This window comes from Oncorhynchus masou, chromosome 6 (assembly GCF_036934945.1).
Source record: "Oncorhynchus masou masou isolate Uvic2021 chromosome 6, UVic_Omas_1.1, whole genome shotgun sequence".
Classification (NCBI taxonomy): Eukaryota; Metazoa; Chordata; class Actinopteri; order Salmoniformes; family Salmonidae; genus Oncorhynchus; species Oncorhynchus masou.
The window spans coordinates 43,063,474-43,207,652 of NC_088217.1; the positions used below are offsets into that span (position 1 = coordinate 43,063,474).

A 144,179-nucleotide genomic window follows, 5' to 3' on the forward strand; every position below is an offset into this window, starting at 1 on the left:
TCTGAGTGTGGGAGTGTGATCCTGGCTGTCTGTAAGTCATGTCTGAGTGTGGGAGTGTGATCCTGGCTGTCTGTAAGTCATGTCTGAGTGTGGGAGTGTGACCCTGGCTGTCTGTAAGTCATGTCTGAGTGTGGGAGTGTAATCCTGGCTATCTGTAAGTCATGTCTGAGTGTGGGAGTGTGACCCTGGCTATCTGTAAGTCATGTCTGAGTGTGGGAGTGTGATCCTGGATGTCTGTAAGTCATGTCTGAGTGTGGGAGTGTGATCCTGGCTATCTGTAAGTCATGTCTGAGTGTGGGAGTGTGATCCTGGCTATCTGTAAGTCATGTCTGAGTGTGGGAGTGTGACCCTGGCTATCTGTAAGTCATGTCTGAGTGTTGGAGTGTGATCCTGGCTATCTGTAAGTCATGTCTGAGTGTTGGAGTGTGATCCTGGCTATCTGTAAGTCATGTCTGAGTGTGGGAGTGTGACCCTGGCTATCTGTAAGTCATGTCTGAGTGTGGGAGTGTGATCCTGGATGTCTGTAAGTCATGTCTGAGTGTGGGAGTGTGATCCTGGCTATCTGTAAGTCATGTCTGAGTGTGGGAGTGTGATCCTGGCTATCTGTAAGTCATGTCTGAGTGTGGGAGTGTGACCCTGGCTATCTGTAAGTCATGTCTGAGTGTTGGAGTGTGATCCTGGCTATCTGTAAGTCATGTCTGAGTGTTGGAGTGTGATCCTGGCTATCTGTAAGTCATGTCTGAGTGTGGGAGTGTGATCCTGGCTATCTGTAAGTCATGTCTGAGTGTGGGAGTGTGATCCTGGCTGTCTGTAAGGCATGTCTGAGTGTGGGAGTGTGATCCTGGCTGTCTGTAAGGCATGTCTGAGTGTGGGAGTGTGATCCTGGCTATCTGTAAGTCATGTCTGAGTGTGGGAGTGTGATCCTGGCTGTCTGTAAGGCATGTCTGAGTGTGGGAGTGTGATCCTGGCTGTCTGTAAGGCATGTCTGAGTGTGGGAGTGTGATCCTGGCTGTCTGTAAGGCATGTCTGAGTGTGGGAGTGTGATCCTGGGTGTCCATACATTTTAAAAACAAGAAAATGGTATTATTTATACTTGTACTTTTACTTTTGAAACTTCAGCATATTTCAGCAATTACATTTACTTTGATATGTAAGTATATTTAAAACCTAATACTTTTAGACTTTTTCTCAAGTAGTACTTTACCGGCTGACTTACACTTTTACTTGAATAACTTTCTATTAGGGTATCTATACTTTTACTCAAGTATGACAATTAGGTACTTTTTCCACCTCTGGAGAGGAGGAGGTAGAAAAGAAGAAGGAGATTGGGGAGAGAGGAGAGAGCAAGCCAGGATGAGAGAGGAGGAGACAGGACAAGCTCTGAGTTGAGTTGTTTTCCCTGCACAACAGACATAGGACCAAGAGTGATGCCCAGGTTTCAGTCCACTTCCCAATATCAAGCCTTATAAAGTATGTGTGTTCCAGTCAACATACAGTACCAGTCAAAAGATTGGACACGCCTACTCATTCACAGGTTTTTCTTTAATTTTCACTATTTTCTACATTGTAGAATAATAGTTAAGACATCAAAACTATGATGTATTATGATGATATATTAGAGATTTTAGATTCTTCAAAGTAGCCCCATTTGCCTTGAAGACAGCTTTGCACACTCTTTGCATTCTTTCAGCCAGCTTCAGGAGGAATGCTCTTCCAACAGTCTTGAAGGAGTTCCCACATATGCTGAGCACTTGTTGGCTGCTTTTCCTTCACTCTGCGGTCCAACTCATCCCAAACCATCTCAATTGAGTTGAGGTCAGGTGATTGTGGAGGCCAGGTCATCTGATGCAGCACTCCATTACACTCCTTGGTCCAGAAGCCCTTACACTGCCTGGAGGTGTTTTGGGTCATTGTCCTGTTTAAAAACAAATGATAGTCCCACAATGAGCAAACCAGATGGGATGGTGTATTGCTGCAGAATGCTGTGGTAGCCATGCTGGTTAAGTATGCCTTGAATTCTAAATAAATCACAGACAGTGAGGCACCCCCACACCATCACATCTCCTCCTCCAAGCTTCAGGGTGGGAACCACACCTACTCTGCGTCTCACAAAGACGCGGCAGTTGGAACCAAAAATCGCACACTTGGACTCATCAGACCAACGGACAGATTTCCACCGGTCTAATGACCATTGTTCATGTTTCTTGACCCAAGCAAGTCTCTTCTCCTTATTATTGTCCTTTAGTAGTGGTTTCTTTGCAGCAATTCGACCATGACGGCCTGATTCACTGATTCACTCCTCTGAACAGTTACTTGAACTCTGTGAAGCATTTATTTGGGCTGCAATCTGAGGTGCAGTTAATTTGAATGAACGTATCCTCTGCAGCAGAACTCTGGGTCTTGTTTTCCTTTGGCGGTCCTCATGAGAGCCAGTTTCATCATAGCGCTTGATGGTTTTTGCGACTGCACTTGAAGAAACTTTAAAAGTTCTTGAAATTTTCCAGAATGACTGACGTTCATGTCTTAAAGTAATGATGGCCTGTTGTTTCTCTTTGCTTATTTGAGCTGTTCTTGCCATAATATGGACTTGGTCTTTTACCAAATAGGGATATCTTCTGTATACCACCCCTACCCTGTCAAAACACAACTGATTGGCTCAAATGAATTAAGAAGGAAAGACATTTCACAAATTAACTTTTAACAAAGAACATCTGTTGATTGAAATGCATTCCAGTTGACTACCTCATGAAGCGGGTGGAGAGAATGCCAAGAGTGTGCAAATCTGTTATCAAGGCCACGGGTGGCTACTTTGTAGAATATCAAATATCAAATATATTTGACTTGTTTAACACATTTTTGGTTACTACATTGTTATTCCATATGTGTTATTTCATAGTTTTGATGTCTTCACTATTATTCTACAATATAGAAAATAGTGAAAATAAAGAAAAACCCTTGAATGAGGTGTGTCCAAACTTTTGACTGCTACTGTTAATTCCACTACTTGTGTTAAAGGGTAAGAGACCCATAATGGCACTATCTCTTGCCTATGACCCGCCTGTTGAAACGACAGCTTCAGTTCCAAACTACTAAGTTGGGTTGAGTTAAATTCACTTTAATTGACTGATTTGCATTTAACCTTGATCGTAATGTGGGTGCATTCATGTGATTTTATGCCAGTTCAAGAGCCCAAATGTATCAGATTTGCATGGATACCATGAGGATAAAGTAGTATCCAGTGTGTTTTATTAACATAGAGTCTACAGTATCCTTGGTGAGGGTTAGGCTAGTAAAGCTTCTTTTCACTGGCGAAAATGAAGCCAAAGAAGTCTGCAACGCATTCCCAGCTAGTCAAATCCATACTAATTCTCCATACAGTGCTTAAAGCAATGGTGAACGTCCCCGTGCATTCAGAAACGGTTATTGGAAGCCTCCTATGACATTTACATGTATGTCATTTACGTGGCCAAGCGTCAGTCAGCTCCTCTCCCTCACTGCTCTTCAGTGGCCCATATGTCCCTGTTAACTGACACCAGTTGCTATTTAGCATAGACTAGAGGATAGTCAGTCAGACAGAGGCACACTGAGGGGGTTAAGGGGTTTTTGCAACTCTTCTCCCCCTCCTCTCCTCTTAATGGGGACATCCTTGGAACCTTCAGCATACAGGGCCTCCAACTTGGCCTGGGTTTGGGTAGAGGGGGAGATGAGTTGGGTAACAACTCTTCAGGCTGTGCATAAAGAAGAGCAGCCATGGATGGGAGGAGAGGGGTGCTACTGACAGACTGAGACAGACAGTGTGTGTTTAGTGAGGCGTGGGCCTCATTGTGACAGTGGAGCTGGAGGAGAAGTGCATCTGGTCCAGGAATGGGGATGGGCCTGTATTGGGGAAACACATGTTTTGAGAGTCTCAATGTATCCTATTGAATCATGAAATGTAGCCAAATATTAGATTGATGTCAATTCTGGTAATAGTGCATAGGGAGGCCATAGGAGAGCTTTTATGTATTTGTCATTAGAGAACAGAAATGTTTTCACTGCAGTCATTTTGTGTATATGTGTGTGTAAGTTATGCGCTGGAGTAGAAGCATTCGTCACTAATCCCCTGGATGTGTCTGTCTGTCTGCCTGTCTGTCTGCCTGTCTGCCTGTCTGTCTGTCTGCCTGTCTGTCTGTCTGTCTGTCTGTCTGTCTGTCTGTCTGTCTGTCTGTCTGTCTGTCTGTCTGTCTGTCTGTACTGAGTGATGCCTCAGATGGAAAGCCCCACAGTGAACTGCAGTTCCTTAATGTAGTCAAAGCTCAGCAGAGATGCACTCCCATGAAGAATGGAACAGAGTAGGGTTACTCGGGGACAGTGGTGACACGCACATTCCCTCTGTGTTCCCCACAGCCCAGTGTTGAATGGACAGTGTTCCGTGGACATGTTTGTGTGGATAATTTAATGTCAGCTGTAATACATCTGGACAGGCCAGAGTAGTTTCCATTGGATCGGACAGAGCAGACAGGCCTCTCATCTCTCTCCGAGAGAGCAGGAACAGAAGGCTAGTGTCATTGTGTTAGCCTAGCGCTGGGCTCTGTGCGCTGGGCTCTGTGTGCGGGGCTCTGCTCTGCTTGTCCTGTCCTGGGTTTCTCTCCAGGCGTTTACTCTGCTAGCTCCTGTGTTTGTCTGACTGCCCTGACTGGTTAGTGTCTCTCTGTGTTATGTTAGTGGGGGTGTTGTGAGTTCAGGTGCACCCCCCAGCCTCCCCGCCCTCTCTGTGTCCTTGGATAAGACAGACTGTTCCGTACTACTTTGTACTCTGTAACACTTCAGTTGGTTTGACGTGGCTCTTGTGTGAAGATGCTGCATAATGTGTCATAACATTTGCCATAAACGTGTTTTAGCAGGGGTTATAAAGTTAGGGGTGAGGTCACTTTGGCTTTCATTGATGTAATGTTAGCTGGTCGTTAGACCAGTGCATGTTTCTGACAAGTGCTAAAACACACACACAGTGTAGCATGTTCATAGCCTCTATAAAAAGCCATATATGATCCCCCAAAGTAGTTCATTTCCCTTCTCTCCCTCACCCTGGCCTTGCACGCCTGTTGCACAAGCCCAGACAGGACTGAGGCATGGGGGGAGAGACAAGTAGGGAAGGAGGGGAGGAGTGGTGTTGATGGGATATGGCGGTGTTGGAGCTTGTCACATTAGTTTCCTCCTGTTGCAGATGAAAAGTTATTTCCGTGGCTGGTTGGTTGGCAGAATGAAAGAGCTGTGTTTTGCAGAGCCAAGGCCAGGCCAGGGCAATATTGGTTGGGACAGGGTAAGGCCTGCTGGATGCTGGCTCAGAGAGAAGTCTCAGACTGTTCCTCAGTGGCCAACTGAACCTGTAAAAACACAGAACAGGACTCTTACCATGCTGCACTGCCCACAGCCTGGCACACATAGCACTGTGCCCACTGAAACCTGTACCCACTGCTACTGCTATAACAGGTCCCCAGTCTGAGCCTGGCACATACCTGCCTCTGGAGCCTACTGCTATAACAGGTCCCCAGTCTGAGCCTGGCACATCCCTGCCTCTGGAGCCTACTGCTATAACAGGTCCCACCTTCACCCATGACTAACTGTCTGACTGACCTGTCTATGTCTACTACATGGGTTAAGGGGACTGGAGGAGGGGAGGAACAACAGAAGCCATAGAGATGGTACATATCCAGCAGTGAACCCCACTGCTACAGTACACTCTTAGAAAATAAAGGTTCTATCTAGAACCTAAAAGGGTTCTTTGGTTGTCCCCATTGGAGAACCCTTTGAAGAACCCTTTTCGATTCCAGGTAGAACCCTTTTGAGTTCCATGTAGAACCTTTTACACAGATGGTTCTACATGGAACCCAAAATAGTTCTACCTGGAACCAAAATGGGATATCCTATGGGGACAGTCGAAGAACCCTTTTGTATAAGAGTGTACAGCAGGTCCCTAGATGCAGCAAATACACCTAGTAACAAATGTAATGAGGGGACGTGAGTCAGAGGAAAGGACAGAGGGAATAAGAGCCACATAGAGAGAGGGAGAATGTACATGTCAGCGAAGGCCTGTTCTGAGTGGGCTGTCTGTGGCCGGGGGAAAGGAAGACTTGTGGGACAAGTAAAGGAGAGAGGGGTTTCTTCTCAGCCCCTCCAATAGAAACAGGGGAGAATGAGACAAATCAGATGTAGGAATCCACAGGATTCCCCTGTGATTTCACAAATAATTAGGGGCAAAACTATTACTGCTGGGCATATCACACACATCACACACACACACTCCTTTCCTGTCTTTACTCCCTCCATCCTCTTTGCTCTCGCTTGTCCTTCTTTGCTCTCACTTGTTAAAACGACTTCTCAGCCTCTCTCCACTCCTCCCCCAACTCCTCACCCAACCCAATCCAACCCAATCAAGACCTCTGGCATAAAACTGCACCAGGTGGGGTGTGGGTGGGGGGTGGTGGGTGGTTATGGGTGGTTATGGGTGTCACCTGTGCTGCCACAGATGTCAGTGACGGGAAAGATGGGACGAGAGAGACAAGGGAAGGCGGAAGAGGGAAACTACACAGGGTGTCTGTCCAAGTGGCACAAAGTGGAGAAGACAATCCATCCATCCATCATTACGCCTCTATTTGTTCATTCTCTCTCTCACTTTCTCTCTCTCTCTTTCTCTGTTCTCTCTCTCTCTCTCTCAGGCAGGGACTAGTGTAGCGAGTAGAAACATTCCACTGGTGATGCTAGATGTGTGGAAGAGTAGGGGCTTGACAGGTTGAGTATGGCCCATCACACGCTGCCGTTCTGGGGGAACCTGAGAGCTCGGCTGGTGGAGCCGTCTGTTCCTATGCACACATTTCAAAAAGTGTCTCTATTGCTGAATGACAAATGTGTTTTTCATTTCTTAAACCATTTATCTTAGCCTGTTAAAAATGTCTGATTTTGCATTATCTGATTTAAAGTCCTACCCTTCCTTGCATAATCAGGTTTGCCTGATGGTAGGAACACTAGCAAGGGGACATAAATCCAGAGTAGAAACCTGAAAAAGGAGAAATAAGAGCTTTCCGAGAAACATAACTTGTCTGAATAGTCTTATTGATTAAGACATTAGTGGGGCCAACGGTAAGGTTTGTGTGGAGCTGAATGTGTGATGTGTTTATGACTTCTCCTGAAGAAAAGGCCAGGTCAGGAGGGAGTGCTGGGCTGCCAGCCCTAAACCAAACAGCCCTGTGAATAATAGGCCAGTTTGTATATGAGCAGCCATCATTTAGTTAAGATCTACAGGCCTTGATGTTAATAGCAGATTTGGTTTGGGACGGGGCCAAAAACACACTCTCTCCCTCTCTCTCTCTCCCTCTCCCCTCCTCTCTCAGGCACTATCAAATATATATTTTTAATAGGCTATAGTAATGGAATCTAATCAGAGTGCAATTATGTTGTTAAGAGGTTCTGATTCAACATTAACTGGCTTTTTAATAACCCAAGGGTGGTTCCTTAAACATACACGGCTGGGGAGAGAGAAGATCAGGGATGGGGTGGGCTCACTGCATGGCTCTTCTGATGCTCATGAAGCCGCCATATTTCTCTAGAGCAGATTTCCAGTAGTCGAGAAGGATCCCCTGTAGGAAAGTCTCTACCCTAAGCCTTCCAGCTGCCACGGCAACCCACCTCTAATTCAAAGACTATTCTTTGATGTTTCCCCTCTTTGATATTTTGTTTATCTTTTTCTGCTATTTTTTCCTTCTCTTCTCCTCCAACTGATTATCTTAATTTACTCATAAGCCATCTGCAGTGGGAGGTTTTCTGTACAGCTGAGGGAGCAAGCACAATAATCCGTACAACATGAAGGAATTCCACAAATCCATTACCCTGATAGTGATATACACAGTCTCTTTGGGAAAACCGAAGAGGGGAAATGCAGAGCCGTGATTCCATAGGGCAAAAGCCTTGGCAGTTTCGGCGGAGCATGCCTGCTACAAATTGCTGAGGCTTTAAAGCTATAATTATGGTAATAGGCCCAATTGCAGTCTAGTGAAGCCATAAAGTGCTTCCATCTGTCTGCAGTGCCCCAGAGCCCTGTCGAGCCCTGCCTGTGTACCTTACAACTGGGTGAGACCAATGTTACAAACCTCACCACACTAACCAAAACACAACAACAGCCAGGACCTCCCCACCACAACCAGAATGAAGCCAAAACACAAACAAAACAATGGCAACTTGAGTTCACCAAGTCCACTCCTCTTCTCATGACCTACAGAGCCTTCAGAAACTATTCATACCACTTGACTTATTCCACATTTTGTTGTTACAGCCTGAATTCAACATGGATTAAATATAATTTCTCTGACCCATCTACACACAATACCGTTATGACAATTTGAAAGCAACATGGCTTTTGATATTTTAGTAAATATATTGAAAATTAAATCCAGAAATATCTCATTTACAGTACATAAGAATTCACACCAATGAGGGATTCAAGTCTGGGCTTTGGCTGGACCACTGAAGGACTTTCACATTCCTGGTATGAAGCCATTCCAGTGTTGCTTTGGCTGTATGCTTTGGGTCATTGTCCTGTTGGAATGTAAACCCCCAGTCTAAGGTCGTTTGCACTCTGAAGCAGGTTCTCATCAAGGATTTGCCTGTATTTGGCTCCATTCGTTGTTCCATCTATTTTTACCAGTCTCCCAGTCCCTTCCACTGAAAAGCATCCCATAGCATGATAGTGTCACCACCATGCTTCACGGTAGAGATGGTGTTAGATGGGTGATGAGCTGTGCCTGGTTTTCTCTAGACATAGCGCTTTGCATTCAGGCCAAAGAGTAAACATTTTGTCTCACATAATATTTTGCCTTATGCTCTCAAAGTCTATCATGTCCCTCCAGGCATGCTGTCATCTGCCTATTTCTCGGGAATCGCTTCCATCAGGCTACTCTCCCATAAAGCCCAGAATGGTGAAGTGCTGTAGAGACTGCTGTCCTTCCGGCAGGTTCTTCCATCTGAGTGAAGGAACTCTGTAATTCGGTCAGAGAAGTCAATGTGTCCTTCTTTCCCGGTTGCACAGTTTGGTCGGACAGCCAGCTCGAGGCAGAGTCTGAGTAGTTCCATCATTTTTTTATTTCCCAATGACGGAGACCCCTGTGCTCTTGGAAACGTTCAACACTGTTTTATACCCTTCCCCAGATATATGCCTCATCACAATTATGTCTCAGAGTTCCAGGAACACTTCCTTGGACTTCATTGTATGGTTTCTGCTCTGACTTGCACTTTCAACTGTGGGACCTTATATAGGCAGGTGTGTTTCTTTCAAAATCATGCCCAATTTTTTATTTTTTTTATTTCACCTTTATTTAACCAATTAGGCTAGTTGAGAACAAGTTCACATTTATAACTGCGACCTGGCCAAGATAAAGCAAAGCAGTGCAACACATACAACAACACAGACTTACACATGGAATAAACAAACATACAGTCAATAATACAGCAGAAAAAGTCTATATACAGTGTGTGAAAATGGCGTGAGGAGGTAAGGCAATAAATAGGCCATAGCAGCGAAGTAATTACAATTTAGCAAATTGACACTGGAGTGATAGATGTGCAGATGATGTGCAAGTAGAAATACAGGTGTGCAAAAGACCAAAAAGTAAATTAAAACGATGGGGATGAGGAAGGTAGATTGGATGGGCTATTTACAGATGGGCTGTTTACAGCTGCAGCGATTGGTAAGCTGCTCAGACAGCTGATGCTTGAAGTTAGTGAGGGAGATATAAGTCTCCAACTTCAGCGAATTTTGCAATTCATTCCAGTCATTGGCAGCAGAGAACTGGAAGGAAAGGCAGCCCAAGGAGGAGTTGGTTTTGGGGATGACCAGTGAGATATACCTGCTGGAGCGCGTGCTACGGGTGGGTGTTGTTATGGTGACCAGTGAGCTGAGATAAGGTGGAGCTTTACCAAGCAAAGGGAACACTCATGTTTTTCTGTCATGGGACTCGTCTGAAGGTATCCGGTACCGTTTATTTTTTAAGTATGAAGTTAGTTTTGTGCCTACCCCAAAAATTGGGTTAAATACAGTGCCTTGCAAAAGTATTCATCCCCCTTGGCATTTTTCCTATCTTGTTGCATTACATCCTGTAATTTAAATATATTTTTTATTTGGATTTCGTGTAATGGACATACACAAAATAGTCCAAATTGGTGAGGTGACATTTAAAAAAAAAATGTTTCAATAAATAAAAAAAATTTAAAAACAGAAAAGTGGTGTGTGTATATGTATTCACCCCCTTTGCTATGAAGCCCCTAAATAAGATCTGGTGCAACCAATTACCTTCAGAATTCACATAATTAGTTAATAAAGTCCTGTTCTGAAAGGCCCCAGAGTCTGCAACACCACTAAGCAAGGGACACTATGAAGACCAAGGAGCTCTCCAAACAGGTCAGGGACAAAGTTGTGGAGAAGTACAGATCAGGGTTGGGTAATAAAAAAATATCCTTAACTTTGAACATCCCACGGAGCGCCATTAAATCCATTATTAAAAAAATTGAAAGAATACGGCACCACAACAAACCTGCCAAGAGAGGGCCGCCCACCAAAACTCACGGACCAGGCAAGGTGGGCGTTAGTCAGAGAGGCAACCATGAGACCAAAGATTACCATGAAGGAGCTGCAAAGCTCAACAGCGGAGATTGGAGTATCTGTCCATAGGACCACTTTAAGCTGTACGCTCCACAGAGCTGGGCTTTATGGAAGAGGGGCCAGAAAAATCCATTGCTTAAAGAAAAAATAAACAAACACATTTGGTGTTTGCAGAAATGCATGTGGGAGATTCCCCAGACATATGGAAAAAGGTACTCTGGTCAGACGAGACTAAATTTGAGCTTTTTGGTCATCCATTCAAAGAAGTTAGAACTAACAAAACATCCTGTTGCCTGCTGCATTAGCATCGAATAGCCTCCGCGATACGCAACTTTTCAGGGAAGTTAGGAACCAAAATACAGTCAGTTAGGAAAGCAAAGGCTAGCTTTTTCAAACATAAATGTGCATCCTGTAGCACAAATTCTAAAAAGTTTTGGGACACTGTAAAGTCAATGGAGAATAAGAGCACCTACTCCCAGCTTCCCACTGCACTGAGGCTAGGAAACACTGTCACCACCGATAAATCCACGATAATCGAGAATTTCAATAAGCATTTTTATATGGCTGGCCATGCTTTCCACCTGGTTATCCCTAACCCGGCCAACATGTCCGATCCCCCCCCAATTCTCGGGCCATCTCTTGTCTCTGTATATATCAATGAGGTCGCTCTTGCTGCTGGTGATTCTCTGATCCACCTCTCCCCAGACGACACCATTCTGTATACCTCTGGCCCTTCTTTGGACACTGTGTTAACAAACCTCCAGACGAGCTTCAATGCCATACAACAATCCTTCCGTGGCCTCCAACTGCTCTAAAATGCTAGTAAAACTAAATGCATGCTCTTCAACCGATCGCTGCCCGCACCCGCCCGACTTGCATCACTACTCTGGACGGTTCTGACTTAGAATATGTTGACAATTGTAACGTTCGTCGTCTTCCTCTGATGAGGAGTCAGAGAGGTCGGGCCAATTTACAGCATTGTATGTGTCCATAATGATAATTTATTATCATAAGAACACTAAACAAAATAACAATGAAGAATGAACTAAACAAAACAGTCCTGTCTGGTGTAGACACAAAACAGAAAACAGAAAACAATCACCCACAACTCAAGGGTGAAACACAGGCTACCTAAGTATGGTTCTCAATCAGGGACAACGATTGACAGCTGCCTCTGATTGAGAACCATACCAGGCCAAACACAGAAATAGCAAATCATAGAAAAACTAACATAGACAACCCACCCAACTCACGCCCTGACCATACTTAAACAAAGACATAATAAAAGAACTAAGGTCAGAACGTGACAACAACCACAAATACCTAGGTGTCTGGTTAGAAGGTAAACTATCCTTCCAGGCTCACATTAAGCATCTCCAATCCAAAATTAAATCTAGAATTGGCTACCTATTTCACAACAAAGCCTCCTTCACTCATGCTGCTAAACATACCCCCAATACCCTGACTATCCCACCAATCCTTGACTTTGGTGATGTCATTTACAAAATAGCCTCCAACACTCTACTCAGCAAATTAGATGTAGTATTCCATCCGGTTTTCACCAAAGCCCCATATACTACCCACCACTTTGACCTGTATGCTCTTGTTGGCTGGCAATCGCTTCATATTCATCGCCAAACCCACTGGCTCCAGGTTATCCATAATTCTTTGCTAGGTAAAGCCCCACCTTATTTCAGCTCACTGGTCACCATAACAACACCCACCCGTAGCACACTCTCCAGCAGGTATATTTCCCTGGTCATCCCCAAAGCCAACTCTTCATTTGGCTGCCTTTCCTTCCAGTTCTCTGCTGCCAATGACTGGAACGAATTGCAAAAATTGCTGAAACTGGAGACTTATATCTCCCTCACTAACTTTAAGCATCAGCTGTCAAAGCAGCTTACCGATCACTGCGGCTGTACACAGCCCATCTGTAAATAGCCCACGAAACTACATCGTCCCCATATTGTTATTTATTTTTTCTCTTTTGCACCCCATTATCTCTAGTTGCACATCATCATCTGCACATCTATCATTCCAGTGTTAATGCTAAATTGTAATTATTTTGCCACTATGGCCTATTTATTGCCTCATCTCCCTAATCTTAGTACATTTGCACACACTGTATACAGATTTTTCTATTGTGTTCATGACTGTACGTTTGTTTATCACATGTGTTACTCTGTGTTGTTATTTTTGTCACACTGCTTTGCTTTATCTTGGCCAGGTCGCAGTTTAAAATGAGAACTTGTTCTCATCTGTAGAACCTGGTTAAATAAAGTTGAAATAAAAAACATAAAATAAACAAAAATCAAGGGAAATGCTATGCTTGGCGCAAACCCAACACCTTTCATCACCCCGAGTGTCACGTTCTGACCATAGTTCTGTTATTTTATTCTTTGTTGTAGTATGGTCAGGGCGTGATTTGGGGTGGGCAGTCTATGTTTTTTTTCCTATGTTGGTTTTCGTGTTCGGCCGAGTATGGTTCTCAATCAGAGGCAGGTGTCGTTAGTTGTCTCTGATTGAGAATCATACTTAGGTAGCCTGGGTTTCACTTTTGGTTTGTGGATGTTTGTTTCCGTGTGAGTGTTTGGGTCACACGGTACTGTTTCGGTTTTGGTATATTCACGTCATCGTTTATTGTTTTGATTCAGTGTTCAGTGCTTTCTTTCATTAAAATCATCATGAACACTTACCATGCTGCGTTTTGGTCTGATCCTTACTCCTCCTCAGACGAAGAGGAGGAAATCCGTTACAGAAACACCCACCACAAGAGGACCAAGAAGCGTGGTAACGGGCAGCAGCAGCAGCGGCCGAAAACACAAGACTCCTGGACTTGGGAGGAGATTTTGGACGGCAAGGGACCCTGGGAACAAGCAGGGGAATATTGTCGCCCTAAAGCAGAGCTGGAGGCAGCAAAAGGGGAGAGGCACCGTGTTATGCAGTGGAGCGCACGGAGTCCCCGGTGCGTGTGCATAGCCCGGTGCGGTACATTCCAGCTCCTCGTATCGGCCGGTCTAGAGTGGGCATCGAGCCAGGTGTCATGAAGCCGGCTCTACGCATCTGGTCTCCAGTGCGTCTCCTCGGGCCGGCGTACATGGCACCAGCCTTACGCATGGTGTCCCCGGTTCGCCAGCACAGCCCAGTGCGGGCAATTCCACCTCGCCGCACTGGCCTGGCTACGGGGAGCATTCAATCAGGTAAGGTTGGGCAGGCTCGGTGCTCAATAACTCCAGTGCGCCTGCACGGTCCGGTCTATCCAGTGCCACGTCCACGCACCAGCCCTCCGGTGGCAGCCCCCCACACCAGGCTGTCTCTCCGTGTTCTCCCTATAGGTGCTCCCGCCTGTCCAGCGCTGCCAGAACCTTGCTGCTGCCCTGCGCTGTCAGAGTCCCCCGTCTGTCCTGAGCCGCCAGTCTGTCCTTAGCCGCCAGAGCCGCCAGTCTGTCCTGAGCCGCCAGAGCCGCCAGTCTGTCCTGAGCCGCCAGAGCCACCAGTCTGTCCTGAGCCACCAGAGCCGCCAGTCAGCCAGGAGCCGCCAGAGCCGCCAGTCAGCCAGGAGCCGCCAGTCAGCCAGGAGCCGCCAAAGCCGCCAGTCAGCCAGGAGCCGCCAGTCAGCCATGAGCTGCCAGAGCCGTCAGCCAGCCAGGAGCCGCCAGAGCCGTCAGCCAACCAGGAGCTGCCAGAGCCGTCAGTCAGCCAAGAGCCACCAGAGCCGTCAGCCAGCCAGGAGCTGCCAGAGCCGTCAGTCAGCCAGGAGCTGCCAGAATCGCAGAGGAGGAAATCGATTACACCGAGAAACCATCCCCACAGTGCATGGTGGTGGCAGCATCATGCTGTTGGATTGTTTTTCATCGGCAGGGACTGGGAAACTGGTCATAATTGAAGGAATGATGGATTGCGCTAAATACAGGGAAATTCTTGAGGGAAACCTGTTTCAGTCTTCCAGAGTTTTGAGACTGGGACGGAGGTTCACCTTCCAGCAAGCCAATGACCCTAAGCATACTGATAAAACAACACTCGAGTTGTTTAAGGGCAAATATTTAAATGTCTTGAAATGGCCTAGTCAAAGCCCAGACCTCAATCCAATTGAGAATCTGTGGTGTGACTTAAAGATTTATGTACACCAGCGGAACCCTTCCAACTTTAAGGAGCTGGAGCAGTTTAGCCTTGAAGAATGTGCAAAAATTCCAGTGGCTAGATGTGCCAAGCTTATAGAGACATACCCCAAAAGACTTGTAGCTGTAATTGCTGCAAAAGGTAGCTCTTTGACTTTGGGGGGGTGAATCTTAATATTTTGCATCTTCAAAGTGGTAGGCATGTTGTGTAAATCAAATGATACAACTCCCCCCAAAAAAGATTTTCATTCCAGGTTGTAAGGTGATAAAACAGGAAAATTTCCAAGGGGGTGAATACTTTCTCAAGCCACTGTATGTGTAAAAAAAGGAAATATATATATATATATATATATATCCTAGATTTAGGACAGACACTTCAAACCTGTTTCTTATGAATTATTTTTGGACTGTCCTTTTTGCCATTTATGAATGCGTTATGGGCTTAAGAATTAAAGGCTTAATATATATTTTATCAAATATTTTATTTTTATTTTTTTTTATACCTAAAGGGTCCTACAATTCAAAAAATTAAAATAGCTAAATGATTCATATTATGACCACCTTAAAACAATTCCACATGTGATCTTAGCACCCCCAACATCTTAGCAATTTGTTAAACTTACCCAGAGTCAGCTTAACTCATAGATAGCAGTTGTATGTCTCTGAGTGTAGTTTCAAGGAAGTTGCTTGCTAACTACCACTAATGTTTGTTAGCATTGGCTCACAACCTTCAAATAGTATCCATGAGTTCATCTGACTCTTGATAAGTAGACAAAGACCTTAATTATCAAAATCTCACACTTTCACTTTAATAAACCAGAAAATCCATAGTAATTTCTGGTTGTTTATTTAAGTTAGCTGGCTAACTCACTGATCCTGCTTTGTAGTATAGCCTACCTTTCTGTTCTCCTTGATTCCACCATAGTCACCTCATAGAAGGTGAAAGTTCTAATAAATATAAGTTTTATTGTCACATAGGTCTAGTGAAATGTGTTTAGTGAATGCCTACTGTCCATTTATTTCACATTAGTGCAGATGAAGGTGAAATGAATGCACCCTCTTTGAGCAGATAATTAATGAGAAGAAAAGTGTGTCTCTTAGATCAATGTTCCTGATCAAAAAGAGATGAGGTTTATCTAAGACCACTGGTTCTCAGCATGATTAACACCAAAGCCTTCCTGCTGATCATCAGCATTCTCTCTCCTGCTGAGGCCTCAGGGTAATTTTAGCCTGCGCGGTCAGGAGGCTGAGAGGTTATTGGCCAGTGATCAGTGCATGACTGATCTGTGTGGCTGGTGGGCCGCTGATGTCACAATGAGTCAGAGAGCCCCAGGGGAAGATGGAAGAAGTTCAGCCATTCTGTTCCACAGGTGGGGCTTCTCCCAGACAGGATGTGACAAACTGTTCTAGCTGAGTGAGCCAGAACATATGGAGGTGGTCTGGATAATTTATCATCTTAGAACGCTGAAGAACTGTTCTGAACCTGTGCTTATATACAGACAGATACTGAAAATGTGACATTATTTTTGACTATTGTTTTCCTTGGTTTGTTCGAGGAACAAAACTGTCAGCCTACCACATTCACATTTTTAAGAGTACAATATTTTGATATGTAACGCGTGTGAGTAACGTGTGTGATGGAAAAGGTTGAGATTCACACACAGCGGGTGCTGACTTCTGTTTCAGTCAAAGGTGATAACTGAAGGGCAGGATGACACGCTTTGAGAAATGCCCCCTTCCTCATTTGTTTGAGCTTGTACAGCATTTACGCACACACACACACACACACACACACACACACACCCACACACCACACACCACACACACACACACACACAACACACAACACCCACACAACACCCAACACACAACACGCACATGCACATGCACACACACACACACACACACACACACACACACACACACACACACACACACACACACACACACACACACACACACACACACACACACACACACACACACACACACACACACACGACACAGTCTCTCCAAAACATCCAATCCAACTTGGAGCATTCTTAAACATGGAGTTCCGTGAATGGCTGAGATAGTTGAATGATCCCTGACATGCTTGGCACCTTGTACAGATTTGCAGTTGACAAAACTGATGTGTTAGTGGTTAGACCATTTGTGACCCCGTTTTCTAAATGGAGGGCCATAAAACCTCCCCCCAGCCCACCATCCCCCAGCCCCCACAGGTGTCCCAGGTCTCTGGGGCCTGGTGTGTTATGTAGGCCAGTCCTGGAGCAGCCAGGGAACTCCGAGCAGTTAGAACTGCCAGTGGCCAGAGCAGAGCCAAGACAGACAGCCAGACAGAGACAAACCAAACAAAAAATGTTTAAGTCACATGCGCCGAATAGAACAGGTGTAGTAGACCTTACAGTGAAATGCTTAATTACAAGCACCTAACCAACAATGCAGTTTAAAAAATATGAAAAAGAATAAGAAATAAAAGTAACAAGCAGTTAAAGAGCAGCAGTAAAATAACAATAGCGAGACTATATACGGGGGGTACCAGTACAGAGTCAATATGCGGGGGCACCGGTTAGTCGAGGTAATTGAGGTAATATGTACATGTAGGTAGAGTTATTAAAGTGACTATGTATAGATAATAACAGAGAGTAGCAGCCGCGTGGGGGGGGCAGAAAATAGTCTGGGTAGCCATTTGATTAGATGTTCAGGAGTCTTATGGCTTGGGGGTAGAAGCTGTTTAGAAGCCTATTGGACCTAGACATGGCGCACTGGTACTGCTTACCATGCGGTAGCAGAGAGAACAGTCTATGACTAGAGTAGCTGAAGTCTTTGACAATGTTAGGGCCTTCCTCTGACACCACCTGGTATAGAGGTCCTGGATAGCAGGAATCTTGGCCCAAGTGATGTACTGATGTACTACCCTCTGTAGTGGCTTGTCGTTGGAGACCGAGCAGTTGCCATACCAGGCAGTGATGCAACCAGTCAGGATGCTCTCGACTGGGCAGCTGTAGAACCTTTTGAGGATCTGAGGACCCATGCTAAATATTCTCAGTCTCCTAAGGGGGAATAGGTTTTGTCGTGCCCTCTTCACGACTGTCTTGGTGTGTTTGGACCATGTTAGTTTGTTGGTGATGTGGACACCAAGGAACTTGAAGCTCTCAACCTGTTCCACTACAGCCCGTCGATAAGAATGGGGGCGTGTTCGGTCCTCCGTTTCCTGTAGTCCACAATCATCTCCTTTGTCTTGCTCACGTTGAGGGAGAGGTTGTTGTCCTGACACCACATGACCAGGTCTCTGACCTCCTCCCTGTACACTGTCTCATCTTTGTCAGTGATCAGGCCTACCACTGTTGTGTCATCTGCAAACTTAATGATGGTTTTGGAGACAGAGAAAGCATCCCTGAGGGTGCCCGTGTTTAGGATCAGCGTGGCAGATGTCTTGTTACCTACCCTTACCACCTGGGGGCGGCCCATCAGGAAGTCCCGGATCCAGTTTCAGAGGGAGGTGTTTAGTCCCAGGGTCCTTGGATTATTGATGAGCTTTGAGGGCACTATGGTGTTGAACGCTGAGCTGTAGTCAATGAATAGCATTTTCACATAGGTGTTCTTTTTGTTCAGGTGGGAAAGGGCTGTGTGGTGTGTAATAGAGATTGCATCATCTGTGGATGTATTAGGGCAGTATGCAAATTGGTGTGGGTTTAGGATTTCTGGGATAATGATGTGGATGTGAGCCATGACCAGCCTTTCAAAGCACTTCATGTCTACAGATCTGAGTGCTACTGGTAGGCTCGTGTCACTGGACAGCTCTCGGCTGTGCTTCCCTTTGTAGTCTGTAATGGTATGCAAGCCCTGCCACATCCGACTAGTGTTGGAGCCGGTGTAGTACAATTCGATCTTAGTCCTTTATTGACTCTTTGCCTGCTTGATGGTTTGTCGGAAGGCATAGCGCGATTTCTGATGTGGTGTACTCCTCAGTGCCATGGGAAGAATCCGGGAACATATTCCAGTCTGTGATAGCAAAACAGTCCTGTAGCTTAGCATCTGCGTCATCTGACCACTTTGTATTGCTTCCTGCTTTAATTTAGGCTTTTAATCAGGAATCAGGAGGATAAAATGATGGTCAGATTTGCCAAGTGGAGATCTTTGTACACATCTCTGTGTGTGGAATAAAGGTGGTCTAGAGGTTTTTCCCTCTCTGGTTGCACATTTAACATGCTGATCGAAACTTGGTAAAACAAAGCGCCGCCTCTGGATGAGTGTTTCCTGTTTGCTAATGGTGGAATACAGCTCATTGAGTGCGGTCTTAGTGTCAGCATCGGTCTGTGGTGGCATGTAGACAGATACAAAAAATACAGATAAACTCTTTAGATAGTTAATGTGGTCTACAGCTTATCATGAGATACTCTACCTTAGGTTGCAAAACCTTGAGAATTCCATAGATATCGTGGACCAGCTGTTGTTTACATACATGCAGTCCGGCAGCCTTTGTCTTACCAAACGTCGCTGTTCTATCCTGCCGATGCAGCGTATAACCAGCCAGCTGTATGTTGATAATGTCATCGTTCAGCCACGAATCCGTGAAGCATAAGAATATTACAGTTTTTAATGTCCCGTTGGTAATTTAATCTTCATAGTAGGTCGTCAATTTTATTTTCCAATGATTGCACGTTAGCTGGAAGAACGGAAGGCTGTGGGGTTTATTAGATCGCCTATGATTTCTCAGAATGCAGCCCGACCTCCGTGCTCTTTTCCTCTGTCGTCTCTTCACGCAAATGACAGGTATTTGGGCCTGTTCTCGGGAAAGCAGTACGTCGTTCACATTGGGCTCGTCGGACTCGTTAAATTAAAAAAAGCTTCTGCCAGTTCGTGGTGAGTAATCGCTGTTCTGATGTTCAGAAGTTATTTTTGGTCATAAGAGACGGTAGCAGCAACATTATGTACAAAATAAGTTTGAAAAAATAAGTTACAAACGCATTTTTTTTACATAAAAACACAATCTGTTGGGAGCACATAAAACGTCAGCCATCTTCTCCGTCTACAGACAGACAGACAGACAGACAGACAGACAGACAGACAGACATGGGAGTGTGGGGGGTATATTGTCAAGGTGGGGTTCCTCAGTAAGCAACAAAACAGTCCAATTGACAGGACCCAATATATGTCCAGTCAGTAGGGAGAGAGGGAGAAGTGGAGAGAGAGAGTAAATGCTGGTGTGTGTGTATACAAGAGAGTGGGTGGAGAGAGAAAGGGGGAGAAAAGGAGATAGAGGAATGGCTGCGCTTATCCGGGGTGTGTGAGCTGAGCCAGTTGAGGGGGCTGTTGCTGGACGGCCATACGGATGGTCAGTAGACGGACGTGTGTGGATGTCAACTGGCCATCAGTCATGCAGAGAGAGAGAGAGAGCTCCAGCAGGGGTTCAGCAGTAATCCACAAAACAGCTGTGTGGAAAAGGGCCTTGAGAGACTGGCGCACTCTCATGGACTGTCTCTCTCAAGGCCTGTCACATCCCCTGACCCCCACAACATCAACAGCCTGGAGAGTCCCCTAGCTTTCTAAAACTGACTGTAAAACAGCCTCTCCAGTCCCATAGCTTCCAAAACCGACTCCAAAACATCCTTTCTGTTTCCTACCTTCTACAACGGCCTCTCTGTTCCATAAAACTGATTCTAGATCATCTTAGTAGGCCCCTGCTCCCTAAAATAGTCTCTCTCAGAACATACAGGTTAGAAGAGAAACATGGAGCAAGATAAAGAAAATAGCATACTACTCTGTGCATAATACCTGATGCACTGTCTGTCTTTTCAGTCTGTTTTCTGGCAGTATACCTCGAGTCACGTCCATCAATCTGGGAGGATTTATCTTCCTGAGAGCCTATGAGAAGGTCCGACTCACTCTGATATAAAGGCCCTGTCTTTGGCCTGGGGAGAGGAGAGGGGAGGGCAGATGGGAGAGTAGAGGGTTGTCCCTGGAGGGCCCTGTGCTGTGCTGTCCCAGCCTGAACCAGCCCTCGTCTTGCAGGCCCCGGGGCCCGAGGAGGAACACCTGGTGCCTGTGGCGAGTCATCCCTGATCGCATTACCCCGAGGTCTGCATTCCTGCTCATCAGTGCACTGCAGATTGAGTTTAACTGCCTGAATTCCAGTTATTTAACAACACGGATTGGTTTCAAAAGAAACGTACACCTCCGATCCAGAGTAGCTACACTGTATGACCACATGTGATTGGAAATGGTACTAAAAGCCATCTTTTTATACTACAAACTTTATTGTGATTATTTTTGTTCCTTGTGACCTCTTTCTCCAAGTCTCCCAATGGTGAAGTTCATTGTCTAAAGCTGGGTAATTAAAGGTCAAATGCAGCCATTTCTATCTCAATATCAAATCATTTCTCTCAATATTAAGTACCTTACTGTGATTGTTTTCAATTAAAATGGTCAAAAAGAAACAAAATTAGCTTCGTAGCAAAGAGCAATTTCTCAAGCAAGAATTTATCTAGGACTGTCTGGGAGTGGTCTGGGTGGGAAGGAAAAACGGAAAACTAGCTGTTATTAGCCCGAGGAGTCTATTAACTAATTTACCGGTGACATCACCAGGCAGTCCAAAACTTCATCCAACCACTACAGGCTGAAATTGTCGGTGGTCTTTTCAAACAATTTCACATTATTATTCCAACCTCATAGTGTGGAAATGTATATAGAAATCATGTTTTTAAATGGTAGAATAATGGCGACCTCACCATCCAAGGTCCTCTCTGTTATTCAGTATGGAGATACGGTGAAAAGCCACCAGGGAGCCATTCACCCCAGAAATAGCCTATTAGAGAAGCATCAAGGGCTCATCCACTTGCAGGCTAAATTAGCAGGCATAAATGAATTGCCTGATGAGCGGGGTCGGCGGAAACCGGAAGCGTCCAGTTTTCAGGCATCGCCTCTTCTCTGCTCTTCCCCTGAAAACCGGATGCTTCAAGCTTCTTTCAACCACACCAAGGGTGCCTGCAGGCTGTGTGTCATCGGTGCTAGATGGGACCCGAGGCCTAGGGCCTGTGATTCTGGTGGATTATACACTAATTTACTAGAGGATTTGTGTCACCACAACTGTCATCACATGAATGCAGATGGATGGACAAACTACAATAATGGACTTTTAGCCAGCTCTCATCGAATGGCTTGTATTAAAGGTATATACCACAATTAAATTGACCACCTGCTTTACCCAGTATTAAAACCTGGTCAATACTCAATGACATCCTGAATAGATATCAACCTTGAACTCTCTTTTGTGTTGATGAACACAACAAATAAAATAGTTTTCCCAAAAACAGGTGGTACATTTACAACGGGGCCATGTTTTGTGAATGAACCCCAATAGAGGTCACCAGCCTGTAGTCGTAAAACCCGGAAATGAGTTAACTCTGGTTCGTTCCGCCATCCCTATGGGGAAAATGATTGGGCAAAGAATAGGGTTTTGGAATGATGTCCGAAAATCGTATCCGTTTTGTTCTATGAGATATCAAATAAAATGTTTTTTTTGTCACATGCGCTGAATACAACAGGTGTAGTAGCCCTTACTGTGAAATGCATACTTACAAGGCCTTAACCAACAATGCAGAGTTTTAAAAAAGAATATAAGAAAAATGTGTTAAACTACATGAAAACTAGTAACACAATAAAATAACGAGGCTAGATATAATATGCCATTTAGCAGACAATTTTATCCAAAGCAATTTACATTCATCTGTAGATACATTTTTCCAAGTGGGAATCAAACTCGCAACCCTTGGCGTTGCAAGCGCCATGCTCTACCAACTGAGCCACACGGGACCATATACAAGTAGTACCGGTACCAACTCAATGTGCAGGGGGTACAAGTTAGTCGAGGTGAATTCCTGTAATATGTACATGTAGGTGGGGGGAGGGTGTGTGTGTGTGTGTGTGTGTGTGTGTGTGTGTGTGTGTGTGTGTGTGTTGGAACGTCAGTGTATTATGTGTGAGGTTAGAATCCATTGAGTGAACATCGAGCCTGAACAAGAGTGCAAAAAATAAGATTAAAATGAGGGGGTCAATGTAAAAAGTTCAGGTGGCCATTTGATGAACAGTTCAGCAGTCTTAAGTCTTGAGGGTAGAAACTGTTAAGGAGTCTTTTAGTCCCAGACTTGGTGCTACAGTACCACTTGCCATGTGATAGCAGAGAGAACAGTCTATGACTTGGGTGGCTGGATTCTTTGACAATTACTCTGACACCGCCTGGTATAGAGTTCCTGGATGGCTGGCCCCAAGGATGTACTGGGCCGTGCACACTACCCTCTGTAGCGAATGGCGGTCGGATGCCTAGCAGTTGCCATACGAAGCGGTGATGCTCTCGATGGTGCAGCTGTAGAACTTTTTGAGGATCTGAGGACCCATGACAAATCTTTTCAGCCTCTTAATAGGCGTCGTCTTGCCCTCTTCACAACTGTCTTGGTGTGTTTGGACCATGATAGGTCCTTAGTGATGTGGACACCAAGAAACTCTCGACCCGCTCCACTACAACCCTGTCGATGTGAATGGGGGTGTGCTCTGCCCTCATTTTCCTGTAGTCACGATCATCTCCTTTGTCTTGCTCACATTGAGTAAGAGGTTGTTGTCCTGGTTCCACACTGCCAGGCCTCCTCCCTATAGGCTCTCCTATCAGTCAGTTAACACTTTATGAAATAGGAAGCCTTTAAATGCTTTTTTAAATTGCTTAAAATTTCACGAAAAGTGAAATTACCTGATGAAGAGTTCCTCATAGGACAAAACATATAAGATCTCCTACAGACCTAATTTTGGGTGTTTATCCCTAAATTTATAGGCTTTGTCCACAAAAAGACACCATTACTATTTATCTCCATTGTGTCCTTCAGATGTTTGTTGGAGGGAAGGTAAAGACTATTAAAGCCTGGGAGGGCAAGAGGGAGATGAATGTTACACAGGTGGGAATGTTTGTCACACAGCCTGTCACTAAGCTGTTGGGGAACAATACCATGCATTTGATTGGTGCACCAGAGGACCAACTCCTGTCCTGGAGGCTGTCAGTCAACAACTGACGGACGTCCATCTGGAATGCACATTCTGTCCAGCCACTCACACTTGACTTTCGAGATGGACGTCCTATGTAAACTCAGCCAAAAAGAAACACCCTCTCACTGTCAACTGTGTTGATTTTCAGCAAACTTAACATGTGTAAATATTTGTATGAACATAAGAAGATTCAACAACTGAGACATAAACTGAAAAGTTCCACAGACATGTGACTAACAGAAATTGAATAATGTGGGGGGTCAAAATCAAAAGTAACAGTCAGTATCTGGTGTGGCCATCTGCTGCATTAAGTACCGCAGTGCATCTCTTCCTCATGGACTGCACCAGATTCGCCAGTTCTTGCTGTGAGATGTTAGCCCACTCTTCCACCAAGGCACCTGCAAGTTCCCAGACATTTCTGGGGGGAATGGCCCTAGCCCCCACCCTCCGATCCAACAGGTCCCAGACGTGCTCAATGGGATTGAGATCCAGGCTCTTTGCTGGCCATGACAGAACACTGACATTCCTGTCTTGAAGGAAATCACGCACAAAACGAGCAATATGGCTTGTGGCATTGTCATGCTGGAGGGTCATGTCAGGGTAAGCCTGAAAGAAGGGTACCACATGAGGGAGGAGGATGTCTTCCCTGTAGTGCACAGCATTGAGATTGCATGCAATGACAACAAGATCAGTCATATGATGCAGTGCACTTCGCCCCAGACCATGATGGACCCTCCACCTCCAAATCGATCCCGCTCCAGAATACAGGCCTCGGTGTAATGCTCATTCCTTCGACGATAGACGCGAATCTGACCATCACCCACAAAACCGTGAAGAGCACTTTTTGCCAGTCCTGTCTGGTCCAGCGACGGTGGGTTTGTGTCCATAGGCGACGTTGTTGCCGGTGATGTCTGGTGAGGACCTGCCTTACAACAGGCCTACAAGTCCTCAGTCCAGCCACTCTCAGCCTATTGTGGACAGTCTGATTATTGATGGAGGGATTGTGCATTCCTGCTGTAACTCGGGCAGTTGTTGTTGCCATCCTGGACCTGTCCCACAGGTGTGACGTTCGGATGTACAGATCCTTTGCAGGTGTTGTTACACGTGGTCTGCCACTGCGAGGATGGTCAGCTGTCCGTCCTGTCTCCCTGTAGTACGGTCTTAGGCGTCTCACAGTACGGACATTGCAATTTATTGCCCTGGCCACATCTGCAGTCCTCATGCCTCCTTGCAGCATGCCTAAGGCACTTTCACACAGATGAGCATGGATCCTGGGCATCTTTCTTTTGGTGTTTTTCAGAGTCAGTAGAAAGGCCTCTTTAGTGTCCTAGGTTTTCATAACTGTGACCTTAATTGCCTACCGTCTGTAAGCTGTTAGTGCCTTAACGACTGTTTCACAGGTGCATATTCATTAATTGTTTATGGTTCATTGAACAAGCATGGGAAACAGGGTTTAAACCCTTTACAATGAAGATCTGTGAAGTTAATTGGATTTTTACAAATTATCTTGGAAAGACTCTTTTTTTTGCTGTTTATTTACATTGAGGCAGAAGACACATGAATGACTTCTCTATGCTTTTAACAAAGTAGTCTAAAGCAACGCGTTTGCTTTGCCTAGTCCATTTGAGACCACATTATTGAACCACAAAGACAAGGAAAAACATACTACACATTTATATAATAGCAAAAAATGTGATTTTATTAGACACTTCAATGTTTAAGCTTTGACATTGGTACAATGGTTTCAGACAGTTTATTTCAATAAATTACTGCACATCACCCCTGCATCCATTCAGGCGTTGACATAATGGGCCGACACTACTGACAACTTATGACTGACCATCTAGAATTCCTGCTCTCTGAAGAATATTCTCATAAGTCAAACAATTTGACCCATTTTTGATAAAGTAAATAGCAAAACAAGTGCTTACAAACAGTTAGCCTAGAAAATGGCTAAACATATGCATACATTACAAAATGTAATTCTGTTTAAACTGACATTCACAGTATCTGGTTTTGTCAGCCCAGTTTACCCAGGCCTGTAGACGGGGCATTTCTCCTAAGGTTGGAAGGGGTACATTTCACAAGTTTACCAACAGTAAGCTGTTGGTAGAATTTAGAGGTGTTCAGTTTGTACCAGTCAATAATAAAACAGGTTTTTGTACCATTATCATAATGATGATGATTATTATTATCAGTATTATTGTGTGTGGTGCTCTGACAAAGGCTAAATACTGGCCATGCCCTGTGTGCGCACACACACACACACAGTGAGACATGATAGCAATCAAACAGTATGACAACGGTCTCAAAATGCCCTCCTGGTAAGAATTCCACATTCCCTTTTACAGCGTGGCAGGTTCATGGTATAGGATAACATACTGGGATGGAAGGGGGATAACAAATGATTCTAGGAATTGGACCACATTCATAACAAATGTGTATTCAAAGGATCTGGACCTTTAGTTGAACAAATAAAGAATAATGAAAACAAATGGAGCTGAGGCACCGTGGAGGATCTATTCCCTAAACCAAAAGGCAACTGAAGTGCAGCAGCTTGTTGGTAACAGGTGTTGGAACTAGTTCAGGGAACAGAACAACATTTTCAAGGAACAGTATCAGAACAAAAGTGATCTACACTGTTCCTGAACAGAACCGTTATTATAAAAGCATGGGAATCGGTTAATAACATTCTTTTACGTTCTGCAACACAGCAGCTATGCAAAGCCCTCATTCTGTCACTCAGAAACTTATTCCAGTGTCTGCCTGTCAGCTGGAAATCTTTACCAGTGTGTGCGCGCGCGTAGGCTACCTGCCCCTCCCCTCCGAAGAATAGGCTACTGTAGCCGACAGAAATTACAAGCAAGATTCAGAAATTAGGGAGATATTTTTTAACTAGAGAAGAATGCATTAACTTGTTCAATGTTAGTTAAGGATACTATAGTTAACACGTTGGATTGGATTTATTAACTACAAATAGGAAAGACATGTTTTTATTTTCATTCTGGTGCCGCTCTGCGCAGCTTGTAAGCTAGCTAGCCCTGGTCCAACGTTAAGACAACTCTCTGAAGTTCAAAGACATTCAAAGTTCCTCCATAGAAGACACTCTTCCGTAGGTTGAATATTTGTGGGCCTAATTCATGTAAATGCATGTAATAAACAAGATGCCCAGCGCTTCAAGCCAAGCCTCCTCTGCTCTCTCTCACTACACAAACAAATTCGCATCTCGCGCCTTAACGTCTGTCCAATGAATGTAAAAAAAAAAAAAACTATAGCTTACCCGCTCCATAGCAAGCTGCTCTATCCGCAATAATTGGTGAAGTAATTTAATGTTGGCGTAAATTAAAAAGAATCAATCACGTTTAAAAGGGAACAGTAAGGAACGATATAAAAATCAGTATTTTTGGAGGTTCAAACAGCTTCAGAACTACATTTCTTGTTGTAAAAACAAAATAAGAAAAAAAAGGTTCTGTTCAGAACAAAACAAAGGGAACAAAAATGTGGTTCTAAGCCCTGGTTGGTACAGTGCTTTCCGGAAGTATTCACAGCCTTTTACTTTTTCACATTTAGTTGAGTTACAGCCTGAATTTAAAATGGATTAAATGTTGTTTTGTCACTGATCTACACGCAATACCCCATAATGTCAAAGTGGAGATATGTTTTTAGACATTTTTACAAATTCATAAAAATAAAAAGTTGAAATGTCTTGAGTCAATAAGTATACAACCCCTTTGTTTTTTTGTCAAGCCTAAATAAGTTCAGGAGTAAACTTTTTTTTTAACAAGTCACATAAGTTGCATAGACTCGTGTGTTTAACATGCTTTTTGAATGACATACCTCATCTCATCCACACATACAATTATCTTTAAGGTCCCTCAGTCAAGCAGTGAATTTCAAACACAGATTGAACCACAAAGACCAGGGAAGTTTTCCAATGCCTCAAAGAAGGGCACCCATTTGTAGATTGGTAAAAATATCCAACAGTTAAGTTATTAATTACACGTGGGATGGCGTATCAGGCATCGTTCCTAACTCAGTTGATGGAGAGGAAGGAAACCACTCTGGGATTTCACCAGGAGGCCAATGGCGACTTTAAAACAGAGTTTAATGGCTGTGATGGGAGAAAACTGAGGATGGATCAACAACATTGTACTTACTCCACAATACTAACCTAACTGACAGAGTGAAAAGGAACCCTGTAAAGAATATTTAATATTCCAAAACATGCATCCTGTTTTCAGTAATACTGCAAGGAATGTGGCTAACCAATTAACTTTTTATCCTGAATACAAAGTGTTATGTTTGGGACAAATCCAATACAACACATTACCGAGCACCACTCTCCATATTTTCAAGCATAGTGGTGGCTACATCATGTTACGGGTATGCTTTTAATTGTTAAGGACTGGGGAGTTTTTCAGGATAAAAAAATAAATGGAATGGAGCTAGGCGCAGGCAAAATTTGAGAGGAAACCTGGTTCTGTCTGATTTCCACCAAACACTGGGAGAAGAATTTACCATTCAGCAGGACAATAACTTAAAACAAAAGGCCAAATTTACATTGGAGTTGTTTACCAAGAAGACAGTGAATGTTCTTGGGTGGCCCAGTTACAGTTTGAAAGTAATTTTCCATAAATCTGCAAACATTTCTAAAAACATGTTTTCACTTTGTCATGGGGTAATTGTGTGTAGATGGGTGAACATCCATGTTGAATTCAGGCTGTTATAACAACATGTGGAATAAGTCAAGGGGTATGAATACTTTCTGAAGGAACTGTAGTTAGTACCATGACAGGTGGAAGAGACTTGACATTCCATGTCTATGTCAGAAATGAGTCGCATTTCCTGACTAGGATTTCTTATGTTCCTATTGGGTTACATGTACCGAGTCTGTTTCCAGAGGTCATTTATGATGAGTACAAAAGTGCTTAAACATCAAAAACCTAGATTAATATCCCAAACACTTCCTTGCCATAGGTGTTACCATATCACGTACCAAAATAAATACAAATTAAAGCTTCCTTCATAAAATACCAGTAAATATGAGTTATGGTTTAAGGCCATGATGGCAGCATTTGCGTTTGTCAAACAACATTCAAGTGCAATAAAGTGTTCCATGGTATGACAAAGAGTGTACGATAGCTCTCACAAATCTCTACGAGTCCCGTTTGTGGTTTCTTTGATCATGCAATAAGGCACCGCAGTTGAAGCTGGTAAGTAGAGGCTTTTAAAAGAGAAAAAAATACCATCACTCCGTTCTTTGTCATGCACAGAATAAATTCAAATACTCTTTGTAAAAGTTATATAATATATATGAAAACTCTTATGTACAGTTAATTGTCCAATGGTATATATATCTCTTTCGCTCTCTTTCACACATTACTGTAAAACATTCCCTACATTTGCATGCTTCAAATGCAAGTCACATTTGGAGCTAGGATTGGTTGACACCTCCCAGGGGAAGGTTTTAAGTATGTACAGCTGATACGCTCAAATGGGACGCCACCCACACAAGCTCTGCCTTCAAACCTCTGGATGCCACCCCCTCCCAGCTCCCACCCTGTTAGTCCAAACAGGGGAGGGGATCAGATCTTGGCCTCTCTGTTTGAGGTAGCAGTTCCCAGTGCAAAGAACAAGTCCACTCAGGGCTAGTGAGTCTATTAGTGTCAGGGTGGGGAGGGCCTGCTAGTCGCTGGCGCTCCTGAGGGGGGTGCTGTCACTCTGGGAGGCTCTGGGAGTGTGTCCGTTGGACAGTAGAGTCTGTCTGAGCTCTGGCTCACGATCCGTGTCCAGTGTGTCTTGGCGTCTTACGGGGGCGAGTTTCACCGGCTTGTGGAAGGCCTCCTCCTGGGATGGGGAGCACACTAGAGTTGTGTGTCCCGTCCTGTTCACTGAGGAACCTGGGAGAGAACAGAGAGGGAGAACAGAACGCCACGTCAGCCAGTCATTGCACATACACTTATCAAGACATCTATCTGTACAGAGCTCAAGGCTATGGGTTATGAAATGCATCCATATTGCTACGTTCACATGATGAAGCGTAGATCGACATTCCAACCACCAAAATCCTCCCAGATGGATCCTTGCCAAAAGGTACAGGATCCCAGGACAAGACCCATCTTGCTCCTCTGTGAGTGTGGCAGCGATGGGAACTCAAGGCTGTTTTTCATTTTTACTTAAGGTGGGAGGTATCCTACCAACTACAGTAGAATACACTCTCAAATATAGGCCGCAGACTATCCATCATGTTCCCTTCATGGTGATTCATCATGGCAGGGTCATCTACACAACTAAGGGCTCCAACCACATCCTGTCCTCAACAGTGTGGAATAGGAAGCTCGCTCTGGGATCCTCAGTGGCGCAGCGGTCTAAGACACATCTCAGTGCTTGAGGCATCACTATAGACACTTTGTTTCGATTCCAGGATGTATCACAACCGGCCGTGATTGGAAGTCCCATAAGGCAGCACAGAATTGGCCCAGCGTCGTCTGGGTTTGGCCGATGTAGGCCGTTATTCTAAATAAGAATTTGTTCTTAACTGACTTGCCTAGTTAAAGGATGGTTAAATAAAAATAAATGTAAAAAAAATACCTTTTCTGTTGTGGTGGTTTCTCTGCGATGTAAATTCAGGGGGAGAGGAATCCCTTCTGACTCCGTTGGGGGTCCCGTTGGAGAGGGGTTCCGTATCCACCCCTAGGGGTACAGGTACACTGTAGTCCATGTGGTGGGGGTGTTGTTGGTACTCCAGGCCTACAGGTCCCAGCCCCTGGGTGAGATAGTCGAAGTCTGTCTTGGAGTAGCTGTTTCCGTTCTCCATACACTCTGTACACACTACAGCCCCATTGTAACCTACACCAGCAAATAAAGAAAACATCATTATTAAGGCGCCTAAACTTTCCCACAATTCTGTGAATTTAGAGTAGACGTAAAGCAAACATTCCCTGATGTTAGATAAAAAAATTACTGAGCGGTCCAGTAGTTCAGTCATGGAGGAGAATTGGAAGTTCATATGGGAACCAAGCTGAAGACTTTACCTGTGTTGTCTATGTGTCCGTTGAGCGGAGGTCCAATGCTAGCCTCCACGCGGATACACACGTCCTGGCGCTCCGAGAGGGTCCCCTGGGAGGACAGGTAGCTGGGGACGTCCGGGGGCACAATTGTCTCATCTGGGAGAGGAGAAGAGGGGACAGATAACATTAGCACCAGCACAAACTACAGTCAACAACAGAAAAAGGATGGTGAACAGCCATTTCCTGTGATAACTATAACTATATGAGAGCCCTCTCACCGGTGTTGGTTACGCTGCACTCGTCGCTCTTCTTGCGCGTCTGGTAGATGATGCACACCCACACCAGCGAGGTCACCACGATGCTGGTCACCACAGCGATGACGATGATGCCCATAGTGACGGTGCTGGGGCCGGACGGGGTGACGCAGCCGGTCTGGCGGACACTCAGCTGGCTGTGGCCGCGCTCTGTGCCCAGCGTGTTAGACATTACGCACGTGTACCTGCCAGCGTCCTCTAGGGCGGCGCTGCCGATCACCAACAGCTGGTTGCCGGGGGTGAAGTGGTGTCGTTCGGAGGAGCGGAGGGGCTCGTCGTTCCTCAGCCAGGTGATTTTGGGTGGGGGGCTGCCCAGGGCCTTACACTGCAGGGCTACAGTCTCCCCCACCACCACACTATGGTCCTCCAGCTCTTGGGCCAGGTGGGGCGTCTCTGTAGACGGGAGGGAAAGGTCAAAGTCTAATAATCCCACGAGCGCAGATCATTCCCAACTCTACTTATTACTTTAAACAACATTTTGACAACTGGTGATCGTCCATCACATTTTGTTCAAGTTGATGCATTAATGTACACTACTGGAATAGAGCTGAACCCTGTGTTTCCCAGATAACTTCTCAGCAGCGTTACCACTGAACAGTGTGTCTTATAGGGGATTCTTGTGTAGTGACGTCGGGGACAACCGTAGCATTTTAACTAATTAGAAACTTCAGCTAACACAAGAGTTTTGCAACTACATAGCATGTCAGTTAACCTTTCCCCTAACCCTTTTCCTAACCTTAACCAAAGGTTAACTACGCAAAATATCCTAACCGCTACGTCAATTCTCCTAAATGCTACATTAAATATCCTAACCCCTACGTCAATTCTCCTAAATGCTACATTAAATATCCTAACCGCTACGTCAATTCTCCTAAATGGTACATTAATTATTCTAACCGCTGCGTCAATTCTCCTAAATGCTACATTAATTATTCTAACCGCTGCATCAATTCTCCTAAATGCTACATTAATTATTCTAACCGCTGCGTTAATTCTCACAAATGCTAATGACGCAAAACAAGCAGTTCGGGCTGTCAATGACAGTGAGCATATTGTGTACATAATTCTAACGAGTTGAGGCGCGTCCAAAATTGAAAGACAAACGCAACACTGTTTTGTCAATCACCTATCAATTATCACATTGGAATCAATTGCGCGAGGTTAAATGTCCTGTTAAAACTAACAACTCAAAAACCACACGGAACCTGGGAATAATGTGTAAATCACTGGTTAGGGGACATTTTGTTGAAAACAGTTAGCTACATTTTGAAGTGTTGCATTTTGATTCAAGTGCGTCACCAACGCAGTAAGTGTAAAGCAACACTTTTCTTGTTAATCACTTCCATCAATTTCACACTGAAATCAATAGAACAGGGGGAAATGTTGTTTCGGTATAGCGCTGTTTAAACTAACACTATTCAAAGGCCACAAGGACACTTGGAATAACCTGTAAATGGTTGGTTAGATAAGAACTTGTAGAAGGCTTCTATCTATATTTTGGAATGGCGGCTGTTGATTTTGGGAGGCTGCCATTACGGAAAATAAAACAAATGACTTTTTCTGTTAGTTGATTTCAACGAATTACGACCCGCCATCAACAGAATATCAACAGTGACAACGGTTGGCTGCTTTTAAGTGATAATTAGACTTTCCCATCCATGTATTTTTATAGAGAGACCACCCAGATGTATCCATTCCATTTGAGAAAGAAAATGATAGCTAAGTTCTAAGACCTGATATTGTGTCATCGTGTTGAATATAAACTTCTATATCCCCCCAATTAGGTCAAACTGTCAGCTTGTGTAATGTAGTAACAAATACTGTCCACATGTAAATATGTGGACAGTGTGTGTGTGTGTGTACAATAAATACACACACACACGAAGTCGGAAGTTTACATACACCTTAGCCAAATACATTTAAACTCAGTTTCACAATTCCTGACGTTTAATCCAAATTAAAAATTCCCCGTCTTAGGTCAGGTAGGCTCACCACTTTATTTTAAGAATGTGAAATGTCAGAATAATAGTAGAGAGAATGAGTTATTTCAGCTTTTATTTCTCATCACATTTCCAGTGGGTCAGAAGTTTACATACACTCAATTAGCATTTGGTAGCATTGCCTTTAAATTGTTTAATTTGGGTCAAAAGTGTCAGGTAGCCTTCCACAAGCTTCCCACAATAAGTGGAGTAAGTTGTGGCCCATCTCTCCTGACGGAGCTGGTGTAACTGAGCTAGGTTTGTAGGACTCCTTGCTTGCACACACTTTTTCAGTTTTGCCAACACATGTTCAATAGGTTTGAGGTCAGGGCTTTGTGATGGCCACTCCAATATCTTGACTTTGTTGTCCTTAAGCCATTTTGCACAACTTTGGAAGCATGCTTGGGATCATTTTCCATTTGGAACACCCTTTTGCGACCAAGCTTTAACTTAATGACTGATGTCTTAAGATGTTGCTTCAATATATTCACATAATTGTCCTTCCTCATGATGCCATCTATTTTGTGAAGTGCACCAGTCTCTCCTGCAGCAAAGCACCCCCACAACATGATTCTGCCAGCCCCGTGCTTCACGGTTGGGATGGTGTTCTTCGGCCTGCAAGCCTCCCACTTTTCCCTCCAAATATAACGATGGTCAAACAGTTATATTTTTGTTTCATCAGACCAGAGGACATTTCTTCAAAAAGTACGATCTTTGTCCCCATGTGCAGTTGCAAACAATAGTCCGGCATTTTTATGGTGGTTTTGGAGCAGTGGCTTCTTCCTTGCTGAGCGGCCTTTAAGGTTATGTCGATATAGGACTCGTTTTACTGTGGATTTAGATACTGGAGGAAACCGGTACAAAAGTATCTTCACAAGGTCCTTTGCTGTTGTTCTGGGATTGATTTGCACTTTTCGCACCAAAGTACATTCATCTTCAGGAGACAGAATGCGTCTCCTTCCTGAGCGGTATAAAGGCTGCGTTGTCCCATGGTGTTTGTACAGATGAATGTGGTACCTTCAGGCATTTGGAAATTGCTCCCATGAATGAACCAGACTTGTGGAGGTCTACAATTTTTTTCTTGAGGTCTTGGCTGATTTCTTTTGATTTTCCCATGATGTCAGGCAAAGAGGTGCTGAGTTTGAAGGTAGGCCTTGAAATACATCCACAGGTACATCTCCAATTGACTAAAATTATGTCAATTAGCCTATCAGAAGCTTCTAAATCATTTTCTGGAATTTTCCAAGCTGTTTAAAAGGAACAGTCAATTTAGTGTATGTACACTTCTTACCCACTGGAATTGTGATACAGTGAAGATTAAGTTAAATAATCTGTCTAAACAATTGTTGGAAAAATGACTTCATGCACAAAGTAGATGTCCTAACCGACTTGTCAAAACTGGTTGAAAAACGAGTTTCAATGACTCCAACCTAAGTGTATGTAAAGTACTGACTTCAATTGCACACACACACACACACACACACACAGAGAACAAAAGTACTGTTGGTCCCATGTTTCATGAGCTGAAATAAAAGATCTCAGAAATGTTACACATGCACAAACAGCGTCTCAATTTGTGCACACATTTGTTTACATCACTGTTAGTGAGCATTTCTCTTATGACAATATAATCCATCCACCTGACAGGTGTGGCATATCAAGAAGCTGATTAAACAGAATAATCATTACACAGGTGCACCTTGTGCCGGGGACAATAAAAGGCCACTCCAAAATGTACAGTGTTTTCACACAACACAATGCCACGGATGTATCAGGTTTTGAAGGAGTGTGCAATTGGCATGCTGACTGCAGGAATGTCCACCAGAGTGGTTGCCAGAGAATTGAATGTTCACTCTACCATAAGCTGCCTCCAACGTCGTTTTAGAGAATTTGGCAGTATGTCCAACCGGCCTTACATCCGCAGACCACATGTAACCACGCCAGCCCAGGACCTCCACATCCGGCTTCTTCACCTTCGGGATGTTTCAAGACCAGCCACCCACACAGCTGATGAAACTCAGGAGTATTTCTGTCTGTAATAATAATTCTGATTGGCTGGGCCTGGCTCCCCAGTGGGGGTGCCTGGCTCCCAAGTAAGTGGGCCTATGCCCTCCCCACCCATGGTGTCGGAGGGGATGGCTGCCGTTTTACGGGCTCCGAACCAACTGTGCTATTTTGTGTGTTTCTTTGCTTTGTTTGTAACTTACTTTACACATAATGTTGCTGCTACTGTCTCTTATGACCGAAAATAGCCTCTGGATATCAGAACAGCGATTACCTCGAACTGGACAAAGATTTTTTATTTAATGAGTCCGACGCGAACCATATACTGTTTGTACCGGGACCAGGTCTAAATCCCCATCATTCGCGTGAAAAAAAGACGCAGGTACAGGGGACGGAGATCGGGGTGCCAAGTGAGAATTTGTCAGCGAGTGGTTAATGCGGGCCTACCATCCTTTCTATTGGCCAACGTGCAATAACTGGAGAATAAACTGGATGAGCTTCATTCAAAACGCAGACAAACAAATCTATCCTCCTGATTCCTGCTTACAATCAAAAACTAAAGCATGAACTACCAGTGACTCGTCCAATACGGAAGTGGTCAGATATCGCGGATGCTACGCTACAGGACTGTTTTGCTAGCACAGACTGGAATATGTTCCGAGATTCACCCATGGCATTGAGGAGTATACCACCTCAGTCATCGACTTCATCAATAAGTGCATCGACGACGTCGCCCACAGAGTAACCGTACGTACATATCCCAACCAGAAACCATGGATTACAGGCAACATCCGCATCGAGCTAAAAGCTAGAGCTGCCACTTTCAAAGAGTGGGAGACTAATCCGGATGCTTCTAAGAAATCCCGCTATGCCCTCAGACAAACCATCAAAACAGGCAAAGCGTCAATAAAGGATTAAGATTGACTCCTACTACAATGGCTCTGACACTCATCGGATGTGGCAGGGCTTGAAAAATATTACAGACAACAAAGGGAAACCCAGCCGCGAGCTGTCCAGTGATGCAAGCCTACCAGACAAGCTAAATGCCTGTTATGCTCGCGTCGAGGCAAGCAACATTGACCCATGCATGAGAGCACCAACTGTTCCAGACAACTGTTTGATGTGAACAAGACCTTTAAACAGGTCAACATTCAAAGGCAGTGGGGCCAGACGGATTACCAGGAAACGTACTCAGGGCATGCGCAGACCAACTAGCAAGTGTCTTCACTGAAATTTCCAACCTCTCCCTGACAGTCTATAATACCTTCATGTTTCAAGCAGACCACCATAGTCCCTGTGCCCAACAAAGCGAAGGTAAACTGCCGAAATGACTACTGCCCTGTAGCACTCAGGTCTGTAGACATGAAGTGTTTTGAAAGGCTGGTCATGGTCACATCAACATCATAATCCCGGAAACCCTAGACCCACTCCAATTTGCATACCGCCCCAACAGATCCACAATCTCAAATCGCACTCCACACTGCCCTCTCTCCCCTGGACAAAAGGAACACCTATGTGAGAATGCTGTTCATTGACTACAGCTCAGCGTTCAACACCATAGTGGCCACAAAGCTCGTCACTAAGCCAAGGACCCTGGGACTAAACACCTCCCTCTGCAATTGGATCCTGGACTTCCTAACGGGACAGGTTGTAAGGTTAGCCAACAACATATCTACCACACTGATTCTCAACACCGGGGCCCCTCTGGGGTGCGTGCTTAATCCGCTCCTGTACACCTGTTCACCCATGACTGCATGGCCAAGCACAACTCCAACACCATCATTAAGTTTGCTGACGACACAACGGTGGTAGGCCTGATCACCAACAACGATGATACAGCCTGTAGGGAGGTCAGAGACCTGGCAGTGTGGTGCCAGGACAACAACCTCTCCCACAATGTGAGCAAGACAAAGGAGATGATTGTGGACTAAAGGAAAAGGAGGTCTGAACACCGCCCCATTTACATCGACCTGGCTGTAGTGGAGCGGGTCGAGAGTTTCAAAATCCTTGGTGTCCACATCAACAAGAAACTATCATGGTCCAAACACAAGACATTTGTGAAGTGGACACAACAACACCTTTTTCCCCCAAGGAGACAGAAAAGATTTGGCATGGGTCCTCAAAAAGTTCCACAGCTGCACCAATGAGAGCATCCTGACCGGTTGCATCACCGCCTGGTAAGGCAAATGGTCGGATTCCGAGCAGAAGGCGCTACAGAGGGTATTGCATAAAGCCCAGCACATCCCTGGGGCCTAGGACCTATATACTAGGCGGTGTCAGAGGAAGGCCCAAAACATTGTCAAAGACTCCAGTCATCCAAGTCATAGACCATTCTCTCTGCTACCGCATGGTAAGCGATACCGGGGCGCCAAGTCTAGGTCCAAAAGGCTCCTTAACAGCTTCTACCCCCAAGCCATGAAACTGCTGTACAATTTTTTTTAAATGGCAACGCGGACTATTTCCATTGACCCCCCCCACCACCCCTTTACACTGCTGCTACTTGCTGTTTATTATCTATGCATAGTCACTTTAATAACACTACCTACATGTATAATTTACCTCAATTAACTTGAGTGACCTGTACTCCCGCACATTGTCTCGGTACCTGAAGCCCCTGTATATAGCCTCATTAGTTATTTCATTGTGTTACTTTTGATTCTATTTTTTACTTTATTTTGTAAAAGAAAATCTTGAACTGCATTGTTGGTTAAGGGATTGTAAGTAAGCGTTGTATTTGGTGCATGTGACAAATAAAATGTTATTTGATGTTGGGTTTATACTTTTGATCAGTATATCTTAATTTAGGATGATAGTAAATAAAAATAAAAGATTCCTCACTAGTTTAACCATTTAGAGATTTTAAAAAAGGCTCCTAAGCACAATTGAACCAGGCTCTCTACAGTGTCCATAGGTCTGTGCAGCAGGCTGAACGTTTGATGCCCCTACTCTTAGACAGAACACTTTCCCTCTGAGCAGGAAACAAAATGATTAAGAGATCTCACTTCCTACTCTCCCACCCTCCTTCCCCCTCTGTCCCCTCCCCACCTCTTCAGACAAGGCCTCAGCTCTGAGCTTTCCTCATACATGACTAAACACTACAAAGCAACTCCTGCAGGCTATTGCTCTCTCATATCCTGTGAGGTGTTCTGCACTACGCCAGTACGACATACAGTGGTGTAGACCAAGCCCTTACACATCCACAGTACTTGACAATGTAATCTCAACTAGCCTCAGTCCTCACACTTCCAATAGAAGCCCCTCCAGGAGAACTGAGGCCTCCACCCTGAGAGAAGGGTAACAAACACTCCTCTGTGAAGTCCCCCTATCCCACCCTCCCCCATCTGACCCCTACCCTGACCTCTGACTCAGAGGAAGGCCACAGCTGCCAGAAGCCATTCATTCTTTGACCAAGGCTGACCAGTTCACAACTGGCTTTAGACCAGTTTACAAGTGTTCATTTTTAGTCGGAAGTCGTATCTATATTATGGTCACCTGAACCATGAATCCTCAAACATTGTAAAGGGGTGTGGGCAATTTTGTCAGTAGGTGTAGGGCATGGCCAGCAGTCAAGTCCTACCCAGCACGATGAGAGAGGCGTTGGCAGACACGGTGCCCGCTGTGTTCTTGGCGGTGCAGCTGTACACGCCCATGTCCTCTAGCTTGACGTCCATGATGAAGAACACGTCATCGTCAGGCATCACGTGCATCCGCCGCTCGCGTGCCGCCGGGAAGTCCGTGCCTCCGTCCTTTTGCCAGGCGATCTCAGGGGTGGGGTGGCCCTCGGCCGCACACTCCAGCTTGGCAGTGGTGCCCGTACGGATGGTGTTGTCTCGAGGGGTCTTCACAAACGTAGGCATGACTGTGTGGGAATGGAGATGAGACACTTGGTTGGCCACAACAGAGAGAAATTGGAGGTTAACACAACAGCTACATAACAGTTCCTCCCATTTTGCAATGGAGTGTAGATAAAGTATGGCAGTTTTTAAAAAAAAAGGACATTTCCTGCAATTCTACACATTTTGTAATTACTTATGCCATGTTCATATGATATGTGAGATTGACTAACAAAATTAATGAGCACTGAATGTGTGCCCAGTTGGTAATTAAGTGATGATTAGGTCTACTACAAGGTTTAGATAGCTGGACTACCTTACTTAGCAATCCCAACAAATATTAGCTGACATGCGCTAATTGAGTGACTAACAAGTGGAAAACTGCAATACTACATTTTGAAATGGCACCTTGTGTCGTCTACTTCTCAACAGTAAACTGAGAGCATTTCTATTTGTATGTTTGGGGGTCGGGGGCGCCCTAGCAGCCTCAGGGCCATACGCACAGTGGTCTGCATATAGAGAGAGGCCGCTCTGCTATCATTGCATAGAAGTTAAATTGGGTTGGGGAGATGGCTTGGGAGAGGGTTTCATTTGGGTGGGCAGGTCAGCCAGGAAACCAAACTCCAGACTGCCAGCAAACAATCAGTCAGCATCGGTTAGCCTAACTGACAGGGTGTGTAATATATGGGCACTGACAGCACCACAACAAGCCTAAATCAATTTGTTAGAAATTCCACCCTGAGAAACTCACACAGAGAGAAGCAGAAGGACAGAGAGTGTGAGACTTTGTTCAAGCTAAGAATTACCACTAATCTCATTCTGCCCTGTTATGGAGTTAAATTGTGCAAAATATCTACAAAATCAGCACATTACAGAGGGGAAATTATCCAAACACACACACAAAACAAACCAGGGCTGTCCCAGAAAACAAGAAAAATAAAAACTTGGTCGCCCGAGAGTCACTGTTCTTTCGACAAAACGATTGGTCAAAATGTTTAAACGTATTTGTCCATATACAGGGCATTCAGAAAGTATTCAGACCCCTTGACTTGTTCCACATTTTGTTACGTTACAGACTTATTCTAAAATTGATTAAATGTTTCTCATCAATCTACACACAGTACCCCGTAATGACGAGGCAAAAACAGGTTTAGAATATTTCGCAAATGTATTAAAAATAAAAACAGAAATACATTATTTACTTAAGCATTCAGATTATTTGCATTAATACTAAAACTGAGCTCAGATGCATCCTGTTTCCATTTATCATCCTTGAGATGTGTCTACAACTTTACTAGAATCCACTTGTTGAAAACTCAATTGATTGGACATGATTTGGAAAGGCACACACCTGTCTATAATTTCCCACAGTTGACAGTGCATGTCAGAGCAAAAACCAAGCCAATTTTCCAATTTTCCATAGAGCTCCAAGACTCTTCCTAGAGCTGGCTGCCCGGCCAAACTGAGCAATCGGGGGAGAAGGACCTTGGTCAGGGAGGTGACCAAAAACCCGATGGTCACTCTGACAGAATTCCTCTGTGGAGATTGGAGAACCTTGCAGAAGGACAACTATCTCTGCAGCACTCAACCAATCAGGCCTTTATGGTAGAGTGGCCAGACAGAAGCCACTCCTCAGTAAAAGGCAAATGACAGCCCGCTTGGAGTTGCCAAAAGGCACCTAAAGACTGACCATGAGAAAAAAGATTCTATGGTCTGATGAAACCAAGATTGAAATCTTTAGCCTGAATGCCAAGCGTCACGTCTGGAGGAAACCTGGCACTATTCCAACGATGAAGCATGGTGGTGGGAGCATCATGCTGTGGGGATGTTTTTCAGTGGCAGGGACTGGAAGACGAGTCAGGATCGAGGGAAAGATGAAAGGAGCAAAGTACAGAAAGATCCTTGATGCTCCAGAGCGCTCAGATCTCAGACTTGGGCGAAGGTTCAACAGGACAACGACCCTAAGCACATGGCCGAAACAACGCAGGAGTGGCTTCGGGACAAGTCTCTGGATATCCTTGAGTGGCCCAGCCAGAGCCCGGACTTGAAGTTGATCAAACATCTCTGGAGAGACCCGAAAATAGCTGTGCAGTGACGCTCCCCATCCAACCTGACAGAGCTTGAGAGGATCTGCAGAGAAGAAACTCCCCAAATACAGGTGTGCCAAGATTGTAGCGTCATATCCAGGAAGACTTGAGGCTGTAATCGCAGCCAAAGGTGCTTCAAGAAAGTACAGAGTAAAGTCTGAATACTAAATGTGATAGTTTTTTATTTTGAATACATTTGCAAAAAAATTAAAAAAAACTGTTTTGTGTGGATTGATGAAGAAAATCTAAAATTTCTTAAAATAATAATAATTTAAGGCTGTAACGGAAAAGTAAAGTGGTCCGAATACCTTCTGAATACACTGTGTATGGGATGATGTATAATGCCAGGCATATTTAACAGTCAGGCGATTGATTATGGACCTAATTAAATTGGGGTATCCTCTCTCCTCAATTTTCTTAGACAATTAGGTTAAGGCAAGGGCTGTTTCCTCTTCTCTGCTGCCTCCGCCACATTGTTCTCAGTCCAATATGATGGTTAACGTTGCTATTATGCACATAGTAATACAGGGAAAGGCGCCAATTCTATGGCGGACTGATGAATATGTTTCAGAACCGCGGACAGCGGCCGTATCCAATGTGGGAGAAAGTGCATTTGTTATATAGTGATATTAGATTTATTAGTGTTGCACCATTATTTTTACATAATAGAACCATATACAACTCCAACATCACGTCTTAGAGCAGGAGTGGGCAATTCCAGCCCTCGAAGGCCTGATTGGGGTCACAGTTTTGCCCCAGTTGATTAATCAGCTGTGTTTGCTAGGGATGGAGAAAAATGTGACACCAATCAGGCCCTCGAGGACTGGAGTTGCCCACCTCTGTCTTCGAGTGACGGACTGTGACATCCCGTAGCCTCCGCAATGGATTAGTCCACAGAGACAGGCGCGAATTAGACAGGTGTCTTGTGCACCATGCAGCTGCTCGTCTAAAGAAATCTTAGTTGACCAATAGCCTACCGACCAAGCAATCGACCAGTCAACTAAATGGGGTCAGCCTTAACACAAACACTGCTGCCACTCACGGTTTATTATCTATGCATAGTAACTTTATCCCTACCTACTGTACATTAACAATTAACTCAATTAACCTGTACGCCCGCACATCAACTCAGTATCGGTACCCCCCGCATATAGCCTCCACATTGACTCAGTACCGGTACCCCCCGCATACAGCCTCCACATTGACTCAGTACCGATACCCCCCGCATACAGCCTCCACATTGACTCAGTATCGATACCCCCCGCATACAGCCTCCACATTGACTCAGTATCGATACTCCCCGCATACAGCCTCCACATTGACTCAGTGTCGATACTCCCCGCATACAGCCTCCACATTGACTCAGTGTCGATACTCCCCGCATACAGCCTCCACATTGACTCAGTATCGATACCCCCCGCATACAGCCTCCACATTGACTCAGTATCGATACTCCCCGCATACAGCCTCCACATTGACTCAGTGTCGATACTCCCCGCATACAGCCTCCACATTGACTCAGTGTCGATACTCCCCGCATACAGCCTCCACATTGACTCAGTATCGATACTCCCCGCATACAGCCTCCACATTGACTCAGTATCGGTACCCCCTGCATATAGCCTCATTATTGTTTTTGTATAGTGTTACTTAAAAAAATTAAAAAACTTTAGTAAAAATGTTCTTAACTCGGTTTTCTTAAAATGGCATCGTTGGTTTTAGGACTCGTAAGGAAGCATTTCACGGTACGGTACCTGTTGTATCCAGCATGTGTGACAAATAAAACTAGATTTTTAGATAAACCAGTCATACAGGGAGACCGTTAACCCTTCAGGGCCTGGTAGCGTACCGTTGACAGTAAGGCGGGCCTTGGTGGAGTAGGAGGAGCCAAAGTGGTTGGTGATGATACATTGGTATCGGCCCTCGTGGGCGAAGGTCACATGACGCAGGTGCAAAATGGTGGTGTACTCCATCACCCCCCCGGCCTCGTGCACCGCCCCGTGGTTAGCGCGCAGGTGGGCGAAGTTCTCCACCTCAGCATGACGGAGCAGCTCCTGGTCTTTGCGCCAGGCGAAGGTCATAGGTGAGCTGCTGCTGCTGGCTGCCGTGCACGTGAGGCGCACGTCACTACCCAGAACCGTCACGGTGGTCTCTGGCTGCAACGTGATCTGGGGCTTAGGCAGGTCATCTACAGGAGAGAGAGAGACGGAGGGAGTGGAGAGACGGAGGGAGTGGAGAGACGGGGGCAGTGGAGAGACGGGGGCAGTGGAGAGACGGGGGCAGTGGAGAGACGGAGGGAAGACAAGAAAATGAGATAAGCATTATTCTTTGTAACCAAATGTTTTATCTCAGTGACAGAAGATATATACACAAAAGTCTAGTTTAAACACAAACACACAAATATAAAGACAAACAAGGATTAGCACATCGTAGCTCAAGCAAAGACACACTACATCAAGACATTTAAGGAAAATCACACAAACATAAACAAATACACACATATACTGTAAACACCCCGAGCTGGAATGTAAAACACAATCTGGTCTTAGCTGCTGCCTGCACTGTGTCAGACAGAAAGCAACTGTACCCCCCACACACACACACACACACACACTACTCACCACAGACAAATCTCTCTGGTGGAGCCTGGAAGACACTAGTACCCTTCAGGATTTCGGGGTGGACACAGGTAGCCTCTACGCCAGTCTGTAGCCCCCGGGTCATTAGCCACTCAGGGAACCAGTTGAGCTGACAGTCACACAGGAAACTGTCACTCTGGATGAGTCTGGGAGAGGAGGGACACTGTTAGGGCTAACGACTTCTATTCACTCTCTTTTATAGACGAGCTTTGATCTGTACATAATTCACTTATTCCATGACTGCAACTGTAAGGTGTATTCATCATTGCGGACTCACAGGTTCCTGAGGCTCCTCATCTTGCTGAAGGCCTCTGGCTGGATGGAGCGTATGGCGTTCTCTCCCAGGTTCCTGTGGTGACATTAAACAGAGGGCTGCCTGTCAGCACTGACAGAAAGGGGACATTGGTACACACACAGCTGTGTCACCGCCAGCCAGGGATCGATGTGCCTTTCTTTATAAGGGCTTATTCTTTATAAGGGCTTATTTTAAACAAGGTGCAAAGATTCAGGCATCACAGACCAAGGATACTCAGCTTTTCAATCACTTTTTTCCTAATGGCCAGAGCCTGTTTAAAGTAACGGCCAGAGCCTGTGAAGGGACTTATATAAATTCCATTTATTCTACGAAACTGACCATATGCTCAATAACTTTGTTCCCCTGCACCAGGAAAAAAGGCCAAAGTTGAAGCTGCCTCTAACGAGAGGGAAGCAGCTGGCCCCACAAACTGCCCGTCTTCTCCTTTTCCAAAGATGCTATTAAATTGCTAGCAGCACTCTCAGGCAGCTACTTTTGGCAGCCGATCTCGGGGTCGCGCAGTGCATTGTGGGATACTCACAGGTGCTCCAGGGCCTCCAGTCCTGAGAAGGCTTTCTTGGCCACTGACTTGATCTTGTTTCCAAACAGAGTTCTGCAATTTCCAAACATGAAGGGCGCCGATAAACGGGAGAGAACACGGGGGAGGGAGAGAAAGAGAGAGGGGAGAGAAAAAACAGGCACAGAGAGAGAAAGAGAGAGGATGAATGGGGTAAGGGGAGGGAAGGAGAAGAGGGAGAGAAAGGCACAATTAGTGGGGCTGAATCTGATAAGAGCAGAGGATTGAGGTATTGGAAATCCGAACTGTGTGGAGATTAGGAGGGTGAGGGACTCGGCCCTGCTCTGCTTTTCAAAGACCACTTTTATCTTTATTTGAATTTAATAGCGATGACAGGGGGGAGCACATGAAAAGCAGGTTGTCTCACTGAGGGACAACACAGCTTGTAGAATAATAAAAGCAGCCTTGTCAAGGCCCGGTTCAAGCAAGGAACACGCAGCATGCCCCCTTCTGGGGGTCTAATCTGGGCCGCTCTTCAAAAGACACCCCTCTACCCTCCCTCTCCTGCGCTTCCGTCCCTCCAGCCTTCCTCTCCTCTCTCCACCTTCCTTCCCAGGAGAAGCGGGTGGACACAGGAGGCTGGTTCGGAGTTCAGACCCCTGCATGAGAACACTTCAATCCAGTCACGCCTCCTTTACTCTCCCCCTCTATTATGGACCCACCGACAATCTACACTGTGCAATGTAAATACAAATCATGTTTCAAAAACCATTGGGAGTGCATCTGTTTGGTTACCATTGCCATTGGGGTAGATGAGCCAAGACTCAGATGCGTCTTCTTAAATTCTATCCAAAATTGTCCAAGCTGAACATTCTCAGATTCCTGTTGGTAATCAGGTGTTCTTTAGGACAGCCAGGGACCCAGGGTCTTGGGGGACTCCAGGCAGATGACTGGTCATGGACAGGACCTGTCAACTCCTGACAGATGTCACACCTCTGCTCAGACCTCTACTGACCGCCACATCAGCCAGAGCCCCGTGGTTCTGGACCCTACACAGGGAGACGGGCTAAACAGGACTCTACTGACCGCCACATCAGCCAGAGCCCCGTGGTTCTGGACCCTACACAGGGAGACGGGCTGAACAGGACTCTACTGACCGCCACATCAGCCAGAGCCCCGTGGTTCTGGACCCTACACAGGGAGACGGGCTGAACAGGACTCTACTGACCGCCACATCAGCCAGAGCCCCGTGGTTCTGGACCCTACACAGGGAGATGGGCTGAACAGGACTCTACTGACCCCCACATCAGCCAGAGCCCCGTGGTTCTGGACCCTACACAGGGAGACGGGCTGAACAGGACTCTACTGACCGCCACATCAGCCAGAGCCCAGTGGTTCTGGACCCTACACAGGGAGACGGGCTGAACAGGACTCTACTGACCACCACATCAGCCAGAGCCCCGTGGTTCTGGACCCTACACAGGGAGACGGGCTAAACAGGACTCTACTGACCGCCACATCAGCCAGAGCCCCGTGGTTCTGGACCCTACACAGGGAGACGGGCTGAACAGGACTCTACTGACCGCCACATCAGCCAGAGCCCCGTGGTTCTGGACCCTACACAGGGAGATGGGCTGAACAGGACTCTACTGACCCCCACATCAGCCAGAGCCCCGTGGTTCTGGACCCTACACAGGGAGACGGGCTGAACAGGACTCTACTGACCGCCACATCAGCCAGAGCCCCGTGGTTCTGGACCCTACACAGGGAGACGGGCTGAACAGGACTCTACTGACCACCACATCAGCCAGAGCCCCGTGGTTCTGGACCCTACACAGGGAGATGGGCTGAACAGGACTCTACTGACCGCCACATCAGCCAGAGCCCCGTGGTTCTGGACCCTACACAGGGAGATGGGCTGAACAGGACTCTACTGACTGCCACATCAGCCAGAGCCCAGTGGTTCTGGACCCTACACAGGGAGATGGGCTGAACAGGACTCTACTGACCGCCACATCAGCCAGAGCCCAGTGGTTCTGGACCCTACACAGGGAGACGGGCTGAACAGGACTCTACTGACCGCCACATCAGCCAGAGCCCAGTGGTTCTGGACCCTACACAGGGAGACGGGCTGAACAGGACTCTACTGACCGCCACATCAGCCAGAGCCCCGTGGTTCTGGACCCTACACAGGGAGACGGGCTGAACAGGACTCTACTGACCGCCACATCAGCCAGAGCCCCGTGGTTCTGGACCCTACACAGGGAGACGGGCTGAACAGGACTCTACTGACCGCCACATCAGCCAGAGCCCCGTGGTTCTGGACCCTACACAGGGAGATGGGCTGAACAGGACTCTACTGACCACCACATCAGCCAGAGCCCCGTGGTTCTGGACCCTACACAGGGAGACGGGCTGAACAGGACTCTACTGACCACCACATCAGCCAGAGCCCCGTGGTTCTGGACCCTACACAGGGAGATGGGCTGAACAGGACTCTACTGACCGCCACATCAGCCAGAGCCCCGTGGTTCTGGACCCTACACAGGGAGACGGGCTGAACAGGACTCTACTGACCCCCACATCAGCCAGAGCCCCGTGGTTCTGGACCCTACACAGGGAGACGGGCTGAACAGGACTCTACTGACCACCACATCAGCCAGAGCCCCGTGGTTCTGGACCCTACACAGGGAGACGGGCTGAACAGGACTCTACTGACCGCCACATCAGCCAGAGCCCCGTGGTTCTGGACCCTACACAGGGAGATGGGCTGAACAGGCCTCTACTGACCCCACATCAGCCAGAGCCCCGTGGTTCTGGACCCTACACAGGGAGACGGGCTGAACAGGCCTCAGTACAGAGGAGAACAACACCTCACTGGTAGTCACTGCATTTCCATCAAACTTATCTTCTCTTATTTCCAACATCATTTTGCACATCTAGCCATTTACATAGCCTTTCCTTCCAATCACATTCTCTTCAAGTAATCACATTCTGGTAAAAAAACAATACTAGAATGATATCACCCCAACAGATCTACATTCAATACATTAATATATTTTAACTCCTAAAACAAAAATGGGAAAATAGTGGTTGTTGTGAGAGCACAAGTTAACCGAGAACAAGCTAAGAGCACAAGTTCTCCCATGTGGGGATACTCACAATCCGATTTGGGAGGGACATATTGTGTGTGGAGGACACGGATGTCCCTCCCCCTCCCTCTTTCTCTGTGTTTTTTCCCAGGGTTGGTGAGTGTTGTTTTCCGGTGGGATGGAGGGATTGTGCCAGCGTTGGGCTGCGGAGGGACGCTCCACTACACCACTGGACAAAAGGGGCGGGGAGACGGGCCAATGTGGTGTTTGATGTTGATGACCGAGCCCGCCCCCCAATTTCACCCTCTCTCAGTCCCTAACAACAGGCAGGCAGGGCCGTGGAGCAGAGAGAGAGGAGCAGGGCTAGAGACGGAAAGACCTGCTGAGGATCATCCCCAGTAGGCCAATAGAAAAGCCCTTTCAATAGGCTAGCAATCACACAGGGAACAGCCTTGGTTGGACACCAGCTTTTACATAGGATTGTTTAGGCCCCAGTATGTTAGGACTCTATGTTTATGGTGGTTGAGTTTCTTCATCCTTTAACTAACATTTGACATTGAGTCTAGATGCTGTGATTAAAAGGTTACACGCGAGATCCCAACAAATTGACATAGTTTAACCAACAAGTGAAGGCAGTTCAACTCCCACCAACAGACAACCTCTGAAGTTGGACACAATAGCAGTTTAGAGTTTGGTAAACCGAGATGAAAACCAGATTCAGGCTTGTTTCAAGTTTCAAGCCAATTGCCAATAGAATGTCAATCTGCAAGCTTCATGAAAAAGCCTAATAAAACTCAGAGCAGCTCTTAAAGTCATCTCTCAGTGTTATACTTCCAAATGACGTGTGGGGCCCGGAGGGTAGCGATAGAATGGAGCTCGTCCTGTCTGAAGCCAGGTCTGGGAGAACTCGATATAGACAGTGGCAGTGGACAGGCCTCAGAAGGGAACTATGGAATTGCAGTAGAAACCCCTTCACTCTGGACTGAAGGAGCTGTCCACAGAGCTGCATACAATCCCCTACCAGTGGCAGGTCAGCCAGCTCAAAGGGACCGATTCTGAGTGGGAAGAGGAGATGAGAGAAGGAGGGGGGATACTCACAGCTTGTTGAGGCTGTCCAGTCCAGAGAAGGCCCCATTGGTGTCCTCTATTGTGCCTGAGATGTCATTATGGTCCAGCTCCCTGTAGAGAGAGAAAAAAGAGGGGATAAGGTAGATCGAGGAGGAGGAGAGCAAAACAGGCCTGCCAGAGCTGAAGCATGGTGTAGCCTTGGCAGAGGTTACCCCTCCAACCGCCCCAAACCCTCTGCACCTGGTCTAAAGAGCTAGCCTCTCTCCTGCTCTGCTCTGCTCTGCCAGCCAAGCACATTCTTTCCTTTGTGAGGAGGGAGGTGAAGGCACAAAACCCAACGCAGGCAGAATCATGTATAATTCATGACAGCATGGAGAGATTGGCGGGCACACATTGCCTTTGGATACAGACAGTCAGCGCCTGAGTGTGGTGGCAGGTATGGCAGTCCCAACACAGACTCAGAGCCTAATGAGTATGAAGAAAGACCTTAGTCATGCCCACGCTGAGCCAGAAAGAGACTCAATAAAACAACAGCTTTCACTTTGAGTCCACCGGGAAGTTTCCAAACACATGTTGAATGCAATTAATTAGCTTTCCTGACACGCTACCTCGAACGGCTGAAGTCATCTGGGCCTAAGGACCCGTTTGAATAATAATTTAAAACAAAAAAACAACAGCCGAACAAAGACATGAGTCGCCGCTCTATCGCATGCTTTGTTCCCTGTGCCGACTTTCTTTCAAACTCTGAGAATCCTGTGAGTCTGATGGTCACCCACAGCCCCTCCCAACCTCTCCACCCTTCCCTAATCCCCTTCGGTTCCTTTTCCTCCATGGCCGGACTCGGCTGCCAATTTCCTATTCTTTCTGGCTGGCTGAGCGTGAAAGGCCGGTGCCTTCTTAATGCAGGCAGTGGCCGCGGGCCCCTGAGGACTGACCCCCCGGCGGAAAGGCTCGACGTTTCTGGGCATTCACACCCACCGCGAACCTCCAGCCCCACGCCTCTACGGCCAGCAGCGCTACCCAATTAAAGCTGCCTCAGCTCCCTTACAGCCAGGGCCCGCGCCTACCCAGCGCTTCACTGATTAGATTAGACCTGCCTCAGAAAGAGAGGGAAGGAGAGCGAAGAAGAAATGGGGTGAGCATAATGGGAATAGGAAGTAAAAAGAAGACTGCAAAAAAAGGGGGGAAAGGGTACGAACAGGCGAAACAAAGCAACCAAGTAAGAAAGGAAAGAAAGAGACCAAGAAAGAAAGGAAGAAAGAAACAGCATCAGAGAGGGGAGCCAAACAGAGGGCCTCTCACACAGCTGAACCCCCTCCCCCCAGCCCAACGCTCCCTCTGCACTAGCAGAGAAAGGCCTGTATATGGCTTGTCACCCCACTGTGAGAAAGCAAAGGCCCGACTCTTTTCTCTGACTCTCTGGGAAGATCCCGGGCCAAAAAGACGTTAGTAGAAGGCCTTCGCTTTCAGGAAGCCTCTCTTTCCGCCTGTTCAAAAGTCTGTATAGAGGGTGGGGGGGGAAGAAGTCACTCTCCCATACTGCTTTTCACTGCTCCGTTTAAAAAAAGGCAAGAATCTCCAGGGAGACAAATGACAGGGAACACATGTGCATCCAATATCGATGGGAACCAACGGTCCAAACAAAGAGGGAAGACGAAAACAGACGCACCAAAATAAAAGTTCTCACAAACTAAAACCGTGACAATAGTGACGCATGCACACCTGGTAAACAGATACACATTAATATTACATGGACACAAACTAGATCTGTTTTGAAGCAATGGTCTAAAAAACAAACAGCAGCTAAACTCACTTTCTGAATGGCTCCTGAGGGGCTTAATGAAGCTATATTGAATATTGAATCCACATGAATACATTTGCAGATGCCAATATTGTATTGTTCTTAAATGAGTCACATAAGATAGGTCTACAGTGTGGAACCATTAGGTGTGTGTGCTCCAGGAGCAGTCAGGAGGAGGACTTACAGGAGGCGCAGGGCCTTGAGGCCCCTGAAGGCCCCCTCGGTGATGTGGCTGATGGCGTTATGCCCCAGACGGAGGGTGTGGAGGTCCCCTAGCACCGCTAGGCTGCCCTCATCCAGACGACTCAGGTTGTTGTAGGACAGATTCCTGCAGGAGGAGAGGAGAGCGAGATACATACGGTATAAGGCTTGGACCAGAAGGACAAGTTGGCACAGCACTACGGTAACCTAACCTACCCCACGTCATTATTCTCTACTTTATATAGCTTTATTCAATGTCTTTGTGCCTCTGGATGTATTTTTCCACTGTGGCGTCAGCTCAATATCTGTTCATCCACAGCAGTTTCCTATCATGCTTGATAAGGAGTCAGAACACAAACCATTTAAAATGCATGTACATTTCCGGTTGGACAAATGGACACTTCTCAAGGCATCTTTTCCCAGAGTTATGGTCTTGTCTAAGTAGGTACACGGCGTGTCCGTGGTGATAAATATGGCTTGTTTATCAGGGAGCGTGTTCAAATGGTCTGTTGTGTGAGTGACTGGGCTTCGCCTCGCTGAGGGGGTCTAGGGTGGTCAGTCATGTGTGGTCAGTCTCTGTGATGCACCGTCAGGCAGGCTGCAGTCTCATCCGGAATGTAATAACCTGTAGGTCATAAAGACGGCTTCTCTGCTACACCAGAGGGCTAACCGAGCCACTGTCCTCCGGTATCCTTCTGATATCACAGTCATCATGGCCCCGCTAATAAAATCATATAACCCCGGTCTCGCACTGAGTCCAGTGAGTCGGCAACACAGATACACAGGGCAATCTGTCTCTCTCACACACACACACACACACACACAGTGACAGTGACACAGTGCGCAGACACACAGGAGCCTGACAGACAGCCTTATGGTACAGTTAGCGACGCCTGATCAGAGCGGAGCTCTACAGTAGTACAGTGGTTAAAGTATGTCAACCAACCACAGGTTGCCATAGTAATAATATCTCCTTCATTAGACAGGGATATCCCCCTGCAATTATCCTGTATCCATACCAACAGAGGGTTGCGCGCTCTTTACCAACCTGACTGAGAGATGGGAATACAGAGAGGGCTTAAGTACTGTCAATCCTACCGCTTATTATGGGATAAACAGGCTTATCATGTGGTATTGAACGCGAAGCGACTCATGTAGCTCTGGTGAAGGTAAACGGAGGGGCGCGACGGGGAACAGATTCAGGTATAGGTTGTGGTAGGGGAACAACGAGATGAGACGGGAGGTTGATGGTTGGAGGCTGTGGGTAAGACCTTGTGGTCCGGAGCTGAAGGCCAGGGGATGAATAGTGTAGTTTGTTTCTCAGTGGCTGGGGATGAGGTAGGGCTGGTTGCTATAGTTACAAGGATTGGGAGGTTTTTAGTGCTCTGGTTAACCTGGGTTTGGAGGTTTCTGACATGCCACTCAGAATACTCACAGTTCACGTAGCCTTTGGCAGAACCTCCAGCCATCTGGGTTGATGTGGGAGATGGAATTGTTGCTGAGGAAGAGCTGCAGCAAAGAGGAAAGGCCGTATAGGGAGCCACTGTTCACTTCCCTCAGGCTGTTGTAGTCCAGGTGACTGCAGGGGAGGAGTTGGTCACAGAAACAGGTTCAGACTAGGCATTAGGGGTAATGTAGTTTGGTATCAAACAAGAATAAGGACATTACAGGTTGTCCAATCACAATTTTATAGTTCAGCTCATAAGAAGAGCATAGAGTTGCTTGTGAAACAATTGTTAAGATTGGAAACTCCTATGAGTGGAGTAGGAGAAAGTGGTCCTACAAGTTCTTGAGTGCAACTGATCTGAATTAGTCCTAAAGGCTCGGCAGGGAGTTAGGAGCCGTATGTTTGTATGTAACTTACAGCACTTTCATCTTGGCCAGGCCCCAGAAGGCTCCGTCGGTGAGCTTGCTAATGTTGTTCCTCTGCAGCTTGAGGACCTCCAGACTGGCCAGGCCCTGGAAGGTCAGCCCCTCCACCTGCCTCACGCGGTTCCTGTTCAACTCACTGGAGGACGGGACAACACAGCAAGGAGTTAGAGAGAGAGAGATGCAATGATGAGCAGAGAAACGAGAGTGAGAGAAATATGGACCTGCGGGTAGGTCACAAAACCCTGAAGTAACACTAACGCCATTTGGCCCCACAAAAACAGAAGTATCTATTCCACCTGTGGCCAGCGATGTGTACCCCTGACAGCTGAGGTGAGGGTTTACAGACTAGGGTCACGTTCTGACCTGGGCACCCCAACACATGATCCCAAACCTTCATTAACCATGCTAGGGTTAACTATAGGAGCACCGAAGAAAAAATACTCAAAACAGCACCGACTTGTAGGGCAGGGAATCTGCATTCACTTCTCAAACTAAAATAGGACTACTTCTGTTGAGAATGGACTGTAAACAGTTAACCTCTCAATGTACTTAGAGTAATCTCACTGGGACACGCAAAGGGAAAAATACAAATGACCCTGCGAGATAAAAAGCCCTTTGCCTTCTGTATCAAAAGAGTTCTGCGATAGCTTTGTACCAGTGGATCTGTGCCCCTGGCGTGTGAGCTTCAACATCACAGCCCAGGAGCACAGCTGAACAATAAACATCCACACAGCGTCTTTGTGTGTCCTCCATGTTGCCACAAGCATTCTCAGATACAGTGTCACCGGGAACACCTGTTGGAACAATACCCCCCCAGGTAAAACTGGGAGGGCTGTGGAGAGAAGGAAGCCATGTCTACAATGGAGGAGACTCCCGTTACGTGTGTCTTTTCTCCCCAGAGTGGGAGTGTTGAGTCAGCCCTAGCCCCATGCTGCAGGATGAGTCAGCCCTAGTCCCATGCTGCAGGATGAGTCAGCCCTAGCCCCATGCTGCAGGATGGGTCAGCCCTAGTCCCATGCTGCAGGATGGGTCAGCCCTAGTCCCATGCTGCAGGATGGGTCAGCCCTAGCCCCATGCTGCAGGATGAGTCAGCCCTAGCCCCATGCTGCAGGATGAGTCAGCCCTAGCCCCATGCTGCAGGATGAGTCAGCCCTAGTCCCATGCTGCAGGATGAGTCAGCCCTAGCCCCATGCTGCAGGATGGGTCAGCCCTAGCCCCATGCTGCAGGATGGGTCAGCCCTAGCCCCATGCTGCAGGATGGGTGCTGCAGGATGGGTCCCTAGCCCCATGCTGCAGGATGGGTCAGCCCTAGCCCCATGCTGCAGGATGGGTCAGCCCTAGCCCCATGCTGCAGGATGGGTCAGCCCTAGCCCCATGCTGCAGGATGGGTCAGCCCTAGTCCCATGCTGCAGGATGGGTCAGCCCTAGTCCCATGCTGCAGGATGGGTCAGCCCTAGCCCCATGCTGCAGGATGGGTCAGCCCTAGCCCCATGCTGCAGGATGAGTCAGCCCTAGTCCCATGCTGCAGGATGGGTCAGCCCTAGCCCCATGCTGCAGGATGGGTCAGCCCTAGCCCCATGCTGCAGGATGGGTCAGCCCTAGCCCCATGCTGCAGGATGGGTCAGCCCTAGCCCCATGCTGCAGGATGGGTCAGCCCTAGCCCCATGCTGCAGGATGGGTCAGCCCTAGCCCCATGCTGCAGGATGGGTCAGCCCTAGCCCCATGCTGCAGGATGGGTCAGCCCTAGCCCCATGCTGCAGGATGGGTCAGCCCTAGCCCCATGCTGCAGGATGGGTCAGCCCTAGCCCCATGCTGCAGGATGGGTCAGCCCTAGCCCCATGCTGCAGGATGGGTCAGCCCTAGCCCCATGCTGCAGGATGGGTCAGCCCTAGCCCCATGCTGCAGGGGAGGGGAAGACAATGACAGAGAGCAGGGCTCTGAGAGAGGAGAGAGCTAGCCTACCATGGACACAGGACAGTGGACAAAAATCTGCCATGGTATCAGTCTGATGTTACCAATGCTGCTACACTGGAGGGGAGAGGGTCACACGGGTCACAGTCTCCTCAACAAAGGGGACTGTCAAACGAGTTAGCCGCCATAGATCTTTCCAACTTTCCAATGTTCTTCTCCCTCCAATGTCTGTGTGGGGACTATACACTCTCTCTTTAACAACTGGCCCAGGGTCCATTTGGTTGTGTCTCTCATGGTGGTTGAGGAAAGGCTAGAAGGCGAATAGGGAGAGTTTACAAACATGTTTTTCAGTGAGCCGAGAGGTGTCTGTGGGGGTGGTATGGCACAGTACTCACAGTTGGGTGAGCTTGGGCAGCTGGAAGCCTTTGACAGGGACCTGAGAGATGCGGTTCCGACTCAGTCTCAGAACCTGCAGGGTGGAGGAGAGCTGGTCCAGAGCACCGGCCTCCAGGAACTGTATCTTGTTGTTGCTCAGGTACCTGGAAGACAAAATAGCAAATTGTCAGGGATCCTCAAATGGACAAGAATTAGACCTATCCTGATAACTTTGGCTCGGCATTTCTTATTTCCTACAGGAGAAATGTGGAGAGAAGGTTTGACGTGAGAGCTAAGAGGATGATCTTACAGGTCTTTGATCTGGAGACCTGCCGGGAAACCTTGAACTCTGACTTCAGTGATGTCATTGTTGCTCAGGTCCAGGGTTTCCACGGAGATCAGGTCTCTCATCCGCCTCCCATCGATGGTGCGGATCTTATTGTGGTGTCTGGAAGAAAACAACAAAACTGTTAGGAGAAAACTCTACTGAACAAATATATAAACGCAACAATTTACAGTTCATAAGGAAATCAGTCAATTTAAATAAATAAATTAGGCCCTAATCTATGCATTTGACATGACGGGGCAGGGGCATTGCCACTGGGGAGCCAGGCCCAGCCAGTCATAATGTTTTTCCCCCACATATGGGTTTTATTACAAACCAAAATACTCCTTAGACCCCCCCCCCCCCACAGATGATCCTGTGGGTGAAAAAGCTGGATGTGGAGGTCCTGGGCTGGCGTGGTTACACATGGTCTGCTGTTGTGAGGCTGGTTGGACGTACTGCCAAATTCTCTAAAACAACGTTGGAGGCAGCATATGGTAGTGAAATTAACATTCAATTCTCTGGCAAAAGCTTGGTTGGACATTCCTGCAGTCAGCACGCCAATTGCACGTTCCCTCATAACTTCAGACATCTGTGGTATTGTGTTGTGTGACAAAACTGCAAAATTTAGAGTGGCCTTTTATTGTCCCTACACAGGGTGCACCTGTGTAATGATCATGCTGTTTAATCAGCTTCTTGATATGCCACACCTATCAGGTGGATGGATTATCTTGGCAAAGGAGAAATGCTCACTAACAGGGATGTAAACACATTTGTGCTCAACATTTTAAATAAATACGCTTTTTGTGCATAAGGAACATGTCTGGGATCTGTCATTTCAGCTCATGAAACCAACACTTTACATGTTGCGTTTATATTTTTGTTGGGTATATCTTCATGGGATAAGATGTGTTCGGAACCTGAGGAGAGGAACACCAGGAGAAGAACAACAAAGCTTCTAGTCTTAACAACCAACTTCAGATGTTTGTTATAGAAGCAGTAGTAAAGCACACACAAACGCTCCTCTTCTCCAAACCCACTAAGGAACAGAGCACACAGAGTATCCCTGCTCACTGGTCCTCTATAAACTCTCCCAAGGGTCATGGAACACTGGATTGATGAGCCAATTATTCTCTCAGAGCACTTGGATAAAGCCAAGTTGAGCAAAGTTTTAGCCACTTAAAAATTGATTTAACCTTTACTTAACTAGGCAATACAGTTAAGAACAAATTATTGAGAGTTTGATGAGCCATAGAGGTTAACATTCACTGATACTGATGCTTGGGCTCAAGTAAAGGTCACCAACAGACACCAACCCAACCCTGAGCAAGACCCCAACCCTGAACAACAGACACCAATCCAACCCTGAGCAACACATGGTCTTACTACAACAAACACAGATCCAAGCAAAGCTTCATCAGAGAAGGTATTTTTTGTGACTATGATGTTCATGGCTTGTTTATTGGTGTTAAATGTAACCGACTACTTCCAAATCAAATGGAGGAAGACTTGGCTATACAAAAGGACTTACATTTTAAGCACTGTCTATCTCTGTCCCTCCTGACAGTCCAGTTAATCCTGCAGTAGGAGGCCTGAGAAAGAGTTTTTAAAAAGCTCGTTTGTATTTTGGCCTGCTCTCTGCTCTGCAGGAATGGTCGGTCACAGTCTCTCCACATCTGTGGTTTATTTTGGTGTTGGCTGGAAGGAATGGGAAAAATCCACCTCTGAGCTACAGCCTGCAGACAGACAGATGGACAGGGACAGAGCTGGACAGGAATCCCAGTCACTTCCCCCTGTGTACCTATGCCCAGTACTGGCACAGGGGCAAATAACAAAGACACACACATGTGCATACAGACCTCCCCCGCGCCACACACACAGACACACTAAACAGAAAGATATACACACAGTCAGTACACAAAAGACAAAACTCCCACACAGATGTATATAGACCTACGCACACAAACACGTGAACAGACAGATACAAAACAAAGACAAATCCACACGGACACAGATAGAAAACAGATACAGACTTCTTTCAGGTTATCCAAATGGTTGACTCTTCCTCAGCCTGCCATTGCAGGCAGAGCCACTGAAGGCCAGTGCTACCCGAGCAGGGATGAAAGTCTGTGCTCAATGACACACATACCACATTAAGGCGGGGCGATATGGCCAAAATGTAATTTCACAATATTTTACGTATTTTAGGCAGTACAACTGTATTTGATGGTATTTTCTCTTTTTTGAATAATAAAAGTGGTGCATGACCCTAGGGTGGAAACATATACATGAAGTGTTTTGAAATGGAACTTTGTCCATTCTGTTTTATACTGTTCAATAAAACGTCAACCAAAAGTTGGAATATAATGGACACTTTGAATACCGTGTTGTTTGACATGACAATGAATGAAAAAGCCAGGGAGTGGGTATTGTGACAGGGTAGGAACCAAAGTGTTGGTCAGTGTTTTCCAATAGACCCAAATTAGTTTTTACATTAAATACCTTCCCTTACTTGATATAGCTTTGATGTGGCTAAAATATGCGCTCTTTGCCTATTCCTCTCTGATTTAGACTATATCTACCGTTGCACAAACAAAATGCTAATTTAGGCCTACACCAGCACTGGTATCAGGCTGTGTTAGCTAGCTAACTTTGCTCGGACTTTGCTCGGACTAAGTACATTTAGCAAGTTACCTAGCTGGTGATTAGCATTAACGGCGGACAATTTATTTTTGCCACAACTTGCTAAGAAGAGAAACTAACAGTTTGCAGACCGTAAGATACATAAACTAATAGGGTAATTTTGGGCTCCCGGGTGGCGCAGCGGTCTCAGGCACTGTATCTCAGTGCAAGAGGCGTCACTGCCGTTCCTGGTACGAATCCAGGCTGTACCACATCCAGCCGAGATTGGGAGACCCATAGGGCAGACACAATTGGCCCAGCGTCGTCCGGGTAAAGCCTTCATTCTAAATAAGAATTTGTTCTTAATGGACATGCCTAGTTAAATAAAAGCTACATTTAAATTTTAAACAAATTATATTCAGCAAATTGGAAAGGAGCATAGTTTTCACCAACATCTTGTTGCATCTGCAGCATTGACCATGCAGACTGTCAGTGCATGTGAACTGCAAGTAGTTGTGACTCGTGGTAAAGTAAAACCTGCTTTCCATGTGTGACCGGGGTGGGGCTTGGTGTGGGTGGAAGGAGGGAGGGCGAGACCACGTAAGTAGCACACGGAGCAAACTATAAAAACAGACATTACACACGGTGTAGTAGCGTAACACAATTAACAAACCAAACATTGATATACTGTCATAGGTAACGTAAAAACCCCAACCAGTACATGCATCAACACCGTTCTACACTAAAATACGGTATACACCCCAGCCTCGGTAGCACCTCCCTGACACTACGGCTAGTGTTACTGACCCCCTTCTCTGACACACCACCCTCCATGTGACCTGAACCCAACAGCACACACGCCAGGAACTGCTGATCCCTGCCTGGAATTCCTGTCTCCTCAAGAGGATCAGGGTCAGTAACATTCCTAGTCTCTTCGCTAACTGAAATCAACATGACATTTGACTTCAAATAAAGCCCATGCCATGAGTAAAACGACACAAGGAACCTAATTTAGAGTCAACTCCCAGACCCAGCATCAAACAGTGTTTGGTAAAAATTGGACGTTTGTCCTCTGGTGTTTCCAGAAAGGTGTCCCGGCAGACAAACTGCAGCAAAACACCAAACACACACACACACACACAGATGGTCAAGTAAGACCCTCTGTAGACCCTTTACTCTGGGCCATGAGGGGAGTGGGGTCCCACAGCAGCCCAGAGCCCACCTGGATAAACAGTGGTGAAAAGGGTTTAGGATGAGTCTCAGGCCCTCCCTCTCCTCCCTGACCTACATGAAGCCCCTGGGAAGCCCAGAGACAGAGAGGAAGGCTTAGGGAGACTGACTGACAGGGGGAGAACTGAGGCTCTACTGAACAGGGAGGGAGGGGTGAGGAGGGAGGGTGAGGAAGGGTCAACAGCTGCTGACCCTTGCTGGGAAAAACTAGGCAGTCTTGGCTCAAGCAGGAGGGCGAGGCTGGCTTGGATCTCTCCGTCTCTCAGATGCTAACTACAATGTCCCGCTCTCCCTTCCCCTCTCTTCTCTCTCCAAGTACAGTTCCTCATTCTTACTTTCCTCAACCCCATTCTCCCACAGCCAAAATAGTCCAGCTGTGTGATACTCAGAGGATGGGCGAGGGGAGAGGTGGGGACTGGGGTGGGACGGGGGCTGTGATGTTTGATGTTGGGGGATGCAGACAATACGTTTGTTAATATAAAAACTGATCATCTCATTGCCAATGCAATTTTGGGGGTTGGCTTTCCCTCTCTCTTTGATGTCTGTGGTACATTCAACAGATCCCTTTATTCCAAATCTCATCATCCATTTAGCCATTTGATTTTCCTAGGGTCGGTTTTGACACCGCTTTTGATGTTGAGGGTGCTGATAACAAAAGTGTTTACACTGCTGCCCTTTCTCCCATTTCCACTGTGATCTGTGTGGATTCTACCTCGTTTTGATGTTGGGAATGAGGACAATAGAACAGTTATTTTAAATCATTTCATCCCATTAACCATGTGATTTTCATGGAGTTGTTTTGACACCTCTCTTTGAAGTTGGAAGGGCGGATGCCGGACAATGGAGAAGTCTCACTCTCCCCTGGCCCATGTGATTCTATGGGGGTTTGGTGGCCTGCTGTGGCATTGTTGGAGCGTGGGAGCCCTGCTGCATTCTGGGAGAGCAGGATGCCAGGTGCATTGTGGGAGTGTGGGAGCCCCGGGCCGGGGTGGGGCCATGGCTGATCAGAGAGCAGTGATTAATCCAAGCCAAAGCCCCGCAGCCACACAGATTAGCTGGTTAGGGCCGCTCTGGCTGATCTGCATGATGAACTCCACAAGTTAGAGGATCAAAAGAACCGTTGGGCGTGTGGGAGAGAGAACGAGTGATATGGGGAGAGAGAGAGAGAGGTAGCGAGACAGAGAAAACAAGAAAGTGCCTGGTGTTGTCAGAGAGAATCACCACACGATGCTTCAGAAACTCTGTTGGAGGAGAGGAGGCCAGCTGGTTGAAGGGATAACATAAGAGTGGAGCACAGAGGCTGGTCTCACTGTGGCCATCAGCTCTTCCTCTCCTCTCAGCCCAGAGAGAAGCCAGCGCAGGTCAGGGGATGTTGACAGACAACCCTCTGTTCTAGCACCCTTTCTCTCTCCTTCCTCTCTCCCCCTCGCTCTGCGGCTGCAGTCTCACACAGCACTGCTGTCAGACAGCATTCCTGCCGCTCTCCACCACAGGCAGAGGAATTTAGGCCCCACTTCCATCCAGCCAGGATCAGCCTAACAAACAGACCAGAAGGTGGGGGGCAGACAGGGAGCTGGGTGAGGTGGGGTTACTTGTGGGCAAAACCTGAGCTCCAGTACTTCCCACCTCAAAACGCCCACCTTGTGGCGGTAACAGTGATGTCATCCTGAGCCAGCCCTTTCCCATCCCCCAACCCTTCCTGTCACCTTTTTACAGTAAGCCCTGTGAGTGACAGCTCCAGCTGCAGGTTCTACTCCTTTCAGCTCTGCAGCTTTGGAAAGATATGCCTCTTCCCATCATGCACTGAGCTTCCCATAGCAACAGGCTGAGAATCAGGCCAAAAAAAGAAGCTTGTCCCGAGCAGAGAGTAGAGCTACGAACTGCAGTCTCCTGAACTAGCAGTCACTTCAAACACATAGCCTAAATGAAAACCTTGAGGCTTTACAGTGACCTAGAATCAAGCAGAATACTTTAAGAGGCAATGACAACTCACAGAAAACAAAGCAGATTATTTCTCTTCAAACTAAACCTCCAACATACAGTTGAAGTCGGAGGTTTACATACACCTTGGCCAAATACATTTAAACTCCGTTTTTCACCATTCCTGACATTCAATCCTAGTATAAAATCCCGGTCTTAGGTCAGCTAGGATCAACACTTTATTTTAAGAATGTGAAATGTCAGCATAATAGTATAGAGAATGATTTATTTCAGCTTTTATTTCTTTCATCACATTCCCAGTGGGTCAGAAGTTTACATACACTCAATTAGTATTTGGTAGCATTGCCTTTAAATTGTTTAACTTGGTCCAACGGTTCGGGTAGCCTTCCAAAAGCTTCCCACAATAAGTTGGGTGAATTTTGGCCCATTCCTCCTGACAGAGCTGGTGTAACTGAGTCAGGTTTGTAGGCTTCCTCGCTCACACACACTTTTGTAGTACTGCCCACAAACTTTCTATAGGATTGAGGTCAGGGCTTTGTGACGGCCACTCCAATACCATGTCTTTGTTGTCCTTAAGCCATTTTACCACAACTTTGGAAGTATGCTTGGGGTTATTGTCCATTTGGAAGACCCATTTGCTCGCAAGCTTTACTTTCCTGACTGATGTCGGGAAATGTTGCTTGAATATATCCACATAATTGTCCTTCCTCATGAAGCCATCTATTTTGTGAAGTGCCCCAGTCCCTAATGCAGCAAAGCACCCACACAACATGATTCTGCCACCCCGGTGCTTCACGGTTTGGATGGTGTTCTTCGGCTTGCAAGCCTCCCCCTTTTTCCTCCAGACATAACGATGGTCATTATGGCCAAATAGTTCCATTTTTGTTTCATCAGACCAGAGGACATTTCTCCAAAAAGTACAATCTTTGTCCCCATGTGCAGTTACAAACCGTAGTCTGGCTTTGTTATAGTGGTTTTGGAGCAGTGGCTTCTTCCTTGCTGAGCGGCCTTTCAGGTTATGTCGATATAGGACTCGTTTTACTGTGGATATAGATACTTTTGTACCGGTTTCCTCCAGCATCTTTACAAGGTCCTTTTCGCACTAAAGTACGTTCATCTCTAGGAGACAGAACACATCTCCCTCCTGAGCGGTATGACGGCTGCGTGGTCCCATGGTGTTTATACTTACGTACTAATGTTTGTACAGATGAACGTGGTACCTTCAGGCATTTGGAAATTTCTCCCATGAATGAACCAGACTTGTGGAGGTCTACAATTTTTTTTCTGAGATCTTGGTTGATTTCTTTTGATTTTCCCATGATGTCAAGCAAAGAGGCACTGAGTTTGAAGGTAGGTCTTGAAATACATACACAGGTACACCTCCAATTGACTAAAATTATGTCAATTAGCCTATCAGAAGCTCCTAAAGCCATGACATCATTTTCTGACATTTTCAAAGCTGTTTAAAGGCACAGTCAATTTAGTGTATGTAAACTTCTAACACACTGGAATTGTGATACAGTGAGTTATAAGTGAAATAATCTGTCTGTAAACAACTATTGGAAATATGACTTGTGTCATGCACAAAGTAGATGTTCTAACCGACTTGCTAAAACTATAGTTTGTTAACAAGAAATTTGTGGAGCGGTTGAAAACGAGTTTTTCTTGCAACGAGCAAACCCGTATCTGGGAGCATAATCATAGCCTCAAGTGCATTAGCATAACGCAACTTTTCATATTCATGAAAATCACAAATTAAATGAAATAAATATATTCAAACACAAGCTTAGCCTTTTGTTAACAACACTGTCATCTCAGATTTTCAAAATATGCGTTACAGCCAACGCTAGACAAGCATTTGTGTAAGTTTATCATGGCATAATGCTATGCTAGGCTCTGCTGGCAGCAGGCAACATTTTCACGAAAATAAGAAAAGCAACCAAATTAAATCATTTACCTTTGAAGAACTTCAGATGCTTTCACTCAGGAGACTCCCAGTTAGATAGCAAATGCGTGGAAAACGTAAGCTCATTCGTAGCTCATTCACAGCCATATAAGGAGTCATTGGCATGAGGCTGTTTCAAAAAATGCGACACTGCCTGATTTGATTTGTATCTGGGTTTCGCCTGTAACATCAGTTCTGTGGTACTCACAGACAATATCTTTGCAGTTTTGGAAACATCAGAGTGTCTTCTTTCCAAAGCTGTCAATTATATGCATAGTCGAGCATCTTTTTGTGACAAAATATCTTGTTTAAAACGGGAACGTTTTTCATCCAAAAAATTAAAAACTGCCCCCAGAGTTTCAAGAGGTTATGACTCCAACCTAAGTGTATGTAAACTTCCGACTTCAACTGTATCCTGTTTGACAGGAACTTTCACATATCGCTGAATTAGAACGGTCACAAATCTGACAGAAAGTGCTTAGAGACAGTTAGTGAGAACACTACACAGGCTATTTTGAGGGGCCGACAGATGATACATAGGGAGAGGCACTGAAAGTGATGCATAGTGATGGTCAGTTTTACAGGAACCTGCTGGACTGTTACAACCACGAGTGAGTGCATTGAAGTGGGTGTTATTCCAACAGACAAGCAGGCTGCAAATTGTCTTTAATGGTAACGGTTAAGACCGAACCTATGGGCTTTCTCTCCTGTTTGAGGTTGAGTGAGATTATTGAATGTTCCTTAGCCACCATGAGAGGTGAACTGTCGGGAAAACAACAAATACTTACTAACTCTGTAAGCCAAGCAAGCAGGACAGTGTCACAATTGTGTGTGTCTGTCGAGGGGGCCACTAGGCTCACAGCACGCACACACACACACACAGCCTCTCTTTCCAAATAGGACAGTAAATCTCATGTGAGATGCCAGCATAGGCAGTCCCTCCAGGCAGAGTTTCACAACTTTAACCAGGATAGAACTCTGGAACACTTTCTTAGTGCTCCGCATGGTCAACGTTACACCATACGACCGTCATAGCTTAGCAATTCAACTAGAAAGAGTGTCTCACTCGTATTCTTGGTCATAACTAAACTTGCACTCAAACAAACATTGACAATTCGGCGAGGGACAGTGTGATGCCAGCTTGACATCCTCATGGTGGTAAATTAAATGTGTACTCACAGGTAGAGGGAAGCAATCTGAGACACAGCCGGTCCTAGATCAGGGATGGACGTCAGCTCATTATGGTCCAGGCGCCTGAGGGAAACATAGAGGCAGTGATGTTAGAGGACAGAATGGATGAAGAGGAGAAAGTAACAGAACACTATATTGAGATAACACTGGTGTGAATTGACTGACCAAGTTGTATTTGGAAGTGAACTTGAGGACATGAGGTTGCCTCACATGGTTGGATCAACATGGTGGCAGAGTGCATCTGAATCATTCATATAGAACAGAATTGCTTGCGCGTAAAAACATGGATGGATGAAGCCGTGTCAGGCTAGAGTGGGCACTTGGGCTCTGACAGGTGTCAGTGTCTGTGGCCTCCCTGCCTGGGTTGAAGATAGACCCTCTTGAGCATATCAGATATTCACAAGCCAGGTTTCGGCCTGCGTGGTGTCGGTAGATGGAGAAAGCTTAATATCCTCAATTGGACTAATTTCAAAACAACACATCCAAGGATAAGATAATGTGACTGAGAATAAATGTACCATATATCAGTAAGGGGCCTGACTATTATGGTGAGAGTAAGTGATTGTGTGAGATGCCGATCTACTGCAGTGTGTGTTCAGGGTACTGTCCAGTAAGAACATCATTGATGCCCCCTCTAACGCTAGCATTGGGAAGCCTGCTAGGCCTATCGCTAAAATAAATTATTTTATTAGCCTAAACACACAGCACTGCATAGACACACAGCCAGACATGCGCACGCATGCTCACTAGGAAGTGAAGGTGAAGCACATTGTGAAGAGATTTTTTTTTGTGTGTGTGTATTTAACAAAAAAATCTTTATTTAACTAGGCCAGTCAGGTAAGAACAAATTCTTATTTACAATGACGGCCTACCGGGGAACAGTGGGTTAACTGCCTTGTTCAGGGGCAGAACGGCAGATTTGTACCTTGTCTGCTCGGGAAATCGATCCAGAAATCTTTCGGTTACTGGCCCAACGCTTTAACCACTCAGCTACCTGCCGCCCCAATGCATTCATAGATTAGTTGTCTGCTTGTCAATCGATCCTATTCTGTTCTAAATGACAGCCATTGAAAAGGCTGAGCCCAGTCCCCACACACACAGCAAAGGGAAACTCCTGGTTGAGAGAAGATGAACACACACACACACACACACACACACAGACAGTGACAGAGAGACAGAGAGGTCTGAGGTACTTACAGCTCTCGTAGGTTTGGGAGGTTTGAGAAGACTCCGACATCAATGGCTGTCAACTTGTTGTGGCCAAGATTTCTGAGGAACAAAACAAGCGGATTAGTCTTGTCGACACACACCACCAGAACCTTCATTTCATGTGTTTTTTCAACTGTGCCACCTCCCTATAACATTGTGACAACTGTATTCCCATTTTAGTTCTGTTTCAGGGGTTCCCAATCAATATTGTGTCTGGCTTGGTTTACACCAGGGGCAAGCAACTGGCGGCTCTCAGATCAATATAAAAACAAAAAAATAATATTTGAAACTCAGTCGGGGTCTCAACTCACTGTTGCAAGTTAAAATAGAATACAGGTTGCAATTTCACAATGTGGTTGTCCATCAGCAGTTTTTTTATTTTTTTATCTAAGTGTCTGATAGTCACTCAATTAGACCATGTCAGCTAACATTTTTTTACATCGGTAAATTAGTCTTGCGGGCAGCTGTCGAATTACCGGCCGGGGGGGCCCCCATTGATTTTGTTCGTCAATCTCACTCAGATATATTTAAAACTGCAAACATTTCTTTCCACCCTATGGCAAAATGTGTACAATTGCAGCAAACCTGCTTTAAAACTGCAACATTTTCTCTATACCCCATGGCAAAATGTGTACAATTGCACACAATTAACTTTGCACATGCGGGTATGCAGACCCGCAAGCAACTGTGGCTTCTCATGTTGACTTCAAATTTTCTGTGGCCCCCACCCCCTACAAAGTTGCCCATCCCTGGTTTACACAATGTAGCCCACAGGCCAACAATCTGTGTACAAGTCAATTTTCAGTTTAGAGTAACCATGCATTAAATAGCCACCACCTCACTGGCACGGTGATTAACATCAAATAGTGATTTGTTCAGAGATAGTGTTACAGTAGCCTGTTAACCTAGAAATAATATTTTGCCTAATTTGGTCAGATGCTTGATTAGGGTTCTGGTGATAAGCGTGTTAGAAATGGAGATTTCTGGTTTGCGAAATCTTCACCCTCGCAAAGGATGGTGGCAGATTCTACAGTAGCCTATCAGTTATGTTTACTTAGATCTGTCCACGAGAGATTACTAATAGCCAGACAAGAGTTCATCAAACTGTAGAAAATCCTGTGGGCCAAATACACTCATAGACACAATGTCTCTCACAAACAAATGGGCATACATATACACACACTTTTCATCTCCTACTTCTTGTCAGCAGACAGTGGGGGCTGCAGTCTACTAGGGAAAGCAGTGTTTCAGTGAGGTCTGCTCTGAGACAAAAGGAGCCCACAGCCCTGGCTGCCTCCAGACATGAGAGATGGGCTAGGAATGTTTCACAAGCCTGTGGAGAGATGGCTGCTTGTTCCCAGAGTCTGGGGACAGATTTACCTGACGCACCACATTCCTGCTGCTTCCTCTGGTGGCAGGCAGCCTGCACAGCCTCAGCAGACCGCTTTGCTCTAAACAGGGTCTGGGAGACCTGCTCTTTCCAACACACTTCACTACAGGTTGCCACAGGGTACGAGGTTAAACGAACCCATCAGACTTGAGAGAAAATTGGAATGATAATTTAAAAGAGGCATTCTTCAAATAGTCACAGGTCCCACGTTGCACAGCTGCCTCCCTTTCCAGCTTTCTGCATCCTCTTTTACCTCTCTCTCTATTCTAGCACAAATCCTGCTCTCTAGCTCCCTCTCCCAGTGTCTGTGGAGATAAGTTTCTCTCTCTACAGTAGGTGTGTGAGGAAATAAATAGCAGCGTGTACCCCGCAGGCAGAGCTCTGACAGGGCGGTGGGCTGATCATTGGCTGGGCCCTCCTGCCACCATTGTGCCAGATTGCAAAATTGCTGTCCCTGCTACAGGAGGCAATTACCTCATTATACTGAAGCAAAGTGAAAAATCCCAGGGTTTTCTCCGCCAGGCTGGGCTGGCCGGGGCTCCGAATATAACTGAGAACACCGCCGCAGGGCAGCGAGCAACACCGACCGCAGTAATCTTCCACAGAAAATCAGCGCCTTTAACAAGGCCCCGGTTGGTACAAACGGAGGATAATGAAGCTTAGGCCTAACTGGAGGGCTCCTCATTACAAACAACCAATAAAACAACAACTCAGAGAGGAAGGCTGCTGTCATGCCCCCTAAAACAGGTTTCAGGTGTAAGAAAATGCTTGTGCTATGGGGGTATAGGATACTACAGAAATGTAAAACATGTCATTGTTTGCGGTTGTCCATTTAGAGTAGAGTGAAGGTCACATTTGAGAACAAAACCTGCCGTACTGGTGCCGGAGGGCCACAATAACAAACAAACTGTGTGTGTGTGTATTCCCAGTATACCGATAGGCCAAGGGGGAGTGTTTATGCAACTTCAGAATTGTGTTCTCTTTATTGTGCTTCATTTTCTTGTTATCTGATCAGATAACTTTCACTGTTTTAACACCTACTGTATGAGCAGCCGGTGATAATGCCACCGTTTCCTTCTCCTTTACAGTCACGAGTAGAGGGGGTGGGGTTACGCCCCAATGACAGGAGCTAATGCTCTCCAGAGCCTGCCATACCATAGCAGCAAAACAGAGTGGAAGGCTAGGGGGCAGAAAAAAGTCCTAAAGCAACTCAGCAAACAGATCTAGAGATTAAAAAGTAAGGGTGTGTAAGGGCTGATTTTCTTAAGACATTTAAAAAAAAAGATATCCTCAATTATCTACGTGGTCAATTTAACAGTCCAAAAACACATTTTGAAAGCTAAGATAAATCTGAGTGTGGCGAACACTATAAATATAGTCCTCTGCTGAAACTCAGGAATGGTGCATTCCACTGCATGGCACTGTTTATCTAAATGAGCAGGCTTGTTTAACATTAGTCAGCATGATCAAGACCACAGCCCAACGTACTTAGCAAGGTAATTCATGCCTAGCTTTCAACAAAATACTGAAAGATTTGGCCTGCTCTAGTCTAGTGTAGCCAAGTCCTGGCCTTAGGACTCGCCGAGGTTCTCACCCTCATCGCCACAAGTCAGCCAACGACCCCTGCATTAAACCAGACCCAGCTCCTATCCACCTAAAGCAATGAACAACTTGTACAACCAGGATAACTGAGGTGAAGGTGGGAGTGGAGGATGGCCCTGAAGTTTTAAAAACGGACTTGTCTAAGAATTACAGTGGGGCTCCGGAGTGGTGCAGCGGTCTAAGGCACTGCTTCTCAGTGCAAGCGGTGTCACTACTGTTCCTGGACCGAATCCAGGCTGTAGCACATCCGGCCGTGATTGGGAGTCCCATAGGGCGGTGCACAATTGGCCCAGCGTCGTCCGTGTTTGGCCGGGGTAGGCCGTCGTGGTAAATAAGATTTTTTTTCTTGACTGACTTGCCTAGTTAAATAAAAACATATACAGTGAATTTGGAAATCATTCAGATCCATTGACTTTATGTTACAACCTTATTCTGAAAAAAATATTAAATAATTTATCCCCCCATCATCAATCTACACACAATACCCCATAATGACAAAGTAAAAACGGGTTTGTAGAGGTATAACAATGGAAATATCACATTAGCATAATAACCTTTGCCAGCAATTACAGCCTCGAGTCTTGTTGGGTATGTCGCTACAAGCTTGGCATGCCTGTATTTGGGGACTTTCTTCCATTCTTCTCTGCAGAGCCTCTCAAGCTCTGTCAGGTCGGATGGGGAGCGTTGCTGCACAGCTATTTTCAGGTCTCTCCAGAGATGTTCGATCGAGCATTCAGAGACTTGTCCCAAAGCCACTCCTGTGTTGTCTTGGCTGTGTGCTTAGGGTCGTTGTCCTGTTGGAAGGTGAGCCGTCACCCCAGTCTGAGGACCTGAGGACCTCTGTACTTTTCTCCATTCATCTTTACCTCGATCCTGACTAGTCTCCCAGTCCCTGAAAAACATCCCCACAGCATCATGCTGCCACCACCACCATGCTTCACCGTAGGGATGTTGCCAGGTTTCCTCCAGAAGTGACGCTTGGCATTCAGGCCAAATAGTTCAATCTTGGCTTCATCAGACCAGATGATCTTGTTTATCATGGTCTGAGAGTCCTTTAGGTGCCTTTTGGCGAACTCCAAGCGGGCTGTCGTATGCCTTTTATTGATGAGGGGCTTCCATCTTGCCACTCTACTGTAATGACCCGATTGGTGGACTGATGTAGAGATGGTTGTCCTTCTGGAAGGTTCTCACATCTCCACAGAGTAAGTCTGTAGCTATGTCAGAGTGACCATCAGGTTCTTGTTCAGCTCCCTGACCAAGGCCCTTCTCCCCTGATTGATGTTTGGCTGGGCAGCCAGCTCTAGGAAATCTTGGTGGTTCCAAAATTCTTCCATTGGCAGGCATTAAGAATGATGGAAGCTACTGTGTTCTTCAATGCTGCAGACATTGTTTGGTACCCTTCCTCAGATCTGTGCTTCTACACAATCCTGTCTCAGAGGTCTACGGACAATTCCTTCAACCTCGTGGTTTGGTTTTTGCTTTGATATGCACTGTCAACTGTGGGACCTTTTATAGACAGGTGTTTGCCTTTCCAAATCATGTCCAATCAGTTGAATTTACCTCAGGTTGACTCCAATCAAGTTGTAGAAAGATGAAGAATGATCAATGGAAACAGGATGTCCCGAAGATCAATTTAGAGTCTCATAGCAAAGGGTCTGAATACTTATTTAAATATGTTGTTTGTTTTATATACATTTGCAAAAAAAAAAAAAATGTTTTACCTATGTCATTATGAGGTATTGTGTGTAGATTGATGAGATTTAAAAAAAAAATGAAATCCATTTTCGAATAAGGCTGTAATGTAACAATGTAGAAAAAGTCAAGGGGTCTGAATACTTTTTGAATGTATTGTACATACTGGGCCTGGGCCAATTTAGCCACTGCCACTTCCCAGTCCACCTGTTGCCTTGAAACACAGTCTACTCTAGAGAGCTCAGATCAAATCAATAGCAACAGTTTGGCAGAGCTCGGAAGGGTAGAGGTCAGCTATAGCAACATTAGCTTAGCCACTCAGACACCATTAAAAGCTGCAATAAAACTATAAATCCTGTGTGACAAAGTACACTGACCTCCATCGAAAACCTCTGAAAATACTTTAAGACTCCCATCGCACTAGACTTAAACCATTACACTACTACACTGTTGGAGCAACAGCAACCCATCATTACTACCTAAACAAAATAGAGAAAAATCCTTATTTTGTATTCTGTCAAATAATATAGGTTAAATTAAATAAAAAGCAGGGGAATGATATCACTTCTTATGACAATGCCATCATAATCCAAGGCAGAATGCGGAAGTGAAGGGGGGGGTTGGGTTTGTAGACTGGAATCATCTTTATCTACCCATCTCTATTGCTGATAAGATGAGTGTGAACTTCGCTCTTTGGAAGTGTGAAGTGATGTCAGCGATAGGGCCTTTATGGTGCAGCTGGGAAACAGCAGAGCTTTAATGTGGTCCGTTTTCAAACAGCCATAAAATAGTTAAAGAATAACCTTCTGTTTGTGGAGGAGCTAGGAGAAGAGAGCTCCCATAGGCCAAACAGAGGCGTAGAGAGCGCCCCCCCCACCCGTGTACACAGGAGTAATACCAACACCACCCCACCATTTTAGACTTCAGCAAAACATAGGCAAGAGAGAGAGGGCCAAGATAGTGAAAGTAGCCACAAACATTTAAAAAGTTATTTAAAAAGTGGCACAGTATGCCTGTGTAGTGTCTATGGTCACAACTCAGCCTGGTGCAAACACCTACTAGATGTGTTAAATGTGCTGTAGTCGGCACATCTCTACAGAGCACATTTGAGAGCAGCAGATATGTGGGCTGATGGGATCAGCATATTTCATTGCATTGCAGATTTTCCGGCAGCAATTCCAGGCAACAAAAAAGGTCTGCTAGCTAGGCTACAGCCTGTGAGCAAAGTTAAGTCAGAGGGAGAAGGTCTCTGTTTTCTGACACACGCACACATCTTGGAGCCATGGAGGGCCTTTCCCAGGGTGCTCTTGGTTAGGTACGGAGAGGGCAGTCCAAACAAACAGAGGGGGCATGGGGCTGCAGCACGGTCCACACTAGCATGAACTCAGGCCCGAAGATGCCAGCCAAGACGCATGAGGGGGGAGCACACAGCACACACACAGTCTCATGCGCACACACACAGACTGGAGTTTGATAGCAAATCCTAATGTGTTATATGGTCACCAGACTCCAAAAAGGAAATTAGCCTTACCAATTAATCTGAAAGAACATAAGTCACATTTTGAGGGGGTATTTTCTTCATATGTACTGTACTTCAAAGTGAAGAAAATGACTGATCATTAGAATACGGACTTCCCCTGCCTAATGTTTATTATTCTTGCAAACAGAAACTATCTGCACTAATTACACCATCATCCATGGAGAGAGAATGGGGCCAAATACTGGGCCAAACTTTAGAAATAAGGTTATGTAGGCCTGTGTGTGTGGATGTATGTGCAGGTACTGAACCCCTCTGTTTTCTACTAAATCAGTGGACACAGGCCATTGGCGGTTTTTTGAAAGGCAAGAATGCTCTTGGTTGCCAGACAGACAGTTTTGGGGGTTCTCCACTTCGCAGTACCAAGTAACTTTTTTTTCTAATGTCTTCTCCAAATGTCCTAACTCTTACCAGATGTACAGAATTCACAGATGATTCATCTATCAAACCCACTTTGTAGACAGCGGCTTAAACAAAAAAGAAAGAAGAACTTGGCGCCCCAGTGTGTCTTAACAAAATGGCCATCTTTTCTGTTGACTCGATTTGTGTGGAATGACTTCTGGCAGTAGCAATTCAATGGTCATTACGGTGAACGCTGCAATGAGCTCACTTCATAACGTCATAAAAAATGTAAACTTGTATCTATAGTTATGAAAGGAATTCTTTGCTCGCTTATTGCTGCTAATTCTTTTCTGTCTAAAGCTATGTATACATGCACACCGGAGGCAGGTAGCCTAGCTGTTGAGAGCGTTGGGCCAGTCACTGAAAAGTGTCTGGTTCGAATCCCCGAGCCAACTAGGTGAAAAAATCTGTCGATGTGCACTTGAGCAAGACATTCCTGTAAATTGCTCTGGATAACAGTGTTTGCTCAAATGTAAACCGTAGTCTAAAAGTTGACATTTACAATAAATGAATGAGATACTTTCCCAAGCAAGCACTGATTATTTATTGTGTATCTACCATAAATATCAAACATTCACACTAAGGGGGAAATCATTATTTTTGGGAGGGCAACGATAAAATCAGAGCACTATCGATATAATCTTAAACCCAGGAAATAATGACAATCCTGTTGCTTTATAAAACTCAGCCAAGGGACATTACAGTCACAAGGCTCAAGAATCCATGACAATAAACCAATTCAGCAAAACCACTCTCAATACCACAAGATTACAAGGCTGCTTAGTGAGAATTGCCATTGAAACCACAAGGGCCTCAGTCCTACGGTCAGTGTACACTGTGGATATGTCTACATTGGGTGAAGGAAATGTAGGAAACCAGTCTGGCTTTTACTTTTATTTCATTAGGGCAGTTTCATCAGCCATTCCTCCATTCATACCACATGGCTGATAATGCATGGTAACCATGGAGACAGACAATGGCAACAATGTTGATTACCAGAAAACAGCTCTCTCCTCAACGTGTTATTAGTGTTTATTTGCATGTTAGTTGTGGTTTGTTTCGGTCAGACCACTGAACTTTTACCCAATGGAACCTGACACGAACCAGACCGTGACAAAACATTTCCACCCCAACACCCCCTCAGTACACCCCCTCGGGCCAGGTGATCTGCACCCTGGACCAGAGGAACCACCAGACCAGAGCCTGTCATGAAACCACCAAATCAAACCCATTTCCTGTGGGCAAAAGCCAAAACCAACCTCTGGGGGTGTTTACCAATACCACTGGATTAAGCGATTGAGTGTGCAGGTGTATAATGCAGTAACAGAACGTTTGTCAAAAATCGAAGAGGCAGTGCATGGTTGGTTGTTGGTCGGGCGGGCTTGACATTTCTTCCCCATATAGGAAACCACTCAGGAAAAGCTTTCTTGTAAAGGGATCAATCCAGACACTGGATTTCTGTTAGAGTGAATCTAGCTAGGTGACACTGTAGACCACAGCAGGGAAAATAACAGACGAAGCAGAAAATATTTATTTCAGACACTGCTTTCTCTCTACATCCAACCACATCGATCAAAGTCAACGTTAATAACGTTTATGCTTTCATTTACTTGTAAAACAGATTACATGGATGGCACTGCAGGCAAAGACACTCTTTACACACATTACGGTGACCACAAACAAGATAAACCACCACAGAGAGATTATCTGACTTAGTGAGAGATAGCCTGCACTGGATATCATTAGGCCATTCTTCAAATCAGAAGACTACGAAAGTACTAACGTAGGGACCCATCCAGGTGATTTGTTAACAGCCTTATGAGCATGAAAAATCACCAATGTTTAATAAAAGGCAACAGCAAAAATACAGAATACATTTGAAAATCTCCATTGGTTTAGAATTACTCTATTATATCTATATCTATATATCCAGTTGAATTCAAAAGTTTACATACACCTTGGTTTTTACCATCCCTGACATTCAATCCGAGTAAAAATTCCCTGTCTTAGGTCAGTTAGGGTGACCATTTTATTTTAAGAAGGTGAAATGTCAGAATAATAGTAGAGGGAATTATTTATTTCAGCTTTTATTTCTTTCATCACATTCCCAGTGGGTCAGAAGTTTATAAACACTCAATTAGTATTTAGTAGCATTGCCTTTAACTTGGGACAAGTGTTTCAGGTAGCCCTTCCACAAGCTTCCCACAATAAACTGGGTGCATTTTGGCCAAAGTAGATGTCCTTACCGACTTACCAAAACTATAGTTTGTTAATAAGAATGTTGTGGAGTGGTTGGAAAATGAGTTTTAATGACTCCAACCTAAGTGTATGTAAACTTCAGAATTCAACTTGTATAACACACACACACACACACATACACACATATTGTGTATGTGGACTAGAGGTCGACCGATTAATCGGCATGGCCGATTAATTAGGGCTGATATCAAGTTGTCATAACAATCGGTAATCTGCCTTTTTGGATGCCGATTACGGCCAATTACATTGCAATCCACGAGGAAACTGCGTGGCAGGCTGACCACCTGTTACACGAGTGCAGTGTCAAAAGGACCTTGTGGCTGCAAGGAGCCAAAATAAGTTGCTAGCTAGCATTTTAATTCTTATAAAAAACAAACAATCAATACTCACTAGTTAACCTAGTAATATTATCAACCATGTGTAGTTAACTAGCTTGTCCTGCATTGCATATAATCCCTGCGGTGCCTGTTCATTTATCATCGAATCACAGCCTACTTCAACTTTGGCAGACGGGTGATGATTTAACAAAAGTGCATTCAAAAAAAAGGTACAATCGTTGTACAAATGTACCTAACCATAAACATCAATGCCTTTACACAGTATATCAATACACAAAAGTATATATTTTCAAAGCTGCATATTTAGTTTCAAAAATTAATGTTAGCAGGCAATATTAACTAGGGAAATTGTGTCACTTCTCTTGCGTTCAGTGCAAGCAGTGCAAGCAACAGTTTGGGCCGCCTGGCTTGTTGCGAACTGTGTGACCGTAAATAATTTGCCAGAATTTTACAGAATTATGACATAACATTGAAGGTTGTGCAATGTAACAGCAATATATAAACTTTGGGTTGCCACCCATTCTATAAAATACAGAATGGTTCCATATTTCACTGAAAGAATAAACATTTTGTTTTCAAAATTATAGTTTCCGGATTTGACCATGATAATGACCAAAGGCTCGTATTTCCGTGTTTATTATAATTAAGTCTATGATTTGATATTTGATAGAGCAGTCTGACTGAGCGGTGGTAGGCAGCAGCAGGCTCGTAAGCATTCATTCAAACAGCACTTTCCTGCGTTTGCCAGCAGCTCTTAGCAATGCTTGATGCGCATCGGCTGGTGATGTAAAGCCATTGGACTCTGGAGCAGGGAAACCCCCAAGCGTCACCATCTTGCAGTCCGACGGACGAATCTGGGTTTGGAGGATGCTAGGATAACGCTACCTGCTCCATATTGCCATTTAACATATCGAAATATCCTGGATGGTCACATACTCCAATCCCCCCCCAATCTCTCCATTCTCTCAATCACCTCAAAATATCTCAACTCATCATGAGGGGCCGTAGTGGCTCCCCGGTCTGCGTACCCACATCCATACCCACACATGCAGTCAGAGCCTGCACTAGCCTTTTTGGAAAATTTGTTGGCCCCCAAACTTGCGAGCAAAAGATTTTAGCAGCCACCCACTTGACAGCGGAAAGAAAAAAATACATTTTAGAGTTAGTTTCCTGCAATTCTACACATTTTGCACACATAATCTTTGAGGTGTAGAGAAAATGTTGACGTTTTAAAATACGTTTTCTTCTATTTTTGTCTTGGGGTGGAAAGAACTGTTTGCAGTTTTAATATATCTGAATGAATAACAAAATCAATGGGGCCCCTCCTTGGTCAGTAATTCAACCATGATTACTACAAGTTTAGATACAAGACTTGACTAATTTACCAATCTAACAAAATTGTTAGCTGGCATGGGCTAATTGGGTGACTGTCAGTGCCTGACATAATGGGAAAAAATGCTGATGCACAACCAAATTTCTAAATTGCACCTTGTGTATTCTACTATTCGAACTCTGAAGTAAGTGGAGTTATTTACTTTTTTCATTTTTGTAAATCGATCCACAAGCCTACAAAAGGGGGGCCGCCAATTGTCCATCCCTGCTCTAGCTGAATATGCCAACACCCGCTTGTTTCCTACTATCCCCATCAAGGTTGAATGTCACAGGGGAGCTGTAAAAACAGGGCAGAACATGGAAACTATTTTGACAACTGGAAGGCATTAAGGCTTGATTTTTCACACAGGCCGTGTCCAGAGTTTCCTCAGAAAACTCCCTCTTACTGACGGATATACTGCAGACAAGCACCCAGTCTCTGCCCTGTCTCCCCCTTACAAAACCCAGCTACTGTAGGAGTTGTCAGCACTATACTCACAATATATAGGCACATATAAAGATAACGACCACAGCAACACGAGGTCACCATTTTTTCCATTAGCAGTACATGAAGAGAATGTGAGAAAAACAATTATATCTTAGTTTGTTTTATACATTAAGATATTTTAAATAATAGCCTATAGATTTCTTACTGATACTGCTATCTGGGGTCTCAGCAATTTTGAAAACTCAAGCCACCATGACAAGCCGACACTTGTCCATCGTGTCCTGACCAACACGGAGGGCATTTTAGCATTCTTCTACAGAAGAGCCAGTTCAGAGCTACAGCAGCTCACGGTGAGAGTGGACCAAGCCTGTTTTATATAGACATCCAACAGTAATGTCTGCTCAGCCTCCACATTGCCTGATGACCGACCGCTCCTGCTGCTAGCTTCCACACAAGCAAGGGCTAAACATAACAGGGACACTTTATTCCCCCCACTAATTCACTTGGCGCAGGGTCCCGGGAGGGTCAGAGAGACAAACACATTTGGTGTGAAACCCAGCATCGCCTGACTGGACAGGACACTCACCAAAAAAGGCCTAACTTTTTTTAAACAATCATTATGTCTTATGGCTCACGCCATTGCAAAATGATTAAGATTGAGGATTAAGGTATTTGTTGATCAAATATTAACATTTAATCCTCTTCATCCTTATGTGATTCATTCAACGAGTCTCTGCGTACCTTCCTCCAGACCAAACCATGGGGCATATATTAGTTTGATCCTAAAATACAGAGGTAGCTCCAGCCAACAAGCGATCGCCACCCCTCTCCCGACACAATGTGTGCAGTAAGCAGGCACCAGATATCACACAACAATGTTGTGTGACATTTCAGATGAGAAACTTGTCCCACCTGCCCAGCTGTGTGTTGTGTTTTTTGTGTAGCTGTTTAAGCACTGAATACCATTACCTACATACGAGTTTTATGTTTTGCCATAAACAGCACTTGCACATGGCAAAGGGCTGTTTAAGGGCAATAAGGCACCCTGGACATAGGCATCATTATTTAAGTTAAGGACTTAAAAAAAAGTTGCATTCGTCACTTCCCAGGGGAAGTCAAACTGCCGCACACAGGAACCTGAGAAGTACAGAGGCCTTTGCTCTTTAACCCCCCAGCAGAAAAAAAGCCTGTTGTACAAAGAGTCCCTCGCTCTAAAATGGACCATTTGGTGATTTAGGTAAAACATTCCTGTTAATTAAACAGTTGAATTGTCCTTGAGGATTCACATTTGTCCAGGTCTCTCTTGAAAAATAGATGTTCATCTCAAGAGTCTAACCTGGTTAAATAAAGGTAAAATAAAACAATTGCCATTGAAACTGTGGTCACACTGCTGGTTGAGTGAAAATGATGACTGAGAAAAAGAAAGCTGTCTTGTCTATAAAAAAAACATGGTGGGTCATTTCATGGGATGAAGACTGAAATGTTCTCAGTTTAAAAAAGAAAAACTCAACTGGCTCACTTCCTAAACGAATGTGCAGACAGTGTCCCCATTGTGGCAAACATTCTCTTGATAATCCATGCCTAATTTACAAGAAATCCAATTTGTTGGCCATGGCCACAAAACCAAATAGAAGATTAAGGGCTAATATGTGTCATAGATCTAATTGAATGAAATGATGTTTGGACACAATGAAGAGTTTAAATCCAATGAGATTTAGTCAGTCAATGTCTCTGATATGTTTTGCCCATATAACTAAGGAGGTTTTTTTGATTGACTGTTTTGGTAGTTGAAAAAGTTCCCATCTGAATTTGTATCTACTCTTTAATCATATATTTCTAATTGGCATCATGTAGGCCTAGTTATAGTTTAGGTTATGAAGGTGATTTCGGCTATTTCCTCTCAAATGAATATATTTCTGGTCACCTTTGAAGTTGTGTACACAGGTTGGGAGTAAGAGTAAGTCTATTATTTAAAGAGTTTTAACAAATTAAAGCAACTTGTTAAGCAGTTTCAGATTCCTTGCAAATGACAAAAATATATAGAGACATTTAGTAGGCTGTAACCCTATACCATAGTGTGATAATGGTCAAACAGTAATTATTGTTTTGACATTATCTATAGTTGTCCATCAGGATGGACTGGAGGTCTGGCATTTTGGCCAATTGCCAGATGGACTAGTCAATTTTTGCCCAGCTGTCTAACGTGGGCTTTTTTGCAGAAAGATTATCATTATCCAGCACAAAATATGGGCCCCAAGGAAAATATTGGGCCCCAAGGAAAATATTGGGCCGTGTGGGGGCCTTAAGGAGGAAATTGGGGCAGGTGTGGTCCCAGTTCGCCCCTGTAGTCCACGAATAAATAGCCTATTAGGTTATCGTGTTCTGCAATGCTTTACATGTGAGGCATAGGCTACAAAATAATAAGACAACCATGCAATCAAGAAAATGTCCACACCATAAGAGCAAATTGATACATTCGCTTGCAACAAAGGCTTCGCGAGTTGGTGTGGGCTACTTCGGCAACATTGTCTCTAATTCTGCTATGGGTTGAATCTCATCATCATATGGGGTGGTCAATTAATAAGGCGGCTGGAGGCTACTTACAGGGCAACTGTCTGAATGGGCAGGTCCAGCGGTGTATCTGTCAAATCCAAATGACTACAGTCCACAGAATCTCCAGTGCAGGTACAGTTCTGAGCACATGGTAAATCTGAACTCAAGCCGTAATTGATTAACAGTTCCAGCGATAAAACTAAATAAAAACCATAGTGAGAAACCGATCCAATTCGTCCCAGGGACGCCGCCATTTTGTATCAAGTTTAATCGCGCGCTGGTCACTGATCTCTCGTCGTATCCACAAATTGGAAATCTGGTACCGTTTTAGAGATAGTGCGGTCTATTATATCACAAATTTCGTTGTGGTAAAATGTAGAAAAAACTAACACCTGTGGCGTGTACAACTGGTCTACTCTTCCAAATAACCGAGTCGTTAAGACGCAAGTTCCCAGTCCAACTTTTGTCCAATGTGTGCTGAAATCAAAGGTGAATCACGGTTTACGAAGCAAGAAGGCTACAATAAACTTGTCAAGCAGACAGAATTAAATAACATACAACTACATTGAACTTGTCCATAAAAGGTTGAAATGAGGATCCTTTCTTGGCAAAGCGATTAGTTTTGGGGAAACATCAATAGCCTAAAAATGCCAGAGAAAAAAAACATGGCAAACATCAACAGGGGCTCTTAATTTAAGATTGCGTTCATGTCAAATATACATGTGACACACATTTTCCAAATACTAGCCTATGCGGATTGCATCGGCAGTGGCACTCGGAACAAACTCTTTAATGTATCTTCTCTTCATCGCACGCTTGGAATGTTGGCTAAAACTTTGACGGCGTTACTCTGGTACGCAAATGAAGCACTCGAAAGAGGTGAGATCGGTGCCGAAAACGAGTTATCGTTGACTTCTCGTTTATGGCGCTACAAAACACCCCAAAAACTATACACTTTGTGCCGATTGATCCCAATTTCGCCGCACACTCGACGGGTTAGTGTAGTTCCTAGTAAATGCTTATCAGATGCAGTCTATGGTCAGAAAACCTCGGCGTTCGGAGCCTGGTTCAGTCCCAACTTCAGACCCTATCCACCATGAGTTTTTTATTTTTTTACTTAATTCTTTTCAGTCTTCGTTCCATAGTCCCACGTTGGATGCACAACAGCACTTGGGAACCTCCCATTTTCCCTTGCAATTGGCTCAAATTTGAAGAAAGGTTAAACTCCTAATCTCACTGGTTGTTGTGGATTCTACAGGCGTCGCAAACTCTGACTGCCAGTCAACCAGTCATTGACCCCACCCATGTTTCCCACCCCGGGTGTGAAACCGCACCACCTCCCTTCACTCTCACCGCGTTTTAAAGGGACAATGACCAGGTTAAAGCTCCATAATCGTTAATGATAGCCATCCAGAAAAGATAGCTGGTAGCTAGTTAAGAGTGTTGGGTCAGTAACCGAAAGGACGCAGGTCGGATCCCAAAGCAGACCAGGGTGGAAAAATCTACCTGCCCTTGAGGAAGTTGATTAACCCCCAACAACGACTGCTCCCCAGGTGCTGTGGACATTGATTAAGGCATCCCTGCGCCTCTGATTCAGAGGGGTTTGAGTAAATGTGGAAGACAAATTTCGGTTTGAAGCATTTAGTTGTATCCCCTTTATCAGAGTGAAATTTCTATAAATATATCATTTGGATACTATGAATAATGTAGTTTTCAATCCTAAAAAAGTTAAAGTAAATCTGAAGTTTTTGTACCCAAGTAACCTGGGTTGTTGCATTCAGTATGCAAACTTACATACTAGACTAACCTGTGCCCCCACACATTGGCTCTGTACCGGTACCCTTTGTATATAGCCTCGCTACTGTTATTTTATTGCTCTTTAATTATTTGTTATTTACATTTTTTTACTTCTCTGTTTTTTACTTCACTTATTTTTCTTAAAACTGCATTGTTGGTTAAGGGCTTGTAAGTAAGCGTTTGACTGTATTCGGCGCATGTGACAAATACAATTTGATTTGAGCTTTGTTTGTTATTAACAAGTGGCATAGGGATTGTTCTATAGTAATGCCTTGTTGTTATACATATATAAGTAAAATTTAAAAAGATGTTGCTATTTTCCTAGTTTAAACACACAAAAAGAAGTATCTTAGTTGAAGTTGAGTTGTGACTGTGTATTCAGAATGATCTTTACGCAAATTAGGGGTTCCCTATAATGGGTGTCATGATAGCACATAATTCTTCCCAAATGGTGAAGTCATGTCCACCCCTTGTCACAAAATGCACATCTGCAATAAATTGGTGGAGCCTTTTGGCCCTGTGAACAGTTTTTTCCCTTCACATTTTTGCGTGGCTATGACAGGTCCTATTGATGGACTCTATGAGCTATTGTAATCTCTTCGTGTTAGGATAAGTCCTGAATTTTCATGCAATTAATCACCACACTGGGGACATGGATATTCACACCTGCAGCACCGCAGGCGGTCCTGTGAGTTCCTCCTTCCTTTTGGAATGAATAGTTATAGGTATCACATTGCTTTGCATTGCATCAGAAGTGTTGGCGTAAGCATAGACAGTAGCCCACAGGTGGGGTGAGACATTAATACATTTGATTTTAAAAAGTTGAAAAGGTTTGTTGGTCAATGTTAGGCCCCACTGTATATGGATAGTCCCTTATGGACAGTCTATGCTCTATTAAACAGCCTACCAACTGCAACTCAGTTGATAATGCAACAATTTTAGAGTTGGGGCTGCAGATGTATGATCACATTTATGCATGATAAGACACTACAAGTCCCTGATGTTTCCTTGACTGCAACTATGGGCGGTTGAGGGCATACAATCATAGCCATCTGAAATATGTGGCTCTGCATTTTCATGTTCTTTAAACGGATATTACATTTGGATCAGGTATTTTGGGGGTCTATTTTGAGAATATTGTAGACATGTTTTCTAATATGATTTATCTGGTGCTGCGGCTTCTTTCAATGATTTGTTGCGCAAATCACTTTTGTGTGACTTGTGGAGTCAGATGCCAGCCGTGAATGTGCATGAGGATCTGTCAAAAGAAATGTTCAAATTAATCAGGTTGATAACAAGTATAAGGTGAATTCAGTCACAGAATTATAATGTACCTTTGTCCAATGAAGGACGACATGTCATCAAAATTAAATGTTACTTATATTACAAAGAATGTAACACTCAATAGATAGCCATGGCCAAAAAATATTGGCACCCTTGCACTTTTTTTAATAAGGGAAAGGGGATACCTAATCAGTTGTACAACTGAAGACATTCAACTGAAATGTGTCTTCCTGTATTTAACCCAACCCTTCTGAATCATTTTGGTATCCACATACAGTACCAGTCAAAAGTTTGGACTCACCTACTCATTCAAGTCTTTCTTTATTTTTACTATTTTCTAGATTGGCTCACATCAACACCATAATCCCAGAAACCCTAGACCCACTCCAATTTGCATACCGCCCAATCAGATCCACAGATGAGGAGATTGCATGAATCGGGCCTTCATGGCCTCCACAATCACCCGACCGTAACCCAATTGAGATGGTTTGTTGGACCGCAGAGTGAAAGTAAAGCAGCCAACAGGTGCTCAGCATATGTGGGAACCCCTTCAAGACTGTTGGAAAAGTGTTCCCCATGAAGCTGGTTGAGATGCCAAGAGTGCAAAGCTGTCATCAAGGCAAAGGGTGGCTACTTTGCAGAATCTAAAATATATTTTGATTTGTTTAATACTTTTTTGGTTACAACTTGATTCCATATGTGTTTTTTCATAGTTTTTATGTATTCACTATTGTTCTACAATGTAGAAAATAGTACACATTAAGAGAAACTCTTGAATGAGTAGGTGTGTCCAAACTTTTGACTGGTACTGTATGTATTTCTTTAGTTTGCAGTTGAAGAAAACAAAAAAATCGGAATAATTTACTAAATGTTAGCTTATTCCACAAAGAAATGGGCCGACAGGGTAGCCTAGTGGTTAGAGCGTTGGAATAGTAACCGAAAAGTTGCAAGATCAAATCCCTGAGCTCACAAGGTAAAAATCTGTCATTCTGCCCCTGAACAAGGCAGTTAACCCACTGTTCCTAGGCCATCATTGAAAATAAGAATTTGTTCTTGCCTAGTTAAATAAAGGAAAGACATCCCAGACAATATTATTGGCATCTTCTAGAAGTAGTTAGAAATAATTAGATGTCAAGCATATCATTCTCTTTTCCTTTAGTATTGAGGTGCCTGAAATATAAAAATCACTGTTTTGTGTCACTGTGTGTACCGCAATGAGCATGGAGAAAAGAAAGTAAACCAGAGAATTATCTGAGGAGGTCAGACACAAGATTGTAGCCAAGAACGGACAATCTCAAGGTTACAAGCCCATCTCCAGAGACCTTGATGTTCCTGTTTCCACTGTACGTAATGTTATCAGGAAGTTTAAGACCCATGCCACTGTAGCCAACCTCCCTGGACGTGTCCGCAGAAGATAACTTGATAGTAACTTCCGGCGCCGACAGAGATGGCCGCCTCGCTTCGTGTTCTTAGGAAACTATGCATTTTTTTTGTTTTTTTACGTGTTATTTCTTACATTAGTACCCCAGGTCATCTTAGGTTTCATTACATACAGTCGAGAAGAACTACTGAATATAAGAGCAGCGTCAACTCACCATCAGTACGACCAAGAATATGACTTTCGCGAAGCGGATCCTGTGTTCTGCCTTTCACCCAGGACAACGGAATGGATCCCAGCCGGCGACCCAAAAAAACGACTTCGTAAAAGAGGGAAACGAAGCGGTCTTCTGGTCAGACTCCGGAGACGGGCACATCGTGCACCACTCCCTAGTATACTTCTCGCCAATGTCCAGTCTCTTGACAACAAGGTTGATGAAATCCGAGCAAGGGTAGCATTCCAGAGGGACATCAGAGACTGTAACGTTCTTTGCTTCACGGAAACATGGCTCACTGGAGAGACGCTATCGGAGTCGGTGCAGCCAGCTGGTTTCTCCACGCATCGCGCTGACAGAAACATCTTTCTGGTAAGAGGGGCGGGGGCGTATGCCTTATGGCTAACGAGACGTGGTGTGGTCACAAAAACATACAGGAACTCAAGTCTGTTCACCTGATTTAGAATTCCTCACAATCAAATGTCGACCGCATTATCTACCAAGGGAATTCTCTTCGATTATAATCACAGCCTTATATACTCCCCCCCAAGCAGACACATCGATGGCTCTGAACAAACTTTATTTGACTCTTTGCAAACTGGAATCCATACATCCTGAGGCTGCATTCATTGTAGCTGGGGATTTTGAACAAGGCTAATCTGAAAACAAGACTCCCTAAATTGTATCAGCATATCGATTGCGTAACCAGGGCTGGCAAAACCTTGGATCATTGCTATTCTAACTTCCGCGACGCATATAAGGCCCTGCCTCTCCCTCCTTTCGGAAAAGCTGCTTCCATCACGTGGACTGGGATATGTTTCGTATTGCGTCAGACAACAACATTGACGAATAACCAAAACATGCGGCCTCTCCTTCACTGCATCCGAGGTGAGTGAAACATTTAAACGTGTTAACCCTCGCAAGGCTGCAGGCCCAGACGGCATCCCCAGCCGCGCCCTCAGAGCATGTGCAGACCAGCTGGCTGGTGTGTTTACGGACATATTCAATCAATCCCTATCCCAGTCTGCTGTTCCCACATGCTTCAAGAGGGCCACCATTGTTCCTGTTCCCAAGAAAGCTAAGGTAACTGAGCTAAACGACTACCGCTCCGTAGCACTCACTTCCGTCATCATGAAGTTCTTTTAGAGACCAGTCAAGGACCATATCACCTCCACCCTACCTGACACCCTAGACCCAGTCCAATTTGCTTACCGCCCAAATAGGTCCACAAATGATGCAATCTCAACCACACTGCACACTGCCCTAACCCATCTGGACAAGAGGAATACCTATGTGAGAATGTTGTTCATCGACTACAGCTCGGCATTTAACACCATAGTACCCTCCAAGCTCGTCATCAAGCTCGAGACCCTGGGTCTCGACCCCGCCCTGTGCAACTGGGTACTGGACTTCCTGACGGGCCGCCCCCAGGTGGTGAGGGGAGGCAACAACATCTCCACCCCGCTGATCCTCAACACTGGGGCCCCACAAGGGTGTGTTCTGAGCCCTCTCCTGAACTCCCTGTTCACCCACGACTGCGTGGCCACGCACGCCTCCAACTCAATCATCAAGTTTGCGGACGACACAACAGTGGTAGGCTTGATTACCAACAACGACGAGACGGCCTACAGGGAGGAGGTGAGGGCCCTCGGAGTGTCGTGTCAGGAAAATAACCTCACACTCAACGTCAACAAAACGAAGGAGATGATTGTGGACTTCAGGAAACAGCAGAGGGAACACCCCCCTATCCACATCGATGGAACAGTAGTGGAGAGGGTAGTAAGTTTTAAGTTCCTCGGCATACACATCACAGACAAACGGAATTGGTCCACCCACACAGACAGCATCGTGAAGAAGGCGCAGCAGCGCCTCTTCAACCTCAGGAGGCTGAAGAAATTCTGCTTGTCACCAAAAACACTCACAAACTTCTACAGATGCACAATCGAGAGCATCCTGGCGGGCTGTATCACCGCCTGGTACGGCAACTGCTCCGCCCTCAACCGTAAGGCTCTCCAGAGGGTAGTGACCTACACCACCCGATGTTATAGGAAGGCCATAAAGATCATCAAGGACAACAACCACCCGAGCCACTGCCTGTTCACCCCGCTATCATCCAGAAGGCGAGGTCAGTACAGGTGCATCAAAGCTGGGACCGAAAAACAGCTTCTATCTCAAGGCCATCAGACTGTTAAACAGCCACCACTAACATTGAGTGGCTGCTGCCAACACACTGACTCAACTCCAGCCACTTTAATAATGGGAATTGATGGGAAATTATGTAAAATATATCACTTGGCAGACGCTCTGGATAAGAGCGTCTGCCAAATGACTTAAATGTAAATGTACTAGCCACTTTAAACAATGCTACCTAATATAATGTTTACATACCCTACACTATTCATCTCATATGTATACGTATATACTGTACTCTATATCATCTACTGCATCTTTATGTAATACATGTATAACTAGCCACTTTAACTATGCCACTTTGTTTACATACTCATCTCATATGTATATACTGCACTCAATACCATCTACTGTATCTTGCCTATGCTGCTCTGTACCATCACTCATTCATATATCTTTATGTACATATTCTTTATCCCCCTACACTTGTGTGTATAAGACAGTAGGTTTGGAATTGTTACTTAGATTACTTGTTGGTTATTACTGCATTGTCGGAACTGGAAGCACAAGCATTTCGCTACACTCGCATTAACATCTGCTAACCATGTGTATGTGACAAATAAACTTGATTTGATTTGGAAGATTTCAGCGAAGCATTGTTTGAATGGTGGAGAAAGCACCTCATTCAACTGCCACACAGATTCAAGCAAACCTTCAGACACAATGTACGACAGCTTCAACTCGCACCATCTGTAGCGAACTCAATGAAAGAGGGTTATATGGTGCGAGACCCCGGAGGATCCCTCGGCTGAGAGAGAGATAAGAAAGCCTGACTGTAATTTGCCAAAACACAACTGAACATGCCAAAATCCTTCTGGGAGAATGTCCTGTGGACAGATGAGAACATATTAGAGCTTTTTGGTAAAGTACACCATCTCTATGTTTACAGAAAACAACCAAATGAAGCTTACAAAGAAAATAACACCTTCCCTATAGTCAAACATTGAGAAGGTTCAGTGATGTTCTAGCACTGGGTGCCTTAAGTGTGTGCATGTTACCATGAAATCAGGAGAATACCAAGGCATTTTGGAGCCCGGTGTTGGACCCAGTGTCCAGGCAGCTGGGTCTCCGTCGAAGTTGATGGGTCTTTCAGCAGGACAATGACCCCAAAGCACCCAGGAATGGTTCAAGACAAAACGCTGGACTGTTCTGGAGTGGCCTGCAATGAGTACAGATCTAATTCCCATTGAAAACCTGTGGAGAGATCTGAAAACAGCAGTTGGTAGAAGGCACCCAAAAAAATCTGGAAGAACTGGGGGAGTGGGCCAAACTGCCAGTACAGAGGTGCAGGAAGCTCATTGATGGCTATAGGAACTGCTTGATTGCAATTATTTTGACCAAAGGCTGTGCAACCAAATATTAAGTCTAGGGTTTCAATCATTTTGTCAATGCCAATTGTTTATTTACTGAATTAAATTGATCTATTAAGTTCTGAATCAAATAATGTTCTGTAACATTAACAGTGACAGAAAAAAAACGTATTGGGGAAAATTGTGAGTTACTTGAAAAAAGTGTAAGGGTGCCAATATTTTTGCCCACGACCTTAATGTTAAAGAGATTCTTCAGTACTTTTGTATATGTTTTAGACAGTAGTTCTGAAAGGAGCTCTCACGAGCCAAAGGTGGTCCCCGAAAAGGGTGTACTACATCACATATTTACAGGTATGTACACTGCATCATTGCTCTCTCTTGCTCTGCTGTGTGTGCATGTTGCTAACTGTCACTCAAATGGTGAGGGGCTGAAGCTCATTGTCTACAACTCAAATTGCTAGGGGGCTGGCCTACATGGGGGAAAATGTAGGGAAAATGGCACAGCACAGCTTTCAGAAAACAGTTGATTGCAAACTAGGGATTTCGTGGCAAATTGAGTTAGGACAGTAATTCTGCTCATAGATTATGCATGTATGAACTTCACATTGACACATCGGGCCAAAAAGTGGGAGATTAAAAAAAAAAGATTTATTAGTCACCAAAGTTCTGGACCATGTCGTTAAACTCTTACTTAGGATAGAGAAAGATAGCTCACCAAAATTACACGCAAAGGGTCTTTCTTACCTATAATACAAAGTTTTACACTTTGTTGAATATCCATACTGGAAGCTTCTCTGGATAAGGGCAGTGGTGTAAAGTACACAGGTAAAAATAATAAGTACCACTTAAGTAGTTTTTTAGGGCATCTGTACTTTACTATTTACATTTTTGACAACTTTTACTTCACTACATTCCTAAAGAAAATAGTATACTTTTTACTCCATACATTTTCCCTGACACCCAAAAGTATTTGTTATATTTTGAATGCTTAGCAGGACAGGAAAATGGTCCAATTCACGCACTTATCTAGAGAACACTCCTGGTCATACCTACTGCCTCTGGTCTGGCGGAGTTCAGTAAACATGAATGCTTCGTTTGTAAATTATGTCTGAGTGTTAGAGAGTTCCCCTGGCTATCCATACATTTTTAAAACAAGAAAATTGTGCCGTCTGGTTTGCTTAATTTAATGTAAGGAATTTTAAATTATTTATACTTTTACTTTTGATACTTAAGTATACTTTAGCGATTACAATTACTTTTGATACTTAATTTAAAGTGTATTTAAAGCAAATACTTTTAGACTTTTACTCAAGTAATATTTTACTGGGTGACTTTTACTTGAGTCTATTAATGTATCTTTACTTTTTTACTCAAGTGTGAATATTGGTTACTTTTTCCACCACTGGATAAGGATGTGCTGAATGACTACTAAATGTTGAGAAGAAAGGAATGTGAAAGTCACTCCATCACATCGCAAGTCAATTGCACCATCCTGCACCACATGTGTGCATTCTGTGTATGTAGCCTGATTCCTGGCTGGCACTGAAGACACATGCAGACGTTAGACATATTTCAACAGCTTTGAAGAGTTTTTTCTCCTGCATGGACAGTTGATTTATGAGTGTGGCTGCACGGTCTGAGGGAGAGAGGATCCACAGTGTGAAGAAGGCATTAACAGCTATGGCTACCACAACTGGATCTGTTATTACCCTGTGGACCCCATCCTTGTCTGACTCTGGGCTGTGTGAAGGTTGACTGATGGAAGAGTGGACGTGAGTTTGTCATGAGAGTGTCATGTAAAGGGGGTAATGAGTGCACCAGATGAGTGAAGCTCCCCCTCTGTGCATGCGCTAGATGAGTGAAGCTCCCCCTCTCTGCATGGATGTTTTTAACACCAACAATACCATGCGTTTGTACAACTGGAACAGGATGAAAGCAGGAAGTGCAGGCAGTTATAAGGAAGGTGCAATGCATAAAGACGTTTGGACTTGGTAAGGAGGGGATGGTGCTGAGGTGAATTGTGTTGGTGTGTTAAATAACTATTTTTCACATTGTCGGTTTCTTGAGGGATTGAGGCTGGAAGAGAGGATTGTGAGGCCCAGAACAATTTATCATGGCTGTCTTACTTGGATTCTTCAAAGATAACGAGCCATCTGCTTGAGCCATTCATCAACGATAAAACGGAGAGGCGTGAAACAAGGCCAACCCGTCATACTCTCACTGGATGGCTAACGGGTGTGCGCGAGTGTGGAAATGCCTTGCTAATGGGAAGCAGAGACAGTTGGACATCTCCTGAGATACAAGGCTGTTTGCTAAGTGGTGTTATGCGTGATCTGAGAGACAACAGGGGGGAAAGCAAAGGCACACTGATGTAGGTAGACGGTGCTCTGGTAGAGTAAAGCCCTCTTGGGAAGGAGTCCAAGTTCCACTTGTACACTCTTCTGAGGTCACTGCTGATGGGACTATTATATCTTTCACTTATCCCTTTTAATCTCTTGTATACACTCTAAACTTGTCCAATTTGGGTCAGTGTATTGAGAACTCTGCACTATCACCATTTCTGAGAAAGATTGAGATTTGTGGGGCATGAAAACCTGTTTGTAGAAAACCAGGAACAATTATTCCACACAGGTCATGAACTAAACACCTGTTGCTGGAGGAAGGTGAAAACAAAGAGTGTGCTGAATAAAGAAGGCTTTAGTGTGGTGCAATGTGCCTGTTGAGTTCCACAACAACAACCCCTCCCCACCCAGGTGTCCAAACAAGATGGCCTGGATTTTCTTTTTCATATATTATTGAAAGTGTGTACTAACATTTACATTTCTCACCATTGTTTGTATAATGAAGTGAGTGAATCTCGCCCAGTTCTGCCAAGTTGCTGTCATTGGCCAGGGGTTGCTTCTCAGTGGCCCAACGCAGGGTGGTGAGAGATGCATCCTCCTCCCGAACTGCGCTGCTGAACGGTGGGCGTGGCACACAATTCCAACATTGTATATTGCACATGTACCTCAGTCAATGTCAACTACAGTGAAGGCATGCATTGTTGAAAACAGGGCCGTGTCTACAGTTTGTTTCCATTTCTTTTCAACAGGTGTTTACCTATGTCTTACATCCCTCATGTCCTCCCCCTCTAAGACAAAGTTGAACACTGCGCTGGTTGAGTCAAGCCTTCAGTTGGGATGAGAACGGTGACTTCTTTGTTTATTTGGCTGTGATTGTTTTAATACACCTTGACTATATATTTCATAAAAGAAGCGATGGCATGGAAAAGTTTTCGTTCTGCCTGAGGATAGGAATGCAACGTGTTAGAGCTTTGAAAGGTGACTTCTATGTTTCGTGGCTGCATTGGTGAACAAGCTTTTGTCTGGCAGCATTCTTTGTTCTGTTTTTTTAGTGTGAATGAATTAGTGCCAAGACTCTCCTTCTCTTTTCCTGTCCATTTCATTTTTCACTTCATTGGCCCCAAGAAAGGACTTAGCAATTATTTTGTGTAAAACATGTTGTTCACCAGGGCAATATGTTTTTACCTCAACATCTACAGGTGTTTTATGTTAAAGCTAGGTTCAATAGAGTGCAGGTACCTCTGCACTAGCCTTCTATAAGTAGAGAAGGTAATACATTTATACAGTAAACACATACGAATAAGTGTACACTAAGCATACAAAACATTAAGAACACCTTCCTAATATTGAGTTGCACCCCCTTTTCCCTCAAAACAGCCTCAATTCGTCGGGCATGGACTCTACAAGGTGTCAAAGGTTCACCACAAGTATGCTGGCCCATGTTGACTCTAATGCTTCCCACAGTTGTGTCAAGTTGGCTGGATGTCCTTTGCCTGGTTGACCATTCTTTATACACAAGGGAAACTGTTGAGCGTGAAAAACCCAGCAGCGTTGCAGTTCTTGACACACTCAAACTGTTGCGACTGGCAGCTACTACCATACCGCCCGCTCAAAGGCACTTAAATCTTTTGTCTTGCCCATTCAACCTCTGAATGGCACACATACACAATCCATGTCTCAAGGCTTAAAAATCCTTCTTGAGTCTGTCTCCTCCCCTTCATCTACAGTGATTCAGGTAGATTAAACAAGTGACATCAATAATGGATCATAGCTTTCACCTGGATTCACCTTGTCAGTCTATGTCATGGAAAAAGAAGGTGTTTCGAATGTCTTGTACACTCAATGTATATTCTGACCGTTGACTGCACATGTCTGGGTTGGCGCCCCCCCCTTGGGTTGTGCCATGGCGGAGATCTTTGCGGGCTATACTCAGCTTTGTCTCAGGATGGTAAGTTGGTGGTTGAAGATATCCCTCTAGTGGTGTGGGGGCTGTGCTTTGGCAAAGTGGGTGGGGTTATATCCTTCCTGTTTGGCCCTGTCCGGGGGTGTCCTCGGATGGGGCCACAGTGTCTCCTGACCCCTCCTGTCTCAGCCTCCAGTATTTATGCTGCAGTAGTTTATGTGTCGGGGGGCTGGGGTCAGTTTGTTATATCTGGAGTACTTCTCCTGTCCAATTCGGTGTCCTGTGTGAATCTAAGTGTGCTTTCTCTAATTCTCTCCTTCTCTCTCTCGGAGGACCTGAGCCCTAGGACCATGCCCCAGGACTACCTGACATGATGACTCCTTGCTGTTCCCAGTCCACCTGGCCGTGCTGCTGCTCCAGTTTCAACTGTTCTGCCTTATTATTATTCGACCATGCTGGTCATTTATGAACATTTGAACATCTTGGCCATGTTCTGTTATAATCTCCACCCGGCACAGCCGGAAGAGGACTGGCCACCCCACGTATGCTCTCTCTAATTCTCTTTCTTTCTCTCTCTCGGAGGACCTGAGCCCTAGGACCATGCCCCAGGACTACCTGACATGATGACTCCTTGCTGTCCCCAGTCCACCCGGCCGTGCTGCTGCTCCAGTTTCAACTGTTCTGCCTTATTATTATTCGACCATGCTGGTCATTTATGAACATTTGAACATCTTGGCCATGTTCTGTTATAATCTCTACCCGGCACAGCCAGAAGAGGACTGGCCACCCCACATAGCCTGGTTCCTCTCTAGGTTTCTTCCTAGGTTTTGGCCTTTCTAGGGAGTTTTTCCTAACCACCGTGCTTCTACACCTGCATTGCTTACTGTTTGGGGTTTTAGGCTGGGTTTCTGTACAGCACTTTGAGATATCAGCTGATGTACGAAGGGCTATATAAATAAATTTGATTTGATTTGACATGGATCGAGCATTTACAAATCCACTGAGTAGTTTAATAAGCTAGCTATATCAGAATGACCCCTGGTTTTAAATTCAATTATGCCTCAATGAAAGTACAGGCCAGAGGTGGAAAATTCAATTTATTTGAAGTAACATGATCTCTGTTTACCTCCACAAAGAATGATATGGGCTCTCCCTCAGTGTGTGTCATATGTTAACAAGCAATTCATCTGATATTACATTGTTTTAAGTGTATCATTAACTGTGAAGAAGTTGCATCTTTCCCTTGATCCTGTTTAGACTCCTAGTCACTGAAAAATATCCCCACAGCATGATGCTGCCACCACCATGCTTCACGTTAGGGATGATGCCAGGTTTCCTCCCGATGTGACGCTTGGCATTCAGGCCAAATAGTTCAGTCTTGGTATCATCAGACTAGAAAATCTTGTTTATCATGGTCTGAGAGTCCTGGTTCCGTCTGGCCACTCTACCATAAAGGCCTCATTGGTAGAGTGCTGCAGAGATGGTTGTCCTTCTGGAAGGTTCTCCCATCTCCACAGAGGAATTCTGGAGCTATGTCAGAGTGACCATCAGGTTCTTGGTCACCTCCCTGACCAAGGCCCTTCTCCCCCGATTGCTCATTTTGGCCAGGTGGCCAGCTCTAGGAAGAGTTTTGTTGGTTTCAAACTTCTTCCACTTAAGAATGATGGAGACCACTGTGTTCTTGGGGACCTTCAATGCTGCAGAAATGTTTAGGTACCCTTCAACCTTATTGGTTGGTTTTTGCTCTGACATGCACTGTGAACTATTTGACCTGATATAGACAGGTGTGTGCCTTTCGAAATCATGTCCAGTCATTTGAATTTACCACAGCTGAACTCCAAGTTGTAGAAACAGCATTGTACAGTGAGCGTTTAGTCACGTAAATTAGGCTTCTCCAAGCTCTGATGCTGCTGATGATCCTTCATAGCATACCAAACATGCTGACTACCTGGTACTCAGCCCCCTTTTGTCCCTCTAGTCACTCTGACATCAATGCAAAACAGAGTGATGGCCTCTACTAAAAAGAGGAGGATCAGCTTTCTACAGGCTAGGCCCGCTATATTTATTTATTTCCTAATATTAAGCATATTGCTTACATTTACAACAGGAGTATAGCCTACCTGGCTGGCATGAAAATAAACCACATGGAAAAGCGTTCTCCATTCGCTATTGAAGTGCATAGAAGACATGTATTTTTTCCCACTACCCCTGTTTTTTCCCGCTACAGGTGCATGATAATGGTCCATTCTAAATCCAAACAAATTTCACACATATTATTTAGTATATGTAAATACAAGATTAAATCAAGAATAGTCTATGTTGACAATATTAGCTTATCACTTGTGAATTATATATTATCACTTGTGAATGATGCCCAGCATAAGATACAATGCCTTTTTAAAAACTTTTTCTAAGCATAGTCAACCACCTCATGTAGCCTAGCCCATAGGCCTATATGTTTTAATAAGGTTTGTATCGCAACTAAAGTGGCCAAATAACTTCTTAAAATTAAACACATTAATCCGCTTTACAAGGGGTGTGGAGCCTACATAAGCAGCACGTGTGTTTCAAGTTTGGGGAAATAACTTTCACCATGAACGTGTATAATAAAAGCATTACATCAATAACTGCATTTGCGGTCACTTGATAATGGTGTTTTCTGCTAGTGGAACATTTGCACTTATCTTACTGCCATGTGCACATTGCTGCGCTAATAATGTGAAGAAATAGCCTAATAGTTTATCAACATTTTAAGCTAAACATTCTGATCTGTTGCGTCAGCCACATTTCATAAAAAAGTTTTTTTATGCTAGTGGTTGTATTAATTTGGCATCTATCGCATCCCACAAACTGTCCCAGACTATGTTTGGAATATTTATTTCTCGCACACAATAAAATATATCGACCTTTGTACTATCGGGGATAGTAGATTGACATAGGCTAGTGCTTTTGCTGTTCATTAGGCCTACTCATCTTGTTGGCTGACGAAAAGTAAATGTGGACAGATAAATATGCACCTCGGAATTGGATAAGGACGTGCACAGTTGTCTCCGATGTGTCTGTCTTCACTTGTAGCCTGTGAGAAAGACCCGATCACATGATGGAGCACGCAGCACTCAGGGAGAATTGGCCACTGGCCGCAAACGGCATGGATTTTTTTAGGGTGCATTACGACCGCACAAATGCCTATGTGAAATTCTTGACAGTTTCAAGTGCTTGTCAAGTTGTGAATCAGTGACTGATGTAGTGTGTACAGCCTGAGGCAAGAAAACAAAGCAGAGCTCATATGCCTTTCAAGCCATTTTTTCGAATCATCATTAGAGTAGCATCATGCAGCCTTACAGTGTATTACAAATCAAAACATTTATCCCAATGTTTGTAGAACAACTAAAGTTACATTAATAACTAACTTAAGTATATAGGAGTACCTATTTCTTTAACTGCTCAACACAGAATAGCCGCATGTGCGCACTCCCTCAAATAGTTCAGAGAAAATATCCTTTATATTTTAAACAATTGTATTCTTCACACTTCAAAATAATCCCACAGAATTCTAAGCAAATCTTTTCTGCTAAATGAACTAATAGTGATGCACCAATATGACATTTCTGGCTGATACCAATATTCCAAATTTTCCTAAACTGATACCCCATTTTATCCCAATTTATAGCAGGCTTTTAAGCATTCTGGTACAGTTACATAGTTAACACACACATGGACGCAGCGGTATAATGCACTGCATCTCAGTGCAAGAGGCATCACTACCGTCCCTGGTTTCAATCCAGGCTGTATCACATCCGGCCGTGATTGGGAGTCCCATAGGGCGGCACACAATTGGCCCAGCATTGTCTGGGTTTGGCCGGGGTAGGCCGTCAATGTAAATGACACACACACACACACCACACTGACCAAAAAGTTATTTTGTTGGCATTTACGTATGTCCCCATTACCAGTAAAACATCATCAAAACCAAGTTCTTTCACTTTCTTGCTGTGCTGTTTCGTTGTTCATTTGTTCTGTCATTTCATTCTCAACCAGGATTTCTATGGAACGCCGCTTGGGTCTTAGCAAAAAAGATACACATCAAATAACACTATTTGACATGTCAAATAAGCTTATTGACCAATCAGGACTTGAATAAGACTGCACGTCACATAATAATTTAACAAGTTCATACATTTTTTTCCGTAGTTATTACATATTGATTACACTATCACTCGTATTTCATATGTCACAACGATCCATGCTATAATGCTGGTGAAGTTGTATCGCGCACCTACAGTGCTGGTCATAAATAAAAGATAGCTAGCCCATGGATGCAAACAATGTTCTTCCCCAAAAACATAGCTACTGAATATCAGCTGGCGCCGACAGAGATGGCCGCCTCGCTTCGCGTTCCTAGGAAACTATGCAGTTTTTTGTTTTTTTTACATGTTATTTCTTACATTAGTACCCCAGGTCATCTTAGGTTTCATTACATACAGTCGAGAAGAACTACTGTATATAAGATCAGCGTCAACTCACCATCAGTACGACCAAGAATATGTTTTTTGCGAAGCGGATCCTGTGTTCTGCCTTACAAACGGGACAACGGAATGGATCGCATGCAGCGACCCAAAAAAACGACTCCTAAAAAGAGGGAAACGAGGCGGTCTTCTGGTCAGACTCCGGAGACGGGCACATCGTGCCCCACTTCCTAGCATTCTTCTTGCCAATGTCCAGTCTCTTGACAACAAGGTTGATGAAATCCGAGCAAGGGTAGCATTCCAGAGGGACATCAGAGACTATAACGTTCTGTGCTTCACGGAAACATGGCTCACTGGAGAGACGCTATCCGAAGCGGTGCAGCCAACGGGTTTCTCCACGCATCGCGCCGACAGAAACAAACACCTTTCTGGTAAGAAGAGGGGTGGGGGTGTATGCCTTATGGCTAACGAGGCATGGTGCGATGAAAGAAACATACAGGAACTCAAATCCTTCTGTTCACCTGATTTAGAATTCCTCACAATCAAATGTAGACCGCATTATCTACCAAGAGAATTCTCTTCGATTATAATCACAGCCGTATATATCCCCCCCCAAGCAGACACATCGATGGCTCTGAACAAACTTTATTTAACTCTTTGCAAACTGGAAACCATTTATCCGTAGGCTGCATTCATTGTTGCTGGGGATTTTAACAAGGCTAATCTGAAAACAAGACTCCCTAAATTTTATCAGCATATCGATTGTGCAACCAGGGGTGAAAAAACCTTGGATCACTGTTACTCTAACTTCCGCGACGCATATAAGGCCCTGCCCCGCCCCCTTTTCGGAAAAGCTGACCACGACTCCATTTTGCTGATACCTGCCTACAGACAAAAACTAAAAAAGAAGCTCCCACGCTGAGGTCTGTCCAACGCTGGTCCGACCAAGCTGACTCCACACTCCAAGACTGCTTCCATCACGTGGACTGGGACATGTTTCGTATTGCGTCAGATAACAACATTGACGAATACGCTGATTCGGTGTCCGAGTTCATTAGAACGTGCGTTGAAGATGTCGTTCCCATAGCAACGATTAAAACATTCCCTAACCAGAAACCGTGGATTGATGGCAGCATTCGTGTGAAACTGAAAGCGCGAACCACTGCTTTCAATCAGGGCAAGATGTCTGGTAACATGACTGAATACAAACAGTGCAGCTATTCCCTCCGTAAGGCTATCAAACAAGCTAAGCGTCAGTACAGAGACAAAATAGAATCTCAATTCAACGGCTCAGACACAAGAGGCATGTGGCAGGGTCTACAGTCAATCACGGACTACAGGAAGAAATCCAGCCCAGTCACGGACCAGGATGTCTTGCTCCCAGGCAGACTAAATAACTTTTTTGCCCGCTTTGAGGACAATACAGTGCCACTGACACGGCCTGCAACGGAAACATGCGGTCTCTCCTTCACTGCAGCCGAGGTGAGTAAAACATTTAAACGTGTTAACCCTCGCAAGGCTGCAGGCCCAGACGGCATCCCCAGCCGCGCCCTCAGAGCATGCGCAGACCAGCTGGCTGGTGTGTTTACGGACATATTCAATCAATCCCTATACCAGTCTGCTGTTCCCACATGCTTCAAGAGGGCCACCATTGTTCCTGTTCCCAAGAAAGCTAAGGTAACTGAGCTAAACAACTACCGCCCCGTAGCACTCACTTCCGTCATCATGAAGTGCTTTGAGAGACTAGTCAAGGACCAAATCACCTCCACCCTACCTGACACCCTAGACCCACTCCAATTTGCTTACCGCCCAAATAGGTCCACAGACGATGCAATCTCAACCACACTGCACAATGCCCTAACCCATCTGGACAAGAGGAATACCTATGTGAGAATGCTGTTCATCGACTACAGCTCGGCATTCAACACCATAGTACCCTCCAAGCTCATCATCAAGCTCGAGACCCTGGGTCTCGACCCCACCCTGTGCAACTGGGTACTGGACTTCCTGACGGGCCGCCCCCAGGTGGTGAGGGTAGGTAACAACATCTCCTCCCCGCTGATCCTCAACACTGGGGCCCCACAAGGGTGCGTTCTGAGCCCTCTCCTGTACTCCATGTTCACCCACGACTGCGTGGCCACGCACGCCTCCAACTCAATCATCAAGTTTGCGGACGACACAACAGTGGTAGGCTTGATTACCAACAACGACGAGACGGCCTACAGGGAGGAGGTGAGGGCCCTCGGAGTGTGGTGTCAGGAAAATAACCTCACACTCAACGTCAACAAAACGAAGGAGATGATTGTGGACTTCAGGAAACAGCAGAGGGAACACCCCCCTATCCACATCGATGGAACAGTAGTGGAGAGAGTAGCAAGTTTTAAGTTCCTCGGCATACACATCACAGACAAACTGAATTGGTCCACTCACACAGACAGCATCGTGAAGAAGGCGCAGCAGCGCCTCTTCAACCTCAGGAGGCTGAAGAAATTCGGCTTGTCACCAAAAGCACTCACAAACTTCTACAGATGCACAATCGAGAGCATCCTGGCGGGCTGTATCAACGCCTGGTACGGCAACTGCTCCGCCCTCAACCGTAAGGCTCTCCAGAGGGTAGTGAGGTCTGCACAACGCATCACCGGGGGCAAACTACCTGCCCTCCAGGACACCTACACCACCCGATGTTACAGGAAGGCCATAAATATCATCAAGGACATCAACCACCCGAGCCACTGCCTGTTCACCCCGCTATCATCCAGAAGGCGAGGTCAATACAGGTGCATCAAAGCTGGGACCGAGAGACTGAAAAACAGCTTCTATCTCAAGGCCATCAGACTGTTAAACAGCCACCACTAACATTGAGTGGCTGCTGCCAACACACTTACACTGACTCAACTCCAGCCACTTTAATTATGGGAATTGATGGGAAATGATGTATATATATCACTAGCCACTTTAAACAATGCTACCTTATATAATGTTACTTACCCTACATTATTCATCTCATATGCATACGTATATACTGTACTCTATATCATCGACTGCATCCTTATGTAATACATGTATCACTAGCCACTTTAACTATGCCACTTTGTTTACATACTCATCTCATATGTATATACTGTACTCGTTACCATCTACTGTATCTTGCCTATGCTGCTCTGTACCATCACTCATTCATATATCCTTATGTACATATTCTTTATCCCCTTACACTGTGTATAAGACAGTAGTTTAGGAATTGTTAGTTAGATTACTTGTTGGTTATTACTGCATTGTCGGAACTAGAAGCACAAGCATTTCGCTACACTCGCATTAACATCTGCTAACCATGTGTATGTGACAAATAAAATTTGATTTGATTTGAAACAGATTATGTCATTTTGCTATCTAACTATATAGCAAGGTGTCATCATGTAAATTAAGGTTATTTTAGAAGACAGTTCTTATTCGATTAATGGTGGTCAGACGCATCTATGTGAAGCTTGCCACAATAAGGATTAGCCACAATAGTGGTCTTTGCGGTTAGTCTTCAAAATAAAAGTATGGAATAATTATACTATTTGTATTCATTTGCATCACTGTCAATGACATATTTTTATTTTGAAGGCAAACTGCAAATTCCACTATTGTGGCTAATCCTTATTGTGGCTAGCTTTACAACACATAACCTGTTCCGCTCAAGCCTCACTAGCCAGATGAAGCTAGCTGGCTGCTTATAGCTTTTAGCAATAGGGTTAAGTAGATGGTTAGCTATTTATTTTCATGAACTATAGTTCAATTTCAACAGGCGAACAACAAGTGGCAACCTAGCTAATTGTTAATCACAAGGATTCCTAAATCATTGCTAAGAAAAATGAAAATGACTGCAGTTTCTACTGGTCATTGTTTTCAGACTGGTTGTATTGGTGCTAGCTAGGTACCAAGCTAAAGCTAGCTACCCCAGAAGTTGCGGTCAAACAAATTATGCCTTATTACCAACGCAGTATTGTAAACACATCGTTCGTGGCCGGTGTTTGCTTGTTTGCAGACTTTTTTTGTAAATTTTTTACAGTACTACTGTATCTTTTTTGACATGCAAAGACCCAAACGGTTTTTCATAGTATGTATGTTGTGAGGCTAATAGCAGGGCCGCTATTAGTGTGTAACTCCGGTAGGGCAGCATCTGAAAAATAGTGTACTTGGTAGTGTTTAGATAATATCGGCTGATTCCGATATGTTCACCGATATATCGTGCATCCCTATGAACTAATGTAGCCCACAGCCATTTGGCATAACCAAATCAGGACCTAACGTAAGGACAACTCAGAAGATGCTATTCTGTTCTTCTGCAATAGACTACATTTTATTCATACATGCTTCTTTAGAACAGTCTAAAATAAATCATGGATGTATTGTGGAGGTGTAGGCTATATTACATGGATTTATTAGACTTTTTAAAATTAAGATATTCCAAAGGTCTGCATCAGTGACGTGTGGAAGCCAGGAGATGTGTTTACGTTAATTAATGGTCAATTACCATGAGACCGACAGTTATTTGCTTGACAATCACCGGCTGACAAAATTTTGTGACCGCCACAGCCCTAGTTACAAGCATATAGATCCTAGGGCTAAGTTACAGGACAAAGCATGAACAAAGAGATGCTTACTTGGCAAGATACCTAGAAGCCTAGGACATTTGAATTTGTCATACAACCTTCCTCCATGGACTGGACACAAGACAATAGTCCTTTTGCTTTGTCCTCTGTCTTCCAACTCAAAGTGTCAGAGAGCACATTAGGGCCAAGCCTACACCACCTCTCTTTCCTTATCCCAACCGAGGCACAGTCTCATCCCGAGCTAACCTGACAACTGTCGTCCTCTGTATAACCCCCCTTGTGGTGTAATGTCAGAGACTTCTCCAGTCGCCAACCGTACGTTGGATGCAGCTGCTGAGTGTATGGCTGCCTGGCTGCCTGTCTGCCTGGCTGCCCCCAGGCCTTTGCTGCAGCTAATGGTATAATGGCTGCCACGTTATGCACACTTAGGACCCACAGTGCAGCGCTGGGGGCTGTGTGCTGTGCTGTGTTCCTGGGTGTGCAATGGACTGTGGGAAATACATGAGGGCTCTACTCTACTGAATCCTCTCCTCAAGATTAAACACTGAGGGGTATGTAGTTGTGCTTTGTAGAATATAGCGAGAAGCCACTGATTAGAGTTTCATGATGTTTAACCCAACAAGTTTCTCAATACTGATACATTAATGATAACTTTACTATCTCTTTGAAGCATTTACTTTTCCATAGCATAATAAACCATTTTAACAGTTCCTACATAATACTTCCATCGCCTTTCACGACTCAATAAGAGAATGTGGTAATAATTGTGAACCAAAAACCCATGTAGCCCAACAGACCACTTCAACACCGAGAGAGAGAGTGACAGCGGCCCCATACACTGTTATAGAGTTAACCAAGGTCCCATATTTGGTATTTGGTGCTGTTGTGAATGCAGGAGACGGAATGAGGCTCTCACAGAGACGTCCATCTTGTTCAACACAGCACAGCAGACAGACGACAGCTTCACCATTCACTGAGCTCAATGACTGCTTCATTCCTCAAGTCCTGAGCCTATCCACTCACCGCTTAATTAGGGTGTTTCTCTGTTTTGCGAATGTTGAAAAAGGTTAAAAGTGAGTTTAAAGTATATTCTGCAGGATAAATTGAGCTTGTTTTAATATTTAACCCTCTTGCTGTCTTCTGGTCGAATTGGACCGATTTACAAGTTTTCTCTCTGAAAAATGTAATTCATTTAATCTGATTGTAATAAGGTTCCATGACTTTGTAGACACAGGGCATCTGAACAATTTTCATAAAATTGTGGGTGTTTTATTTAACTTTTGTATAGCCGTGGTGTTCCCGGTCAAGAATGACCAGTCATTATAAATTAATGGGTGAGACTACAATTAGTGTATAAAATCAGGCACATGCCCATTCATCAGATGGACACACTTACTCTCCCAGACCCCCACATGCATGTGTGTTTGAGCACACACACACACCCTCAATCCCCTTCTTGGCTTCCATGGCAATCCCCACGGGAACATTTCCCCAATAGCATCTTTCCCCCACGGGATCCATTGTTTCAATAATATATAAAACTTTTCTCGCAGCTCTGGTATATAAAGCTTTTGTCAGGCACTGCTCACAATTTATTCTGTGGCAACACAATGACCAAACAATATACTGTATGTGAGGCTCTTGATCATGTTTTTTTATTTTATTTCACCTTTATTTAACCAGGTAGGCCAGTTGATAACAAGTTCTCATTACAACTGTGACCTGGCCAAGATAAAGCAAAGCAGTGCGACAAAAACAACAGCACAGAGTTACACATAAACAAACGTACATTCAATAACACAATAGAAAAATCTATGTACAATGTGTGCAAATGCAGAAGACTAGGGAGGTAAGGCAATAAATAGGCCAAGGAGGCGAAATAATTACAATTTAGCATTAACACTGGAGTGATAGATGTGCATATGATGATGTGCAAGTAGAGATACTGGGGTGCAAAGGAGCAAGACGATATGTAACAATATGGGGATGAGGTAGTTGGGAGGGCTATTTACAAATTGACTGTGTACAGGTACAGTGATCGGTAAGCTGCCTTGACAGCTGATGCTTAAAGTTAGAGAGGGAGATATAAGACTCCAGTTTCAGTGATTTTTGCAATTCGTCATTGGGAGCAGAGAACTGGAAGGAAAGAGGGCCAAAGGAAGTGTTGGCTTTTGGGGTGACCAGTGAAATATACCTGCTGGAGCGCATGCTACAGGTGGGTGTTGCTATGATGACCAGTGAGCTGAGATAAGGCAGGGCTTTACCTAGCAAAGACTAGATGACCTGGAGACAGTGGGTTTGGCGACGAATATGTAGTGAGGGCAAGCAAAGTGCTCAATACAGGTCGCAGTGGTGGGTAGTGTATGGGGCTTTGGTGACAAAACGGATGGCACTGTGATAGACTACATCCAGTTTGCGGAGTAGGGTGTTGGAGGCTATTTTGTAAATGACATTGCCGAAGTCAAGGATCTGTAGGATAGTCATGTTTGGCAGCATGAGTGAAGGAGGCTTTGTTGCGAAATAGGAAGCCAATTCTAGATTACATTTTGGATTGGAGATGCTTAATGTGAGTCTGGAAGAAGAGTTTACAGTCTAACCAGACAACTAAGTATTTGTAGTTGTCCACATATTCTAAGTCAGAACCATCCAGAGTAGTGATGCTAGTCAGGCTGGAGGGTGCGTGGCAGCAATCGGTTGAAGAGCATGCACTTAGTTTTACTTGCATTTAAAAGAAGTTGGAGGCTTCGGTAGGAGTGTTGTATGGCATTGAAGCTTGTTTGGAGGTTTGTTAGCACAGTGTCCAAAGTGCCAGATGTATACAGAATGGTGTCGTCTGCGTAGAGGTGGATCAGAGAATCACCAGCAGCTAGAGTGACATTATTGCTGTTTTCAGAGAAAAGAGTCGGCCCGAGAATTGAACCCTGTGGCACTCCCATAGAGACTGCCAGAGGTCTGGACAACAGGCCCTCCGATTTAACACACTGAACTCTATCTGAGAAGTAGTTGGTTAAACAGGCGAGGCAGTCATTTGAGAAGCCAAGGCTATTGAGTCTGCCGATAAGAATTTGTATTTATACAGGGTTCGACACATACAACAACACAGAGTTACACATGAAGTAAAACAAACATACAGTCAATAATACAGTAGAAAAATAAGTATATATACACAATGTGAGCAAATGAGGTGAGATAAGGGAGGTAAATGCAAAAAAAAGGCCATGGCGGCGAAGTAAATACAATATAGCAAGTAAAACACTGCAATGATAGATTTGCAGTGGAAGAATGTGCAAAGTAGAAATAGAAATAATGGGGTGCAAAAGAGCAAAATAAATATATACAGTAGGGGAAGAGGTAGTTGTTTGGGCTAAATTATAGATGGGCTATGTACAGGAATCTGTGAGCTGCATTGACAGCTGGTGCTTAAAGCTAGTGAGGGAGATAAGTGTTTCCAGTTTCAGAGATTTTGGTATTTCTTTCCAGTCATTGGCAGCAGAGAACTGTAAGGAGAGGCGGCCAAGGGAGGAATTGGTTTTGGGGGTGACCAGAGAAATATACCAGGCTTTCGAAGATTTTAGAAAGGCAGAGGAGGATGGATATAGGTCTATAACAGTTTTGGTCTAGAGTGTCTCCCTCTTTGAAGAGGGGGATGACCGCAGCAGCTTTCCAATTTTGGGGATCTCAGACGACACGAAAGAGAGGTTGAATAGGTTCATAATAGGGGTTGCAACAATTTCGGCAGATAATTTTAGAAAGAGGTATTTTTGGAAATGACACTGGTGAGGAGGATAAAGTCCTTGTTGAACTTGGACACAAAGTAGTCTGTGATAAATATCACAATATGTTTTATCTGAGTATTTGTTGTAGTCAAAATAATCCAAGCATTTTTGCTTTTTTTACTCAAAAACGATTTGTATGAGCTCAGGTCAATGAGGCCAAAAATAGCAAATAGAAGTTCATAACTTATAATGTTCACAAGAACCTGAGTTGATAAAATCATCTAACACAACATTAGGTGATAATATATATATATATTACTATGGACTTATAATCAGCTATAATGGGGCGTTCATTTTGGACCGGGAACACAGAATAAATGAACATGAAACTAACACAACAGCAGGGTTAACAATTAGTAATACTACTGTAATAACAAAAGTACATTTCAGGCTTGTTTGACATTCAGCCAGATTTAAAAGTATAATCTGCATAGCAGATGTTTTGCTCCTTCTGATGTGTATTGAATCACATTTCAGAGTTGAAGGCAATGTCTCTAAGAATCTTAGCTTTGAAGCCTGCAAACTCACTTTGTGTTCTCTCACTCTCACTCTCTCACACACACACACACACACACACACACACACACACACACACACACACACACACACACACACACACACACACACACACACACACACACACACACACACACACACACACACACACACACACACACACACACACACACACACACACACACACACACATCATGAAAGTATACCAGAGAGGGAGGAGAGACAGATCTCCCCTAGCTAATGTCAATTGTTTCTCCACCATAAAAGAGCAAACCGTGGAGATAATCTGGAAAGAAAGCAGAACCAGAGTTTCTGTCAGTTTCTTGGATCCTGTTGGAAATGTTCTCGATGGACGCTCATAACATTTTAGCATGCACTTCAGCTTTGTTCTTGGAGTTGGACTTGAAGGAACTCTGGAGATCAAGAAATCTAATCTGCTCAATTATGCATCATTTGTCAAAATACACACACACACACACACACACACACACACACACACACACACACACACACACACACACACACACACACACACACACACACACACACACACACCCTCACTCCGTGCTGCATGGTTTGCAAAGTCACATTTGAGGCTCAACATTACAGTTTGTACACCTTGGATCAGAGAGTTCAAGGTCAGAAATACCAAATTAGGATGAATCATGAACTATTCAAGCAAACTTGAATGCCAAACACACTGTTCAAATGAACATTATTAAGCAACTTGACAAATTTGAAATTCTGAGCAAAATGGTTTGTGAAATCAATTTTGCCATGCTATCAAATGTAATAATTTAACATCTAGTATTACACAAGTTCTGGACAATGGCTTCCATATGCGCTGAGTTGAATGCTTTATGTTGTACCATTTACCTTTTTGCTATTTCGATTGATAGCATTTTGCACCAGAAAAAAGGCACAAAATACCTACCAGTTTAGAAGTCTTTTGGTAGATTAAGGAAAGATTCTTTATCAGACATTGTTAGGAAGTATTACAGTGTGTTGCATCATCAAAATACTGGAAGAAAATGGATTAGAACCAAGTTAATCATCTAAGATCTACTTATATTTGTAATATTGACCGTAACACACTGCTACGTGTCAAACCTGCATGGCATTCCCATTCACTCAGCTTACACAAACACACACACAAACATAGCCTCCGCCTGCTCTGGATTCGTTGTGCATGTTTAGCGTTGGCTCCGCGGCCTGTTTGATGGCATGAGAGTGACATGGCAGATGCACCACAGTTCCGCATGTCTAACTCCAGCCAGATGCATCATATCTCCCTACAGGTTTAGGCCAGACTCAGAGAAGCCTGCAGGCCAGCCTGTCCAGCACCTGCCCCCTGGGCCTCACAGTAGAAGAACCCATGAACACCAGAGCCTGGATGTTTAGAGTTCAGCTAAACGTGGTTTAGAATCTCAAGTAAGCGCCCACTTAGAACTCATGCATAGGCTTTTAGCTTAGTGAGCTAACTCTATCTTGAGGCGTGTGGACAACCTAGGTCAATACCCAGTCGATGACTCCTGGATGACTTGGCCGTCATATTGTTTGATTATCAGGAAAATACCAACTGCATTTCAACTGTGTCTTGGTTGAGAATGTGAGGGAGTTACACAACCTGCTACTTCTAACCTGCTGACATCTCAACTCAAACAAAGAGAACAGAACAGGAAATTTGCAGTGGGAATCAAATGCGCTGGAGGTGAGAAGTAGAAGGATTAAGTCTGGCTGCAGTCATATTGGACAGATCTCATTTCATGTTTCTACCTTTATGTGGAGAAAGTCTATTGCTTTTGATCAATTGTTGAGAACATCTATTCATATATTGATTCACTGTCTGACACTTCTTGGATGTGTCTAAGGCTCATTTGGGAGTCTGAGGGCAGCTTGTTTGTACAGTAGGTGTTCATGTTGCTCAGCAGGTTTCATGTGTCGTGTATTTCTGGCTGTGTATGTTAAGTGTTTATAGATATTTAAGCGTGCTTGCATGTGTACATATGCTTACATCCACAGGACACACACATATGTGTTGTGCAATACGTGCCCGTGTGTGGGTACCATGCACATAGCAATGCCTTTTTATCTCTCTTTCTCTGTCTCTCTCTCTCTCTCTGTTTCTAGAAGCAGAATGGACAGGAAATGCCTTCATAATTGGGAAGATAAGTGAAGCCTTTGCCAGCTGGTTGAACGAGAGGGGCTGTGTGAGTTAGGAAGGTGAGGAGACACACTCCTGCTGCTCTTGTTTCCTTTTAACTCTTCACATGTTATGATCAGACTCTGGATTACAGAGGGCAAGAGGGAAGTGGGATATACTGTATTGGGATACATATATGTTACCATAAAATTACACTAACCTTGTAATTTTAAAATAGAAACCACTTTGCTCTAATGACAATGGCAATATTAAGTTAACATGTGGTTGTCCATAACTTCCTAGTATCCAGAAGTTATATGAAGACACTGCTCGTGGTTGTGACACATTATTTGAGTTCACATAAGAGTCCATGTCAAATAGGAGCAAATAAGTGTCTACATTGCCACCCCCATGCTACTGTTCTGTTTCCACCCTGCCTGCAGTGGCTGAGTATGGCTAGGTAGGATACCATGGCTTATATTTGACCTAACAAACACACTTTGGTCTGTACTTATGCTCCTGTGACCTCCATGATAGAAACAAACCTGTTTTTACCCAGAAATACTGTTCTTTCCGGTCCTGTTGCATGTTGAGCACATTCTGACTTTGCCAGTCCTATAGGTTAAATGGGTGACTGCATTTCCTGATTTGGTCTTGTGTTTAGTCAATGCTCATTAACAAATGCCAGTGGCCATGGCTGAAGGCAAACAAGAGTTAATTGTCTTGGAGTGTGGCTTGATGTGGGTGTTTCTTTGGTGTGTCTTTGCCATTCAATCACAACAAACAAGGCCAGTGGTGCAGTGAGGTAAAATAAGCTAGCTTTTCTATGGAGAGAACAAATTATGAAGTTGACTGACTCGCCACCTTCCGACTGACTCAACATCTCAAGATGGTCAGCTAATTCAGTTCAATGTTAAGGCTAAAGCTTGCGCTGACCTTGTGTTTAGCAAAGCTGACAACAGCTAGCTAACATAGCTTGGTGATAGCTGCAACTGGCTATGCTATCTAGCTGATATTTCTATGTCAAATCCATTATGGCAAGAGCCAATGTCAGGAATGTGTTTTATAAGACACTTGTTCTACAACACCTCGTTACAAAAGTAGCTTGCAACTTAGTTTCAATGTTTCATCACGTCATGTAAATACACGTTACCTTGGAAATGGGATCAACTGCGAGTTGAATGCCCGTTCTTGAGTCAGCTCAGCTGTCCTACAGCGCAATATTCTATAACTGGCTAGTTTTGTCTTGTCTCATCTCTCTTATGTCCTCTATTAAATCTTTCCCGGGGTACAAATGCCAGAACTAATATCCCTACAACAGGTGTAGGCTACATGGGGACATTGCATAAACATCACCCAGCTTGAGTGTAGATACATTTATCAACTAAAAATCTATGAGTGATGAGTGTGTTCGTGTTACAAAGACAAGACATTTGATGCTGTAAATATCAAATTGATGTGCTTATATAGACAGTGTGACAGAAATATGACAAAAATATGTGTAGAGTACAACTTCAGCTGTCTAACCCAAACTATAATGACATTCTATTTGTCTATTTGACCAAATCTAAGTATTTGGCTGTCTAACACATTGACATGCACAAATCAAATCAAAACCAAATGTTATTTGTCACATGCGCCGATTACAACCGTGAAATGCTTACTTACAAGCCCTTAACGAACAATGTCGTTTTAAGAAAAATAAGAGTTAATAAAAATATTTACTAAATAAACTAAAGTAAAAAATAAAAGTGAAAAAAACAATACAATTACAATAACATGGCTATATACAGGGGGTTCCGGTTCCTAGTCAATGTGCGGGGGTACAGGTTAGTCAAGGTAATTGAGGTAATATTTACATGTAGGTAGGGATAAAGTGACTATGCATAGATAATAGATCATGAACAGCAAGTAGCAGCAGCGTAAAAAAAGGGGGTCAATTTAAATAGTCCTGGTAGGCTTTTGATTAGCTATTCAGCAGTCTTATGACTTGGGGGTAGAAGCTGTTAGACCTAGACTTGGAACTCCGGTACCACCTGCTGTGCGGTAGCAGAGAGAACAGTCTATGACTAGGGTGGATGGAGTCTTTGGCAATTTTTAGGGCCTTCCTCTGACACCGCCTGGTATAGAGGTCCTAGATGGCAGGAAGCTTGGCCTCCGTGATGTACTGGGCTGTACTCACTACCCTCTGTAGCGCCTTGCGGTCGGAGGCCAAGCAGTTGCCATACCAGGCGGTGATGCAACCAGTCAGGATGCTCTCGATGGTGCAGCTGTAGAACTTTTTGAGGATCTGAAGACCCATGCCAAATCTGTTCAGTCTCTTGAGGTGAGGTTCTGTCTTCAAGTCTCCAGTGTGTGATGAAGTGCCTTCATTCTATGTAATGTATTACAGATTATGGACAGGTGCATTCAGGTGGCAGTAGGGGTGGAGTGCATGACTTCCATCTTGGATATGACAGAGTTTACCTCACCCATGGGTCCAGCAGGCAGAGTTCAATAACTACAGGCAGATGTGAGATGCAGGAGGAGACCACTCTGTAGGCTACTGACCAATTCAAAGCTTACTCCAGGACGATGCTTTGCATCGATTAGTAGCCTGCAGAGTAATGTGAGAAAAGTGCCATTACTGAACTTATGTAGATATTCTAAACAAAGTGTTTTGATAACTTCAAGTGTAACAGTTGCAAGTAGACTGAAGCATACTTCACATAATACTGTAGAAGCAGTGTTCTGATAATGTATCAATGTGCAAATATTATACCTTCATGTATGGTGTCCCATATAAGACAGGAGTTCCCCCTGTTGATTGTACCATTCAATTCAATAATAACAAGAGAATAAAAGGTAATAGATATGTCTTGTTTAATTTTTATGTTGAGTGCAAGGTCTCTCCCAGTTCAGACATCCCCGTATTAACCTGTCTTTCAGTCAAAGGACTGCACATCTGTAGAAAAATGAGGAGGAGTTGATGAGTGATACGTATTGAAAATGTGATATTACTAAACGCTTGTGATGTACTGTCTTATTAGTAATCACCTTTTGTCCCATCTGAGGACAGCTCCAGGCCCCTCTCGTCACAGATACTGGTCATGAAGGAGTCCGACTTCAGCTCCTATATCTGACCCAGCTCCTATATCACAGAGGTAGAGAGAGAGAGAAAGACTAGCACCATACAGTCATGGAAGCCAACAGTAAATACACGGTTGAGCATACCAAATCAGAGATCCTGATTCACAGCTAATTCACAAGTGGCTGGCACGGACTGGTTGCTATTACTCACCCAGGAGTAGTCCATTGTCACAGTGGAAGGGCACCTCCTTACAACGTACAAGGCACACATATACACAGCAGTATTTACATTATCAATGGTGGTTAGGTGAATTCCAGGACAAATAGTATTTTGACCATTGTGACCAACCTGATTCAAGTGTCTTCTATTACTCTGAAGTGGGATTTGGTGTCTGGCCACTGCCCTTCTGTAACAGCTCCTGATATGGTAGGGGGGTTCCCACGATGTTGCTGAACATCAAATCGGCCAGGTTTTGTACGTACATTGTAGCCTGTGAATGGAATAAAATATCATCAATCAATAAACATACAGTGAGAAAAATAGTTTGGAAGTAATGTATATGCTATTAGAGGGACTGTATCAACAGAATAGATTCAGGCCGATAACTCTGGCACCATTACTATGCAACCAGCTGTGTACGTTGCTGAATGATTGCTGATACGTTTTGCTATTTTCTGCCAGAGCCATGGCTATATTTGTAGTAGACAAGTACAGTCCTTCATTTATTTCTGCCCTAGAAAATACACATTAAGCATGTTGTTTTGGTTTAGCAAACAAAGCCCCCAAATGCTAGCTAGCTACCTAACTTGCAAATGCAGGTTATATCTTTGTGCCAAGGTGTCCAGGTAGCTATCTTTGTTCAGTTAGTTGTTGATAGCAAGGTAGCTAGTTAACGTGAGCTTTGCATTTACAATTAGTAATTGTAGCAGACGCTCCTATCCAGAGTGACTTACAGTTAGTGCATTCATCTTAACATAGCTAGGTGCAAATATACAGTTGAAGTTGGAAGTTTACATACACTTTAGCCAAACACATTTAAACTCAGTTTATCACAATTCCTGACATTTAATCCGAGTAAAAATTCCCTGTCTTAGTTCAGTTAGGATCACCACTTTATTTTAAGAATGTGAAATGTCGGAATAATAGTAGAGAGAATGTCACGCCCTGGCCTTAGTATTCTGTGTTTTCTTTATTATATTGGTTAGGCCAGGGTGTGACATGGGTGATTTATGTGTCCTGTTTTGTCTAGGGGTTTTGTAGTCTATGGGGTTGTGTTCAGTTGAGTGTTCTGGGTAAGTCTATGGTTGCCTGGAGTGGTTCTCAATCAGAGGCAGGTGTTTATCGTTGTCTCTGATTGGGAACCATATTTAGGCAGCCATATTCTTGAGGTATTTTGTGGGTGATTGTTCCTGTCTCTGTGTTTTGCACCAGTTAGCACTGTTTCAGTTTTTCCATGTTTTCTTATTTTGTATAGTGTTCACGTTTTCATCTTTCATTAAAGATGTGTATAAATAACCACGCTGCATTTTGGGCCTCCTCTCCTTCCCAGGAAGAAAGCCGTTACCGAAAATGATTTTTCAGCTTTTATTTCTTTCATCACATTCCCAGTGGGTCAGAAGTTTACATACACTCAATTAATATTTGGTAGCATTGCCTTTAAATTGTTTAACTTGGGTCAAATGTTTCGGGTAGCCTTCCACTAGCTTACCACAATAAATTGGGTGAATTTTGGCCCATCCCTTCTGACAAAGCTGCTGTAAATGAATCAGGTTTGTAGGCCTTCTCACTTGCACAAGCTTTTTCTGTTCTGCCCACACATTTTCTATAGGATTGAGGTCAGGGCTTTGTGATGGCCACTCTAATAATTTGACTTTGTTGTCCTTAAGCCATTTTGCGAAGTGCACCAGGGCCTCCTGCAGCAAAGCACCCCCACAACACGATTCTGCCACCCCCATGCTTCACGGTAGGGATGGTGTTCTTCGGCTTGCAAACATCCCCCTTTACCTCCAAACACTTATGATGGTCATATGGCCAAACAGTTCTATTTTTTGTTTCATCAGACCAGAGGACATTTCCCCAAAAAGTACGATCTTTGTCCCCATGTGCTGTTACAAACCGAAGTCTGGCTTTTTAATGGCGGTTTTGGAGCATTGGCTTCTTCCTTGCTGAGCAGCCTTTCAGGTGAGTTGATATAGGACTCATTTTACTGTGGATTTAGTTACCTTTGTACCTGTTTTATCCAGCATCTTCACAAGGACCTTTACTGTTGTTCTTGGATTGATCTGCACTTTTCGCACCAAATTATGTTCATCTCTAGGAGACGAAAGTCTCCTTCCTGAGCGGTATGATGGCTGCGTGGTCCCATGGTGTTTATACTTGCGTACTATTGTTTGTACAGATGAACGTGGTACTTTCAGGTTTTTGGAAATTGCTCCCAAGGAGGAACCAGACTTGTGGAGGTCTACAATTTTTTCCCTGAGGTCTTGGCTGATTTCTTTTGATTTTCCCATGTAAAGAGTAAAGAGGCACTGAGTTTGAAGGTAGGCCTTGAAATACATCCACAAGTACACCTCCAGTTGACGCATTTTCCAAGCTGTTTAAAGGCACAGTCAACTTAGTGTATGTAAACTTCTGACCCACTGGAATTGTGATACAGCAAATTATAAGTGAAATAATCTGTCTGTTAACAATTTTTGGAAAAATGACTTGTGTCATGCACAAAGTAGATGTCCTAACCGACTTGCCAAAACTATAGTTTGTTAACAAGATATTTGTGGAGTGGTTGAAAAAGAGTTTTAATGACTCCAACCTAAGTGTATGTAAACTTCCCACTTCAACTGTACATATCACAGTCATAATAAGTACATGTCTCCTCAATAAAGTAGCTATCAGCAAAGTCAGAGCTAGTAAGGTGGGGGGAAAAAATCAAGTGCAAGTATTTTGGGGTGGGGAGGGGGGTGCAAGGGATGCTGTGGGATTATTTAAGATACTCTTTAAAGAAGCAGGGTTTTAAATGTTAATTAGGCTTCTCCAAGCACTGATGCTACTGATGGTCATTAGTAGCCTACCAAACTTGCTAACTGCCTGGTACTCAGAACACTAATGACCCTCTAATCACTCTGATATCAATGCAAATGTAAACGTATATCTGAACAAACACTTCTGTTGTGCAACATTTCTATAGGCTATGCAATTGCGTAAGAAAACAGTGATGGCCTCTATTAAAAAGAAAAGGATCCCATCAACTTTCTATAGTCAAGGCCTGCTAAATTAATCTCATTGCTTCTCTTTATAACAGGACTGTAGCCTACGTGGCTGGCATGACAAATGAACCATGGGAAAAGCATCATCCATTCATTATTTAAGTGCATAGATTACATGTATTTTTGCCCCTGTTTCGAGACAGACGCATGAAAATGGTCCATTCTAAATCAAATAAATTTCACACATATATTATTTAGTATATGTAAAGATTAAATCAAGAATAGTCTGATGGGTGACAATATTAGCCTATCACTTGTGAATGATGTCCAGCTCGTGTGCAGTAAGGCAAGAAACAGCGCATGCCTTGTTTTGCGACTTTTTCAAATCATAGTCGCACACCTCATGTAGCCGTGCCCATAGTTTAAAATTGCTTATTACTTAAAAATGCTTAAAAACATATTTTTTATGCTAATGGTCCCAGACTATGTTTGGAATATTTTTTACCCAAAAAGAATAGAAATGGTCAACTTTTATGCTATGGGGGATAGTAGATTATTTTTTCAATTTTTTTAATTGTATTTTTATTATTATACATTTTTTCACCAGTTGATGGGACCTTTTTTTGCGTCCTCCGAAACATGACCCTGCCAAGCCACACTGCTTCTTGGCACACTGATCACTTAATCCAGAAACCAGAAGCACCAATGTGTCGGAGGAAACATTGTACAACTGGCATCGATGTCAGTGTACATGCGCCCCGGCCCGCCACGCGGAGTTGCTCGAGCGCGATGGGACAAGGACATCCCGGCCGGCCAAACCCTCCCCTAACCAGGACGACGATGAGCCAATAGTGCGTCGCCTCATGGGTCTCCCGGTCACTGCTGGCTGCAATACAACCTGGGACTGAACCCAGGTCTGTAGTGACGGCTCTAGCGCTGAGATGCAGTGCCTTAGACCACTGTGCCACTCGGGAGAACCAGGCCTATATGTTTTAATAAGGTTTGTATCACTAAAGTGGCCAAATAACTTCTTAAAATGAAGCACATTAATCCACTTTACAAGGGGTGTAGAGTGTAATTGACATATATAAGCAGCACATGAGTTTCAAGTTTGGGGAAGATAATTTTCACCATAAAAATGCAACTTCGTAATAAAAGCATTACATGCATAATCACATTTGTGGTCACTTTTGAGAATGGTGTTTTCCCACTAATTGATTGCATTTGGAAACATTTGCACTTATAGCCTACTGCCATGTGCGCATTGCTGCGCTTATAATGTGAAGAAGTAGCCTAGTAGTTTATCAACATTTTAAACTTAACATTCTGATCTGTCGCGTCAGCCTCATTGCTTAAAAATTGTTTTTTTTAATGCTAATGGTCCCAGACTATGTTTGGAATATTTATTACTATTTTAATACTATGGGGGATAGTAGATTAACATAGGCTGGTGCTTTTGCTGTTCGTTAGGCCTATTCATCTTCATCTGCAGTAGTTTGTGTCGGGAGGCTAGGGTCAGTCTGTTATATCTCAAGTATTTCTCCTGTTTTATCCGGTGTCCTGTGTGAGTTTAAGTATGTTCTTTCTTTCTTTCTCTTGGAGAACCTGAGCCCTAGGACCATGGCTCAGGACTACCTGGCCTGATGACTCCTTGCTGTCCCCAGTCCCCCTGGCCTTGCTGCTTCTCCAGTTTCAACTGTTCTGCCTGCGGCTATGGGACCCTAACCTGTTCACCGGACATGCTACCTGTCCCAGACCTGCTGTTTTCAACTCTCAAGAGACAGCAGGAGCGGTAGAGGTACTCTGAATGATCGGCTATGAAAGGTCAACTGACATTAACTCCTGCTGGTCATCTATGAACATTTGAACATATTGGCTATGTTCTGTTATAATCTCCACCCGGCACAGCCAGAAGAGGACTGGCCACCCCTCATAGCCTAGTTCCTCTCTAGGTTTTTTCCTAGGTTCTGGCCTTTCTATTGAGTTTTTCCTACCCACCATGCTTCTACACCTGCATTGCTTGCTGTTTGGGGGTTTGGGCTGGGTTTCTGTACAGCACTTTGTGACATCAGCTGATGTAAGAAGGGCTTTATAAATACATTTGATTGATTGATTGTTGGCTGACTAAAAGTAAATGTGTACAGTTCTTCCAATATCTTCAATATGTTCCTCGGAATTGGATAAGGATGCACTCAGTTGTGTTGCTGATGTGTCTGTCTTCACTTGTAGCCTGTGAGAAAGCCCCAATCACGTGAAAGGCATTGGCTAATAAGAATTGAGCTATCTGAGAGAGCCATGTTAGTGAGAGTTGCTTCAGAGCACACAGCCGGGAGAAGGGAATTATAATTATTATGTTCATCCCAAGGGCACAATGGCCACTGGCCACAAAAGGCATGGATTGTTTGGGGAGGTATTCTGGCCACACAAAGGGGATGCCACCAGGAAATTCGAGGCATTATCAAGTGCTTGTCAGATTGTTAATGAGAGACTGATGAAGTGTGTGGAGCCTGCGCAAAAAAACAAAGCAAAGCTCCTGCCTTTTATGCAACTTTTTTGTAATCATCATTAGAGTTGCATCATACAGTCTTAAAATGTATTACAAATCAAAGCATAAAGCCCAACGTTTGTATCACAACTAAAGTTACATTAATAACTCAAAATTAAGCATACAGGAGGACCAGTTTCTTTGTTAACCGCTCAACACAGAATAGCTGCATGTGAGCACTCCCTCAAATCGTTTGGAGAAAATATCCTTTCTATTTTATTCAGCTATGTTCAATTGTATTTGTCATACTATAAAATAACATAAAAATAATGCCACGGAATTCTAAGCAAATCTTGTCTGCTAGTTGAACTAGTGTAGCCCATAGCCAGATCAGAGACTAACACAGGTCCAGGGCCTGGCCTTGTTTGGTCCCGAACATGGCCTTGGTTGGTCCAGGACCTGGCCTTGGTTGGTCCAGGGCCTGGCCTTGGTTGGTCCAGGACCTGGCCTTGGTTGGTCCAGGACATGGCCTTGGTTGGTCCAGGACCTTCTCTCCTATCAGGCTGGCATTTCAATCACTGAACAGCAGTTCTACTGCATGTTTTAGCATGGTTTCAACCTGCAAATCATTAACTCCTCATTGGGACTTGACCACGTACAGTTGGTCTTGTTTACAGACTTCTGAAAATACTACAAAGAGTCTTGTAGTGCAGACGTTTCTATGTTATGTTTCTATGTTTTCTTGAGTATACTTTACAAGATAAAGTAAATGTTCCAATAAAAAAGAAACACCTAATGTTCACTACTACCAAATGAATAATGACCATGAAACAGTTGGATAATCCCATTAATTCTTGATATTACATTATGTTTAAATAAAACTGCCTCTGAACCATTGGTGAGTGGTTAGAACACCGTGGCCCATTCACGAGCTGCAGCGCTACGCAGACAGATGAAAAATAAACCATCACTCCTTACTATTGCTAATTTATCGTTAAACTGCTGCATTTAAACATAATGATCTCTCTTTCCGAGCAAATCGAGACAATGCTGCAGGACATCTGCGTGGACCATGGAGTGGGGGGGAGGGGACGAACAGAGATCGGCCTCTTCATCTAAAACCACAGCATTTCACACACCACTCACGCTCATACATAGACAAATGTTTTTCTACTTCTACCAATTTTTATTCTCAACTTTGATTTAGTCACAGAGCTGTGTGTTGTGGTGTTTGGTTTAGACCACAATCTCATGTTGACTAGATTAACTGGTTATCTAAAACATTTGAACCATCACTGATGGTTGGAATGGGGTTACTGTTGAGAAGTATTTATGTTTCCAATTAGCAGAATAGCATGAAAACAAAAACGTATCTGACAAAATACATTTCCCACCTGTTCTACACTCTGCGCCTACTGACTGTGTAACACTAATGAACCATAGCTGCCTTGCATAATATCTAATTAACCACAAAGGAGATGGACGTTTTAAGCAATCAATATTGATTGTCAAGTGAAAGTGTGCATAAAAATCCCACACAAATGAGCTGTGTGTTTTATATTGAAGGGCTGCATTGACCACAAACGTCCACATAATAGATGCACAGAGGAAGGAATGTGTGCAGGAGAATGCTCTTTCTACTGACGACTGACTATAGCCCTGCCCAGAGGGTTATTCCTACAGACAGAAGCTCAGCTCAGCTCAGCTAGCCCCAGGCTCCCACAGCACAGGTGCAGGTCTGACATCTCCTCCCCCCACAGCAACCCCATGACACTCAAACAAAAACAAACACTGGCCCATGTATTGGTGGCCAACGTTGTTCTTTAGTTGTTGTTTTTTGACCGGTTTCAGTTTTCGGGGTAGTTTCCCCACACAAAGCTACAAAGAAAATAGGATTCCATGTATGTTGAGGTAAAAGGTAAATATGGGTTGTTGTGACATGTGTGGTGAGTGAGTGCTGGTGTGTGGCAGAAATTCCTGACATTGAGCCCTGCTCTTCTTTTGGGTGACATGTTTTGAGAAGTCCCTCCCCACCTCGGGCTCACCTGTTGAGCTCTGACAACAACGAAAAACTTCTTCCATCGTGGCTGTGGGAGACCTCCGACCCCGTCTTTAGTTGCCATGCGGAGCCAGGGTGTTTGTCAAGTCTCTCCGGTTCAATAACATATTTTCCCAAGCAGCCAAAGCACTTATCTGTCTAACACCTGTGAGGCCATCTCTGCAACTCATATTTAACTGGAAATTGTCTCCTTGCGTACAGCTGATACAAAGCACTGACCGATACAGTTTTTATGACATGCGAAGATGTCTTTCATAGCAACTTTAGCAACTATGTTAGTAAAAACACATTTGTTTGTCAAATATTTTATGATTTATAGCTCTTTGTTGGTTCCCTTTCTTAAATGTTAAGCATGCACATCCGTACACGTGTGTGGACACTAACTGTAGCCTATAGTCAGACAATGTCATGTGGTGGGTGTAGCTGGTGCATGGAAGTCAGGCGCAGGAGAGCAGAGATGAGTGAACAAAGAAGCACTTTACTGAGGCAAATAGTAAGAACAGAACGTAACCGCGTCACAAAAAGAAATGCCCAAAGAACAAGTGAGACAGCACAAAGTACAACAACCAAGTACAAAGTACCGGCTGCCACAAATCGCGGGTACAAATCAAACCCGGGCACAACCCAGACAGAAGCGTGCCAACCTAGACAATAAACAATACCCCACACAGGCATGGAGGGAACAGAGGGCTAAATACACATAGTAATCATGAGGAGATGTAATCAAGGTGTGTTGAAAACAAGTCAAAACAAATGGAAAAATGAAAGGTGGAGCGGCGATGGCTGGAAGACCGGTGACGTCGACCGCCGAACACTGCCCGAACAAGGAGAGGGACCAACTTCGGAGGAAGTCGTGACAGCCAAAGTAAATGGAACCACAAGCCAAGTTCATTTCCAACTGATTAGCCTGAAAAAAATGTAGCAAAGGGGAACTAAATGTAAATAACTGACATAACATGAGATTGTGGTTTAATTAATGAATTGAAAGAAAATTATTGAAGCCAATTTGACTAAAGGGAGTTAACTATTGGCTATTTACTGTATATTTACTGTATTATCGATATGATATTCTAAACTATGCCTTACCTTTAACTAACTGAACCACAGTTTGGTACAAGATAGTGCCCATGCTCAATCTGCAAATATTGTGATGGGAAAAAAGAAGATGAAAGAAAAAATATATACAAAAGAGGCATGAAGGGAAGCAATCTGAGTTGCAGCACGGCCAGTGTTGGGGAATGGGAGCCATCTGGAGAAAGCCTGACTCTCCTATGCGACCCACAGCCCACTTCCGTGCCCTGGCTCCCAACTAACTATGTAATTATAAACACATCCGCCGTCAAGGTGCATGGTACAATCTAAACATGTGCTGCTCATCAGTCCTCCAGCTCAGAAAGGAAGGGGGGAAACAACCTCTGACACACAAGCGTTCACAAGCACACATACTAATGCAGGTATCCACATGCATGCACTATACACATAAACACGAACACATTGACACAAACTGAATTCAAGTTCAGGCACTGAAAAATGTGCATATAAGATGCCGCATGCTCTCTGATTCAACATTCTCCCCACTTTTAGCTCAAACATGGTTGTTAAAATGCAATATGCAGAGTTATAAGCTCCCAGATCCCGGTGCTAAGTAAATATACACGAGACACATCAAACCGGCCTGTGTTTTATTCATTCTCTGGATAAGTGCAGGAGCACACAGACACACACACACACTCACACACGCACACATGCACACACACACGTGCACTGTAAACATATCCCCAAATCAAAACCTGGCTATTTTCCCTTCCACTGTAAAATGACCCCAGCTAGACCCCCAAACAGTACGGTAAGCAGTTTCCTATGACAGGCCGCTTCATCGGATAATAACTATGTCATTGTTACACAATGTGACAGTGAAAGTATACAGACCACAGTCACTAAATGCTAAAACTGATGCAGTAGGTAGGCCTTTGAAGGTTGATCTGTAGCATAGCTCTGCGAGGACATAACACATCTCATCGAGCAGATACAAACACACATACAGAACCAGGCAAGCAGCCTCATACAGAGCCAGACCCGTTGATCAGTCTTCTGCCAAACACCAAAACAAACAACACCAACACCTGGAACGGTGTGTGTGTGTGTGTGTGTGTGTGTGTGTGTGTGTGTGTGTGTGTGTGTGTGTGTGTGTGTGTGTGTGTGTGTGTGTGTGTGTGTGTGTGTGTGTGTGTGTGTGTGTGTGTGTGTGTGTATACCAACACTACAGGAGCCAGGAGGAACATGATGAAGCAGGATGGGATTAGGTCATGAGGGTGATTGCATCTTCAGCTGTTCTCTGCTGTGTATACATGCTAACAGGGAGTTTGGATATCCCTGGCCAACACAACAGCACATTGTCTCATAGCACTACAGTGATGGACGTGGTGTACTCTTTGTTTGTGTCTTTGTCTCACACTATTAACTGATAACAGAGGATGATATAGGTTTTGGCTCACACCCTCTGCAGGAGTGTTTTATGTGGTATATCACACTATGACAGGTCTCAGTCATGGATGGCATCCAGCGCTGCAATTTACCATCTGGTAATACCGTTGTGAGTAGTTTATAGCACCTTTGACAATCATGAAAAACATCTGAACTCGAAAACAGAGACGACCACACAAACAAACATACTGATACGCACGGGTTTATGCACGCACGCACATACACACAAACACACACACACATTCACACAGCAACATAAATCAGCCCCAAACCAAACTCTTGGCCTTTTCTACTCCATTGAGTGGCTGAGTGAGGAGCTGTGTGATGTGTTTAGCGGGGGTATTTTGAGAGTGTTTTTCGGAGTACAGAGAGTAAATTAATATTTGATGACAGTGCCACCTCTCCTGCAACGTGGGCGGCCCAAGCAGATCATCTTGTGACCTTCAGACACCCAGGAACAGATTAATAATTCATCACAGTGTTGTCAATCATCCTGTTGGTCCATGTGGAATAGAGATGAGATGCACCACGGTGCCAGGGAGGGATATCTGTGATCGCATCTCACCCAGGCGTCAATCAACAACACACGTGCTGATTTGACACTCCTACTGGAAGATTTTTGCAAGCACTGCAAACGTAATATTTTCAATGATTTTAACTGCTGCCATACATGCATATAGTATGTCAGTGGGATATGCACTCAATTGACAGTTTATTAGGTACACGCAGCGAGTACTGCATCCAGAACGGCCTGAATTCTTAGGGGCAAGGATTCTACAAGGTGTAGCGTTCAAGCATTACTCAATTGGTATCAAGGGATCTAACATGTGCCAGGAAAACATTCCCTACACTATTACACCACCGCAACCAGCCTGTACTGTTGACACCAGGCAGGATGGGGCCATGGACTCATGTTGCTTACGCCAAATCCTGACTCTGCCATCAGCATGACGCAACAGGAACCGGGTTAGTCAGGCCAGGCAATGTTTTTCCACATTTGGCCATTTTAACATTCTATTGAACAGTAACTGAATGCTTCGATGCCTGTCTGCCTGCTTCATATAGCAAGCCACGGCCACATGACTCACTGTCTGTAGGAGAAAACTGTGAATGGGTTGGTGTATCTAATAAACTGGCAACTGAGTCTATGAAACAAGAAGATGAGATGTCTCAGGGTTTGTGTGGAAAGTCTGAATTTAGTTGCTCTGATTTTAGTTGCATTATAAATTAATGTGGGATGGAATGGAAAGTACATTGTATCTGATGGTTTTCCTTTCAATGTCACAAGGTTGGGTAGGTTACTTTCTAAATGTAATCCATTACAGTTACAGTTACCTGTCTAAAATTCTAATCTGTAAATACATTTTTGGATTACCCAAACTCAGTAACGTAATCTGACTACTGTTTGTTTTAGAAGAAGACAAAAATGTATATTACTTACAGGATAAATCAATGTTAGAGTTTACATAATTGGCCATAAATGGATGTTACATTTTGTCTTATGCAGGTTGGCTTCTTCAAACACATTGCTTTCTAATTCAATACAGATGATAATACAATTAGGCTATATCTTTACATTAAAAAGTCAGAAGTCTAGTCATTCCAATTAATCTAATACCCCTTGATCTTCAAGAATATAATTTAGAAATATGGAAATGTAGTTTTACCTGAGCATTTCCCAAAAACAAGGACTTATTCGCCTACTCTGTTGTTTATGATTTTGTTGTCATGGAGGAAGGACTATTTGAGCTCATTGCTTAGAGTTGAAAAATAAATGCTGCTCTCATGGAATGGCATGCTGTGAGTGCTACCAAAAAGTGCTATTTTCATGTTTAAAAAAGAATGTCATGTGCTACATTTGCAAATCAAATCAAATCAAATGTATTTATATAGCCCTTCGTACATCAGCTGATATCTCAAAGTGCTGTACAGAAACCCAGCCTAAAACCCCAAACAGCAAGCAATGCAGGTGTAGAAGCACGGTGGCTAGGAAAAACTCCCTAGAAAGTCCAAAACCTAGGAAGAAACAGAGAGAGGAACCAGGCTATGTGGGGTGGCCAGTCCTCTTCTGGCTGTGCCGGGTGGAGATTATAACAGAACATGGCCAAGATGTTCAAATGTTCATAAATAATGTTAATACATTTAAAATAGGTCTATTGTTTACGGGTTTTTTATGACACTTCAATATGTCAATCATTTGCAGATGTTTAAGTCTATCAAAAGTGAGCATTTGTCCATTAGGCTATTGTCATTTAATTTTATCAGCAATAATTCAATTGTGCAATAAAAACACCACTTGTGGTATTCTTAAATTGAACTAGTTTTTGACAGTACGTGGAGCACAGGGCCAGGCCAGCTATAGCCTTTTGGAGGCCCTAAGCTAGATCTGGTTGGTTGCCCCCTCTTGACCGCAAAGAACAAATAACGTTTTAAAGTGAATTCCCTGCAATTCTACACATTTTTCCGTGGGGTGGAGAAACATTTTTTAAATGTTAAAGCTAATTACCTGAAATCCTACACATTTTTGCCATGACTACTGTGTACCATGATATCGGAGTGAGAGTGACTAACAAAATCAATGGGGGCCCCTGGAGGTCAGGGCTCCTGGGCATGTGCCCTGTGTGCCTGGTTGGTATTTGGCCATGATTACTGACTAGGAGGGAGTCCCTCAAATTTTTATTCCAAAGGCTGGGATCCGCACCATGCAGCTGTTGCAAGACCACATTTTTCATTGACTGTCCGCTGGTCACAAAAACAATGATTGATAGGCAGCTTAAACTTCCTCAATTCAACCATTATTGGGTTAAAATACAAATATACTGTACCGCTCAAAAGTTTGGGATCACTTAAAAATGTCCTTGTTTTTGAAAGAAAAGCAATTTGTTTGTCCATTAAAATAACATCAAATTGATTGTAAATGACTATTGTAGCTGGAAACATCAGATTCTTTATGGAATATCTACATAGGCGTACAGAGGCCCATTATCAGCAACCATCACTCCTGTGTTCCAATGGCATATGTTGTGTTAGCTAATCCAAGTTTATCATTTTAAAAGGCTAATTGATCATTAGAAAACCTGTTTGCAATAATGTTAGCACAGCTGAAAACTGTTGTTTGATTAAAGAAGCAATAAAAGTATCTTTATTTAGACTAGTTGAGTATCTGGAGCATCAGCATTTGTATGTTCGATTACAGGCACAAAATTGTCAGAAACTAATAACTTTCTTCTGAAACTCGTCAGTCTATTCTTGTTTTAAGAAATGAATGCTATTCCATGTGAGAAATTACCAAGAAAATGAAGATCTCGTACAACGCTGTGTACTACTCCGTTCACAGAACAGCGCAAACTGGCCCTAACCAGAATAGAAAGAGGAGTGGGAGGCCCCGGTGCACAACTGAGCAAGAGGACAAGTACACTGGAGTGTCTAGTTTGAGAAACTTGCAGCTTCATTAAATAAAACCCGCAAAACACCAGTCTCAACATCAACAATTAAGAGGCGACTCCAGTATGCTGGCCTTCTAGGCAGAGTTCCTCTGTCCAGTGTCTGTGTGGGCTTTTTCTTTGCAACCCGGAGTCACTTTTTCTTTCAAAAACAAGGAGATTTCTAAGTGAACCCAAACTTTTGAGTGGTAGTGTACATTTGTGAACAGTCATCCACAAAACCCACAATCCGTAAGGCGCAAATAGCTAAATAAGGGAGCAGTAGTGTGATTCACATCATTGCGTTATGTAGATATCAATAATAAGTGAAATCTGTATTGCCAGTAGGCTACAACACTGCTGTCATCTTTACTGTACTTCCAAGCGTTTATTCAAGTTGGATGTATAATCTTTGCAGACAGCAGTCACACCATTGGAAAAGATAGCTTGGACTGTGGCCTACAAAAGTCTTCTCCTGCTCTTTTCCCGGAATCCATCAAAACGCATATGGTGTGTCATCATAGTGTTCTCTGACTTGTGGTCAGACTTGCTCAGGCGGAACAAATTTAAACTTGTGCCTTTTTTCAATGCTGATTTGATTGTCATTGCGAAAACAATTGAAAACAACTGTTTCGCAAGAATCCTTTCTGAATTTAGAAGTAATCCTAGAGGTAATCAACTTTATATTTTAATCTGATCTGTGATCTGATTCTTTTTTTTGCTTGTAGCGTAACGGATTACAGTTACAGTTTTGTTGTAACCAATTGCATGGAACGGATTACATATAACCCATTACTCACCAACCCTGAATGTCAATGTATCCATCCCTCCCTATTAATAAACCATTACAGTAAATGTAATTGCCGTTGTGAATGAATGCAGGTCTGGGACTTGGGCATGAGGTCTGAGTGGTACAGAGTTACTTTATTCTCATGCTTCTGAGAGATTAACTGATGGTGGACTGCTGAGCTTTGTTTTGGTGGTCCCCTCCAATTTAGCACTCAGCTGTTCAAATATGCTGTTTATATTAACCTATAAGGATTAATACATCTGTGTGTGTGCGTGTTTGCGCGTGCTTACGTACGTGCGAGTGTGTGTGCCCATCAGCGTTTCCAGGAACCTGGATCCAGTGACTGATGCAGGAGTAACCTTCTCGTATGAAGGTGTCGCATACAATACTTCCTCAAGCCCAAGCCAAACACCGTTCAATCCCTGATATAACTTCACACCTAATCCATCCGTCCTCCTCTCCCTGCTCTGGACGTTTGACCCCGATCTCTCTCCATTCAGACTCATTCAACTTCCAGCTGATGAGAACTTTTGTTTAGTTTGGCTTTGGGTGAAAGTTGAATTAAGGTCCCATGACTCAATGAAAGTCCTCACTACTTATCATTGTACAGTGTTTTTAACCAGGTTATAAACAGCTAAATACCACATAATTGTCTGCACTTACAATAAGTACATGTAAATGCTTCTACGTTATAGTTTGGTACAAGATTAAAACAAATATTAATATTTAATTCTTTCTTGTTTTTGCAATGTGGAGAAAAGTTACTCTATTTGTATCAATATTTGAGAGTGCATTGGTGAATTGGGGTATGCTATATATTTTTTGTCTGGGTCTGGCCAAACTCAGAGGGCTGTTGACAGGATTTAACAAACAGAGGGCATGAGCAACAACAGGACATTTCATTTAGTGATTTAGCTAAATGCTCTCAGACTGACCTAATCAGATTTCCCAGAGGGCAGCTTTGGTTAAGGCTCTTTTTTGAGTGACAGGTGACATTGCTGTTTGTCAAAGTCAAAAGTGAGAAGAGAGATGTCAGTGTTGTTGACACACACCAGATTGCTCTTTCACTGAGTGGTTCAGGTCTTAAAGATATGGATGTCAGCATTTCCTTAATATCCCTGATAAACTGAATTAGAATGAAGTGTACTAATCGGTTGATTGAACCTAAAATCAAGCAAATACTGACAGAGTTGTACCGTGTTAAGAGTCCAATCAAATCAAATCGTATATGTCACATGCGCTGATTACAACTTTACCGTGAATGACTTACTTACAAGCCTTAACCAACAATGCATAATCATTATTAAAAATAAGTAAGAAAATGTTTGTTTTTTAAAGAAAATAATAAATAAATAAAGTTTTTTTTAAAAGTGGCACAATAAAATAATAACAATGATGAGGATATATACAGGGGGTACCAGTACTGAGTCAATGTGTGTGTGTGGGGGGGGGGGGGGGTACAGGTTAGTTTAGGTAATTGAAGTAATATGTACATGTAGGTAGTGGTAAAGTGCATAGATAATAAACAGAGTAGCAGTAGCGGATAAAAGGCGATCAATGCAAATACTTCGGGTAGCCTTTTTAGGAACTGTTCAGCAGTCTAATGTCTTGGGGGAAGAAGCTGTTAAGGAGCCTTTTTAGGAACTGTTCAGCAGTCTAATGTCTTGGGGAAGAAGCTGTTAATAAGGAGCATTTTTAGGAACTGTTCAGCAGTCTAATGTCTTGGGGGAAGAAGCTGTTAAGGAGCCTTTTTAGGAACTGTTCAGCAGTCTAATGTCTTGGGGAAGAAGCTGTTAATAAGGAGCATTTTTAGGAACTGTTCAGCAGTCTAATGTCTTGGGGGAAGAAGCTGTTAATAAGGATCCTTTTTAGGAACTGTTCAGCAGTCTAATGTCTTGGGGGAAGAAGCTGTTAATAAGGATCCTTTTTAGGAACTGTTCAGCAGTCTAATGTCTTGGGGGAAGAAGCTGTTAAGGAGCCTTTTTAGGAACTGTTCAGCAGTCTAATGTCTTGGGGGAAGAAGCTGTTAATAAGGAGCCTTTTTAGGAACTGTTCAGCAGTCTAATGTCTTGGGGGAAGATGCTGTTAATAAGGAGCCTTTTTAGGAACTGTTCAGCAGTCTAATGTCTTGGGGGAAGAAGCTGTTAATAAGGAGCCTTTTTAGGAACTGTTCAGCAGTCTAATGTCTTGGGGGAAGAAGCTGTTAATAAGGAGCCTTTTTAGGAACTGTTCAGCAGTCTAATGTCTTGGGGAAGGAGCTGTTAATAAGGAGCCTTTTTAGGAACTGTTCAGCAGTCTAATGTCTTGGGGAAGAAGCTGTTAATAAGGAGCCTTTTTAGGAACTGTTCAGCAGTCTAATGTCTTGGGGAAGAAGCTGTTAATAAGGAGCATTTTTAGGAACTGTTCAGCAGTCTAATGTCTTGGGGAAGAAGCTGTTAAGGAGCCTTTTTAGGAACTGTTCAGCAGTCTAATGTCTTGGGGAAGAAGCTGTTAATAAGGAGCATTTTTAGGAACTGTTCAGCAGTCTAATGTCTTGGGGGAAGAAGCTGTTAATAAGGATCCTTTTTAGGAACTGTTCAGCAGTCTAATGTCTTGGGGGAAGAAGCTGTTAATAAGGATCCTTTTTAGGAACTGTTCAGCAGTCTAATGTCTTGGGGGAAGAAGCTGTTAAGGAGCCTTTTTAGGAACTGTTCAGCAGTCTAATGTCTTGGGGGAAGAAGCTGTTAATAAGGAGCCTTTTTAGGAACTGTTCAGCAGTCTAATGTCTTGGGGGAAGAAGCTGTTAATAAGGAGCCTTTTTAGGAACTGTTCAGCAGTCTAATGTCTTGGGGGAAGAAGCTGTTAATAAGGAGCCTTTTTAGGAACTGTTCAGCAGTCTAATGTCTTGGGGGAAGAAGCTGTTAATAAGGAGCCTTTTTAGGAACTGTTCAGCAGTCTAATGTCTTGGGGGAAGGAGCTGTTAATAAGGAGCCTTTTTAGGAACTGTTCAGCAGTCTAATGTCTTGGGGGAAGAAGCTGTTAATAAGGAGCCTTTTTAGGAACTGTTCAGCAGTCTAATGTCTTGGGGGAAGAAGCTGTTAAGGAGCCTTTTTAGGAACTGTTCAGCAGTCTAATGTCTTGGGGAAGAAGCTGTTAATAAGGAGCATTTTTAGGAACTGTTCAGCAGTCTAATGTCTTGGGGGAAGAAGCTGTTAATAAGGATCCTTTTTAGGAACTGTTCAGCAGTCTAATGTCTTGGGGGAAGAAGCTGTTAATAAGGATCCTTTTTAGGAACTGTTCAGCAGTCTAATGTCTTGGGGGAAGAAGCTGTTAAGGAGCCTTTTTAGGAACTGTTCAGCAGTCTAATGTCTTGGGGGAAGAAGCTGTTAATAAGGAGCCTTTTTAGGAACTGTTCAGCAGTCTAATGTCTTGGGGGAAGATGCTGTTAATAAGGAGCCTTTTTAGGAACTGTTCAGCAGTCTAATGTCTTGGGGAAGAAGCTGTTAATAAGGAGCCTTTTTAGGAACTGTTCAGCAGTCTAATGTCTTGGGGAAGAAGCTGTTAATAAGGAGCCTTTTTAGGAACTGTTCAGCAGTCTAATGTCTTGGGGGAAGGAGCTGTTAATAAGGAGCCTTTTTAGGAACTGTTCAGCAGTCTAATGTCTTGGGGGAAGAAGCTGTTAATAAGGAGCCTTTTTAGGAACTGTTCAGCAGTCTAATGTCTTGGGGAAGAAGCTGTTAATAAGGAGCATTTTTAGGAACTGTTCAGCAGTCTAATGTCTTGGGGGAAGAAGCTGTTAAGGAGCCTTTTTAGGAACTGTTCAGCAGTCTAATGTCTTGGGGAAGAAGCTGTTAATAAGGAGCATTTTTAGGAACTGTTCAGCAGTCTAATGTCTTGGGGGAAGAAGCTGTTAATAAGGATCCTTTTTAGGAACTGTTCAGCAGTCTAATGTCTTGGGGAAGAAGCTGTTAATAAGGATCCTTTTTAGGAACTGTTCAGCAGTCTAATGTCTTGGGGGAAGAAGCTGTTAAGGAGCCTTTTTAGGAACTGTTCAGCAGTCTAATGTCTTGGGGGAAGAAGCTGTTAATAAGGAGCCTTTTTAGGAACTGTTCAGCAGTCTAATGTCTTGGGGGAAGAAGCTGTTAATAAGGAGCCTTTTTAGGAACTGTTCAGCAGTCTAATGTCTTGGGGGAAGAAGCTGTTAATAAGGAGCCTTTTTAGGAACTGTTCAGCAGTCTAATGTCTTGGGGGAAGAAGCTGTTAATAAGGAGCCTTTTTAGGAACTGTTCAGCAGTCTAATGTCTTGGGGGAAGGAGCTGTTAATAAGGAGCCTTTTTAGGAACTGTTCAGCAGTCTAATGTCTTGGGGGAAGAAGCTGTTAATAAGGAGCCTTTTTAGGAACTGTTCAGCAGTCTAATGTCTTGGGGAAGAAGCTGTTAATAAGGAGCCTTTTTAGGAACTGTTCAGCAGTCTAATGTCTTGGGGGAAGAAGCTGTTAATAAGGAGCCTTTTTAGGAACTGTTCAGCAGTCTAATGTCTTGGGGGAAGAAGCTGTTAAGGAGCCTTTTGATAAACTGGTTAGCAGTCTAATGTCTTGGGGGAAGAAGCTGTTAAGGAGCCTTTTTAGGAACTGTTCAGCAGTCTAATGTCTTGGGGAAGAAGCTGTTAATAAGGAGCATTTTTAGGAACTGTTCAGCAGTCTAATGTCTTGGGGGAAGAAGCTGTTAAGGAGCCTTTTTAGGAACTGTTCAGCAGTCTAATGTCTTGGGGGAAGAAGCTGTTAATAAGGAGCCTTTTTAGGAACTGTTCAGCAGTCTAATGTCTTGGGGGAAGATGCTGTTAATAAGGAGGCTTTTTAGGAACTGTTCAGCAGTCTAATGTCTTGGGGGAAGAAGCTGTTAATAAGGAGCCTTTTTAGGAACTGTTCAGCAGTCTAATGTCTTGGGGGAAGGAGCTGTTAATAAGGAGCCTTTTTAGGAACTGTTCAGCAGTCTAATGTCTTGGGGGAAGAAGCTGTTAATAAGGAGCCTTTTTAGGAACTGTTCAGCAGTCTAATGTCTTGGGGGAAGAAGCTGTTAATAAGGAGCCTTTTTAGGAACTGTTCAGCAGTCTAATGTCTTGGGGGAAGAAGCTGTTAATAAGGAGCCTTTTTAGGAACTGTTCAGCAGTCTAATGTCTTGGGGGAAGAAGCTGTTAAGGAGCCTTTTGATAAACTGGTTAGCAGTCTAATGTCTTGGGGGAAGAAGCTGTTAATAAGGAGCCTTTTTAGGAACTGTTCAGCAGTCTAATGTCTTGGGGGAAGAAGCTGTTAATAAGGAGCCTTTTTAGGAACTGTTCAGCAGTCTAATGTCTTGGGGAAGAAGCTGTTAATAAGGAGCCTTTTTAGGAACTGTTCAGCAGTCTAATGTCTTGGGGGAAGAAGCTGTTAAGGAGCCTTTTTAGGAACTGTTCAGCAGTCTAATGTCTTGGGGAAGAAGCTGTTAATAAGGAGCATTTTTAGGAACTTTTCAGCAGTCTAATGTCTTGGGGGAAGAAGCTGTTAATAAGGAGCCTTTTTAGGAACTGTTCAGCAGTCTAATGTCTTGGGGGAAGAAGCTGTTAATAAGGAGCCTTTTTAGGAACTGTTCAGCAGTCTAATGTCTTGGGGGAAGAAGCTGTTAAGGAGCCTTTTGATAAACTGGTTAGCAGTCTAATGTCTTGGGGGAAGAAGCTGTTAATAAGGAGCCTTTTTAGGAACTGTTCAGCAGTCTAATGTCTTGGGGGAAGATGCTGTTAATAAGGAGCCTTTTTAGGAACTGTTCAGCAGTCTAATGTCTTGGGGGAAGAAGCTGTTAATAAGGAGCCTTTTTAGGAACTGTTCAGCAGTCTAATGTCTTGGGGGAAGGAGCTGTTAATAAGGAGCCTTTTTAGGAACTGTTCAGCAGTCTAATGTCTTGGGGGAAGAAGCTGTTAATAAGGAGCCTTTTTAGGAACTGTTCAGCAGTCTAATGTCTTGGGGGAAGAAGCTGTTAATAAGGAGCCTTTTTAGGAACTGTTCAGCAGTCTAATGTCTTGGGGGAAGAAGCTGTTAAGGAGCCTTTTGATAAACTGGTTAGCAGTCTAATGTCTTGGGGAAGAAGCTGTTAATAAGGAGCCTTTTTAGGAACTGTTCAGCAGTCTAATGTCTTGGGGGAAGATGCTGTTAATAAGGAGCCTTTTTAGGAACTGTTCAGCAGTCTAATGTCTTGGGGGAAGAAGCTGTTAATAAGGAGCCTTTTTAGGAACTGTTCAGCAGTCTAATGTCTTGGGGGAAGGAGCTGTTAATAAGGAGCCTTTTTAGGAACTGTTCAGCAGTCTAATGTCTTGGGGGAAGAAGCTGTTAATAAGGAGCCTTTTTAGGAACTGTTCAGCAGTCTAATGTCTTGGGGGAAGAAGCTGTTAATAAGGAGCCTTTTTAGGAACTGTTCAGCAGTCTAAGGTCTTGGGGGAAGAAGCTGTTAATAAGGAGCCTTTTTAGGAACTGTTCAGCAGTCTAATGTCTTGGGGGAAGAAGCTGTTAAGGAGCCTTTTGATAAACTGGTTAGCAGTCTAATGTCTTGGGGGAAGAAGCTGTTAATAAGGAGCCTTTTTAGGAACTGTTCAGCAGTCTAATGTCTTGGGGGAAGAAGCTGTTAATAAGGAGCCTTTTTAGGAACTGTTCAGCAGTCTAATGTCTTGGGGGAAGAAGCTGTTAATAAGGAGCCTTTTTAGGAACTGTTCAGCAGTCTAATGTCTTGGGGGAAGAAGCTGTTAAGGAGCCTTTTTAGGAACTGTTCAGCAGTCTAATGTCTTGGGGAAGAAGCTGTTAATAAGGAGCATTTTTAGGAACTGTTCAGCAGTCTAATGTCTTGGGGGAAGAAGCTGTTAAGGAGCCTTTTTAGGAACTGTTCAGCAGTCTAATGTCTTGGGGGAAGAAGCTGTTAATAAGGAGCCTTTTTAGGAACTGTTCAGCAGTCTAATGTCTTGGGGGAAGATGCTGTTAATAAGGAGCCTTTTTAGGAACTGTTCAGCAGTCTAATGTCTTGGGGGAAGAAGCTATCAAGGAGCCTTTTTAGGAACTGTTCAGCAGTCTAATGTCTTGGGGGAAGAAGCTGTTAATAAGGAGCCTTTTTAGGAACTGTTCAGCAGTCTAATGTCTTGGGGGAAGAAGCTGTTAATAAGGAGCCTTTTTAGGAACTGTTCAGCAGTCTAATGTCTTGGGGAAGGAGCTGTTAATAAGGAGCCTTTTTAGGAACTGTTCAGCAGTCTAATGTCTTGGGGGAAGAAGCTGTTAATAAGGAGCCTTTTTAGGAACTGTTCAGCAGTCTAATGTCTTGGGGGAAGAAGCTGTTAATAAGGAGCCTTTTTAGGAACTGTTCAGCAGTCTAATGTCTTGGGGGAAGAAGCTGTTAAGGAGCCTTTTGATAAACTGGTTAGCAGTCTAATGTCTTGGGGAAGAAGCTGTTAATAAGGAGCCTTTTTAGGAACTGTTCAGCAGTCTAATGTCTTGGGGGAAGAAGCTGTTAATAAGGAGCCTTTTTAGGAACTGTTCAGCAGTCTAATGTCTTGGGGGAAGAAGCTGTTAATAAGGAGCCTTTTTAGGAACTGTTCAGCAGTCTAATGTCTTGGGGAAGAAGCTGTTAAGGAGCCTTTTTAGGAACTGTTCAGCAGTCTAATGTCTTGGGGAAGAAGCTGTTAAGGAGCCTTTTGATAAACTGGTTAGCAGTCTAATGTCTTGGGGAAGAAGCTGTTAATAAGGAGCCTTTTTAGGAACTGTTCAGCAGTCTAATGTCTTGGGGGAAGAAGCTGTTAATAAGGAGCCTTTTTAGGAACTGTTCAGCAGTCTAATGTCTTGGGGAAGAAGCTGTTAATAAGGAGCCTTTTTAGGAACTGTTCAGCAGTCTAATGTCTTGGGGGAAGAAGCTGTTAAGGAGCCTTTTTAGGAACTGTTCAGCAGTCTAATGTCTTGGGGAAGAAGCTGTTAATAAGGAGCATTTTTAGGAACTGTTCAGCAGTCTAATGTCTTGGGGGAAGAAGCTGTTAAGGAGCCTTTTTAGGAACTGTTCAGCAGTCTAATGTCTTGGGGAAGAAGCTGTTAATAAGGAGCCTTTTTAGGAACTGTTCAGCAGTCTAATGTCTTGGGGAAGATGCTGTTAATAAGGAGCCTTTTTAGGAACTGTTCAGCAGTCTAATGTCTTGGGGGAAGAAGCTATCAAGGAGCCTTTTTAGGAACTGTTCAGCAGTCTAATGTCTTGGGGGAAGAAGCTGTTAATAAGGAGCCTTTTTAGGAACTGTTCAGCAGTCTAATGTCTTGGGGGAAGAAGCTGTTAATAAGGAGCCTTTTTAGGAACTGTTCAGCAGTCTAATGTCTTGGGGAAGGAGCTGTTAATAAGGAGCCTTTTTAGGAACTGTTCAGCAGTCTAATGTCTTGGGGAAGAAGCTGTTAATAAGGAGCCTTTTTTAGGAACTGTTCAGCAGTCTAATGTCTTGGGGAAGAAGCTGTTAATAAGGAGCCTTTTTAGGAACTGTTCAGCAGTCTAATGTCTTGGGGGAAGAAGCTGTTAAGGAGCCTTTTGATAAACTGGTTAGCAGTCTAATGTCTTGGGGGAAGAAGCTGTTAATAAGGAGCCTTTTTAGGAACTGTTCAGCAGTCTAATGTCTTGGGGAAGAAGCTGTTAATAAGGAGCCTTTTTAGGAACTGTTCAGCAGTCTAATGTCTTGGGGGAAGAAGCTGTTAATAAGGAGCCTTTTTAGGAACTGTTCAGCAGTCTAATGTCTTGGGGAAGAAGCTGTTAAGGAGCCTTTTTAGGAACTGTTCAGCAGTCTAATGTCTTGGGGAAGAAGCTGTTAATAAGGAGCATTTTTAGGAACTGTTCAGCAGTCTAATGTCTTGGGGGAAGAAGCTGTTAAGGAGCCTTTTTAGGAACTGTTCAGCAGTCTAATGTCTTGGGGGAAGAAGCTGTTAATAAGGAGCCTTTTTAGGAACTGTTCAGCAGTCTAATGTCTTGGGGGAAGATGCTGTTAATAAGGAGCCTTTTTAGGAACTGTTCAGCAGTCTAATGTCTTGGGGAAGAAGCTATCAAGGAGCCTTTTTAGGAACTGTTCAGCAGTCTAATGTCTTGGGGAAGAAGCTGTTAATAAGGAGCCTTTTTAGGAACTGTTCAGCAGTCTAATGTCTTGGGGAAGAAGCTGTTAATAAGGAGCCTTTTTAGGAACTGTTCAGCAGTCTAATGTCTTGGGGAAGGAGCTGTTAATAAGGAGCCTTTTTAGGAACTGTTCAGCAGTCTAATGTCTTGGGGGAAGAAGCTGTTAATAAGGAGCCTTTTTAGGAACTGTTCAGCAGTCTAATGTCTTGGGGGAAGAAGCTGTTAATAAGGAGCCTTTTTAGGAACTGTTCAGCAGTCTAATGTCTTGGGGGAAGGAGCTGTTAATAAGGAGCCTTTTTAGGAACTGTTCAGCAGTCTAATGTCTTGGGGGAAGAAGCTGTTAATAAGGAGCCTTTTTAGGAACTGTTCAGCAGTCTAATGTCTTGGGGGAAGAAGCTGTTAAGGAGCCTTTTTAGGAACTGTTCAGCAGTCTAATGTCTTGGGGGAAGAAGCTGTTAATAAGGAGCCTTTTTAGGAACTGTTCAGCAGTCTAATGTCTTGGGGGAAGAAGCTGTTAATAAGGAGCCTTTTTAGGAACTGTTCAGCAGTCTAATGTCTTGGGGGAAGAAGCTGTTAAGGAGCCTTTTGATAAACTGGTTAGCAGTCTAATGTCTTGGGTTCAGAAGCCGTTAAGGAGCCTTTTTAGGAACTGTTCAGCAGTCTAATGACTTGGGGGTAGAAGCTGTTAAGAAGCCTTTTGGACCTAGACTTGACTCTCCGGTACCACTTGCCGTGTGGTAGCAAAGAGAACAGCATTTGACTTGGGTGGCTGCAGTAACCGCCTGGTATAGAGGTCCTGGATGGCAACAAGCTTGGTCCCAGCTATGTACTTGGACGTACACACTACTCTCTGTAGTGCATTGCGGTTGGATGCCAAGCAGTTACCATATCAAGCGGTGATGTAACCAGTAAGGATACTCTCACTGGTGCAGCTGTAGAACATTTTGAGGATCTGAGGACCCATATGCCAAATCTTTTCAGTCTCCTGAGGGGTAATAGGAGTTGTTGTGCCCTCCCCATGACTGTCTTGGTGTGCTTGGACCATGATAGTTTGTTAGTTATGTGGACGCCAAGGCACTTGAAGCTCTCGACCCGCTCCACTACAGCTCCGTCTATTTGAATGGGGGTGTGCCTGGCACCCCTTTTTATGTAGTCCACAATCAGCTCCTTTGTCTTGCTCACGTTGGGGGAGAGGTTGTTGTCCTGGCACCACACTGCCAGATCTCTGACCTCCTCCCTGTAGGCCTTCTCATCATGGTCGGTGATCAGGCCTACCACTGTTGTGTCATTGGCAAACTTAATGATGGTGTTGGAGTTGTGCGTGGCCATGCAGTCGTGGGTGAACAGGGAGTACAGGAGGGGACTGAGCATGTACACCTGAGGGGCCCCCGTGCTGACGATCAGCATGGCAGATGTGTTGTTGACTACCCTTACCACCTGGTAATCGAATAAGACAAGGTGTGATCTAGTCACTACGTAATGAAAATATTGACTTTACATGGAATGGACTAAAACAAGCATGCCTTAGCCCTTTAACAAGACTCTCCCCTTTCTCTTAAATGCACGACTGACACACACACACACACACACACACACACACACACACACACACACACACACACACACACACACACACACACACACACACACACACACACACACACACACACACACACACACACACACACACACACACACTTTCATGATGCTTGGAGAGTGATTGGCTTGGGATCAATGTCACTGTCAAACATGGCTCTTCTGCTGTCTCTGCTATCTCATCTATGGGTGCCAAGGGACACATTCTGTTTGGGCCTTCGGTTCTTATGTGTTTCCTAAGTGAAAAGACAGCCCCATCCTCTGCTTGGGATACTCCCCCAGTTAGAAGAGAAAGCTTTTCTTGGACACCCCACTCATATACAGTCCATTCATTTCATACTGTGCTGTTCCTCTACTGTCAGCAAAGAAAGGGACAGTACCTGAGAACAGGCCAAACTCTGAAGGTTTCTCTCTACTTTAGCCTTCACATTTGCCAGAAAAGAGGGACATTGTTTTGTCTCGAACCAGGTTCGATTCAGCTTCCCAAGAACCATTTTCAGATTCAAGAGCTCATAGGTAATTTCATTTGACCATGACCATAAAAAAGCTATGTGTACGTGCTAAGAAATGCAAAACAATGTGTCAGCTCCCCTCGTAAATATAAGCTGAAAATATATGTGTGAAGTAAACTACAGCAGATGATACATGAATAATTCTGTGTCATTTCTGCTTCCCTGCTAGAATCCCATCCTAGTGAATGTATGGCCTGTATGAACGGGTCAACTTCCATTCCTACCTGTCACTTTTCTCTCTCTGCGTTTTGTTGATGTTTCTGTCTGAGTGCCTGGAGAGATGAGCTGTCTACATTTGTATCTCCCTCTTGCTGCCAGGATCCACCTCTGAGAGCTGCTCATCAGCCTGCCTGCCTGCCTGTCTGCCTGCCTGCCTGTCTGCCTGTCTGCCTGCCGGCTGCCTGCCTGCCTGCCTGTCTGCCTGTCTGCCTGCCTGCCTGTCTGCCTGTCTGCCTGCCTGTCTGCCTGTCTGCCTGCCTGCCTGCCTGCCTGTCTGCCTGTCTGTCTGCCTGCCTGTCTGCCTGTCTGCCTGCCTGCCTGCCTGTCTGCCTGTCTGCCTGCCTGCCTGTCTGCCTGCCTGCCTGTCTGCCTGTCTGCCTGTCTGCCTGCCTGTCTGCCTGTCTGCCTGCCTGTCTGCCTGCCTGCCTGCCTGCCTGCCTGTCTGCCTGTCTGCCTGCCTGCCTGCCTGCCTGCCTGTCTGTCTGCCTGCCGGCTGCCCCACCGATGGGGTTTCAGATTCCTGTGAGCTCCGGGAGAAGCACTTATTTCACAATTAAACTGAGTGACTCTTATTAGCTCAGGGCCCCTTGGGGACAGCTCAAGGGAGGTGGTGACAAATTGCCATTTGTATGGAAGGCTAGCCTTGTTATGAACACCTTGAAAGGATTGTTTACCAATCACTCTATTCTAGCACTGAAATATACAGTCGTCTTCTCATTGGCTATTCAATCTCGTTTTACAGAAAGTAAGTGGTGGTGGCACACATTTCTCCCTTTTAATTGAGTTTTATCTCAAGTGTGTTGCTTGCCATATCCATTTAATCACACATTGAACATCTTTCTGAGTACTGATGAGTCATTGTGTTCCTGTGACTTCTGCAATCTTGAAGCACTTTCCATTTCCTGTCAGAATTATGAAGAGAACGCCAGAACATGACAGGAATCCAAGGAACATGTTCAATCATTTATTTTAGTGGGACGCTTTGTGAGTGAGGGAGAGTGAGTTTGGCTGCGGTACCTAGTGAACTTTTCCCCAGTTTCACCTGGCTGCATCTGAGGGCTTTTTAGCCACGACGGGTCCATGGGATCCGGCGGTCAGCGGAGCCGCCGGTACTTATGAGTTCTGATGGGGACGGGGGTGGTGGTGGGTTGGTGGTGGAGTGGCGGGGGTCTGGAGACAGCTGTCCAGCTCATCCTCCCCTCACAGCCATTTATAATTAACACAGATGACCAGGTGGCTATGTCCCTCTGTCCCTGCCAAGGCATACTTCCGACGACCTCCGACCTATCAGATATTCAGAAGCAGAGAATCAGTGAAGGAGCAATGGATCATGTTTACTGTTATAGTACTGCTGCTTCACTCACGGGCTAACTTAGAAACAGTACTGTTTAGATTAATACAGGACAGAGGGAGGGACAGACAGAAAAATAGAATGTAAAGAAAAGAGAGGAGCACGGGGAGATGAAAAGAGACAAAGTAAAGTAAGTGAGGGGTGGAGGCAAAGAGAGAAAAAGAAAAGCAAGGAGAAAGGGAAAGCAAGGGAGAGATAGAGCCAGACACAGACAGAACGAGAAAAATATAACTTTGTAGCTTTGGCTGGGCTGAAGGCTGAGGGCTGCAGGGAGCTCCCAGGAGGCCAGGTCTGGGGAACAGGAAGTTATGGAGGCACCTGCGATTCTCATTCCTACAGACGACAACAGCCCTGCAGCAATGCTAGAGCAGCAGTACAGCAGTGCTAGCTACAGTACAACGTTCCCCCATGGAGCTCATGTTAAAGCTCTCATATGATTCATTTCTGACCCTGGTCACTTACTGAGCCCAGCTGAATAACAGCCAACCAACCAACCAACCAACCAACCAACCAACCAACCAACCACTAGCAGTTTGGGCACCAGGACCTGTTTCATCAAAACCACAGACTAACAACTGACCTTTAACACCAATCCCTCCCTGCCAATCGTTCCCCCCCAGCCACCCCTAACCCCACTCCCATTCCCCCTACGTGCTGTTGCTAGGACAGCCTTAAAGGTTTTTCCAGATGTGTCTGGGACTTGTGACTATAGTTCTGCACTCTCCCTGCTACCCTGCCTGCATCCACAAACAATGTTTGGGTTATTATCGCCTGTGGACCCATCCACCAACAGACTGAGCTCTAGAATAGGTTGAGGCTCATACGTTGTATGTGATCTTCTATTGCCATCAAAATGGTCCGGGACTGAGGTCCTGACTGGGACCCAAGGTTAGCGAACAAGCCATATCCAGTTTCTGTGTGAAACCAGAATACCTCAGACTTCCTGTGCACATGTTCTGGGTAGTGTTCATGTCTGACTCGGCTTGGTCATTAGAGGCCCTGTTAGATCGCGATTCCATTTTTTATCTGTTTGTTTCTATACTTTTAGGACTCTTTTTGTGATTAATAACGGAAACAAATTATAGCTACTGTTTGGCACAGTTTCCTGCATGATCACTATTTTCTGCAAATCAAGTTTATTCTGCTGCAGATTTCATTCAGTAATTCACTTGGTCCACAGAAAAAGGCATGATTCAGTAGCCAGTGAAGTGACCCTGTGCTGTAAAGTGCAGGGATGTGGCCCACTAATAACCCAGTGCCCACTCTACCCTTCTCTGGCCGCCCCACCCAGCCCCACCTCGCCTCTCTTTGTTTGCTTTGGCAGTGGGGAGCACATCCGTCATGCCACCTGCCACAGCTGCCAGCACCCCGTGCCTCCCTCCTGGCCCATGCCGCTGCCAGTGTGCTAAAGGGCGAGCCACGTGTCCCCACCACCCCCTAAATGGGTGACAATATTGCTGTCCTTGCCCATCAGGGGAGAAACAGGTGTGTGATTTTTTTTAATACATGGCCCCCACAAGTGGGGAGCACATTTTTCTCTGTCCACAGAACCAGAGGGAAGGTGTGGTGTTAAGAGTCAGTGTGAGGGTGGTGAGGGGGAAGAAGGGTGAACAGGGGACAGGGGGTCTTCAGACAGTTTGACATGTTCCACTGTATTCTGGTCCATTTAAAGACCCTGGTGAAGACTAGAGGGCCTTCAACACATTACATCCAAACTAAGATTTTGGGCCTTCGATTCAGTAGCTGCAACAAACACATGAATACACTATTTATTGAGGGTTTACTATTCATAATGACACAACATTATCACTGCAGAATATTACCAAATGAATGAACAATTGTTTAAAAACAAATCATAATCTGGTGAACGCACAAAGCAGTGTGATAAAGTCAGGTTGTCACACCCTGGCGATAGAGAGGTTTTTATTCTCTATTTTGGTTAGGCCAGGGTGTGACTAGGGTGGGCATTCTATGTTCATTTTCTATGTTTTGGTTTTTCTTTGTTGTTTGGCCGGGTGTGTTTCTCAATCGTTGTCTCTGATTGAGAACCATACTTAGGTAGCCTGTTTTCCCACTGTTAGTTGTGGGTGGTTATTTAGTTTAGTGTTGGTTGAACCTTGCAGAACTGTTTCGGCTATTGTTTTTGTTATTTTGTATTCAGTGTTTAGTCAGTTACGCTAATAAAGATGAACACGTACCCCGCTGCATTTTGGTCCAATGACTACTCTACGTCTTCCGAAGAAAGCCGTGACGCAGGTGGTCTGTTGAAGAGGCTCCTTCATTTGACCAGAGGAGGTAAAGGCGTTTTCTGCGGGGCCTCCAGTGTTGGTGGCCTGAATGGGATGCTGTGGCCTGGTCGCCGAGGTGAATTTATCTCTAAGGCCTCTGAGTGGCATCTCCACACACCTGCATCAAGGCCTCTTTGTCCAAGTGACCATATGTGCAGCGCAGAGAACCAGCACTGTATAGTGCCTGTGAGCACGCTAGCCGTGGCCACAACTAGGCCACAGTGAAAGAGAGAGCACCTGCTTTTGTCCACACGAGTCTGATGGACTGATAGGATCACTCTGACCTCCTCCTCTTCTTCCTCTTATTGGCAGTCTATCTTGGCTGTTAACGGACCCGTTTTGTGTGTGTGATAATCTCAACCAATGGCTCAGACAGGCAGAGCCAGCTGAGAGAAGGGTTGTAAAGTGCTTTCGGAAAGTATTCCGACCCCTTGACTTTTTCCACATTTTGTTACGTTACAGCCTTATTGTAACGATGGCGCCGTGAGTCGAGAAGCAGGTGCAGTTAAAACGTTTCATGAAAACAACAAACATGAAACAAGACAGTGTAACAGACGCGAGGTAACAGGAACACAGGTGCAATGCCAACTGAGGAGTGAACAAAAGGAAGGGACCTATAAAGGGGAGGTTATGAGGTGGTTCATATTCCGGCAACGTCGCACGCCGGAGGGGTGGAGCAGGAGACATGACACTTATTCTAAACTGTATTAAACTGTATTTCTTATCAATCTACACACAATACCCCATAATGACAAAGCAACAAAAAAAAGTAAATGTTACCTAAGGTATTTAAATAGAATACTGAAATATCACATTTACATAAGTATTCAGACCCTTTACTCAGTACTTTGTTAAAGTGCCTTTGGCAGAGATTACAGCCTCGAGTCTGGTATGACGCTACAAGCTTGGCAAATCTGTATTTGGGGAGTTTCTCCCATTCTTCTCTGCAGATCCTCTCTAGGTCTGTCAGGTTGTATGGGGAGCGTCGCTGCATTGCTATTTTCAGGTCTCTCCATAGATGTTCGGGCTTCAGAGAAGTCTGGGCTCTGGCTGGGCCATTCAAAGACATTCAGAGATTTGTCCAGAAGCCACTCCTGCATGGTCTTGGCTGTGTGCTTAGGGACATTGTCCTGTTGGAGGGTAAATCTTCGCCCCAGTCTGAGGTCCTGAGCGCTCTGGAGAAGGTTTTCATCAACTAGTTTCCTAATCCGTGCCGCTGAAAAACATCCCCATAGCATGATGCTGCCATCACCATGCTTCACCTTGGTCGCCTCCCTGACCAAGGCCCTTCTCCCCCGATTGCTCAGTTTGGTGTGGCTGCCAGCTCTAGGAAGAGCCTCGGTGGTTCTAAACTTCTTCCATTTTAAGAATGAAGGAGGCCATTGTGTTCTTGGGGACCTTCAACGCTGCAGACATTTTTTGGTACCCTTCCCCAGATCTGTGCCTTGACACAATCCTGTCTCGGAGCTCTACGGACAATTCCTTCGACCGCATTGGTTGGTTTTTGCTCTGACATGCACTGTGAACTATGTGACCTTATATAGACAGATGTGAGCCTTTCCAAATCCAATCAATTGAATTTACCATAGGTAGAAAACATCTCAGGGATGATCAATGTAAACAAGTTGAACCTGAGCTCAATTTCGAGTGTCATAGCAAAAAGTCTGAATACTTATGTAAATAAAGTATTTATTTTTTTTAATTTACATTTGCAAACATTTCTAAAAACCTGTTTTTGCTTTGTCATTATGGGGTATTGTGTGTAGATTGATGAGGGGGAAAAAAACAATTTAATCAATTTTAGAATATGTCTGTAATGTAACTGTAACGCTTGTCGTCTGGGGAAGGAGAGGAGGACCAATGTGCAGCGTGGCAAGTGTTCATATTTTAAATATTTTAATGAACAGTGAAAACAAAACAATAAACAACCAACGAACAGTCCTGTAAGGTGCAACACAACACCAAACAGAAAATAACCACCCACAAAACACAATGGAAAACAGGCTACCTAAATATGGTTCTCAATCAGGGACAACGATTGACAGCTGCCTCTGATTGAGAACCATACCAGGCCAAACACAGAAATAGAAAATCATAGACAAACTAACATAGACAACCCACCCAACTCACGCCCTGACCATACTAAAACAATAGACAAAACAAAGGAACTAAGGTCAGAACGTGACAGTAGCAAAATGTGTAAAAAGTCATGGGGTCTGAATACTTTCCGAAGGCACTGTATTGGTAGGTATGTAAACGGTATATCAATTCTAAAACTACCCATTGGGATTCACATCAGTGAGGATGAGTTAGTGTAGTTCAACAAGCCCATAGTCTAGCCCAGGGGTACTCAACTCTGACCCTACGAGGTCCGGAGACTCCTGGTTTTCTGTTCTTCCTGATAATTAATTGCACCCACCTAAATCAGTCCTTAATTAGAGGAGAACAATGAAGAAACCACAGTGGAACTGGCTTGAAGGTCCAGAGCTGAATTTTAGGGGTCTAGTCCATGCAGCCATCAGACAGAGCAGAGCTGAAAGCTGACTCCCATAGCTCCCATGCAGGTGAAGGGGTAGGAGTGGTAGGATAACCCCGGTGTCATACCTCCCAGGGGGTACATCAGGTCCCCTCGCCGCCCTCCCTCACAGCCGACATCATCTACTGATTCTTTCACCATGTGACAAGACCTCTGTCACAGCACCTCGAATGAAAGCGAGCCTTTCTTCTCCTCCCTGTCTGGGCCATCTGACAATCCAATATGCTGGGCCAACGGTAATCATACACTACTCCTCCTCCTTATCCTCGTTATCCTGCCCCTAACAACTCCTCAGCCATGGCTCTCTGCTTCTCTCCTCGATCACTCCCTTCCTCTCTCTCTATCCCCCTCTCGTTCGTCCTATACTCCTCTCTTTCTGTTGTTGTGGCAGAGATCCACAGAGAGGTGATCGTTGGAAGTGCAGGTGTCTGATTTTCATTAGAATTGCAAATTGAAGCGGATGCCTGATCTGATAAGGAGACGCGTCTGGGACTCACTGTGCTCTCTTTCAGCTCAGCGAGGACGAGCAGGGATCATTAAACCATACACCACACCCCAGGGGACAGGACGATCCCCCTTACCTTGACCCCTCTCTCACCAGCCTCCCACCGTGTCACAATGGACAATGCCATGGGAGCCAAAGACCTCCAAAGGAGTCTGGGATGAGACAAGACTAAGTCAATTGTGTGCTATATTTTCAAACAATGTAAACCCATTTCCATAAAACAATGTGTTATCACAATATTGTAACTACAGTAATTACTGTTTAGTTACACAGGTACAAGAGAAACGTAATGTAACGAGAAACGTAATGTAACGTGTTACCATCATGGGTAGGGTAGCCTAGTGGTTAGAGCGTTGGACTAGTAACCGAAAGGTTGCAAGTTCGAATCCCCGAGCTGACAAGGTACAAATCTGTCGTTCTGCCCCTGAACAGGCAGTTAACCCACTGTTCCTAGGCCGTCATTGAAAATAAGAATTTGTTCTTAACTGACTTGCCTAGTAAAATAAAGGTAAATAAATAAAAAATGTCCTGAACGTGTATTCATGTCATCTACACTGTTAGATCCTGCATGTCATTACAAAGACACTGTAAATAGTGAACATGATAATAGTAAATGGATCTAAAGTGGTACAATGCTGTGGATAAAAAGCACAGAGCAAAAATACAGCTGGACCTTTAAAGAAGAGAGCAACAGCTTTACACCTCTCCCCTCTCAGTGAATTAATATCACATCAGATTTCTGGCACCAAAAATCACAATTAACAAAGATGATTTGTCAACCTTCCAAGTTTAGGGAAACAACCGATTTGCGGTGTACTGTGAAAAGCACTGCAGCTCGACCACATCATGCTTGCTTGTTAAATCACATTGACAAGTCCAGTTTGTAAAAGGATAACCTTTCCTTTGTAAATGTCTTTGTAAATGTCCTCCTTCTGTCTATGTGAGAAACGTTTCGCCCCTAAAGAGACACACCTTCCTCCCCATAGTCATTGCTCCCTCCACACTCCCCCAGGGTGAAGTGTTGAAAATCATAATTTCCCGTGGGCATGTTGCCGTGGTGAAGGCTTGCAGAAACACGGTCGGTCGGCTTTTGTGCTCCCAACATGCACCTGAATGTGTTTGTGAAAGGACATGACAGGCTGGAACGAAGGAACAGCTATGTCAATACAGCCAAAATGGGAAAAACAAACATTTTTGAGTCAAGTGTCACTTCAGTTATTTTCACCTCTACTGGAGCTCACCCCCGTACTAAAACACACACACAGACCCCACCCTCACACACACAGACCCCACCCACCCTCACACACACAGACCCCACCCTCACACACACAGACACAGACCCCACCCTCACACACACAGACCCCACCCTCACACACACAGACCCCACCCTCACACAAATCAAATCAATTCACATTTTATTTGTCACATGCGCCGAATACCTTACCGTGAAATGCTTACTTACAAGCCCTTAACCAACAAGGCAGTTTATAGAAAAATAAGAGTAAAAAAAATGTACTAAATAAACTAAAGTAAAAAAATAAAAGACCAACAATAAGATAATAATAACGAGGCTATATACAAGGAGTACCGGTACCTAGTCAATGTGCGGGGGTACAGGTTAGTTGAGGTAATTGAGGTAATGTGTAGGTAGAGGTAAAGTGCATAGATAATCAACAGAGAGTAGCAGCAGAGTAAAAATGCAAATAGTCCTGGTTGCCATTTGGTTAGTTATTCAGGAGTCTTATGGCTTGGGGGTAGAAGCTATTAAGAAGCCTTTTGGACCTAGACT

The 144,179-nt window shown here is 44.3% G+C and overlaps 2 protein-coding genes across 2 annotated transcripts in view; one reads left to right on the forward strand and one right to left on the reverse strand.

Annotated features, from left to right (window-relative positions):
• Positions 1 to 60, forward strand: part of LOC135541615 (mitochondrial S-adenosylmethionine carrier protein-like) — a 75,847-nt gene extending 75,787 nt beyond the window's left edge. The window contains exon 8 of the mRNA XM_064967924.1: positions 1 to 60. This exon is cut by the window's left edge and continues 5 nt beyond it. Coding sequence (XP_064823996.1) covers positions 1 to 60 — 60 coding nt within the window.
• Positions 61 to 25,450: 25,390 nt separating this feature from the next.
• LOC135542082 (leucine-rich repeats and immunoglobulin-like domains protein 1) lies at positions 25,451 to 80,072 on the reverse strand. The gene is made up of 18 exons (XM_064968729.1): positions 78,883 to 80,072; positions 65,228 to 65,299; positions 64,019 to 64,093; positions 55,087 to 55,224; positions 54,797 to 54,940; positions 52,483 to 52,626; positions 52,054 to 52,197; positions 50,602 to 50,745; positions 48,647 to 48,727; positions 44,481 to 44,552; positions 43,922 to 43,993; positions 43,627 to 43,790; positions 42,855 to 43,193; positions 38,663 to 38,944; positions 31,067 to 31,495; positions 30,813 to 30,944; positions 30,370 to 30,627; positions 25,451 to 29,678 (listed from the first exon to the last, which is right to left on the reverse strand). Exons 1-18 carry the CDS (start codon positions 79,083 to 79,085, stop codon positions 29,464 to 29,466), a joined length of 3,108 nt encoding a protein of 1,035 aa, XP_064824801.1. The 5' UTR covers positions 79,086 to 80,072; the 3' UTR covers positions 25,451 to 29,463.
• Positions 80,073 to 144,179: the final 64,107 nt, after the last annotated feature.

Coding starts and splice junctions, on each gene's coding strand:
- LOC135542082 (XM_064968729.1), bottom strand. CDS start 79,085: ATGGCGGCGTCCCTGGGACGAATTGGATCGGTTTCTCACTATGGTTTT. Junction 52,198..52,482: donor CTGGCCAAGATGAAAGTGCT/GTAAGTTACATA, acceptor CCTCCCCTGCAG/TCACCTGGACTACAACAGCC. Junction 43,791..43,921: donor ATGAGGAGCCTCAGGAACCT/GTGAGTCCGCAA, acceptor CTCCTCTCCCAG/ACTCATCCAGAGTGACAGTT.